This window comes from Aegilops tauschii, chromosome 3 (assembly GCF_002575655.3).
Source record: "Aegilops tauschii subsp. strangulata cultivar AL8/78 chromosome 3, Aet v6.0, whole genome shotgun sequence".
Classification (NCBI taxonomy): Eukaryota; Viridiplantae; Streptophyta; class Magnoliopsida; order Poales; family Poaceae; genus Aegilops; species Aegilops tauschii.
Genome location: NC_053037.3, coordinates 490,418,351 through 490,562,529, shown reverse-complemented (window position 1 = coordinate 490,562,529; position 144,179 = coordinate 490,418,351). Strand labels below are relative to the sequence as shown.

Here is a 144,179-nt window from a genome sequence, read left to right as displayed (position 1 = left end):
CCAATTTGAGGAGTTGAAAAAGAAAAATGAGGAGATCATGATGATACAAAAAGGACAAGCTATAGAGATGGAGGCCAGGAAGAAGGTGGAACTTATCCTAGATATGATCATGAAGAGAATCCCTTAATCCAGTTTCACCATGAGAGTCCATCATACCTACCTATGGATTGAGTAAGATCCTTCAAGTAAGTTATCATCGATGCAAGCAATAAAAATTGCTCTCTAAATATGTATGATCTATTAGTGTGAAGAAAATAAGCTTTATACGAACTTGTGATAAGGAAGAAATAAAAGCGACGGACTGCATAATAAAGTTATTTATCACAAGCGGCAATATAAAGTGACATTCTTTTGCATTAAGATTTTGTGCATCCAATCATAAAAGCGCATGACAACCTCTGCTTCCCTTTGTGAAGGACATATCTATTACTTTTATCTTCTACCCTTATACAAGAGTCATGGTGATCCTCACCTTTCCTTTTTACACTTTTTCTTTTTTGGCAAGCACTATGTGTTGGAGAAAGATATATATATATATATATATATATATATATATATATATATATATATATATATATATATATATATATATATCCACTCGGATGTAGGTTTTCATAAAGTATTATTGTTGACATTACCCTTGAGGTACAAGGTTGGAAGGCAAAACTATAATCCCCTATCTTTCTCTGTGTCCGACTGAGGCTTTGAATCCATAAGTATCGCGTGAGTGTTAGTAATTGTGAAAGACTAAATGATAGTTGAGTATGTGGATTGGTGAAAAGCTCTTGAATTGACTCTTTCCGAAGTTATGATAAATTGCAATTGCTTCGATGACTCAGATCATAGTTTGTTAGTTTTCAATGAAGTTTTGATTCATACTTTACTTTGTGAACGAATTGTTACTTTAGCATAAGTAATTATATGACATTATATCTTGTTGTTCTAAAGATAATCATGATACCCTCATGTTCGTTTTTTATTTTATCGACACCTCTATCTCCAAACATGTGGACATATTTTTTGATTTCGGCTTCGCTTGAGGGCAAGCGAGGTCTAAGCTTGGGGGAGTTGATACGTTCATTTTGCATCATTCATTTATATTGATATCTATTGCATTATGGGCTATTATCTATTATACTATTAAGACAAGAGACAAACAAGACATCACATTCATCCACATATATTAAATTATCTCGACTGTTAATTTGAGAGATTAAGGGCTAAGATTTTAAAATATAAGTGTTACGTACAAATAATATTAGTATGTACAAAAGGTGCAATATGTCACATCTAAATAGTTATGTATGTGAACGAGAGCCAAACTTGATTGACAAGGGGAAAAAGGAAGGTTCCCGATTAGCACACGTTCATAGGCATTGGGTAAAAATGGCAGCGCGGTGCAATTTGTATTATATTAGCATGCAAAGTGCAAATGATGACATCATCACTGATGTCATCTTCTAATTAATATTTTTATGGCTGATTTGTGCGTGAGCAATCAAGTAGGACATAGGATACTATGTGCAGTCATTTTGTATTAGATAAAAAAGGTATACACATGTTGTTGGATTGAAAGTTCAAAAAGCATTTTGATATAAGAAAAACCGCCACAATGAAGAAAGCCACATATTTCAGTAATACTTAAATTTTGTAACAAATATCTAAAATAATTAAATAACATGTATACAATATTATTAAATTGGCAGCAAATATTGCAAAGTATTGAAACATAAATGGCGACATGTTCTATTTAGTATACACCCCAAATTTGCAAGCTATATGAAAAAAATATAATCATATTAGACTGATAAGAAAGAACAAATAGAGGAAAGAACAAATAAGGAGGAAAATATAGTAAGATGTAGGAAAAGAACGGCCAATTTATGTACAAGACATCGATGTTTTGATTTATTCTTAATGGTATGAACATAAAGCAAATTATTTTTTTGCGGCTTAGGGACAAGGTGAAGTAAAATAGGGAAACTAGGAAATAGCATGCAAAAATCCTTATGAACTTCCAAGAACACTTCTTACACCAAAAAATCAATCTCATCATGGTTAATTGAGCTGAAGTGCTAAATAACATATACATAAATGAAAAGTAATAATTATAACGGTTGAGATTAAAATACAATAATTTCATGTAAAATATAAAGAACATACAAGTCCTATGGTTGACACCTCTATGGAGAGCCTTTTTTTAAGTGCGTATATGGGAGTCCAAGATGCATACGTACACATTATTAGTTGGAAATGGAAACTACAGAAAGTCTACTTGGAATAAAAGTTACGTACATAGCCTTTGTGACATCTCCTTGATTAGTCCAATGCATTTCCCGCAAAAAAAGGTGAGCCAATGCACTAAAAAAATCATGAAGGTCTCTCCTTTTTTGCGGTTCCAAGACAGGCAAGAACTACGTCAAGATCCAGTCCAAAGAGGAGGAAATGCCGATGGAGAGCAGATCAACAACAAAAAACAAAGACAAAGAGGAGGAGACGAAAACAAATCAGGGGGGAGCTGCTGTGATTCAAGAAAAAGGAGGCCCAGATCTGGCGCACCAACAACAACTGCTGCTCAACGCTTTGCTGGCACAAATCTCACACGGTAACTTTCTCGCTGGAAGTGATGGAATTATGAGAACTGGGACTAGTGCTAGAGAGATTAAGGTTGGTGTAGACACCAGAGCTGGAGATGGGGGGAAAAATTCAGAAGTGGTTGTTCAGATGAAGCACGGGAGAGAGAATCAAATAATAGTAACTAGAGGGGGAACACAGTTGCAGAGGGGCTGCAATGCCAATGACAGAGATCAATACAACAGCAGAAATAGACTGGAAGGAGGAAGACTGGGAATTGCAGGAATAAATAGGGTGACTTGCAACAAATGCACAGATTCCAGCCACATGACAAAAGACTGTACTTTAGGGCATTGTGTGGTTTGTGGAAAAAGAACCATATCACTGATGATTGCACTTGGCTAAAACAAATGAAGCATGCTCCAAAATTTGTGGGATATGCAGCTAGAGGGCTTGGGGTGTTGCTAGTTCAGAGTGCCAAAGAGGTCTTGGACATTGAAAATCCAAATCCTATGGCTATAATAACAGTGTTCTGTGGTGAAATAAATGAAACTCAACTGATGGAGAGAATGCATTATATGTTCAATTGGAACTGGCAGTGGAGATGCAAGAAAAAGGGAGAAAATGCTTTCCTCGTCAGATTCCCTAACAGGGATGATTGATGAAGTTGAACAAGTGTAATGACTTCACTCTGTTGGGCTCAGGTGCTGTGATTAATGTGAGGGGATGGAGCTTTGACTCACAGGCTATTGGGAAATTACACACAGTTTGAGTTAAATTTGGAAAGGTGCTTGAATGTTTCAAACACTTTTTTGGAATGTGTGAAGTGGCTGCTACATTAGGGCTAGTGTTACAGATTGATATTAATACAATCACTCAGGAGAAGATCAGAGCTAAGGTGGGGATCAGAGATTATGAGAAGATACCACCATACACTGAGATCACTGACAAAGACCTGATGATCTACAGGGTCATACCAGAACTGGAATGTGTGGTGGAGATGGGCTGGTATGGAGAACACAAGAGACATGAGATTGAGGGAGCAGAAGTAGACACCAATGAAGAAGCCATGAGAAAAAGACACAAGAGAGATGACGACAACATAAGAGGAACCAAGGAAATGATTACTTTGGGAAGCATAGGTTTGGCCCAATTTGAGGAGTTGAAAAAGAAAAATGAGGAGATCATGATGATACAAAAAGGACAAGCTATAGAGATGGAGGACAGGAAGAAGGTGGAAACTAACCTAGATATGATCATGAATAAAATCCAAGATTTGGAAGAAGACGAGATAAGACCGAAAGCCTTCAGAATGAAGGAGGAGAAAAGGATCATGGAATTAGAGCAGGATAAGAAAAACCTGATGGAGCTAATCAACAAACAACAAGGGGTGATAGACAGATGTGTTGAGAAAATTGATATGTGGGAAACCAGAGAAAAAGAATTGGAGGAAATCACTGTGGCTGACTTAAAGAACTTGGATGCTGATAGGAAAGACGATGAACACAACAATTATAATGAGCCAGTAGACTATAATGCAAGCCAGGAATCAATGTAATTTGGGACAAAGGTTGGAGTAAAGACAAGAAACATTGAGGGAGAAAATAGTGACAATATCCTAGAGGTCAATATGAGAAGGTGTGGAAGACTGGCAGACAAATAGGATGTTAAAATTGAGGAGCTCACTAAGGAAAGGGCTGTTGCTAAAGACAATTATGGTAAGGATAATGAACTTGATTATCATAATGCTTCCTTACTATTCATGACAGATAAAATTGGAATTGATTTGGGTTGTTCAATCAATATGATAGACTCAAATTTAGATATTATTGCAAAAATGGAACAATGCAGAATGGATTTTTACCTACAACATATCTGTCAAAAGAAAAACGAAGGTGAACAAAATGAGGACACCAATCTTATTGATATTGGAGATTCTGATCCCAATGAACTATGTTCTGATGAAGATCACTCTCATACTGAGATAGAGATGGACCACTTCTCTCATCTTAAAAGTTTTTTTGCTAATTCTAAAAAAGGTAGCTTGGGATCACCAGGATTCTCTTGTGTGAAGTCAGCTGCTATAATTGGGGGGAGAAGAAAAACCTATAAAAATAAAATAAAATGATAGGGATGTTCTGGAATGTCATATAGGGGGGATTGGATAAGATAACAAGAAAATTTATATTAGAGAGAGCATTAATAATAGGAAACTGGATTTTATTGGCATCCAGGAAACTATTAAAGCTAATTTTTCTAAAATAAAGTTACATAATTTGTGTGGAGGTAGAAATTTAGACTGGAAATGGTCTCAGCCAAAAGGGAGATCAGGTGGGATCCTAGTTGGGATCAATTGTGATAATTTTGACATCATTGATGTAGAAATTGGAATCTAATTTATTAGAATTCTGGTGTTTGACAAAAAAGGCAAATTTGACTCGAACCTAATAGTGGTATATGGAGATGCACAAACCACTGGCAAAAATGCTTATTTGGCTGAATTATCTAGAGTATATCAGAAAAACTCTACCTTACCTATGATGATAGGGGGATATTTTAATATTATTAGAAAGAGTGATGAAAAAACAAACCCACTAGCAATGACCAATGGAGCTTTGTTTTCAATGCTATTATTGAACAAGCTGGTTTGAGGGAGTTGCCCCTAGGAGGAAGAAAATACACTTGGGCTAATAATCAAAATGATCCCACTTATGAAAAACTAGATAGGGTACTTATATGTCTTGATTGGGAGGAACATTATCCCTTAACCACAGTTCAAGCCTTAGAGAGAGAATTATCTGATCATACCCCTTTGATAGTTTATTCTGGAGAGAAGATAAATGCTGCCCCAATATTTAGATTTGAACATTCTAGGATGCTCAAAGAAGGATTCAGAGAATTTTTTCACAAAGTTTCGGATGTTCAGATCACACGGAGTAACATAGAGAGATGGCAAAAAAATTAAGAATCTTTAGACAAAAAGTGAGAGGATGGATATTGAACTCAGATGCACTATATAGGAAAATCAAAAAAGAAATTATATCCAAATTGGATGAGATTGATAAAAGAGCAGAGATTCTTGGATTATCTGCTTTTGACAGGAATGAACAAAAAGAATTAAGAGCCCAACTAGGTAGACTGGTGAAACAAGAAGAAATAAAATGGCTATAGAGATACAAAGATAGAGAGATTAAAGATGGTGACAATAACTCTAAATACTATCATGCCAAGGTAAATGGGAGGAGAAGAAAAAATAGAATATTCTCCCTAAGCCAGGCTGAGGGGGAGATTTAAGGGGATGAGGAACTGGTTGAATACATTACAAACTTTTATAAAAACCTATTTGGCCAACCTGAAAATTCTACTATAAACCTAAACATTCAAGATGCCCCTGGTATTTCAGAAGAACAAGCTAGAATATTAATTAAACCTTTCAGCATGCAAGAGCTGCAAGAGGTTATATTCAACATGGAGAAAAACAAAAGCCCTTGTCCAGATAGATTACCAGTGCAATTTTACCAGAATTTCTGGGAATAGTTAAATGTCACCTCAAGGGATTGCTTGATGATTTCCATTCCAAAAAATTGGACATTTCTAGGATGAACTATGGTATTATTACATTGGTACCTAAGGTCAAAGATGCTTGGCAAATACAGAAATTTAGACCAATTTGTCACCTTAATGTGAGTTTCAAAATCATAATAAAAGTATTAATGAATAGGCTCAGCAAGGTTATTAGACCAATAATTTTCCCAAATCAGACAGCATTTATAAAAGGGAGATATATATAATGGAAGGGGTAGTGGTGTTGCATGAACCTATAAATACAAAGAAACAGAGTGCTCTGCTATTTAAGGTGGATTTTGAAAAAGCATATGATAAAATCAAATGGCCCTTTGTATATAAGATGATGAAACTAAAAAACTTCCCTGACCAATGGTGTGATTTGGAGATGCACACCATGGTTGGAGGGCATGTGGGGGTTAAGGTGAATGACATTATTGGACCTTATTTTAAAACTTTCAAAGGGTTGATACAGGGAGACTCCTTGTCACCCCTGCTATTTGATATAGCTGCTGATGCACTAGCCATAATTCTAGACAAAGCTAAGCATGAGGGATTTGTTAAAGGGGTACTCCTCTATTATAACAATTGTGAAGTCAATATGCAGATGACACAATTTTCCTTTTGCAAGATGATGAAGGAAGTGCAAAAAAATTGAAATTCATTCTAACAGCTTTCGAAAAAATGTCTGGGCTGACTATACATTTTCACAAGAGTGAATTTTTTCTGTTTGGAGAAGCTATAAACAAAACTGATATATATCAGGAAATCCTTACATGTGAGGTGGGGAAAGTACCCATAAAATATCTAGGATTACAAGTGGCTGATGTTAGATTGGGAAATAAATTCTGGAAGGGGGTCACTGAAAAAATTGAAAAAAGATGTGCATGTTGGCAAGACAGGCTATTAAATATGGCTGGGAGTAACTCTGGTTCAAGCCTGCCTTACCAATATCCCTCTGTTTATGATGTCCTTTTATCCTCTGCCTGTTGGAGTCAGAAAAAAGGCCGACTTCCTTAGAGCCAGACTTGTGTGGCAAGAAGATGAAAATAAGAAAAAAAATACCATTTGGTCAACTGGAAAACATGCTGCCTACGAAAAGAACAAGGGGGGCTTGGGATCATTAATTTCGAAATCATGAATAAAGCCCCATTAGCTAAATGGCTATGGAAAATGGAAAGTGAAACGGGAACCTCGGTAGATATTTTGTGGAACAAATATGTCCAGAACAAATGTTTGTCAGGAATAGAAAGGAAACCTCGAGACTCCCAGTTTTGGTGTAGTTTAATGGAAGTTAAAAAGATATACTTCCAACATATCAAGAAGAGACCGGGGGTGGGAATGGGACCAGGTTTTGGGAGGATTGGTGGGTAGGATCTAAACCTTTAAAGGATTTATACCCTAGGTTATACAACATTAGCTTTGATCATAACATTTCAGTGGCAGATGCCATAAGTAGAGGATGGCAAGGATTTAATTTTAGACGAACCTTGACTGGAGAAACAATAGAATTATGGAATAGCTTGCAGGCAAGATGTGAGGAGGTGAGGATGCATGGGGGGAAAGATCAGCTGCTCTGGATGCTCACTAAAAACGAAAAATTTCAGTGAAATCATTGTACTCCTTTCTGATCAACGATAATGTGGGGTTCCCACATAAATTCCTGTGGAAAATTAAAATACCAGCCAAGATTAAAATGTTCTTTTGGCTGTTTACCAGAAAAAGCATATTTACCAAAGACAACTTGATCAAAAGAGGATGGAAAGAATGTGTGTACTATGGACAAGAGGAAAATATTGATCATCTTTTCTTTGAATGTTCTGCAGCTAGATTGGTCTGGAGCCTAATTAATTGTGCTTTTGATCTTAGAACAGTCCCAAGGAATTCAAATGATTACTTCGGCAGGTGGTTGAAAACCTTCAAAAAACCTGAGAAAAAAATAGCTTTAGTTGGGAGCTCTGCTACATTCTGGGCTCTCTGGAAATGTAGAAAAGATATTATCTTCAGATCTAAAAAGATATATGATCCAATGATACTCATCAGAATTATGTGCAACTGGATTAATGACTGGTCGGTTTTGGAGAGAAAAAACCCGGAACAAAAACTACTGCAGCTGGGAGCAAAGCTAATCGAGCGGGTAGCAAGTGAGATTTACAAGCCGTCGCAGGGATGGAGGCTTGGGATGCGGCGGCTGGGAGGTTGACTCTAGCTAACTTCGAGGCCTTTGTCTCCTTTCCAATTCTGCTGTGTAATCTTGTACTTGTGGGAGAATAACGAAACTTATGTTAGCGATGCATGCCTTTTGCTCAAGTTTATGGCTGTAATATGCTACTGTTTGTGCTGAAATATGCTCCTTATAGCTACTATTATTGCTCTTTTTTGCTCAAGTTATGCTGCTCAAATATGCTCCTTTAGGCTGCTAAACCATGTATTATTGTATTATGTTGAAATTTGCTGAAGTTATGCTGCTGAAGTGTGCTCTTTTTACTCCTGAAATTCTATTATGTTTTGCTACTATGTTTGCTTTAATATGACGATTTCCCCGTGGGTTTAGAAAACCCGATGGGTTTAGGGGACGGGCAAAAGGCTAGCCCCGCGCACGGTGACGGGGACGGGGATGGGCTTGTGATTTTCTTGTGGGGATGGGTTTGAGAAGGCAAAACCCGGTGGGTTTCGTCCCCGTTGCCATGTTGAATCCCGTTGCTCGTAGTCTATAGCTTTGTATTTTGTCTTTCGAACCCGATTACTGGACGGGCACTAGTAGAAAACAGGGCATTGGTTCGGCCCTCGTAATACCATTAATCCCGGTTCGCTCACGAACCGGGACCAAAGGAGGCAACCGTCCCGGTTCGTGAGCCCAGGGGGCCGGCCGGGCCACGTGGGCCATTGGTCCCGGTTCGTCTGGACCTTTTGGTCTTGGTTCCACGCACGAACCGAGACCAATGCGCCTCGCCCCTAACCCATGACCATTAGTCCCGGTTTGTGCCACAAACCAGGACTAAAGGGTTGGTCCTCGTTGCGGTCAGAGTTTAGTCCCGCCTCACCAATCGAAGGGCGCTCACACCGGTTTATAAGCCCGTCCCTCTCTGCCTTGTTGAGCTCCTCTCAAAGTGAAAATAGATGCCCATATACAGGGAATTTGACCTAAATTCAGAGTAAATTTCTTTGAAATTCATAGAAATTTATTATGAATTTAGGTTGAATTCTCTCTATAGGCGCATCTATGCTCATTTTTTTATGTTGGGGTTGGCGATCTTTACAGACTTTTTATGTGTTGAATATGCACCATTCAAAATCAGTCTCTGCTTTGAATGGTTCATTTTGAACACACAAAAAGTCTAGAGTTCAAATAAGTTCAAGAAAATGAAATCGCTTTGTAACAGATGAGTTTTCGTCCGAAACCCTGATACTTCGAAAGAGATTGTCCATTTTGTTCACGAAGTGCATCCAGCTTTTGCCGTAACCCTCTCAATTTTTTAGCACATGCTATGTGGGTGAAATGATGATACCATGCCAACTTTCAACCTTTTCAGAGCTCATTTGTAGGGCTTTTCAATTTCAGGGTCATTTAGCTCAAAACAATCCGTCACTGCATGAAAAATAACAAATGAAGTCAGAAAGGGTTGAAAATTGATGATGTGGCTTTGAATGGTGCATTTTGAACATACAAAAAGTCTGGAGTTCAAATAAGTTCAAGAAGATGAAATCCCTTTGTAACAGATGAGTTTTCCTCCGAAACCCTGATACTTCGAAAGAGATTGTCCATTTTGTTCACGAAGTGCATCCAGCTTTTGTCGGGACCCTCTCAACTTTTTAGCACATGCTATGTGGGTGAATTGATGATACCATGCCAACTTTCAACCTTTTCAGAGTTCATTTGTAGGGTTTTTCAATTTCAGGTTCATTTGAAATGCTTTTCAATTTTAGGGTCTTATAGCTCAAAATAATTAGTAAATGCATGAAAAATAACAAATGAAGTCACAAAGGATTGAAAAATGATGATGTGGCTTTGAATGGTGCATTTTGAACACACAAAAAGTCAGGAGTTCAAATAAGTTTTAAAAAATGAAATCCCTTTGTAACAGACGAGTTTCCGTATGAAATCCTGATACTTTGAAAGAGATTGTCCGTTTTGTACACGAAGTGCATCCAGTTTTTGCCGTAACCCTCTCAACTTTCTTGCACATGCTATGTGGATGAAATGATGATACCATGCCAACTTTCAACCTTTTGAGAGTTCATTTGAAATGCTTTTCAATTTTAGGGTCTTATAGCTCAAAATAATCAGTAAATGCATGAAAAATGGTGCATGAAAAATAACAAATAAAATAAATAAGTAATTAGAAACAAAATAATATAAACTTTATTAAAATATATAAGTAGAAACAAAATAAAATAAACTTTAATAAAATTTATGAAACTAAAATTAACAAAGTATTTTCTCTTCAAAACATTATAAGAAACCTCTAGTATTATTGAAACTAAAATTATATAAAATTGATGCAACTAAAATTATCGAAGTATTTTCGCTTCAAAATCATTAAAAGCAAAAAGAATTTTCATAAAGAACTTTTTTTGTTAGAAAATTTAATAGCAAAAAGAATTATCATAAAATAAAATAAATAAGTAATTAGAAACAGAATAAAATAAAATAAATAAGTTTTTTGTTGTAAGTAGAAACAAAACAAAATAAATAAAGCAAAAAAGAAAACAAAAAACAGGCAAAAAATAAAAAATATGCCACCTACTGGGCCACCACGACCTGAATACGACTAGAAACCCATCGATGGGCCAGGATTCAGGCCCGCGGAAGGCTCAGTAAGCCCATCAGGCATAGAAGTGACAATTAGCCCCGTAAGCCTGCAATGGAGAGGAGCTCGAGAGGGGTGCGGTAGTGGGGCTTATAAACCACTGCGCGCCCCTGTCAACTAGCGAGGTGGGACTAAACTTTCGACGCGGGCGCAGCAGCACAAGGCCTTTGGTCCCGGTTGGTGGCACCAACCGGGACTAAAGGGGGGGCATTGGTACCGGTTAGTGCCACGAACCGGTACCAATGCACACCTTTAGTCTCGGTTGGTGCCACCAACCGGGACCAAAGGCCGCACCAACCGGGACTAAAGGTCGCATTCGTCCCGGTTGCTGTCATGAACCGGGACCAATGCTTCGTCTATATAACTAGCACTTGTGAAATTTTTCATTCAGTTCGTCTTCCCCGCCCCGACGACGCCGCCAGGCTACCCCTCTGCGCCTCGTCGTCGCCCTGCCTCCGACGCCGTCCCGCGCCGCCAGACGCCGTCCCGCGCCGCCCAGACGCCGTCGCCGCCCCGCTCCCCCCTGCCTCCTCGTCGCATGTCGCTGCGCCCCTCACCTCCGCCCCTGCCTCCTCGTCGCCCGTCGCCGCGCCCCTCACCGTCGCCGTCGCCGCCCCCTACCTCCTCGTCGCCTGTGGCCGCGCCCCTCACCGTCGCCCCCGTGCCCTGCCTCCTCGTCGATCGCCGCCTCCTTAGTGAGCTCATATGAATTTCCTAATTTAGATGTATAGTTAATTTAGATGTGTAGTTAATTGAGTTGTTGTAATTTGTTCATAAATGAATATGCAAAAGTTAGAATTTTTTCTGTTCATAGATTTTTTGTGATATTATTGTTGAATATGCAAATGTTTGTGTGTTCATATATATGCAAAGAATATGTCAATTTTTTCATAGAATTTTTATAATTTTTTTCTGTTGTAATTTTGTTCATAGAATTTTTATGATTTTTTTCTGTTGTAATTTTGTTCATAGAATAAGAAGAGAAAGTGTTTAATAGAATTAGTTAGAAAAATAATCGAACTAGTTAAACTAGTTTATTTTTAGTAATTACTACTTTATTCTATTTATAGTAAGTGCTTAGTAGTTGAACTAGTTGATTTAATAAAACTAGTTTATTTTACTATAGAAGTAGTTTATTTTTAGCAAAAAAATTAATAGAACTAGTTTATTTTTTAGTTAAAGCAATTATTCCCGCATCGACGTCGACGATGCCAATCCCGCATCCTCGTCGTCGACTCGGCGGAGGAGGCCGGCTTGATCAGAGGGGCCATGTCCGGGACTGGGCACCACCAGGCTGGTTTTGGGAGGTGCTACCTTCCGGGGGGGCGTAGGTTGGTAAGGAGCCAGCCCGTCATTAACCCGATCCTTGTTTGGTGGCGGTCGCGTGGGCCAGTGATGGTGCCGAGGCTTTCGGACACCGCGGAGGTGGTACGTCACCGTGTCAGCGAGGAGGACGAGCACGTCCGTCGCTACATGGTTGCGTTCGAGTACAGGTTCGACAATACCTGGCAGGTTCTTCAGGGATCTCACTGGAGCTATGATCCTGTGATGGTTCCTTCTCTTTGGGTATCCACCGCCCGCGCCGATACCCGTCGGGCGCTACGGTTCTAGCTGTACTAGCGATGCTATATGTATGATAGTATTCGAGGTGTATTAGTGGTAATATTCGACGATGTACGGACGCATGGAGATGATGTAGTTTTGCTTATAATTGAATGCATCCTAATTTGAATACTACTTTATTTTGTGATTTGATTTTGCTTATTGAATGCTCAAATTGGAAAACTACTCCTACTTTGAATGCTAAAATTGGAGAGCACTATGCAAGGCGTATGCATATGATTAGTTGATAGCTTATAGGGTTTTTGTTTTCGCGGAAATCTAGGAGCCCCCCTCCATCATCCCTGCCGTCGTCCCCGTCACCGACCCCCTCCGACCTCGAGGTGAGACCAGCCACGAACCGGTTTTAGAAAGATAATTAAATGATATTTCGGGTTGACTTTAAGTCTATTGAGTCTCCACCATATATGAGAGGACGAAGAATCCCGACTGTTGTCGTGGGGGTAGCTTCTCCTTCGTTCCCGTGTGCTAGACAATTTGGTGTAATGCACTCCGGAACGAAAGGAAGGAGCTACCATCACCGACGGTCGGAAATGTCTGAGAGGAATCAGTGAGGGAGAGTTCCACCATATATATATGAGAGGACGAAGAATCCCGACCGTTGTCGTGGGGGTGGCTTCTCCTTCATTCCCGTGTACTAGACATTTTGGTGTAATGCACTCGGGGATGAAAGGAGGAGCGACCATCACCAACGGTCGAATGTATACACCACGTGAGCTGAGAGTTTTTAAGAAAAGACTCGACAAACCGATAGTCAACCCGTGATGAATAATAATGATCTAACTTAGGTTTTTTAGTACATATATTTAATTATAGGCATTTAATATTTGAATTATGAACATAGGAAATGTCATACTCGGACGACGAAAGTCTCCCGTGGGAGTACGACTGGTGCCACGACGACCGAGGTCTATGCGACAGGCCTCACCTGGACGAAGATCGGCGCTTTAGTATTAAGCTGGAGGAGACCTTCGATGTTGAAACGGTACGCAACGACGACAAGTGTTATTTTTTCGTAATTAAGCACGACTTCAACTATTTCAACGTGTACTTTTCATCTTTTACAATTTGACTAGCTTATCCCATGCCATGCAAGACGCTACGTCTTGGAGAGGATGGGTTTTGAAGACCATGAAAGTATGGAAACAAAAAAAATTCACCTAAGGACCCATCATGATATAGATTTTGAAGTAAATCTGTATAATTCTGAGAGCGTAACCCATTTTGGTTGCAAAAATTGGGAAACATTTTGCAAGATGTATGGTTTTGATGAGGGTATGCTTGTCACCATAGATCTTGGTGATCCTGGCATCGAGCAAGACAATATGGACATTTGGGTCCTTGTTGATACGCCTCCAATTCTACCGCTATGTGAGTTTCTCAAACATAGTTATTAGCTAATTTATATTGTTCCTTTCAAAATAGTTGACAGCTTATTTTCATTGACAACTTATTTTGATTGTTCAAACAATGTGCGGAACATGGTAGACAAAACCTACTACACCGATGGCTTTGAGTTAACTTATAAGGAGAAAACTTATCTGGTCGGATTTTGTACTGATCTTGAGAATTACAATATCTATTGTAAAACTCCTCCACATTATGGTCAATACGTGCCACTAGTGCACGTGTTGAACTACGGTAACTACTATGGAGATACCCTGATAAGATTTCTTACTATTACGACATCCGTGCATCTTTTGCATACTTCTAAAACTAGTACATCATTGCTAACTATGAAGTTATTACTATGTTTTTCAACAGATAATCCCAGAGGATTGTGTGCCTCATTTGATGTATCAGAATGGTAGCCTTGATGTTTTGAACATACAACCAGGTCATCCTACGAATCTCAACTGTCCATACCGGATTTCTAAAAGAAGTGGAGACATGAAAATCAAAGAATGGAAAAAAATGTATGGACAGTCGCAAGGAGGTTCTTGGAAGCAAAAGGAAGCGAAGCGCAAAAATTGGAGACACGATGATCTCCATTCTCCATAATGGAGAGTCGGGGTCTATATTGTTTTATGCTATTTTACCTTAAAGAGGGTATTTAGGTCCTACCTAATACTGATGATCATGTGCTAAGAACAATTAAGTAGGATTGGTTTGATGACTATGAGGATGATGATCGTATGACTTGTTATTAATAACGAGTAGAAGTTGTATGATGATGATTAGTAGGACTTGTTATTATGATGATGCATGATGCGGGCATGAAGAGTTATTATATATCTCTGTTAGCTAGCTTACACACCCTAAATTACCCCCCTAAACCCTCCCCCTTTAAAAAAAACAAAAACCCCAGCCACTAAAATGCTGACGCGTGGATGCCTTTTGGTCCCGGTTGGTGTCATCAACCGGGACCAAAGGCCCTCCTGCCTGGGTTGGCCGCAGCGGCCACGTGGAGGCCCATCTGTCCCGGTTCCTGTAAGAACCGGGACTAAAGGGCTAGGGCATTAGTAACGACCCTTTAGTCCCGGTTCAACAACCAGGACAAAAGGCCCTTACCAACCGGGACAGATGACCCTTTTTCTACTAGTGGGGGTGGCCTTGGTCGTTTCCATTTATGGTCTCATTAATGAAATCGAAGGAAAACCTCTTTCGTTCAAAAAAAACTTATGTGCCTCTACGTTCACAATACGACTTTCATAAGTAAAATTACATTGAAACAAACTAGAATAAGAGTTGATCTCACTAATAATAGCTCCATAATGACCTCTAGACTTGTTGATTATGTCCAAGACGACACTATAGCAATGCTTTTTTTTCAGTGCTAGGAATCTGCATAGGGAGCCCAGCCCACGCTCTGGAACTAGTTGGTTTTGTTTCTCCCAAATCCATCGCATGCGCAAGGCATGATTAAGTTATTTGATGAAGGTTCCCAAGGTCCTCAAACTCCATGGATCAACAAACTTGCTCCCATGCCACTAAACAGTGCTCTCATTACGAAGATCTTGTTTAGCAGTTTAGGCATTTGAATACCCAGGGAGGCAAATCCAATGAGAGCATATGCCATCTGGTAAGTATATCACAATGGCCAAAAGCACCGCCCTACAAAACTACAACCATATTCAATCCAGACACAAACCACAGCACATACATCAACGAGCATCTCTTGATCTCACCAACAATGCGTTCCATTGCGACTCTCCTCCAGCTGGTCTGCCTCCTCTTGTCACTTCATCGGAGCCCATGCTCCGGCGCGGCGGCCACGGCGAGCAACTTCTCCTCCTGCCTCGTCTCCAACGGGGTCAGCAACTTCTCCCTGCCCACGTCTCCGAGCTACGCCGGGCTACTCAACTCCTCCATCTTCAACCTCCGGTTCACGCTCCCGAACGTCGCCGGGCCCGCCGCCATTGTCCTCCCGGAGTCGAGGGATGACCTGCGGCGAGCCATCCTGTGCGCACGCGCCAGATCGCTTGCGATCCGCGTGCGTAGCGGCGGGCACAGCTACGAGGGGCTGTCCTACACCACGGAGAACCACGTGCCGTTCGTGGTGGTCGACCTAACGAACCTGAACCGCGTCCGCGTGGACCCGGGATCGGCCACGGCCTGGGCCGAGTCGGGAGCGACAGTGGGCGAGTTGTACTACGCCGTGGGACGGTCGAGCCGGTCCTTGGCGTTCCCAGCCGGGTCCGGGTCGACCACTGGTCTAGGGGGGCACGTTTCCGGCGGCGGGTTCGGGCTTCTGTCCCGGAAGTTTGGGCTTGCCGCCGACAACGTGCTGGATGCGGCGCTCATCACTCCGGACGGCACAGTCCTTGACCGGAGTTCTATGGGCGACGACGTGTTCTGGGCGATCCGAGGCGGCGGAGGCGGGAGCTGGGGTGTGGTGTACGCTTGGAAGCTCCGGCTCGTTCCGGTTCCTCGCAACGTCACCGCGTTCGCCGTCGGTCGGACCGGTCCGGTCGAACTCTTTGCCGGCTTACTTCACAGGTGGCAGCATGTCGGGCCCAATCTACCGGACGAGTTTTATCTCTCCGTGTATGCTCCTACCGGATCAACGGACGGCAACGTCTCCATCTCCTTCACCGGTCAAGTGCTAGCGTCAAAAGACCATGCCTTGTCGGTTCTCAGCCAAAGCTTTCCTGAGCTAGGTTTGACCGAGCGACACCTCTCAGAAATGAGCTGGGTCGAGTCGACGGCCAAGTTCGCCGGTCTGGGCACGGTGGAGGACCTGGTGAACCGGCGGCGCCAGCCAAAGCAGTACTCGAAGAGCAAGTCCGACTACGTGCAAGCACCGATCTCGAGGCACGACATGGCCGAGATCGTCCGGCACCTGTCGACCGGGCCGACCGGGTCCATCCAGCTGGACCCCTACGGCGGCGCCATGGCGCGGGTCGGGAGCTCCGAGACGCCTTTCCCCCACCGCGCCGGGTACCTGTACAGTATCCAGTACGGCGTGAACTGGGACCGGTCGCAGGTGGCCCACGCGGAGGAGTTCATCGGATGGCTCGGGTCGTTCTACAGGTTCATGGCCCCCTACGTGTCCAAGGATCCCCGCGCTGCGTACGTGAACTACCTCGACCTCGATCTGGGCGTGAACAACTGGACGCGGGCTGCCGGTGGCTCATCCGCGCAGGCGGTGGCTCGGGCGAGGTCGTCGTGGGGGGAGGCCTACTTCGGAGAGAACTTCGGCCGGCTGGTCCGTGCTAAGACGGTGGCTGATCCTGGCAACGTGTTCAACAACGCACAGAGCATCCCTCCCTTGAATATTAGAGCCGAGGAGTAGACATGATGTTTGCGAAATAATAAATCTGGCCGTGAGGAGATATGTAAACCCAATAACGAATAAAACTCGATGATACCCCACGATTGTTTCGGGTATTGATTGCAATATATTTTAATGAGATTTGATTGTGTGTGATATTGAGTAATATTTGAAATAATAACATGTGAACCAAAATTATAATACATACAATTTACTATATTTTAATTATATATAGCTTTTTTTATTGAAACCTAATCCTCCCCACGCTCGCACCACACCATCTTACCCTCCCGCCTGCGAAGCTGCCCCCGTTCCCCACGGAAGTCATGGTAGCCACAGACTCCCGATCATCTACTGGTGCCGTGATGGCTGCCGCTAACTAGAGATATTTGGATAGACATGGGGGCGGGGGAGAGTGTGTAGTGTGTGTGTGTGTGTGTGTGTGTGTGTGTGTGTGTGTGTGTGTGAGAGAGAGAGAGAGAGACCTTGAGAGAAATGGAATGTGTACATGTATGTGTATGTGCGCGAGAGGTGTGTGCGTGTGTGTGCCACAGAGAGAGAGAGACCTTGAGAGACGTGGAGAGACATCGAGTAGGTGTCATACAAACAGAGAGGGTGTGTTCGAGAGAAAAAGAGTGTGTGGCGAGTGTGTGTGTGTGTGTGTGTGTGTGTGTGTGTGTGTGTGTGTGTGTGTGCTCGCACGCGCGCGAGAAGGACCCCTAGATCAAGAGAGACCTAGGAGGTCGAGATAGGGAGGAGAGATAAAGAGAGATCAAGTGGGTGTCATTCGAAGAGAGAGGATGTGCCCTATGCATGCTCATGTGTGTGGAAGAAAGAGTGATTAGCAATGCAAGACAAACTTAGGAGCACGTGTGAGACCCAACTGTGGTGGGCAGAGTAGGCCTAGGGAATGAGATGTGAGCGTTGTGTCCTGCCATGAGAGAGTGAGAGGGTGAATTGCTTCTTTTAACATAAGAAGAGAAGGGGCAGCTGTTTGCTTTTTTAGGGAAAAGCGGTTGTTTGCTATAAAAAAATGTCACGTACTTTTTTACATAGTGAAAAATATTACAAACTCTAACATGTCATTTCTAGAGAATAATTACTAACAGGTAATTTACACGTGAACCTACATGTTATTAAAATCAGGATGTAACTGATTTTACTAAAAAGCATGATGTCTCTCACTCTGCCTAAATACGGTCACCTACTTGCATCTAGACCATGAATATATATTATATATGAACTTATTTTATTTTAATATATGTATATATGTTCACCTTTGTAGATCAGAGATAAAAACCGATTACTTCGGATGATGGACCGAAAACACACCGAGTTTTACAGAATCAGAAAAGATGCATATAAATAATTGTTTTTCTTAATAGAGATGTTGCACAGGATGTACAAAAGATGTATTACTATATATGTTTATTTTTGCAGATTATGAGAGAGATGGAGGATGAATTATGTCCATGCTTAAAAATAATCCATGGGCAAGGGTCCTAAGGTGACGATGTTGTTGGAAGCAGCTAAAAATTCACCAAGTTTTAAGTATATATGTGCAATCAATTTTATTTTATTAAAATGCGTTGCGCCTGTAGCAACGCACAGGCATTCTACTACTATATATAGTTGTACAATATTTATTGAATATAAGTCGTATAATAGAATTAAAAATATTTTTCCCATGCATGGTTGCATGTCGTAGTGGGACTTCTTTCATGCATGGTTTGCATGTCGAGGTGAGACTTATCTCATCCATAATTATACAGTGATGTGGTATTCTGGCATGTTGGGATAACTAAGTTAGTGAGGATCACTCTTTTAAATATATAGGATAGACGGGGTTGAGTTGCTCTTTCCTATCCACTCCTGATCTTGTTGTTGTTGCTTTTATTATATTTTTAGAAAATGATATGAATTTAACAATTCAAGCAAGGGGTCATAATGGTTAACATGAAAATATCATAAATTTTCTGCAGGTTATCTGCCGGGCGTCAGGATGGATCCGTACGCGGTCATTACTACACCGTGCGGAAGTGAGGGAGCTTATGGCCATTGGGTGCAACCGATGGTAGACAGTAGCACGGGCTATATACAACCGGTTTGTATGGCGGTCCAATAATAGGATATGTGTTTTGGCATTGTGTCCTATTTTTGCCAGTTGTGGCTATTTGTTTACTTCTTTGATTTTGTTTTTGTACCTAAGATGATACTCGTACTTGATACTCTGTTTGTTTAATAAATGGTTGTGTGCATCGTTTGATGCAGAGATTGAGGGTATTCCTCCTTTCCGAGAAAGCAAATGGTCATGAATATGAATCCCATTTTTCAAAAAGTTTTTAGAAGATAGATTGGAGATGCCATAAAAAAATTTTATGGGAAGATCTGAAGGACTTGAGTATCACCAAAGAACTAGCCATGGACAGGGATGCAGGGGTACTTGGAAGCTAGCTATCGTACCAGGACCATAATTTGGTTGCGAGATTTTATCGGTTTGAGCTCTAGCCTACCCTACTTGGTTGGGACTAAAGGCTTTGTTGTTGTGGGAAAATGCATGGATTGAAGATCTTTATTTTGCAGAGAGATTTCCTAGGCTATATAACATTGCCTTTAGAAGAACTCTACTGGGAGATGTGGCTGGGCAGTGGGATAATTTGAGAAAACTACTAAACTCTACAAACTTGTCAGGAGAGATACATAGTATGGTGGACATTTGTTACTAACAAAACTTTTGCGGTGAGATGTCTATAACACAACTTTGACGGGAATGTGTAGAGGAGTTGTTAGAAGATTGCTGAAATTTCCGGCCCAGCGACAACACATAATTGACTTCAATTTTGGTGGTATTTTGCGAGTATCAGGTCTTGAGCTACGGGGTGAAAGCACTTGGTCTGAGCCGAGCTGGTTATACCTGACAATGGCGATGTTTTTGCATTGTTATCTTGTTGGAAGCATTGCTCGGATATGCTCGAACTTGTTTTGAGTGTCAAAACCTAAAATCTGGCCATTAATAATTGGATCCAGTGACGTTGTCGTTTGATTGGCGTTTCCTTCCTGAAGGCCCTGTTATTGGAGAACCTCGTGTACTTGTAGTGTCAAGAGATGGTTGATGCGGATATGATCCTTCAGGTAGTTTGTCGATTGCTATGTTGATCGCTTTGGTTTTTTCTTTTTCTTTTCCTCATGTAGGCATACCTTTGGTGCTATCTGCCACATGTTTATTTGTGTGTGCGCTTTGATGTTGGTTGTGTAGATCCTAGCTATGCAGATGCGAGGTATGTGTTCATTGTGTTTGTATCCATCATGATGCTTCATTTCAAGTCAATAAAATCCATCTATTTTGAAAAAAAGAAAAAGATCGCTGCAAATGCATAATGTATCTCTCATTTGCTTTCAAGAATTGACGATGATGAATGTTGAGGCAAGAGTTGTCGAGGAGTCATGCGGAGTCACTTTTGATTCTTTTGTGTATCAGCTGACTGATGGTACAAGAGGTAAGAGTTATCGACGGTCTGCTGCTTGCACCGTCGCTCGGGTAAGGTTTGGAGATTGAGATGTGTATGTATGCACGCTTTGCCACGTCGCTTGACTCCGAGCGTCTATCTAGTAATTGCTTTGTTTCTTCGTGTGTTTGGCCAATGTTGTTCCTATTGTTTTCAAGTGGAGTGATCATCGTAAGGTTGTTTAAGTGTTCCTTGTACTGGCACAACACGGGTCAGTCGCATACACAAGAACAAAGGCCGAGGCAACAGAGGAATGAAGAAACTGAAGGACTCCAACCAAAAAACGCAGAGAAATAACCTAATGAATACACAATAAATAGACAGTCAGCATCACGCTTCCAAACGCAAGAAAGAGATGTAGTACCGGTGCACCTTTGCAACAACCATAACTCCAAAAATTCATCAAAGAAAAATAGAAACACGTCGTCATCGCATATTGCAACGGAGACTGAAGGGGGAAGGTCACCGGCACCTCCAAATCCCAAGTTGGGCACTTCGCTTACACCGTCCTCATGCTCCGAGATCTCGCTTGTGGCAGCAAAATCGGTCAGCAAAACATACTCCATACTCGTCGTTATCGTCGGATATGAAAATTCAAGATCCCAAGTCATGTCTCTGCAGTCATCTAGCGGCGCGTGACCACGCCGTCACGTGTGCGTCCGAGCAGAGAATCGTCATATAAGAACACAACAGGTCGACATTGTCGCATGCCTACCTGCAGATAGGATCGTGGCCACTGGCGTCTCATCACCAGAGACTGCTGATGACGGTGTCCTGAATTATGGGGTACTCATCGCGTCGTCTGCTGATCAGTTGGATTGGGCCGAGTACCCCCATGGCTATGGGGCAGTTCGGACAACCGATGTATATACAAGAAAGATTTCACAAGACTTGGTGATCAAGATAAGGACTCCTCCCCACCGACGTATTCGACTAGGACTCTTGTTATTCTAGGCCTCTGGTACATTATATAAGCCGAGGCAGGCTAGTCGATAGGGACAATGCTAGATCATTATGACATTAATCATAATCATACAGGCTAGATATCTAGGTTTTAGCCATTACGATCTCGAGGTAGATCAACTCTTGTAACCCCATATTCATCCAAGAAAATTAAGCAGGAAGTAGGGTATTACCTCCATCAAGAGGGCCTGAACCTGGGTAAACATCATGTCTCTGTCTCCTATTACCTTCGATCCTCAGACGCACAGTTCGGGACCCCCTACCCGAGATCCGCCGGTTTTAACATCGACATTGGTGCTTTCACTGAGAGTTCCGCTGTGTGATCGGCAAAGGATCAATGGCTCGACTGCAGATCAACTGCGACGTCGGCATCTTCATCGCCGACTCGACTGGTCACCTTGGCCTTACCAAGGACTGTGCCCTACCTCCGATCGTCATGTTCGGATGAGGGCCTTCATCAATATCAACTCCGATCTCTATCATGATCATGGAGGAATCATCCATGAAGCTCGGGGCTCAACGTCAACATTGTCATTGAGCGGTCGTGCTGTTTTTCTGGACATCGAACTTGTATCCACTGCCACCGCCTCCTCGAGTGTCTTTTAACGATTGCTTCGGTGGAACTGTGCGGAATTAAGTCTACAACAACCATGCAAAATTTCGTCGAATTCCGATGGAGGAATCTCCGGCAATCTACGACATACCGGAGCCATGTCAAATCTGGACGGGAATCTGGACGAGTTTAGAGAGTGGTCTCCAGAGCCCAGCTCGGAGGTCCTTTGGAAAATCCAACCGTTGATCGGCTGCGGAATTCCTATATCTACCACCCCTCAAAATTTCAGCTCGATCCGACCGTCCAAACTCCGGGAATCTTCTGATTAGTGCATCACTTCTCAGATCTATTTTCTGCGCGAGAACGAATCCGACCCAAGTTCATCCTTTTTATAAACGGGATTTCGGACATCTTTTTGAAGAAAGTTTTGTATGGGGTATTGTGTTTTGTTCCCAAACACATCCCACTAATTTTAAAGTCTTTTCCAATACGATCTTCACCATCGCACCGGTGTCAAACCAGCCCGACAACGTTGCTCCACGGCTGCCGACCTGTGCTAGACACGTTGTCGCTTTGTTGAGCCGAGCTCAACTTCTTCGGATCATCATTTCGGCAAGCCAAACGAGAGTTCGGCATCGCGAAGGATAAATCATCACCAACCTTGCCGCCCCACGGACTACACGGAGCAGGCACATCGGCATCGCCGCACGGTCACTTCATCAAGCCGGCATTGACCACGTCACGAGTTATGACCTGCGCCGGCAAGGCCGCACCGTTGCTTCTTCGAGGCAATGTCCATCACGCCGAACTACTTCAACACATCGGCTGACATGGCAGCTGCAACGTCTCCTTACCGACCTGCTCCGCGCCTCGTCTGGATCAGGGGCTTCGCCACCCCTTCATCAACCTATTCCGGAGACTTCGACGCCGTCAGTCGACCAACTTCGTCACGTTAGCTGGACCAGGGGCTTTGCCTCGGCGAGCCAACCTTTATCAGCATCGTCATGCCGTCGCTTCACTGCCCCTCAGCAATGGGTGTGCGGATCGAGTCCCAATTTTGGGAGTCACTTTTCTTTGAACTGCTACAACAAATAAGCCAGGTGCTATTAACCCTAGCAATTTTTGCTTGTTTGATTTTTTTTTCAAGGAACTATTACTCTGGTTTGTTCCATCATCTGTACACAGGTCTGTCAAATGATGGACGCATTAACGACGGTCCCGTGGTGATTCGGTCAGCTTCCGTATACAGTTCGGCGAACGCCGCATCCGGAACTCGGACCGGCCTGTGAATTCAGGCTTTGCCACGCCTTCACCGCGTCACGTCGACGCCCTGCATCGACATTGACTTCGGCGCCAGGCCTCATCTCTTTAAATAAATTATTTTTGCGTAAAGCAATTATGCAAGGATTTTATGTATATTTATACTATTATTTTTTGGACCGCACTATTTTATGTGTGTAGGTAATCGACTTCGACTGCGTCACGCGGTCACTTCGGCAAGCCGACGTCGTCGTCCCAATCGGCATAAATCGGCTCGCATGATCACCTTGTTGGTCGAATTGCCATACCGACATGTTCGGTTGCCTCAGGGACTTCGGCATCATGAGAGGGTTCTACCTCGTCGAGTGTTCGGCGCACGGGCCATATTCCTTTAATTATTCACTTTGCATAAATCATTTATTATGCTACATTTTTTAATTTATTATTATTACTATTATCTCCTTCTTGCACTATTTTCTGTGCACAGGCAAATTATCCGGGTTGGGCAGCGCTGTCACCTCGGCGTACTGACGTACCACGTCACCTCGGCTGGACCGGGGGCTTCATCATCACTTCATTAACCCACGCCGGGAACTTCGGCATCGTACTGCCAGCCTGCTCCGTCGCCTCGGACGGACTGGGGGTTCCATCTCGCCATATTGGTCGTGTTATGTCGCCATTTCGGAGTGTCGAGCTCTTCACTCCGCCACCTCGGGACCGGCTTAGGTGCTGGGAGCTTGTCCCGCCGTAAGCTCGGACCGCGTCATCGATGCCGAACACATTAACCAGCTAAGTTGCTTTCATGCTCAAAGTTTTAAATTTTTAAATTGTGTTCGGTTCGACCATGCTCACATACTTTGTTCGTTAAAATAAACTCCCTTTGCCCATGTTAACTGGGGGCTCTTAAACTTTATATGAGGCGTTTTATAGTAAATGTGTTTTCTTCTTGGTCGTTGCAAAGTCTTTTTCTATCGCTCCTTTTTCGACGCGAGTGTGTGGTCAATAGCCATAGGCTGGCCCGCTTGAAGTCTTGAGATAGGATGCGTCATGTTAAAGCACCACAGAAGCACAATCTTTTTTCTAAGACCAATTTTCGGATTGGCACCGAACACTTGATCTAGTTCGGACGTCAAGTTTTTACTGCAGTTTTTTGGTTTTCCAAGCCTATGGCACTTTTAAACATTTGTGTGTTTCCAGCATAAGTCTCGCAGTGCAACGCCGGACACCTTTAGAGATTCGGCAAAAACATTCTCGGGTATTGCTATATATATGCATCGGTTTCGAATTGTGTCTTCGGTCAATAGTTGGGTTGCCCGGCTCCTGTGCTTGCCTCCTACGTTCCGCTTTGTTCGGCTAGGTGTGCAAAGGGAGAACCATTGCGATTGTGCTTCCAGCTCGCATGGTTAAGCACCTCAACGGAGAAAGCCGAAAACTGACTGTCACAATAAGCGTAAACCGGTCAGCGATCCGATGACTATGTTAAATGATGGGCCGTTCATAACATTGGCCGAAGTGTTTACGGCTTGACCTCGGCAGTCGCTGAACACTAACCGGTGGCTCGTAGCTAGCTTCCCCAGTTTAAAGCTCCTATGACTAAATGAAAGTTATAAAGCCCGCATATCTGATTGCCTCGTTTCCGCTAACACAACCGCCTTCGGGCACCGAGACGTCAGCTAAGGGTTGTCTTGTTATTGCGGAAACACCCTAGATAGTCTCTACAAAGGGGTAGAAGCCGACGATGGGCCACTTTCAACTGATAAACGGGCGCAATGGAGTCAAAATAAGTATATATCATCAGCGTTTGTAGTCATTATACGCGTTGCCTTCCGTAATTATCGTTATATAAAGCCATAAATATGCATCAATTTGACTTAAGATTTTGGCCAAGCTGGGTTGCCTGGCTCCTGTGCTTACCCCTACGTTCCCGATTGTTCGGCTAGGCGGTAAAGGGAGCACCTCTGTGATTGTTACTACCGGGTCATCCGAGTTAGTACCTCAGACTGGGTGAAGCCGAAAGCTAGCGATCTTAAAAGATATAATTGGTCGGCAACGATGGAAGTGAAATTTAGGTTGGCTATAGACCACATAGTTTGGGAACTTTCCCCAAACTAAATCCTCAATATTTTCCACCCACATTGATCGGAGGTGAGGTTTCATGATCATGATCAGCATGACAACCAAAAGAAAGGAACCGATAGCGGGACTATTTTCCTTGGAAGATGTTTCTTACATTAAAAAGTAATATAACATATCTCTCCGCGTACCTTTGTTTATAAAATCATATGACCGGATTGCCTTGTTTGTTGTAAATCTTTGCTCTTATAAAGGCTTTATAAAGAAGGACAAACACTCCCCGGCTGCTGGCCAGGGAGGTTTAAGCCGATGGTCGATCAACAAAATTTTATACAATGCGGATCTGAGCATTAATGATGTAAAATACTTGGATACATAGGATCATAAATTGCGAGTAAAGTCGATTTATTGCAGCTCATCTTTTAAAGACCAAGGGGCACAATCTCGCTGAGACAACCAAGCAACTTACATAAAGCTCTCCTAAATCCCAAGTGGCATCGATTTCCTATCTATTAAGCCCCTTGGGGCCAACTTTGGCGAGCCCAGCTTTCGCTGGCTCTAGCTCCTTTAAGAGAACTTTATTCTCTTTTCGAGAAGTTTGTGTTAAACACAACAAATTTTTTCTGTCAAACTGACATCGATCCTTAATTCGGCCACACATGCCCACATTAAGGCTCGGGGGCTACTGGGGTTTGCGCTCATTATTTATAAATATTAAAGGGGCACATCGATCCCCTGATCTGGTGTTGCCACCCGACCAGTGGCTCGGGGGCTATTGCATTGCCTATTCAATGCAGAAAATTCAAAGTGTTCGGCATAACCGAACTATGGACAAGCGCGTCTTCTGACGACAATAAGTACCATATGGGACTTATCCGGCATCAAGCTGATATATCACGGCGACTTCTCACGACCCTCTCTCAGGGGCCCGTCCGCCGATCACTATTACCTCTAATATATTACACTGCGTTTCTATTCCTATGTATGCTGCCGAGCTAGGAGTTGATCCTCAGGCAGATTTCACGACCTGAGTCTCAGAAGCTACTAGGATCAACGGTTTCATATTTTCCTTCAGGTGCATCTCGGATTTTAGGCCGACAGACACCTTGAGGGCTACTGGCAATACATCTTGTCAGCAAATAAATTTATACGGATCAGAAATAAAATCCTCAAACAATCAGCCCATGACCGAGGTGCTGAGCCACCTCGGAAGCAGTTCGGCATATAACTTGGATGCTAGTGGCTGGCTCCTTAGAGGGCATTTCCGGCATTAAGCTCGGCTAAAACTTTTTGAACCAATGTGATCTATGGCACCTCGGATATAGTTCGGCGTTGGAGCTTGGACATAATCCGGCGTTGGAGCTGGGACATAGTCCGGCGTTGGAGATTGGATACAGTCCGGCGTTGGAGCTTGGATACAGTCCGGCGTTGGAGCTTGGATGCAATCCAGCATTGGAGCTCGGACGCAAGAGGGCACTGCCGCACGGGAAGCACTTCAAACTCGAGGTGCGGCATAAAAATAACAAGGCATTGATAAAGGCCGAAGACTTAAAGGGCTCCTCGAATACCCTGCGTGTGAAATCTTCAGATTTAGCTCGGCAACCCTCCAGATAGAAGATGGGAAGATTTATTGAACCAGTTTTCAAGACCGACGACCGAAGACGAAGAACAGTCTGGAAGAACTGAGGAGCGTCCCCAACTTGAAGACCGGTTCAGGGGGCTACTGACGGTGTCCTGGATTATGGGGTACTCACCACGTCGTCTCCCGATCAGTTGGATTGGGCCGTGTACCCCCATGGCTATGGGCTAGTTCGGACAGCCGATGTATACATAAGGAAGATTCCACAAGACTTGGTGATCAAGACAAGGACTCCTCCCCACCGGCGTATTCGACTAGGACTCTTGTTATCCTAGGCCTCTGGTACATTATATAAGCCGAGGCTAGGCTAGTCGATAGGGATAATGCTAGATCATTATGACATTAATCATAATCATACAGGCTAGACATCTAGGGTTTAGCCATTATGATCTCGAGGTAGATCAACTCTTGTAACCCCATATCCATCCAAGATAAACAAGCAGGAAGTAGGGTGTTACCTCCATTAAGAGGGCCCGAACCTGGGTAAACATCGTGTCCCTGTCTCATGTTACCTTCGATTCTCAGACGCACAGTTCGGAACCCCCTACCCGAGATCCGCGGGTTTTGACACCGACAGTTGACCCGGACAGGAAATACTTCGTCGCTGCTGCACATCCATGCCATTTGGCACTAGGTGTCGTCCATAGATCGCATCTCCAGAGCAACATCAGCAAACACCGGATCGAGTCTGATCTGTGTTGCCCCAAGGTGCGGCTGCTAGGACCTCGAGTACCATTCCAACAAGAGGCGCCACACACCACCATCCGAGCATCACCGCACTGTCACATCCGGGTCATGCCCTTGATCCAGCCATCGCCGTACCCTCGATGCAGTTCAAGGATGCCCCGCCGCCGGAAGCCGCCGCTCGTGCCGCACGAACCGACGCAAGAGGGTGCCCCGCCACCCCTGTGGCCATGTTGCACACGGGCTTCGTCCAGCAGCGACGCGGAAAGAATAGGATGGAGGAAGGGCAACGGGGCTAGGGTTTGGTGGTGGTCTACAATCGATTTCTTAACCGACTCAGTTCCTTGGTATACTCCCTCTAGAGAGTGTTCCAGGTTTCCTCGTTGCTTGTCATCGTGTGAGTGGAAGAGAAGAGTGCCCGTCCAGTGCGCCGATGGAATACATGCCTTGTCCGGCAAGCTGCTGTTGCAGCAGCGCAACGCAGGTAGGCAACACGCAGGGAACGTGCAAGACGGCATGACTCATCCAACCTCCCACGTCGCCGTGACTTTTCTATGTATTTAACAAACTGCAAAGCACACATAGAAAATGCATAATCGTGCTGACCGGAGAAGAGAAACTATGGATTCTAGAACGCGCCGCACCATCGAGTCCCTCTCCGTCTCCGTGTGACCTGACCACCACACTGGATTGTTGTAATGTTCTCTCGTCGTGAACATGGGAGGGGACATATGCACTCTATATGGGAAAAAAATTAGTAATTCAACAAAAAGTCAAAAATTCCTGAAAATATTTTTGAAATAAACTTGACCTTCTATTATACTCATGAGAAATAAAATCCACCAAAAAAATATCCTTTTGACTTCTTTTAAAAAAAACAAATTTTTGGCTAAAATAGTATAAATTTTGTCTTTTTTGCTGTGAGGTCAACTTTTGTTTTTTTTTCGTCGACATTTATATATCAGTGCAAAAGTAAGTCAAGTGTTTTGTCAAAATAGTTCTTACCTATTTTGACTTTTTATTAAAATATTAAAAAATCCTCATATAAGGTGCATATACAACCAGGAACCAAAGTGTATTTCCCCTTGGAGATGCTGCTATCTCGTACTGTAATCCAAACGTCCCGTTCTGGCCACGGATTTTTATACACTAGCAGAAGGAATCTCGTCGTCGTCGTACTCATACGGAGTGCTCCTACAAAACGAAATACTAGCTGACAAGGCGCCACACCGCCGGAGCCGACCAGTCACCAACCGCGCCACACCACGACCACGACCTCTCTCGCCATGGATCCCGAGACGGAGCACGCGGGCACGGCCGAGCCCGGCGCGGCGGCGTGGTGCGCCCGCGCGGTGTGCGGCACAGAGTACAGCTGGTGCCGCGCCGTGCCGGGCGGCACCGGCACCACGCTCCTCGCGCTCCGCCTCACTCGCGGCGGCGGCGCGGCGGCCCAGGCGGCCGTCCGCTCCCTCCAGAGCGCGCACCCCGTCCTCCGCGCCCACATCCGCGCGGCCTCCACCTCCAGCCCCACCCTCGCCTTCCCCTCACCCGCCCCGGAGCTCGCCCTCGCGCCCCAGCCGTCCGCGCTCGCCTTCGACTCCCTCCTCGAGCGCGAGCTCAACAGCAACCCATGGGCGTCCGAGCCCGGGCCCGACGGGGCCCCGGTGCTCTTCGCCGCGCTCTACGAGCTGCCGCCGCCCGCGGGCGGCGCGGCGCTGTTCGTCCGGATCCACACGGCCGCGTGCGACCGCGCGGCGTCGGCGGCGCTGCTGAGGGAGCTCCTGGCGCATCTGGGCGGCGCGGGCGACCCGGAGGAGGAGGAGGCGGCGGCGGTGGAGGCGGGGCTGGAGGACCGGATACCGCAGAAGGACGCGTGGAAGCCGTTCTGGGCGCGTGGGGTGGACATGGTGGGCTACTCCATCAACGGGCTGCGCACGTCGACGCTGCCGTTCGAGGAGACTGGCACGGCGAGGTCGACGCAGATGGTGCGCCTCGGGTTCGGCCGCGAGGAGACGACGCGCCTGCTCGATGTGAGTTCGCTTCAGATCACTGATAGATGTCACTCCTACATTTGATCTGCACATACCGATTAGTAGACTACTGATAGTTCGCACATTGTCATCTAGGCGTGCAAGGAGAACGGGGTGAAGCTTTGTTCGGCCATGGCTGGCGCGACGCTGCTAGCTGCACGGCAGTCGAAGAAGCTAGAGAGTGGCCAGCAGGAGACGTACTCAGTGGCTACCCTGATCAACTGCCGCCAGTTTCTTGAGCCAGCTTTGGACGATCACAACGTTGGTTAGTCCTTGAAGCAAAGCAATTTAAGAAAGTACTATCATACAGCAATGCCAAGACAGCTTGACACTGTTGTTAATCGTTGCAGGGTTCTTCTACTCTGCCATCACCAACACCCACAAGATACACGGGGAGGAGGGGCTATGGGCGCTGGCCAAGAGGTGCCACGATTCCTACATCACCGCCAAGAACAGCAAGAAGCACCTCACCGACACCGCCGACCTCAACTTCCTCATGTGCCGGGCCATCGAGAACCCGCAGCTGACCACGGCCTCCGCTCTCCGGACGGCGCTCGTCTCCGTGTTCGAGGAGCCGGCCACCTACGACGACCTGTCCGACCTGCAGAGCAAGGCCGGCGTGGAGGAGTACGTCGGCTGCGCCACCGTGCACGGCATCGGCCCGTCGATCGGCGTGTTCGACTCTGTCAGGGACGGGCAGCTGGACTGCGCGTGCATGTACCCTTCTCCTCTGCATTCCAGGAAGCAGATCCAGGAGATGTTCGACAAGGTGAAGCGGATTTTGGGCGAAGGGTGCAACGCGGGCGATGAGAAACTATGAAGATTGTACGTAGGGACTTTGTGGATACGTACTGAGTAGATTCGAAGAATGTCGTTCCTTTCGGTAAATGATAAAACTTGGGACCCCGTTTGGTCTGTCACGCCATTGGTGTTGCACTTTCAGGTGGGACTGTAATGTACAAAGCAGAAAATCTACCGTGCACGGGAGCTTCCGTGCCTGCGTCGGCCGTTCGCTAATGCATCATGATCCGAGTTTTGCTGAAGCTTTTTCCCGTTGTTTATTGAGTGCTACACTGAAAAATGTCAATACACCACAATACAAAGCGATGATGTGTCAGATTGTCCTATAGCAGTTGTTCTTGCATGCTTACTTGTGTTAGCCTTTTACATAAAGGTGGGAGAAAGTGCTGAGATAGTACATTGCATGAATAGCTATTTGCTCTCTCTCTCTCCCACTATAAACTTGCTTTTTTTGTGAAATGTTAAATGACTCATAACTTGTGAATCAAACATTTGTTTTTTTATTGTTTTTTTACATATTTGAACTCCTGGCACCAAAACCTTTAAAATAAGACAAATCTCTGATATATATCAAACACGTTTAAATTTATAAACTTGAACGTTTCACACCTATTTCACTAGAAACCTATTTAACCCAAATACAAAACTGAAATGTCAACTTGTGAACCTAATTATTTAAAGTTGTGTACTAATTTTTTTAAAGAGTGAAATAAGTTATTTAAAAAATGTGCAATTGAAATATATGTGATTTTTGTGAAACAAACCAGTGAAAAGTGAAATGTAGGTTCTCAAAGTGTAAAATAATATGAAACTGAAATGTCAACTTGTGGAACTGATTATTTAGAAATGTGTAACAGTTTATTTCAAAAGAGTGAAATATGTCTGGAAACATTAATTGAAATAGATGTGGTACTGAAACTGGTCTGGAAACTGCAATGGATGCGGTCTGGAAATTCCAATTTCAAATTTCACATTATATATACTAGTTACATTCCAATTTCATATTTCAATCTCACATTAATTGAAATGGATGTGTTACTGAAACTGGTCTGGATATTGAAATGGATGCGGTCTGAAAGTTTCAATTTCATATTTGATATTTCAGTGTCACATTATATATAGTAGTTGCACTCCAATTTCACATTTCAATCTCAACTTAACTGTAATCGATGTGGTATTGAAATTGTTCTGAAAATTGAAATGAATGTGGTATGAAAATTTCAATTTCATATTTCAATATCACATTATATATACTAGTTGCATTCCAATTTCATATTTCAATCTCACATTAATTGTGAAATATCTTTTTTAGTTGAGTGAAATATGTTCTTTGGAATCGGTGAAATAAAATTACTTGAAATGAATTCAATATTGGTCTTATTTTAAAATTCTTGATGCGAACTATTCAGATATATAAAAATACCAGCAATTGGATTCATGGTTCAGAAGATACCACTCTCCAAAAAATATCATTATGTATGTATTAGTTGGTGGGAGAGACAAATAGGTGTGAACTACTATTCAAACTAGATGATACCCCGCTGTCGGTGTCAAAACCGGCGGATCTCGGGTAGGGGGGCCCAAGCTGTGAGTCTAAGGATCAATGGTAACAAGGGACAGTGGGACACGATGTTTACCCATGTTCGGGCCCTCTTGATGGAGGTAAAACCCTACGTCCTGCTTGATTGTATTCGATGAGTATAGGGGTTACAAGAGTTGATCTACCTCGAGATCGTAATGGCTAAACCCTAGCTGTCTAGCCTATGATTATTCTGATAGCATCTACGGACTAAACCCTCCGGTTTATATACACACCGGAGGGGCCTAGGGTTGTACAAAGTTGGTTTGCGGAAGAAGGAAATAGTATATCTGGACACCAAACTTGCCATCCACGCGTATAGGAGTTCTACCCGGACACGAGGGGTTGTTTTCTGCTTCATCTTCATGGCCCATCAGTCCGGCCCATATTGAGTAAACCGGACACCCGAGGACCCCCTAATCCAGGACTCCCTCAGTAGCCCCCGAACTTGCCTTCAATGACGACGTAGTATCCAGCTTATGTCTTCGGCTTTGCAAGGCGGGTTCTTCATCATACTCCGGATTGACGACAGTCCGGTTTCGACCTCCATGTTCTACCTTTACGACTTCTTGTCGTCGCCTCGATTTCCACACGCCGGGCGAATGTGAACGGTCCATGATTTTTTACAAATAAACCCCTTATCCAGCAAGGGTGGCATCTATATAAGGAGGTTAGATCTCCCAATGCCATCCTATATCTCGCAAAGAGCATCAGGGCAAACCACGAAAAAACTTCAAAGCATGGCAAGCGCTCCTGGCTCTTCCTCGCGCCCTCATGGCCCTCAAGCGGGTGATTGGCGAAGCTGCTCGGTGTCTCACCTCCAGCTGACTCGACTTCAGACGCAGGGATATCTCCCTCCCGTAGATCTGGTCTTCGTGCGGGCGGGATTGGCCTCGATTGGCAATGATGAGCTAGCAGAGAATTTTCCCAACCCCAACAAGGAGGACAAAGAAGAATTCATTAGTTTAAATTGTCGGAAAGCTTTTTCCATGTCCAACCCTATCGAATGGGTAAGCCTCTTGATTATCAGCATTGTTCTTCCTCATTATCGAGGTGTCTAATCAAATTAGTCTGGTTGTCTTGAAACAGTCATGGAGGAAGGTGGTCGGAAAGATTCATTGCCCCTCCCCCCAACCAGAGGACTATGCTCGCAACAAGGACCCCGGTTTCCACGAGGATCCGGGCATATTTATAGAACTTGATGATGGAGTTTTTTTATCAAGCGAGTTTTGACGGCTCGGAAGTGGCTATTATGGCCGACTACCCCGACCTATTCCCTTTCTCCAAGGTAAGTACTCGGAGTCATCCTCAAAAAAGGAGCCCCCACTTGTGTCACACTAAATCGTGCTTCATAGGATCGGCGCTCAGCAAGCCATACTCCATCGAGGGCGGCCTCTCGGAGGGTAGCATCTATGCAGGGTGAGCCTTCAAAACGAAAGGAAACCGGGAGCGCCGTCGAGCCCCCTCCTTCATCAAAGAGGTATAACTCTCAATATGTGCCTAGGCATAATACTAGTTTGTCATATTTCTCTTTCCGTCTTAACTCAGGAGGAGCACACGATGAACCGTGTCTAAATCCCAGTTAGCCGAGCATCAGCTAATCCGGCAGCGGACTCATCAACCAGGACAAGAGTCAATGCGGATGCCGCGCCAACTCGTCCACCTCATGAGGATTCGGATGACGTATCCGTCACAAATTCTGAAGTGGAGAGCGCGATGAATCATCGACGACTGAAAGAGACCATGCGTGCTCCAGCTTTCACTGAGCAGGAATTCAATACTCTCAGCTCCGTGGATGCCTATATTCGGGCCGCCCGAGACGGACTTGCAGGAGTCGCTCACCTATTTTCCAAGGATATGCAGGTAAGAGTTTGTGTAAATTTAATAGACATATGCCAGTAGCCCCCGAGACTTGAAGCGGTTAGACAAACCGATTTAAGGATCGTTATGACCAAATGTTCTTAAAGAGAAGAACAACGCGCTGTCTCAGGAGGTTCAAATGAACCGGACAAAGCTAAATGCCGCCACCACAGAGCTAGAGGAAATGAAGAAAAGCACGATGACCAGTGATCGAAAGAACAAACTGGAGGAGGAAAAGGATAAGCAAGCCGAAGAGATAAAGATCTTGAAGGCTCAATTATCGGCCGCACAATAAGAGAATAAAATTTGAAAGGCGGCATATTCGGTATGACCTTTGAACCATCCCAGGGACTCATAGCATCTGGTGATTCGGAGTATTACAATGTTTTTCTTGCAGGTTTGTTAACCGGACGTCCTGAAGAAGAAGTATCCGGATTCTGAGGAGATGTTTTAAAAGAGGTGTTCGTGGTGCATGAGCGGGCCCGGAAGGCCATGGGAAGTATGGCCAAAGCCTTATGGCCATCTGATGCCCCTCCGGAAAGTATGGAGGGGTTGGCGAACCTGTTCAAAGGTGCCCGGCGCCGTTTTGAGCTATGGAAGGCGTCAGCATGCCGGGAAGGTGCACAAGAGGCATGGGCGATGGTGAAGATACGCTACACCAGGCTCGATCCGAATCGTATGGCCCGAGTTGGACCTCGGGGACTGGACGGAAAAGAGATTCCCGTGAACTTGGTATATGACCAAGTGATGATAGTTGCGAAGTATTCGCAAGAAGACTGTAGTTTAGACAGTCTTATAGATAACATAGATAAAGAGTAGGCGTTCGATTCAATGATAAATGTACTTTATCATCGAACTTATCTCCAACCGAACTTGTCAATATTTGTCATCGCAGGCCTTCGGCTTCGACCTCCAAACCAAGAAGTTGGAGTGTTTCCGGATACCATGTTGGAATGTGAGTAACATTCATTATGTCCGGAAACCAGGCAATCCGGTCATATTGCTCAAACAGACAAAATTTGTTCGAGAGTTATGTTATATTACTATTTAACGTAAGAAACATCTTCCAGGGAAAATAGTTCCGTTAAGGGTTCCTTTCCTTGGGTCGGAATGCTTAATTACGCGTGCCTAGGCTTTGATCCAAAAAGATAGGGGCGTCCCTGTTGTTTATAATGTCGTTGAGTGGTACTTCAGATGCCACTGTGATCGAACACTATTGAAAATAGTGTCGGAGTTTTCGGGATACCATAAAGACCGCGTAAGCTATCTTTTGGTAGTGAGGGTATCGGGATTTGCATGGTGTAAGGACCTCCGTACGTAATAGACTGGCTTTTGGATGGGGAATTTATGCCCCTCTTCCCCTTGCTCGACGACAAGTACGGCGCTCACTACCTGGTGAGTTGTGGAGATATGAAGCAACATAGGCTCGCCAACACTTGGGGCGGCTAGGATTGGATTGCCTGCTAATAAGGTTTTTATTTCTTCCAATCCGGCTGTTGCTGCTTCCATCCATTCAAAGTTGTCGGTTCGTCTGAGCAGTCTATAAAGTGGTAATGCTTTTTCTCCTAACCTGGAGATGAAGCGGCTCAAAGCCGCCTTGCACCCTGCTAGTTTTTGGACCTTCTTTAAGTCTGTTGGCGTAGCCAATTGCGACAAGGCTCGGATTTTAGCAGGGTTTGCTTCAATTCCTCTATGGGAGACGATGAACCCCAATAGCTTTCCGGCTGGAACGCCGAAGACACATTTTTCCGTATTGAGCCGTATGTCGTATGTTCGGAGGTTATCAAATGTGAGGCAGAGATCATCCACCAATGATTCGACGTGTTTAGTCTTGATGACTACGTCGTCCACATATGCTTCAACTGTCTTGCCAATTTGGTTTTCCAAGCATGTTTGAATCATGCGTTGGTAAGTGGCACCAGTGTTTTTAAGCCCAAAAGGCATAGTATTGAAACAGAAAGGTCCGTACGAGGTGATGAACGCCATTGCGGCCTGATCGGACTCCTTCATTTTAATCTGATGGTATCCGGAGTAAGCGTCGATGAAACACAATGAGTCGTGTCCCGCAGTCGCATCAATGATGTGGTCAATGCGGGGCAACGGGAAAGGGTCTTTAGGGCAAGCCTTATTGAGGTCTTTGAAATCGACACAAAGGCACCAAGATTTATCCTTTTTCGGTACCATGAACAGGTTGGCTAGCCAATCCGGGTGTTTGATTTCTCTGATGAACCCGGCCTCGACTAGTTTGGCTAGCTCCTCCCCCACAGCTTGTCGTTTGGGTTTGGAAAATCGCTGCAACATTTGCTTGACTGGTTTGAACCCTTTGTTTATGTTAAGGCTGTGTTCGGCCAGTCTGCGTGGGATTCCGGGCATGACCGAAGCGTGCCAGGCAAAGATATCCCAATTTTCTCGTAGGAACGCGCGTAAGGCAGCGTCCACCGTCGGATCTAGCTGTGCTCCGATGGACGCTGTTTTGTTAGGATCCGTCGGGTGCACTTGAAATTTGACTATTTCATCTGATGGCTTGAAAGAGGTGGATTTAGGTCTCTTATCGAGAATTACATCATCCTTGTCCACCGTGGATCGCAGGGTGGTTAGTTCTTCGGCCGCGAAGGCTTCGGATAGTGCCCCTAGGGCCAAGGATGCAGTTTTGTTTTCGGCGCAGAGTGCTTTATCTGGATCACTCGTAACTGTGATTATTCCATTGGGCCCTGGCATTTTAAGCTTCATGTACCCATAATGGGGTACGTCTTGGAAGCGTGAGAAAGCGCCCCGCCCTAGAAGGGCGTCATATCCGCTATTGAAGGGAACAATGTGAAAGAGCAACTCCTCCAACCTGTAATTTTCAGGCGTGCCGAATACCACGTCAAGTTTAATTCTCCCTGAACATCGTGCTTCTCGACTGGGGATGATGCCTCGAAAGGTGGTGCTGCTTTGCTCGATGCGTGTTCTATCAATCTGCATTTTGTCGAGCGTGTCCTCGTAGATGAGGTTAAGTCCACTGCCGCCGTCCACGAGCACATTGGTAAGCCGAAAGTCGTCCACAATGGGGTTTAGTACTAGGGCGGCGGGTGCTCGGACTGATCGGGCCCTTGGTTCGTCCTTAGCGGTGAAGGTTATCACCACGTCGTTCCATGGGCTCACTTCGGTTACTTGGTGGATTTTGGCGAGGTCACGAAATGCCCTCTTACGCCGATTATTTGCAGAGAAAGTCTCGAAGACCGTAAGGACATTAAAATCATCATCCTCCGGAGAATGCTTCTCTGGAGTGGTGGTGGTGAGGATGGCGTCACCACTTTTAGCTACCTGCCGGAGTACCCAGCATGCTCGAAGGCTATGAGTTGAGTCAGTATCCGGCGTCGCATGTATCGGCCAGGGTTTGTCTAGGAGTTCGTCAAGAACTGTCGGAGTAAATGGCCACGGGTAGCCTAACCGACTCCCCCTGGCTCTTTGAAAAATTATCAGGCCGATCGGGCCTTCAAGCATCCAAAACACAAGGCCGCCTTGCCCTGGTCGGCTATCTCACAGGCCGACTACCGGAAGGCGACCCGACCTCAAAAACCTTCCCGAAGATGACCATAAGATGGCCGACTCCCAGAAGCCGGCCACAAGAAGACCGACTCCCAGAAGCCGGCCGCAAGAAGACCGACTCCCGGAAGCCGGCCAAGACTGCACCCTCAAGGGCTGCACCCACATAACGGTGATGAGACGGGGCGTGGCCACAGTACAGCACGCATGGCCACAGTGCGTCATACGGGTCAGCCATCCCCCGTCCGGCGCGGCACTGTTGCCATGTTGACCGTGACGCCACCCACGACAGGCGCCAGTACGGCCCGCGGGCGGCGGGCCCCTTCAGCCAGAGAGACGCTCGGAGGCGGCTAGGCCTCCCCTAGTCGGCCTGGGGCATAGCCGGCTCCCAATAGCCGGCTACCTCCCTCCCTCGAAGTATGTGCATCATTAAGGAGACAAGACGAGGTAAGGCTACGGTGAGAGCCCGCCAGGCGGCGGCACTGTAGCCATGCTTACCTCGACAAAGCCCTCATCATTAGGGGCGAGGCAACAGTAACCAGCCACCGACAAGACCTCCAGGCGGTGGGGCCGGCCTGTCGACCAAGAGGCCGGCAGTCGGCGGGCCCCAACGGCCGGCGGAGAAGCTGGCTAACACAGACACTGACGGCTGGGACCCGCGCCTAGCCAGATTACCATTGTATCCCTGGGGGTAGGCCTATATAAACCCCCCAGGGTACCCATGCAAAGGGTTGATCTCTGAGATAGTTTTACACACCACGTAGAGAGAAGAGGAGAGCTAGCCTTGCCTTTCTTCCTCCTCTAGCCAAACAGCTCAAGGAGCACTTGTAGCTACTTGTGTTGATCTAGTGATCATGCGGAGACCCCGTAGAGCAGGATTAGGGGTGTTATCTCCACGGAGAGCCCTGAACCTGGGTAAGATCCGCCGGCGTGCATGTCTTCGCCTTATCCCGTTTCCAGGCACCGGCGATGTCTTACTGGCTCCCACAATGATAAGCCACCCGTTGGCATATGTCGCACCTACCACCCGACATTTGGCGCCCACCGTGGGGCCAGGTGCATCGTCGTCCGGAGACCTGTTCTGGACGGGAACCCTTTTCCTCCCCCGCGAGCGTAGCCAGCCCGCTACGCCCGATGGCGCTTGCCCCGACGCGCTGCAAGGCGTCGACGACGCCTGCGCGGTGAGCTGCCTCGCCGATCTTCTTGGCGAGGCTCGCATCTCCGACGAGCCTGCGTCCGACGCGGGCACAGACTGCCCCGATAGCTTCCTCGTCAGCCTCCTCGACCAGCTTCACGTCTCCAGCGAGCTTGCTGTGGACTTGGAGTCGGTCGGCTCCACCGACCCGATGCTGGTCGACTCCGACACGGCCTCGCTTGACGCCTTCCCCACCAACGTGGTGATCATCGACGACCCTCTCCCTCGAGCCGACAGTGGCAGCAGCGCTGTCACTGAGGTGCTGGTCATCAGCCACGGCACCGTCTCAGGCGAGAACGCCCACGACGCCCTACAAGCGGCGCTGCATGACTTGCCCGTCCCCATCCCGGCCGACGCCGACGCCGAGACACTAGAGGCACACCGCCTCGCCCTCGTCGTGGAAGGCCAGAAGATAGCATCCATGAGACGCCTCACTGAGGCTCACCAGCGCGAAGTCGACCGCGCCGCCTTCGGTACGCTGCCTCCCGGCGGGCCGAGCCGAGCCGACATCGTCAGGAAGCGCGGCGCGGCCATCGCCAGCAGGCTGGGGGCAGACCGCCCAGTCTACGCCACGCCACTCGAGAACCTGCGTGCCGCTCAGGCGGCCGTAGACGAGCTGAACGGGCTGGGGGGCGACGAGCTCCCCTACATGACTAGGCGCATCCAGCAGCTAATCGACGCAGCCGCAGAGCGGCATGAAGCCGGCGCCCGCGCTGAAAGTCCTCCCCCACGCCGAGAGCACGGCGCGACATCCCGGACGCCGACTGCAAGTGGCGTCCGCGCAAGAAAAGACAAGGAGACGGCTGCTAGCCGCAGTCAGACTCGGCTCACCATTGAGCGCGACGCAGAAGGCTGCCCCCGGGCTGTGGAACGACAAGGCAATCCGCCTCCTCCCCCGCCTCGTGGGGAGAGATATCCCACCCCACCGCCTATCTCGCATCCGACTCTCGGCGGCCGACTAGGCCACCGCGAAGGAGTCGGCGAGAATGACGCCCGCCACCGGATCGACCGCCTAGCGTGATCCCTGGCGCTAGAAGAAGAAGATGATGTCGGCCCGCCTTGCTTTGGTCCCCGCATCCGCGACAAGCCCTTCCCCAAAGGGTTCTCACTCCCAAGAGACACGCCAAAATACAACGGCTCCGTGAAGCCGGAAGACTGGTTGATCGACTACTCCACCGCAGTCAGCATAGCAAACGGCAACAGTCGCGTTGCCGTGAAGTACGTCCCGCTAATGCTTCAAGGCACGGCACGCACCTGGTTGAACAGCCTCAAGCCCTACAGCGTCAACAGCTGGCTAGACTTCACGGAAGTCTTCATCCGCAACTTCACCAGCACATACAAGCGGCCTCCCAAGCCCCGCCAGCTTTCCTTGTGCGTCCAAGGGCCCAGCGAATCAACTCGCGACTACCTCACGCGTTGGGCCGAGCTCCGCAACTCCTGCGAGGGGGTGCACGAGGTTCAAGCCATAGAGTACTTCACCGCCGGGTGCCGAGAGGGCACCCTCCTCAAGCACCGACTCCTCTGCGACGAGCCGACTACCCTCGACGAGCTGCTGATCATAGCAGACAAGTACGCCACGGCCGACTCTTCGATGAAGACCGAGCTTCGAGTGGACGGCTCTGGAAAGGTGCTCGCTCCGGCTCCCAAGACGCCGGCTGGTGACTCCAATCGACGCCCTTACCAGAACGACAACAAGCGCAAGGCCCCTATGCCACCTTCCACCAGTCGGCAAGTAGCCACCGTCAAAGACGAACAGCCCGAAGAGCGGCCCGCGCCCAAGAAGCAGAAGGGCGGCAGGCCGGCTTGGCAGCCGGCTTTCTCCTACGAGCAAACCCTTGATGCCCCCTGCAAGTTTCACAGCAGCGCGAAGCCGTCCAACCACACGACCCGGAAGTGCCATTGGCTCACGCAGATCTCCAAGGGCGAGGGGCTGCTGCCGGCTCCACCTGCTAGCCCGCCGCCTCCAGCCCCTCAGCAGCCGGCTGTTCGACCAGCAGTCGGAGCCATTCAAGATGAGTTCCCAGATGAGCACGCCGCCTACATCGTCTTCACAAGCCAAATTGAAGACAAGCGCAGTCGGCGCCGACAGCACCAAGAAGTCAACGTGGTCGCCTCCAACAACCCCGAGTTTATGCATTGGTCTGAGAAGCCTATCATCTGGAGCCGGGCCGATCACCCAGAGGTGATGCCGTCTCCCGGCTCTTATGCATTGGTGTTCGACGCCACCCTCGCGACAGAGAGGCGAGCTGCCCGTTTCTCCCGTGTGCTGATTGACGGTGGAAGCAGCATCAACATACTGTACCGCGACACCATGGAGAAGTTGAACCTCAAGACGAAGCAACTTATGCCAAGCTGGACTGTGTTCCATGGCATCGTACCCAGTCTGTCCTGTTCCCCAATCGGCAAGATCAAGATGGATGTTCTCTTCGGAGACAAGGATCACTTCCGCCGAGAAGCGATCTGGTTTGAAGTAGTGGATCTAGAGACCCCTTACCACGCATTGCTTGGCCGACCTGCCCTGGCCAAGTTCATGGTTGTGCCCCACTACGCCTACCTCAAGATGAAGATGCCGAGTTCAAAGGGGATCATCACCATAGCCGGAGACTACAAGAAATCCAACGAGTGTGCTGCAGCCAGCAGCCGGCTGGCCAAGTCCCTCGTGATTGCTGGAGAGAAGAAGATGCTGGACCGAGTCGTGGCCATGGCCGGCAAGCAGCCGGCCCTGTCCCCTAACCCCAAGGAATATGATGCTCAAGGCTCCTTCCAGCCGGCCAAGGAAACAAAGAAGATACCTCTGGACCCGGAGAACCCGGAGAGGTTTGCTGTCATTGGTGCAAACCTGGACAGCAAATAGGAAGGCGAGCTCGTCGACTTCCTCCGTGAGAATCGGGACATCTTTGCATGGTCCCCAAAGGACATGCCGGGTGTTCCGAAGGATTTCGCCGAGCACAAGCTACACGTCCGAGCGGACGCAAAACCAGTCAAGCAACCTCTCCGCCGACTGTCGGAGGAGAAGAGAAGGATCGTAGGAGAAGAGATAGCCCGGCTCCTGGCAGCCGGCTTCATTATGGAAGTGTTTTTTCCAGAATGGCTTGCCAACCCGGTCCTGGTGTTGAAGACAAACAATAAATGGCGTATGTGTATAGATTACACCAGCCTCAACAAAGCCTGCCCCAAAGATCCGTTTGCCTTACCACGAATCGATCAAGTGATAGACTCCACAGCCGGATGCGAGATGTTGAGTTTCTTGGATGCTTACTCAAGCTACCACCAGATCAAGTTGGATCCAGCCGACCGCCTGAAGACCGCCTTCATCACACCATTCGGAGCTTTCTGCTACCTGACTATGACATTCGTCTTGAGAAATGCTCGTGCCACTTTTCAGCGTTGCATGCAGAAATGCCTCCTCAAGCAACTCGGCAGAAATGCCCACGTCCGTGTAGACGATATTGTGGTGAAGACGGAGAAGCGCGGCACCCTGCTGGAAGACCTTAGAGAAACATTTGCCAACTTGCGCCGGTTTCAGATCAAGCTCAACCCTGAGAAATGCGTGTTCGGAGTACTAGTCGGCCAGCTTCTAGGCTTTTTGGTCTCCAAACGCGGCATCGAGTGCAACCCAGTGAAGATCAAGGCCATAGAAAGAATGGAGATTCCTACCAAGCTGCGGGACGTTCAGAAGTTTACCGGGTGCCTGGCCTCCCTAAACCGCTTTATCAGCCGGCTAGGAGAGAAGGCTCTCCCCCTGTACCGACTTATGAAGAAGTCCACCCACTTCGAGTGGAATGACCAAGCAGACCAAGCTTTCCACGAGTTGAAGAAGATGCTGACCACACCGCCTGTCCTGGCAGCGCCGACTGAGAAAGAGCCCATGCTCCTTTACATTGCCGCGACTAGCCGAGTGGTCAGTATAGTTATCGTGGTCCAACACCCAGAAGAAGGCCGGGCTCAGTTAGTCCAGAGGCCGGTATATTATTTGAGCGAAGTACTGTCCACCTCGAAGCAAAACTACCCGCACTACCAGAAGATGTGCTATGGAGTGTACTTTGCCGCCAAGAAGTTGAAGGCCTACTTTCAAGAGCATCCCATCACGGTCGTATGCACTGCCCCGCTTGCCGAGATCATAGGCGGCCGGGATGCATCCGGCCGGGTGGCTAAGTGGGCCATTGCGCTGGCTCCTTACATGATCTTCTACCAGCCCCGCACCGCCATCGAGTCCCAAGCATTAGCCGACTTCCTTGTCGACTGGGCCGAGACCCAGTACCTACCGCCGGCTCCCGACTCCACTCATTGGCGGATGCACTTCGATGGATCCAAGATGCGCACCGGCTTGGGAGCCGGCATCGTCCTCACCTCTCCCAAGGGCGACAAACTCAGATACACACTGCAAATTCATTTTGCCGCCTCCAACAATGTGGCCGAGTACGAGGCGCTCATACACGGGCCCCGGCTAGCCAAAGATCTCGGCATACGCCGGATCCTGTGCTATGGCGACTCGGATTTGGTAGTCCAGCAGTCATCCGGCGACTGGGACGCCAAGGACGCAAACATGGCGAGCTATCGATTCCTCATCCAGCAAATCAGCGGATACTTTGAAGGATGCGAGTTCCTCCACGTGCCACGGGCCGACAACGAGCAAGCAGATTCCCTGGCACGGATCGGCTCCACCCGACAAGCTATACCAACCGGTGTCTCTCTCCAACGCCTCCTCAAACCGTCTGTCAAGCTGTCTCCAGAATCAGACTCCATCTTCGTACCGCCTGCCCCTGATGCAGTCGGATCCGACTTGGGGAACCCAGCAGGCGGCTCGGGGACTTCGACAGGCGGCCCGGGGACTGTCGTAGTCGCATCCGGCTCGGGGACTTCAGAACCCGGCCCGGGGACTGCAGCAGATGGCCCGGGGACTGCAGCAGACGTCCCGGGGACTGCAACGACACAACAGGCGGTGGCCGACTCCAACTCTTCACCACCCAACCCACCCACCCGGGTCACGGTAGCCGTATTGACAATAGAATAAATCACAGCTCCATCATGGGCCCAACCCATCCTCAACTTCCTAGTAAACAGAGAGCTGCCGACTGATGAGATCTCGGCAAGGCAAGTTCAACGCCGAGCCGGAGCATACACAATAATAAACAGAGAACTTGTTAAGCGTAGCGTCACTGGAGTCTTCCAGCGCTGCGTTGAGCCAGAGAAGGGCATAGCAATCCTCAAGGATATCCACCAAGGCGAATGCGGCCACCACGCGGCCTCAAGATCACTTGTCGCCAAAGCTTTCCGCCATGGTTTCTTCTAGCCGACTGCTTTGGAAGACGCCAAGGAATTAGTCAAATGCTGCAAAGGGTGCCAAGTCTTCAGCTCCAAGCAACACCTGCCGGCTTTTGCACTCAAGACCATCCCCCTCACCTGGCCCTTTTCCGTCTGGGGGCTGGACATGGTGGGCCCATTCAAGATGGCGCGCGGCAGCATGACACATCTGCTTGTCGCCGTGGACAAATTCACCAAGTGGATTGAAGCAAAGCCAATCAAGAAGCTGAACGGGACGACTGCCATGACATTCATCGCAGATATCACCACCCGGTATGGTATACCACACAGCATCATCACCGACAACGGCACGAATTTTGCCAAGGGAGCACTGGCACGTTTCTGCGCGATACAGGGCATCCGACTGGACTTAGCGTCCGTTGCCCACCCGCAGTCAAACGGCCAGGTCGAGCGAGCAAACGGCCTCATCGTCTCCGGCATCAAGCCCCGACTGGTCGTACCACTGGAGCGTTCGGCCGGCTGCTAGCTCGATGAGCTGCCGGTTGTCCTCTGGAGTCTGCGTACTACCCTGAACAAGTCAACCGGCTTCACTCCTTTCTTCCTTGTATATGGTGCCGAGGCTGTCATCCCAACTGACATCGAGTTCGACTCGCCTCGGGTCACCATGTACACGGAGGCGGAGGCCAAGGAAGCGCGAGAAGACGGTGTCGACCTGCTGGAAGAGGGCCGGCTGTTAGCACTCAGCCAGTCCGCCATCTACCACCAGGGTTTGCGTCGTTACCACAACCGGAAGGTCAAGCCAAGATCCTTCCAAGAAGGCGATCTTGTGCTCCGGCTGATCCAGCGAACAGCCGGCCAGCACAAGCTCTCGGACCCTTGGGAAGGCCCATTCGTCATCAGCAAGGCCCTAGGCAATGACTCCTACTACCTGATCGGCGCACAGAAGCCGAAGGCACGCAAGAGGGATGATTCCGGCAAGGAGTCGGAACGACCATGGAACGCCAATCTCCTCAGAAGATTTTACAGTTAAAAGCAGTATGTACCACGCTACCTTTTGTATTAACTACAAGACAACGGGCCCCCCGAGGCGCACTCGGGGACTACCCTCTTTTATCTATGAATGACGAGTGTCATACCTATGAATGTACTATTACATTTGATTTTTCTGTCCGGCACCGGGTTCGACCAGTCGGCCCGGGGACTTGCCGCCTTGAGTTATATTAAAGTTCTACATGCAGTCAGACAAGTAGTGTGCCAGCACTCGAGCCCTCTCTTATTGAAAGTCGCAGATCGAAGAACCGACTGTCCGACTGGCAAGAGCCAAAGGCAGCAAAGGATGCCCACACGAAAAACGGCTAAGGACTAATGAACCTATATAACACAAGCCGGCCTCCCACCACGCCTACCGGCTGACAGAACAGCCGGCTGGCCGGCTTCCCATTCACTTTGCTACAATCCAACAAAGCTAGAGTACTCGCCCTCCCAACCGGCCAAGCACTTCTCCAGCCACAGACTGCAGAGCAGCTATCCGGCTGGGAAGGCGGCGACCAAGGGAGGGCGGCAAAGGAAACAGCCAAAGGATGAAAAGCAAGAACAATGGGAAGCCAAACACATGCATGATTATATTTACACAAAAGGCCTTCAACAGGCCGGCAGTCAACATAGTTTGAATACACCCCAGTGGGTGGAAATACGCAAACTTAATAAAATATTGTTCGAAGAGCAATAAACAGGAAAGCAAAGGCGGCGGATCAGACTAAGGGCGCAACAGGCGAGCTGGGCTAGTCGGTGGAGACGGCAGTACCGGCTGGAAGAGTGGCCGGCTGGCGAGTCTCGGCTTGATCATCACCGGCTGCAGGCGGCGCGCTCGCACGCGCCTCGTTGCTGGAGACACGATCAAGTTGAGGCTGGCCGGTTGCTCCACCGTCTCGCACGACGTCTTCACCATCCTCTCCCTCCTCCTCTTCGCCCTCGTCGCTGGAGTCGATCTCCTCCGCTGAGTCCTCACCATCCGCTGGGTTCAGCCCGAACCACTCCTCCGGCTAAGCAATGCCGTTATCATCCACCTCAGGAGCAAAGGCGCTGGTGTCGGTGTAGTCGGCGATTGCCGAGGCGCGCTGGATGATATCCGGCCGCACTGCCTCCAACTCCTCGTCGGCCTCCTGCCGCCAGGTGGCCAGCTGGTCCAAGCTCAACTTGGGATACCAGGCTTTGACGAACTCCAGCGCCCGCCTGGCGCCTGACCGAGCTGCAGAAGCCTTCCAGGCCTCAAAGCGGCCAACTGCTACCTCCAGCCAGTTGGCAGTCCGACTGGGGGTACGGGGAATCGCCTCGCCGGGCCCGAGGGCGGCCAGCACTTGCGCCCCAATGCGCTGAAGACGGCGGAGCATGCGGTGAGCCGGCTGGAGGCGGGCTTGGATCGCCAGAAGTTGCTCCTCAAGCGACCGACGAGCATTCGGCGCGATCTCCACACCAGCTTGCCTTCGTGCCTCACGGTGGGCCTCGACGACCTGGTTGGCGGCGGTAGAGTAACCAGGGAAGTACTCTGCACAAGAAAGAAAGGAAGAGAAAAAACACAAAGTCAGAGAATGGACCAAATGGCAAGCGGCAAGCAAGAAACGAAGAAGAAGGCGGCCTACCATCAACCAAGTCTTCGATCTGGCCATAGCCGCTGATTAGCGACTGCCTTGCCTCAGCCCAGCTCGCCGCCTCGGTCTCGTACTCGGCCTGGAGGGCGGCCTCGCTGTCCTGCACTTCCTTCAGGGCCGCCTTGTGGCTCTCCTCCTGGTCGGCCAGCCTCTTGACCAAGCGGTCACGCTCCTGAACAAAGGCGTTGAACTCGGCTTCCATGGCGCGAAGGGCGGTCTGGGTCCCACCCAGCTGCTCCCTCAGGCTGGCATTGGCCTCTACAGATATGGCAAAGAAGAAAAAAGCAATAAGAAATAAGTCGCCAGGAAAGATCCGACCCGACTGCTCAGCAGTCAGCCCGAATCTCGGGGACTACACCCAGTGGGTGCGCTGACGCGCCCCCACGTGAGATAAAAGATGAAGCACTTACTCCGGCTCTCAGTTAGATCAGCGGTCTTCTGGGTCAGCTCCCGAGCCTGGGAGTTGAAGGCAGCCGCGCGGAGGTTATGGTAGTCCTGCAAGTCAGACAGAGAAGAGAACAGGAGCAAGATAAGCAATCAAAGTCTACTAAGAAGTTCCAAGCCGCCTGCTCAGCAGCCGACTCGGAACTCGGGGACTACACCCAGTGGGTGCGCTGACGCGCCCCCACGGAAGAAATCAAGATCAAGAAACAGAAAAGCGGGAAGACTCACCCGAATGGCCGCTCGTGTCGCGAGGAACTCTTCATTGTACTGCCTCAGCACGACGGCCTGGGACTGAAGCCGGTTCCGGACTTCTTGCGCTGCCACGTTCACCACGGCCGTCCCACCACCCGGCGTCCACCCCGTGATGGCGTTGGCGGTCTCCAGATCCTGGGTCGACGAGCTAGAGTCCGCGGCCTTCTGCGGGTCCGGCGCCGAAGTCGCCTTCCTCGCACGCTGGCGTGATGGCGACCGGACCACCAGGTTCGTCCTCGCAGCCGGCTCGCCTCCAGCCGGCCACACGGGCGGCGCGTCAAGCCGGCCGCCTCGGTCCGCCCCAGTCCGCCGCCTCGGTCCGCCCCAGTGCGGAGGGGGGTGACAAGCAAGGCCCCCGCCGCTGCCGCTGCGGCTGCAGCCTCCGCCTGAGCCTTCGCCGACTCCTCCGCCATCTCCTGCGCCACCTTAGCAGCGGCCGCCCTCAGCTCCTCCGCCTCCCGCTCCTCCCGCGCCTCCCGCGCGTTCCACTCCGTTGCCGCTTGAAGCTCGGCATGGGGGTCCACACGGCGGGTGCTTGCGGATCATCTCGCCGATCCAACCACGGAGGCGGCAGCGATCCGCTCAAGAGAGAGCGGAGACCTGTTTGATAAGTCAAGATAAGGATTCAGAAATCGACAAGAAAAGAAGAAGGAATATGCAAAAGAATCGACACTTACACCGAAACCTTTTGCGACTGCTTCACCACATTGCGGAAGCGGGCCGCCTTTGCGGCCGCCTCATCCTGCCTGGTCGCCGCCGCCCCGCTCTTGGGCTTCTTCGGCCGACTGCCGAACAAGCCCGACGCGGCCCAGCGCTTCTGCGCGCCGCCTCAAGCAGGCGACGCGGCGGATGAACCCGCGCCATGGTCAGACGCCGGCTGGCGGCGCGGGACGATTTTCGCCTCGTCGTCGTCCGGCCAGTCGTCAAAGCTGGCTCCAAGCCCGGAGCCGCCTGCTTCGCCGCCTCCTACCTCGGTGTTATCGTCCATAGCGGCTGCCCCCAAGTAGGGGTCCTCCAAGTCATGCTCCGCCCGGTCGGGGAGAAATTGGCGATCCGCCCCCGCTGACCCGGCCGCAGGTCGAAGGAGAGGGCTCTGCCAAGACGTGCCGACTGGTCAGAGTCGGCCAAGAAAAACTTGGTGACAAAACTAAAGAAGAGAAGATAAAGAAAGCATACCATAGGCGGGGGATTGGCACGGGAGTACGACTCCTTGCCAAACTGCCACTCTGCGGAGAGCTTGCAGTTCGCGAGATAGTTCACCATGTGAGCCACCTCGTCATGAGGCATCTCCTTGGTGCACATCCGACTCTGATCGAGTTGGCCACTCATTTGACAGATCAAATGAGGGCGGCCTTGAAGCGGGAGCACCCGGCGCACCATGAAGGCGGCCAACAGGTCGGGCCCAGTCAGGCCCTCCGACCGGATCATTACCCGGAGTCGGGCGACGGCGGCGGCTCTAGCCGGCGACAGCGTCCTGGCCCGATAGGGCCATTGGGGCCGCCTCCCAGCCGGCGGGCCGGCCACGTAAGCCGGCAAATTGACGTAGTCACCTTGCGGGGCGACGTTCTTCACATAGAAGTACGATTTCTGCCAGAGCTTCACCGACTGGATCAGTGTGATGGCAGGGAAGGGGTTGTCGGCTGCCGGCCTCCGCACCGCGATGAAGGCGCCGCTCTGAGCCGGCACGCCCTGCATGCGGGTGGCAAGCTTGGATTGGAAGAATTGCCCCCAGAGCTCGAGGGTGGGAAGGACGCCGAGGAAGCCCTCGCACAGAGTGACGAAGGTGGCCAGCAGCACCACCGTGTTTGGAGTGAGGTGGTGCGGCTGGAGCTGGTAGAATTCGAGGAACGAGCGGAAGAAGGCACTCGCGGGCAGGCCGAGGCTGCGCAGGAAGTGCGAGCGGAAGATTACCCGCTCACCTTCCTCCGGCGCCGGCGAGATCTCCTTCTTTAGCGCAAGACGGACCCGCACCTGGTCCTCGCCGGGCAGCCGCCGCGTCTTTTGGAGGAAGTCGATGTGGTCCGCGTGGACGTTGGAGCCGTCCCAGTCTCCGCGGTACTGCATGACGGCCAGAAGCTGACGAGAAAGGGCGCGGCGATAGCGAAACCACGGCCCCACGGCGGCGAAGCTGCGAGGTAGTGCGAAGACTAGAGCGACGGCGCGGCGGCGAAGGGCTGCTGCGGCGGAGAAGGAAAGGAAGAAAATGGCGGAGCGAGGGTGAGCATGCGAGCGCCTGCCGCTCCCCCTCCTCCCCCTACTTATAGCCTCGTGCGGCGAAGCCGAGGAGGTGAGGCGTGGGGGGAACGTGGCATTAACTGCGCCCACTCCCCCACGTCCCGCGATTATTGCGCCCTAACGACGTGCAGAAACTGCCGTCGGAAGGTGAGCGGCCCGCTTTGGGCCACAGAGAATCCGCGCCTGGGCCTAGGCGTGGGAGTGGTGGGCCCCGGCCTACGGCGGCGTCCCGTCGCGCGCGTGGGCTGGCAGGCTTTTTTCAGCCGGAGGGTGCCACGTGGTGTGCGGGCGGCGAGCGGCCGGCCCGCAACCCGGCGTGCGCACCAGCCGACTCCCGCCTCCAGACTTGAAAATCTCGCCAAAACGACGCACCCAACCAAAGCCGGCTCCTAGCTGCTGGCTCTTCAAGATAGGAAGCTGACCGAGCTTCTCGTCCTCTTCTCAGCCTCGAAGCCCAACCAGCTTCGGGGACTACTGTCGGAGTAAATGGCCACGGGTAGCCTAACCGACTCCCCCTGGCTCTTTGAAAAATTATCAGGCCGATCGGGCCTTCAAGCATCCAAAACACAGGGCCGCCTTCCCCTGGTCGGCTATCTCACAGGCCGAATACCGGAAGGCGACCCGACCTCAAAAACCTTCCCGAAGATGACCATAAGATGGCCGACTCCCAGAAGCCGGCCATCAGAAGACCGACTCCCAGAAGCCGGCCACAAGAAGACCGACTCCCAGAAGCCGGCCGCAAGAAGACCGACTCCCGGAAGCCGGCCAAGACTGCACCCTCAAGGGTTGCACCCACATAACGGTGATGAGACGGGGCGTGGCCACAGTACTGCCTGCCACCCCCGAATCCCGGAGCACGCATGGCCACAGTGCGCCGTACGGGTCAGCCATCCCCCGTCCGGCGCGGCACTGTTGGCATGTTGACCGTGACGCCACCCACGACAGGCGCCAGCACGACCCGCGGGCGGCGGGCCCCTTCAGCCAGAGAGACGCTCGGAGGCAGCCAGGCCTCCCCTAGGCGGCCTGGGGCATAGCCGGCTCCCAATAGCCGGCTACCTCCCTCCCTCGAAGTATGTGCATCATTAAGGAGACAAGACGAGGTAAGGCTACAGTGAGAGTCCGCCAGGCGGCGGCACTGTAGCCATGCTTACCTCGACAAAGCCCTCGTCATCAGGGGCGAGGCAACAGTAACGACCCACCGACAAGACCCCCAGGCGGTGGGGCCGGCCTGTCGACCAAGAGGCCGACAGCCGGCGGGACCCACCAGTCGGCGGGCCCCAACGGCCGGCGGAGAAGCCGGCGAACACAGACACTGACGGCTGGGACCCGCGCCCAGCCAGATTATCATTGTATCCCTGGGGGGTAGGCCTATATAAACCCCCCAGGGCACCCATGCAAAGGGTTGATCTCTGAGATAGTTTTACACGCCACGTAGAGAGAAGAGGAGAGCTAGCCTTGCCTTTCTTCCTCCTCTAGCCAAACAGCTCAAGGAGCACTTGTAGCTACTTGTGTTGATCTAGTGATCATGCGGAGAACCCGCAGAGCAGGATTAGGGGTGTTATCTCCACGGAGAGCCCCGAACCTGGGTAATATCCGTCGGCGTGCATGTCTTCGCCTTATCCCGTTTCCAGGCACCGGCGATGTCTTACTGGCTCCCACAATGATAAGCCATCCGTTGGCATATGTCGCACCTACCACCCGACAAGAACGGACTTGTATCCCGTAAAGGGTTTGTTTTTCTTGCCAACGGGCTTATGGTCGGATGCCTTGTAGGGGTGTATCCGTTTTGCCCGGGCGGTACATTGCTTGAAGGCAGCAGATTCCAATCGGGTTTTTTCGGCCTTCCATGTGCTTTCCATTGCGCAGTACTTCCGTACTAAGTGCGATAATTCCATGAAACTCTGTATGCGACGGTGGTCAAGGGCGTTCAGAATTCCCTTATCCATACAACTGCGATGGAAGACCGGAACTGCATCATCATCGCAGCAATCTTTTAATCTTATTTTTGACAAGTAGGAACCTGGCCCAATAGTGATGGACCATTTCCTGAGGTTGCTGCCGTACATACATTAGTTCACATATATCTGGAGAACCTGAATTACTTGGAGAGTATTGATTTTGGTGGGTGGGTGGGATAAAATTCGAATCCCGACCCAAGATTGTATCTAGAGCTTGTAAAATCTCCGAGGTCACTAGTTCGGGTCCTGGAAGATCCAAGTGCTCTCTGGACCCTATGTCCGACCCTGAGTTCGGGGGACGCGAAGTCTCATCCGAAGGAAGGATATCCGACACAAGGGGTTCAGAGATCCGAACATAGATGGTCTTTAATTTAGGGGAAGAAGTGTTCTTGGCTCGTTCCTCGAAGACCGCTACTAGGTGGGTGATCGGTGGGATATTAATTTCCCTCTGGTCAGGTTTAAGCCCGATCCGATCATAGTCCGTTGAAAGCCCCAGGGCGGCGATGCAATCTAGCAGGTCGTTTAAGGACGAGGTGTCCGCGGGATCCATCTTTTCGGAGTATTCGAGACCGATGCGGGCGTGGTGTTTGGCAACCACGGGGGACGCTGTCGGCTTGATGGCCGTGCGGGCACCCACGGTGAAACCGCCGAGCTGGAGGATCTATCCTGAAGTTAGGCTCCTTCCAGAAGTCATATCGTTGTTGATGACAAGGCGAGCCATAGATCGTTTTCGTGACCACACAGCAGAGCTCTCAATGAAAGCACCAATGTCGGTGTCAAAACCGGCGGATCTCGGGTAGGGGGCCCAAGCTGTTAGTCTAAGGATCAATGGTAACAAGGGACAATGGGGACACGATGTTTACCAAGGTTCGGGCCCTCTTGATGGAGGTAAAACCCTACGTCCTGCTTGATTGTATTTGATGAGTATAGGGGTTACAAGAGTTGATCTACCTCGAGATCGTAATGGCTAAACCCTAGTTGTCTAGCCTATGATTATTCTGATAGCCTCTACGGACTAAACCCTCCGGTTTATATACACACCGGAGGGGCCAAGGGTTGTACAAAGTTGGTTTGCAGAAGAAGGAAATAGTATATCTGGACACCAAACTTGCCATCCATGCGTATAGGAGTCCTACCCGGACACGGGGGATAGTCTCCTGCTTCATCTTCACAGCCCATCAGTCCCGCCCATATTGAGTAAACCAGACACCCGAGGACCCCCTAATCCAGGACTCCCTTGCCCGCACGTTGCTGTGGAAATTGTAGCAAAAAATGGATATATTAGACCAAAGAATATAAATAATTTGAAACACTTGTTAAGTAACCAAGGCAGGGTACAATACATCATGAATAGAGAGAGTTTATTTAGGAGTATAAACGCAAAGCTATGAAAACAACCATAGCTCAGACAAGATATCAAGCGAAAGGACTCCTTTAGAGACCAAACATGTATTCATGGGAGATAAATGGAAGTAGTCAGCAATCGCATTTATATTTAAGGTGATGAATACACCCTTCAGTAATTGATGTTTACAAAGAATGGCGATGCGAAGTACTTGGTAGCTGAATGTCCCGGCACTGATTGAATCACATTGTAGCTAGTAATTTCCCCCTTTTCCCTACAAAAGTAGGCATTTGAAAACATAAGATGGAGCGCACACAAAATATATCCGTTGACCAAACAAAGCAATGATGTAGCCTTCATTGTTCTAATCTTAAAGCTGAAGAAGCATAAGAAATGCACTATGTCAGACAAAAGAGCAATTCACAAAGATGGAGCACACATAAATGGTTGCTCTGAATTCATCGGTTAGCTAACAAACACATAAATTGTTGCTCTAAATTCTTTACTTCACTAACCAACTAAATTGTACACTCATGCATTATAAATTGTTGCTCTAAATCCTTGCTACTTCTTGAGCTTGCGTTGGTTTTTCCCTTGAAGATGAAAGGGTGATGCAGCAAAGTAGAGATAAGTATTTCCCTCAGTTTGAGAACCAAGGTATCTATCTAGTAGGAGACAACGCACAGGTCACCGAATACCTGCACAAACAATCAAACTACTTGCACCCAACATGATAAAGGGGTTGTAAATCCTTTCACAATTACTTGCAAATGTGAGATCTGATAGAGATAGATGAAAGTAAACAAACGACAAAGTAAATGTTTTTGGTATTTTTGGTTTATAAATCGGAAAGTAAAAGATTGCAAAATAGTAGATCGGAAACTTATATGATGGAAAATAGACCCGGTGGCCATAGGTTTCACTAGAGGCTTCTCTCAAGATGGCAAATAATACGGTGGGTGAACATATTACTGCCGAGCAATTGATAGAAAAGCGCAAAGTTATGACGATATCTAAGGCAATGATCATGAATATAGGCATCACGTCCGTGTCAAGTAGACCGAAATGATTCTGCATCTACTACTATTACTCCACACATCAACCGCTATCCAGCATGCATCTAGAGTATTAAGTTCATAAAGAACGGAGTAACGCATTAAGTAAGATGACATGATGTAGATGAATTAACTCAAGGAATATGATGAAAACCCCATCTTTTTATCCTCAGTGGCAACAATACAATACGTGCCTTGATGCCCCTACTGTCACTGGGAAAGGACACCGCAAGATTGAACCCAAAGCTAAGCACTTCTCCCATTGCAAAAAAACCAATCTAGTTGGCCAAACCAAACCGATAGTTCGAAGAGAATTACAAAGATATCAAATCACGCATAAAAGAATTCAGAGAAGATTCAAATAATAGGGATAATTGGTTTTATGCCCTTAGTTGGGTCACATTCGACATGTTTACCCTTAGTTTTCGAAAAACCGTGGTCTTGCCCAAGTGAGTCCGATTCCCTTGTGTGTTTGCCCTTCCATCCCTATTCCGTCCGGTCAAAGATGTTTCACCGTTAAGGAGACAATTGTTTGGACCAGTTTACCCTTCGTATCTGTTGGCAAAGATCAGTCAAATAAGACAACAAGATCAGTGGGTCCACCTATCATAGACTGGAATGTTTTTTCTTCTAAATGTCTCACTGCTATGTATGACCACATGTCATACAAAAAGATTAAAAAAAGATGTTTATTTCCCAGCCCGACCAGCGTCGCCGCCATGACAGGGTGCATGCCAAGCCTGCCGATTCGGCGCCTACCTAGACCACTGCACGACTGGACCACCGTCGGCAACCTACCAGAGGCCACCGCATCACCTGCCCGCCTCCACTCTCTCTCTGCGTGCAACACGAGGCCGTCGCCGCCTGGTAGTTCTCTGCCGCCGGCCATTTCGAGCGCGACCGTGAGCAGTCGTGCTAGATCCGTCGACCCAGCTCTGGATGACTGGATCTGCGCAACCCACACCATCTCGCCTCGCCTGGCGGATTCCGGCGCCTGTTGACCTCCGGTGCCGCCCTGTTCCCCGCTCGTGTTCGTGCGCAAGAGACACGCTGGGGCCTCGCGCTTCCTCGATCCGTCGCGTGTGTGGGCGACCACGCCCAGCGCGGCCGCAGCTCAGCACCGACGCTGCCATGGCGGTAGCGGCGGTTTCCAATTACTCACCGGCGCTGTTGCCGCTTGCCCGATGGCAGAGAGAGAAGAGAGAGGCGGCGCTGGTTGGCTGAGCGGGGCGGCGCCTGGGATAGGAGAGGGAGGTGGCTGTGGGGGGGCACCGGAGGTAGGGCGTGCGCCGCAGGCGGCGCGGGTGGCGTATGACCAGGGTGGCGACGCTGGTGGCGTATGGCCAGGGCGGCGGCGCTAGGATGGGAAAGGGGGGTGAGAGAGTTTTTCTATTTCTTTTTTTCTTCTGTATTTAGTTGGGTCCCACATGTAAGCGAACATTGATTTTCTTTGATTTTTAACAGAAGTTGCGAGGAGGGGCAAAATAGTCCAGAAAAATGTCTCCCTGACGGTCAAATGACTTTGACCGGACGGAATTGGGACGGAAGGGCAAAAGCACAAGGGTACCGGACACACTTGGGCAAGACCACGGATTTTCGAAAACTAAGGATAAACCTGTCGAGTATGACCCAACTAAGGGGATAAAACCAATTATCCCCAAATAATATTCATAGATAGGATGATCATAAATCCACAATTCATCGAATCTCGGCAAACACACCGCAAAAAAGTATTACATCGAATAGATCTCCAAGAACATCGAGGAGAACATGGTATTGAGAATCAAAGAGAGAGAGAAGAAGCCATCTAGCTACTAGCTATGACCCATAGGTATGTGGTAAACTACTCACGCTTCATCGGAAGGGCAATAGAGTTGATGTAGAAGCCCTCCGTGATCGAATCCCCCTCCGGCAGGGTGCCAGAAAAGATCCCTAGATGGGATCTCATGGGTACAGAAGGTTGCGGCGATGGAAAAGTGTTTTCGTGGATGCCTCTGGTGGTTTGGGGATATACGGGAATATATAGGCGAAAGAATTAGGTCAGGAGGTGCACAAGGGGCCCACAAGGGTGGGGGGCGCGCCCTCCGTCCTTGAGGCTGCCTCGTGGCTCCTCCGACTTCATCTCCAAGTCTTGTGGTTTTCCTTTGGTCCAAGAAAAATCATCGAGGAGGTTTCATTCCGTTTGGACTCCGTTTGGTATTCCTTTTCTATGAAACTCAAAACAGGGAAAAAACAGGAACTGGCACTAGGCTCTAGGTTAATAGGTTAGCCCCAAAAATAATATAAAATAGCATATTAATGCATATAAAATATCCGAAACAGATAATATAATAGCATGGAACAATAAAAAATTATAGATACATTGGAGACGTATCAGTCCTCTAGGTCTCAGGAGCACTTTTTCCTCGGCGCCGATGACCTTGCATATGAGCCGGATGAGGTGCTAAGCACATTAAAAAGCTAAGAAACTAAAGTCCACAATGCAAAGGTGCTTAACTTGTTGTAGCTAAGCATCCTTAATTTAATGATTTAGCAATTAAAGTTATCCATGCATTGGTGGGCTTCTTTCATTTAAGTGTTTTCCCTAGGTTCCCGCACTTGGCATTTTTTCTTCCTAGGGTCACCACACCCATCTATCTCCTCTTAATTACCTTGCCACATCATTTTCTTTTTGCCTACATGGCAGCCTTAGCACCTGTATAAGGTGGAGCATATTGGAAGGGGCCTTAGTGAAGATGAAGATCATCTGTCATAAATATGAGATAATAAAAGACAGTAATGGGAAATCAATCATGGGGAAGTTAATTGGAGAGACGATGGGACGGCAGAAACATCAGAAAATCGATCGATATTAGAGTTAATCGGGAGGTGAGGAGCCAAGGAAGAAGGACCCAATGGGAGAGGTGTGGAGCATGGGATAGAGCCACCAAGAATTTGTGAGGTTCGGCCCATGAAAGACGCCCGTGGTCAGCCTATGGTGGTAACTGAATGCTAACATGGTTTTTCTGCACAGACCATGGAGTCGAACGCTGCTGGGCTCCACCTGTAAGCCATTGAGGAATCGCTGATGTGGCTAGCTTGGTGATGTGGATGGCCTACATGTCAAGAGAATTAGTTTAGTGGGTATGAACTATTTAGGTATTATAGATGAGAGGAGGGGTGACATTGGAGGCAAAAGGTGGCCAAAAGACATGGGCAAAAGATGTCAGACGAGGTGATGTAGTAGAATGAATACAAAAGAGCATAGCAATACTAAAGCCAATACCTAACTGCATGGTCACGAATCTCCAATTGATCAAGGGCTCCTACATGTACGGGACCTCCCGTGCACGGGAGAATGCCTTTTCTCTTATAATGTAGTACTGCTGCATAATCGAATAAACTGACAAACATCAGATGTCTGGAAATTTGAGAAAACGGCGGGACTTGGATGGAAACGGGAACCTACACTTCTCGTGCATCGGATTCCATGCAAACACTGTCAATAATGATGCTGGAAAGGGCAAGCTTCGCCAGAGGCGGGCTAGAGTGGAGGATGCGTGAGGAGGGAGGAAGCAGAACGTTACCGAGGGAGAGAGAGAGAGAGATTCTAAAAATATCAGTCGACTAATTACTAATAGCATCTCTAGCCCAACTTTTAAAAGGGCTTAACTCCTCGTAAGATTCTCTTTTCTCACGTGGTCGCCTCTCTACCCCACTTGACCACCTCCACACCGGTGACGCCCTAGTTGTCTTCACAGGCCACCACGCACGCACACTGACATGCCGCAGCCCCCACCGACCTCACGACCCACATAGATTCTCTCGCGGCCCGCAGCTGCCCCGAGCTCATCCACAAGAAGGGCATCGTAGAGCCGCATTTCATCGGGAATGGGAGCACAAAGCCACCCGGAGCTCTCTTGGCCCTGCATCTCGCCCCTCCACCTCATGTCGGCATGTTCTCATCCGCCACTGGGGCGGGTGAAAGTGCAACTGATCCCTGGGTGGTTTTGGTATTCTTAACAACAAATAGCTCATTGAACTAATACTCTTTCAAGATGAACATTTCAGAAAGTTCAATGATTGGCATGGCATGGACTAGAGATATGGACCCCTCAAAATGCTAAGGACATATATTGGCAAAAGCTCAAGACTCTACATTTTGTTTTTAGTGATCCAAGATCACATTGAGTCCATAGGAAAAGCCAATACTATTAAAAGGGATGAGGTGTTGCTTAATGGCTTGCTTGCTCAAAATGCTTAGTGATATGCTCCAAAAGCCCTCAACCACTTTCTCAATTCCACATATGTCCTAAACCTAAAGTCAAACTCGGCCCCACCAATTTGATCTATCTGGCGCCACCGAGTTCATTTGACATAGCCATAGCCAGAAACCCTAATCAGTTCGGTCTCACCGATAGGGATCTCGGTGCCACCGAGATGGGATTGCAAACTCTCTGTTTCCCTTCATAACGTTTCGGTCTAGCCGAAATGAGCGATCGGTCCCACCAAGTTCGCAATGCAAACTCTCTGTTTCCTTTTCGTAACATTTCGGTCTCACCGAAATGAGCGATCGGTCCCACCGAGTTTGCTTGACCAACTCTCTGTTTGCCTGTTACTGAAATCGGTCTCACCGAGTTCATGTGATCGGCCTCACCGAGATCAAGTTATGCCCTAACCCTAGCACATCGGTCCCACTGAGTTGATCATGTTGGTCCCACCGAAAATCCTAACATTCACATTTTGAACTGAATCGGTCTGACCGAGTTTCACTATTCGGTCCCACTGAGTTTGGTAATTTGTGTGTAATGGTTAGATTTTGTGTGGAGGCTATATATACCCCTCCACCCATCCTCCATTCATGGAGAGAGCCGTCAGAACGTGCCTACACTTCCAGCATTCATTTTCTGAGAGAGAACCACCTACTCATGTGTTGAGACCAAGACATGCCAATCCAACCACAAGAATCTTGATCTCTAGCCTTCCCCAAGTTGCTTTCCACTCAAATCATCTTTCCACCATATCCAAATCTGTGAGAGAGAGTTGAGTGTTGGGGAGACTATCATTTGAAGCACACGAGCAAGGAGTTCATCATCAACACACCATCTATTACCTTTTGGAGAGTGGTGTTGAACCAAGGAGTTTGTAAGGGCAAGGAGATCGCCTACTTCGTGAAGATCCACCCAAATGAGGCAAGTCCTTCGTGGGCGATGGCCATGGTGGGATAGACAAGGTTGCTTCTTCGTGGACCCTTCGTGGGTGGAGCCCTCCGTGGACTCGCGCAACCGTTACCCTTCATGGGTTGAAGTCTCCATCAACGTGGATGTACAACAGCACCACCTATTGGAACCACGCCAAAAATCTCCGTGTCTACATTGTGTTTGCTCCCTCCAAACTCCTCCCCTTTACCTTCATATGCAATGATTTACATTCCGCTGCTATACTCTTAGAATTGCATGTGTAGGTTGATTGCTTGGCTTGTGCTTAGTTGCTAAAATCTGCCAAGACTTTAAATTGGGAAAAGGCTAGATTTTTATTTGCTCAAGTAGTCTAATCATCCCCCCTCTAGACATACTTTCGATCCTACAAGTAATATGAGAGCTTTGGTCTCCATTTGCCTTGATTTCCATAGTTTTGGTGATCATAGCCTTGGTTTCACAACCTAGGAGAGTATGGCGTCTAGCGAGGGAAATTAGCACCATAGAGGTCCTTACTTTGATGGTACTAATTTTGCTAGTTGGAAGCATAAGATGAAAATGCATATTCTTGGACATAACCCCGCCGTTTGGGCTATTGTGTGTATTGGCTTGCAAGGTGAATTATTTGATGGGAGAGAACCGAATCGTGAAGCTACCGCAGATAATTGAAGATGTTGCAATACAATGCTCAAGCTTCCGATATCCTCTTCAACGTATTGTGCCCCAAAGAATTCAACAAAATTAGCCGTCTTGAGAATGCAAAGGAAATTTGGGATACTTTGATTAATATGCACGAAGGTACCGACTCCATCAAGGAATCCAAATTGGATGTGCTTCAAAGTCAGCTTGACAAGTTCAAAATGAAGGATGGTGAAGGTGTCGCTGAAATGTACTCTAGGCTTGCTCTCATCACAAATGAGATTGCCGGCTTAGGAAGTGAAGAGATGACCGACAGATTCATCATCAAGAAGATCCTAAGAGCCTTGGATGGAAAATATGATACCGTTTGCACTTTGATCCAAATGACGCCCAATTACAAAGATCTCAAGTCAACCGAAGACATTGGAAGAATTGTTGCTCATGAGATGTCACTCAAGGATAAAGAAGAGCTTCACAACAAGGCTAGTGGTGATTACAAAGCCTCATGTGATGCTCCTACATCGTCAAGTGAGAAACAAGCTTTCAATGAGGAATTGAGCTTAATGGTGAAGAACTTCAACAAGTCCTACAAGAGTAGAAGCAAGGAAAGAAGTTCCAAGTCAAGATCCTATAATGACAAAAGATCTTCTAGTCATGAGCGTAATTGCTACAATTGTGGAAGACCCGGACACTACTCCAATGGGTGTACGGCTCCCTACAAAAGAAGAGAAGACTCGCCTAAAAGGAGAAGCAAAATAGAACAATCACCTCCAAGGGAGAGAAGGAGTAGAGATGATCGTTATGAATGAAGAACCTCTCGCAGAAGCAAGGATTCGGAAAGAAAGGACAAGTCATCAGGGAGCTATACAAAACGAAGACATCAAGCTCATGTTGGTGAATGGGTATCCGGTTCCGACTCCGACAACCACTCCGAGAGAAGTTATCACTCCGACTTCGAATATACTCAAGATGAAGGTGTTGCCGGTCTAGCACTTGTGTCAACCAACTCCTATGACATATTTGACTCACCAAATGAAGGAATTGGACGATGCTTCATGGCTAATGGCCCAAAGGTATCACACCCCGAGTATGTTGATTTCAATAGTGATGAAGATGATTTGCTAGGTGACGATGATATACTTGTTGACAACTCTAGTGATGAAAACTATGATGAACTTGATATTAATCATGCTAATCAAGATAAAACGAATGACGATGATAAGAAGGAGATTGAGCATCTAACTAAAGAACTAAACACCCTTAAGTTAGATCATGAAACTACCTTAGAAGATCATCGAGAGCTTTTAAAGACTCATGAGAAGCTACGCTTTGAAAAGCTCAACCTAGAGCAAGAGCATGGGTTCTTAAAAGCAATCAATTATGATCTACGTAAGAAAAGTTCTTCTTACATTGCCAAGCGTTTACTCTTGTCTACTTACATGCCAGAAGTAAAATCTAGCAACAAGAGTAAGAAAGATTCTTCATGTAGTAGTAACAATAATCATGCTAAATCCAATATTGTTGCTTCTAGTAGTTCTCTTGATTCCACAAATGATTCTCTTAGCCAAGTTACACTTGAGCAAGAAAATAGCTTATGAAGGGAATTATAGAGAAAGGTGTTTACAAGAGCCTTGCCGGAAGTAAGCAATTTGAGGAAATTGTACGCAAGCAAGGAAGGCACTGGAAGAATCAAGGTGTTGGTTTTGAACGAAAGTTCAATGCCAATGGAGTTGAGTGGGAAGAAGATCAATACCCTAAGACGAAGTTTGTTCCTCAACAAGAGAAGTATGATCCTACTTCCTTCAAGGGGACACAAGCTCAAGATGATCTTCCACCACAAGACCACAAGAAAAAAGGCAAGGACAAGCTTCAAGAGGAGATGGATGCATTTGAAGAAGCTCCTAAGGCCTTGGTCAAGTGGGTTACCAAGACTACATCAAGTTCTACTTCATCAAGTACGACAACAACTCCAAGGATTCCCATCAAGTTGATGTGGATCCCAAAGAAGAAGAACTAGAGAGTTCTTGAGGGTGACTCCGCCAACATACTTCACTCATATCATTTTGGCAAGAACAAGTGCAAACAACTTCCACATCTTGCACTAGTTCAAGGAGTCACAAACCCTCTTGTTGGTAAGTCAAGGGACAAGGTAACCCAATGCTTTCCTGGACATCATCTTGTGTGTACTTCACTCTATGTCTATGGATATCCTTGTTTGTTCCTTGTGGGACTAACCCATGTAGGTATTGAAAGTGCAACTCACTCCAACGGATTGCTCCAAACGATCTACATCAACATTGAGCATCCACATCTTCAACATCTACATGAAGTCATCATCGACAAAACCCAAGGTTAGTTAGTCCCTCTTAGGGGGGATATCACATCCAGGGGAGCTTTACTCTAAGAATTGAGCTAAAGCAACTCTAATGGTGTGAACACAACAATGCTTTATGTAAAAGTGGTAACCCCACTTGTGCTTAAACGATGAGTATGACCTACGATCAAATGTTCTCATTTGACTCCTCGGTCAATATACTCATATATAGATGACCTAGTCATCGCCAATTGCTTGATAGATGCTAGAGTGTTTGCGCATGCTTTGCCACATATTTCATTTGTCATCTTATTGTGTGAGCATGTTGATTGCATATTTTTCCCATTCGAGGACATCCATTTGTTGCTTTGATTGTTTGGCTCCTTTTTATTTTGCCAAATGGATGGACAAGAATGCCTAAGAACTTCCTCTAGCTATCTATGCTTTTCTCGTCTCAAACTCTATTCATGCTACATCACAAAGTTTGATCAAGTCAGATTCGAACCTTCTGGGTGAGGAGCACTCGGAGCCACCGATTCGTCATAGACTTAAACTTCCAAAACCTCTATGTGTATTTCTGTCTGACCGATTAATTACTTTCGGTCATACCGACTTCATTGAGTTGATCTAGGTTTTCAATCTCGGTGCAACTGATTTGAACAATTCGGTCATACCGAGTTGCAGTAACCGCTAGCGATTCTGCATCTCGGTGCCACTGAGTCGTTCCACTCGGTCACACCGACAGGGTCACGATATATATACCCACGGGTCGAATTTTGGAAATTCCTCCAAAACCCTTCGCCCGTGCGTATCCTGCTCTGTCGACTCGAGTCTTCAGGTTGTCTCCTCATCACCAGCGACCTCCAGCCGCTGGTCTCCGCCGCAGTCAACGGGAATCTCAGCCGCCGTTGTCGTCGTAGCGAGTTCACCGCCGAGTTAGGGTATGAACTCGACCCCTATGTGCAATCTTTACCTCTGATTCCTGCACTTAGGTCAATGCCATGATTCTTACCATGTATTAGATTACTCTATCCAGCAAAAACTTCCTTTAGATTAGTTTTGATTCAAAAATTTAGGGTTAGGTTTCCGCCGAACTCATCTTCGACCGTCCGAGTTGTAGAAATCGGTCTCACCGATTTGGCCTAGGCCATTGCACTTGTAATGTTCGGTCTGAATGAAACTTACGAATCGGTGTGACCGAGTTCAACTCTCAGTGAAACCCTAGCAATCTCGGAGTCACCGAACTGTGTCTCGGTCTGACCGATTCCACTAGTTTATACTCTAATGTTGCTTCGGTGTCACCGAGTTTAACAAATCGGTAGATCCGAAATGCTTTCTGTAGAAAACTAAAACTAAGTTTTTGACTCAATTGTTTTGCAAAATCTCTGCACTTTGTGATGCTCATCCACTCTATCTCAACTACATCTATTCACAGGGTCAGCTTTCAGTTTGCAGTGTCAGCTATGTCAGATCAAAGTGACAGCCAGAACAAGTCTGAGGAGCAAGTTAACATGAGTGAGGGCACTAGTCCCTCTGGCAGCTATGATGAGGGTAGCAGAAGCACCCCAAGAAACTTGCCCAAAGCAGCTACCAGGACAAGGAGAAAGAGAAACTCCGATTCTGAGGATGAAGATTATGTTGTTGTTGAGGAGGAGGTCAGCTCAAAGAAGAAAGTTGTCAAGAAAGAATTTGGCACTGTAGTTTCCACCAAGCCTGGTTTGCACAAGAAAGCTCCTGCCAAGAGAGTGCCCATGTCTAAGGCCAGAGCCTCAACACAGGAAACCATTGAGTTTACTCTTGAACCAAAGGAGGCCGGTGAGGGCAAGAAGAGAAAGGAAAAGGTCAAGAAGACCATGGCCAGAGTAATTGGCAGATCCTCTATGATGAGAGACCCAGGTGAGGATGAGGAAGAAGATGAAGAAGAGGATGTTGCACCAGCACCCAAAGCTCAGAAGCTGATGGGGGGTGCCATCAAGTCTGGGGCTGCTCCATCAAAGCCCAAGACTGCCCCCAAAGCAACTGCTCAAGCACCTAAGACTGCACCAAAGAGAAGCACCAGAAACATACCTGCTGTAGAAAAGAACAAGGCCCCAGTGCCTGAAATGGAAGAAGAAGATGAAGCCCAAGTGCTCAGAAAGTTGAAGCCAAAGATCCCTAATCATGATGATAATCATCCAGTGGCTGAAAACATGAAGGAGAGAAAGGATGCAGGTCTCAGATTGTGGAGACAATCAGACCCCTATGCTGCAAGGAGAAGAACTGTTGTGGACTACAGATTTCACACCAAGGAACAGCAGGACTTCTATGAGACAATTCTGTTGGATAAGAAGCCCATTGTGTGTGAAATGAAGTGGGTGGATTGGGAATACATTGATGACAATGAAGACCACTTCCCTGGAGTACATGAGAGCTTCAGACTCAATGGAGTTGACACCTTTGTGGGTCAGAAATTGACCAAGTGGAATGATGAGCTTATCATGCAGTTCTATTCAACAGCTCACTTCTACCCAGATGGAAGAATTGTTTGGACGTCTAAGGGTACAAGGTACCAGTCAACTGTTGCTGAGTGGGCCAAGCTTATCAATACCCCTAAAGAGCATGAGGATGACACTGATGTCTATGCAAAGCGAAAGAAAGGTCACAACTACATGGCCAACATGTACAAGGAGATACCTGACAAGGCCTTGGAAACACACAAGCTAGGCTCAGTGTACTATCTATTGTCTGGACTGGCCACCATAAACACCATTTTGAGGCACACCTTGTTGCCCAAATCAGGAGATCACAGGATGATCAGAGGCCACTCCATCAACTTGCTTCAATTGTTTGATGTGCCACAAAAATTCAAGGTGATGAGCTTGATAGTTGAAACCATCAAGAGAACTGCAGCAGACCAAAAGAGATCAGTGGGTATGATCCACACATTCAAATGCTCATCAACTCCAAGATGGGAAAAGGCATATATCTGTTGGACAAAGAGCACCTTCCCTTGAGGCCTGATATTGAGGACAACACAATTGTCATGGATGCTACAGATCCTACTTCAGTAGAGGCTCAGGAGAAGAGAGCAAAAGCAAAATCAGAGAAGGCAGCCAAGATTCCAAGTGTTGAAGAGGCATCCCAAGTTTTTCTCAAGTCTAAACAAGATCAACTTGGATATCTTATTCAAGCTAATTTGAGGATTGAGAAAGGATTGGCCACCCTGACTCAGAATCAAGAGAGTCTTGAGAGAATTTTTGAGAGAAAACTTCATGACTTGGATGTCAAGGTGACAGAGATTCAGACTTCTGTGGAGAATATCCAAGAAGAGCTTGAGGATAGGAGTGACAAGACTACCACTGATGCTTATCAAAGGGTGACCAGAAGGCAGCGGTCTGCAGCAGTGCCAGTGACAGACACTAGAGTTACAACTTCAGCTCCTGCAGCCACTGCTTCAATTGCCCCTCCAGTTGCAACTCCACCAGCTCCTACAACCTCTTCACATGCATTTGTTGCAGGACTCCTCTCCACGCCACCTTTGCACTCCGGTGCTCCCGAAGATCAAGCTTAGAGAGCCGCATAGCACTATGCATTTTCAAGCTTTTTGATAACTTGTAGCCAAAGGGGGAGAAAGTTTATAGATCATAGGCTTCGAGGGAGAGAGAGAGAGAGAGAGAGAGCTTTGTTCCTTTTTGCCTATTTTGCTACTTATTTGTTTGCTTGCTTGGATGATACTCTATGTTTGTGTGTGTGAGATACTTGTATGGTCATGTGCTTGATCATATCATACTTTAATGTTTGTGCTTGGATGATGATATTCTCTATCTCTCATGTATGATCATTCACTTTGTCTTGGTGATGAGTGTATATTGCATATTCTATCATTTTGAGCGCTCCACCAAGATGTATGTGACATGGAAGAGTAACCCATGATCCTAATCGATTGTGCATTTGCATTCACAAGCAAATTTTAAATAATGCACAAATTTAGGGGGAGCTCTTGCTTATAACATACTTCTCAAAGCGACAATGTATCTCATTATTATTATCATTTGTCGAAGCTTTGATCTATATGTTGTCATCAATTACCAAAAAGGGGGAGAATGAAAGTGCAACTAATCCCTGGGTGGTTTTGGTAATTCTTAACAACATATAGCTCATTGAACTAATACTCTTTCAAGATGATCATTTCAGAAAGTTGAATGATTGGCATGGCATGGACTAGAGATGTGGACCCCTAAAAATGCTAAGGACATATATTGGCGAAAGCTCAAGACTCTACATTTTCTTTTTAGTGATCCAAGATCACATTGAGTCCATAGGAAAAGCCAACACCATTAAAAGGGGATGAGGTGTTGCTTAATGGCTTGGTTGCTCAAAATGCTTAGTGATATGCTCCAAAAGCCCTAACCCACTTTCTCAATTCCACATATGTCCTAAACCTAAAGTCAAACTCGGCCCCACAGATTTGATCTATCCGGCGCCACCGAGTTCATTTGACATAGCCATAGCCAGAAACCATAATCGGTTCGGTCTCACTGATAGGGTTCTCGGTCTCACCGAGATGGGATTGCAAACTCTCTGTTTCCCTTCGTAACGTTTCGGTCTAACCGAAATGAGCGATCGGTCCCATCGAGTTCGCAATGCAAACTCTCTGTTTCCTTTTCGTAACGTTTCGGTCTCACCGTAATGAGCGATCGGTCCCACCGAGTTTGCCTGACCAACTCTTTGTTTGCCTGTTACTGAAATCGGTCTCACTGAGTTCATGTGATCGGCCTCACCGAGATCAAGTTAATCCCTAACCCTAGCACATCAGTCCCACCGAGTTGATCACGTCGGTCCCACCGAAAATCCTAACGTTCACATTTGAACTAAATCGGTCTGACCGAGTTTCACTATTCGGTCCCACCGAGTTTGGTAAATTGTGTGTAACGGTTAGATTTTGTGTGGAGGCTATGTATACCCCTCCACCAATCCTCCATTCATGGAGAGAGCCATCAGAACGTGCCTGATGGTAGCTAGAACTACGTCGGTATTTCCCTGGAGAGGGAGGGATGATGTAGCACAGCGACGGTAGGTATTTCTCTCAGTTATGAAACCAAGGTATCGAACCAGTAGGAGAACCAAGCAACACAACGTAAGCAGCACCTGCACACAAACAACAACACCTCACAACCTGACGTGTTAAATGGGTTGTCAATCCCTTCCGGGGTACGGTGCCTCAAGATAGGCAAACAGACGTGAGGTAAATTGTAGTAGATTGATAGATCGAACGCCAAATAATATAAATAAAGATAAAACGCAGCAAGGTATTTTTGTATTTTTTTGGTTTAATAGATCTGAATAAAAATGCAAAGGAAAAGTAGATCGCAAGGCAAATATATGAGAAAGAAGACCCGGGGGCCGTAGGTTTCACTAGTGGCTTCTCTCGAGAAAAATAGGAAACAGTGGGTAAACAAATTACTGTTGGGCAATTGATAGAACTTCAAATAATTATGACGATATCCAGGCAATGATCAATACATAGGCATCACGTCCAAGATTAGTAGACCGACTCCTGCCTGCATCTACTACTATTACTCCACACATCGACCGCTATCCAGCATGCATCTAGTGTATTAAGTTCATGGAAAAACGGAGTAATGCAATAAGAACGATGAAATGATGTAGACAAGATCCGTTTATCTATATGGCGGTAGATATAGATCTCGTCTTTTTATCCTTAGTAGCAACAATACATACGTGTCGGTTCCCTTTCTGACACTGGGATCGAGCACCGTAAGATCGAACCCACTACCGGGCATCTCTTCTCACTGCAAGATAAATAGATCGAGTTGGCCAGACAAAACCCAAATATCGAAGAAGAAATACGAGGCTATAAGAGATCATGCATATAAGATCAAAGAAACTCAAATAACTTTCATGGATATAAAAATATATAACTGATCATAAACTCGAAGTTCATCAGATCCCAACAAACACACCGCAAAAGAGTTACATCATATGGATCTCCAAGAGACCATTGTATTGAGAATTCAGTGAGAGAGAGAAAGCCATCTAGCTACTAACTACGGACCCGAAGGTCTACAAAGAACTACTCACGCATCATCGGAGAGGCACCAATGGAAGTGGTGAACCCCTCCGTTATGGTGTCTAGATTGGATCTGGTGGTTCTGGACTCTGCGGTGGCTGGATGAATATTTCGTAGACGCTTTTAGGGTTCTGGTATTTTTGGGGTATTTATAGAGCAAAGAGGCGGTCCGGGGGGCACTCGAGGTGGGCACAACCCACTAGGGCGCGCCTGGGCCTCCTGGCGCGCCCTAGTGGGTTGTGCCCCCCTCGGGGCACCCCCCAGGTGCAACCAGGGCCCATTGCCTTCCTTCTGGCCCATAAAAAATCATCGTGGAGTTTCCTGGCATTTGGACTCCGTTTGATATTGATTTCCTGCAATGTAAAAAACATGGAAAAAACTGCAACTGACACTTGGCACTATGTCAATAGGTTAGTACCAAAAAATGATATAAAATGACTATAAAATGATTATAAAACATCCAAGATTGATAATAAAATAGCATGGAACAATCAAAAATTATAGATACGTTGGAGACGTATCAGCATCCCCAAGCTTAACTCCTACTCGTCCTCGAGTAGGTAAGTGATAAAAACAAAAAATTTGATGTGGAGTGCTGTTCATCAAGTCATATCATATCCTTTTCTTTATAGCATGGACATTTGGACTTTTATGTGATTCAAAGCAATAGTCTAGTTTTGACATAATAATTTAGATACTCAAGCATATCAACAAGCAACCATGTCTTTCAAAATATCAATGCTGAAACAAGTTATCCCTAGCCTCAAACATTGATCCATTCATGAAACACACTCGAATATTAACTACACCCAATACTTGAGCACGATAATATTGCCTCCTAGTTGGTGCTTTTTATGAGAGAAGATGGAGACTCAAATTTCAAAATAAAAATTGCATAAAGTAAAAGAAAGGCCCTTCGCAGAGGGAAGTAGGGATTTGTAGAGGAGCCAGAGCTCAAAGGGAAAATTTTGATATAAAAACATTTTGGGAGGTGTATCCATCCCACCAACGAAAACTACGTAGAGCTACGAATACTTTCCATGCTAGATATGCCATAGGCGGTTCCCAAACAGAAAATAAAGTTTATTCCTTTTTCCACCATTCTTTCACTTTCCATGGCTAGCCGTATCCACGGGTGCCCTCCATACCAACACTTTCCAAGGAATTTATTATTTGACAACATAAAGTAAATTCATTTTTTTGCATTTCGGGACTGGGCATCCCTAAAACCTTTGCCTTACTCTTGTGCAATGACAAGTGAATAAACACTCATCTTGAGAATAACACATCTAGCATGGAAAATATTAGACACCTGTTACCGTTCCTCGAGCGGAACAAACACACAAAAGAGAAGTTTATTTTGAAAATTAGAGATGGCACATGCAAATTTGCTTAGAACGGCAAAAGAATACCGCATATAGGTAGATATAGTGGACTCATGTGGTAAAACTGGTTTAAAGGATTTTGGATGCACAAGTAGAGATCATACTTAGTGCAAAATGAAGGCTAGCAAAAAGATTGAGAAGCTACCAACCAAGAAACGAATAATCTCATAAGCAAGCATTAAGCATAATTAACACCGAATAATGCACCACAAGTAGGATATAATTTTCATCGCATGATTATTGACTTTCGTGCATGCATAGGGAATCACAAACCTTAACACCAATATCCTTACTAGAGCACAATTACTCATCAACATAACTCACATATCACATCATTATATCTCAAAACTATTACTAAGAATCAAGTTTATTTTGTCCAATGATCTTCATGACATTTTCTTTTCTGTATCCTTCTTGGATATCTATCACTTTGGGACTAATTTTCATGTGTTGCTTTTCATAAGCTCAAACAAATATAAGTGAAGATCATGAGCATAACAAATTTTCTTTCTCTCAAAATAATTTACGTGAAGCAAGAGAGAATTTCTTCAAAATTTTACTAACTCTCAAATAATTCTAAGTGAAGCAAGAGAGCATTTCTTCAAAAATAACAAAGCACACCGTGCTCAAAAAGATATAAGTGAAGCACTAGAGCAAGTCCTAGGTCATAAAAGATTTAAGTGAAGCATAGAGAGCAATTCTAACAAGTCATGATATAATTTTGGCTCTCTCAAATAGGTGTGTCCAGCAAGGATTGATGACTCAAAACACAAAATAAAACAAGCAAAGACACAAATCATACAAGACGCTCCAAGCAAAACACATATCATGTCACGAATAAAAATATAGCCTCGAGTAAAATACCGATAGTTGTTGGAAGAAAGCGGGGATGCCACTCGGGGGCATCCCCAAGCTTGGTTGGTTGCTCATTTTTGGATAATAGCTTGGGATGCCGGGGCATCCCCAAGCTTAGGCTCTTACATCCTTCCTTCATCCATCGTAAGATAACCCAAAACTTGAAAACTTCAATCACAAAAAACTCAACAAAACTTTCGTGAGATCCGTTAGTATAAGAAAGCAAACCACTACTATAAGTGATGTATCAAACCAACTAATATTTTGTTTTTGTATTATATCTACTGTATTCCAACTTTTCTATGGCAAAAACTCATCAAAGAAAACCATAGAGCCATCAAAATAAGCACACAACACAAAGAAAACAGAATCTGTCAAAACAGAACAGTCTTTAGTAATCTGACTTTAGCGAATACTTCTGTAACTCAAAACATTCTACCAAAATAGGACGACCTGGTTAATTTTTATATTAATATTCTTCAAAAATAATTGGCATTTTATCACGTTCTGGTGATTTTTAACAATTATTTTCGTGAGCACAAAGTTTCTGTCTTTTTCACCAAGATTAAACAACTATCAACCAAGAAGATCCTATAGGCTTTACTTGGCACAAACACTAATTAAAACATCAAAAGCACAATCATTAAAGTAGCATAATTGTGTAAAAACTCAAGAACAGCAAGCAAAAAGCAAAAATAAAATTTATTCATTGGGTTGCCTCCCAACAAGCGCTATAGTTTTACGCCCTTAGTTAGGCGTAAGGCAAGGATCTAAGTTTTGTCATCTTTGGTTCGAGATCCATAATATGCCCTCATGATTGATTCATAGGGTGGCTTAATTCTTGTTCTAGTAAAGTGTTCCATGCCCTTCCTCAAAGGAAATTGGAACTTGATATTGCCTTCTTTCATATCAATCACGACACCGATAGTGCGTAAAAACGGTCTACCAAGAATAATTGGACAAGACGGATTGCAATCAATATCAAGAACGATAAAATCTATGGGCACATAGTTTCTATTTGCAAGAATAATAACATCATTAATTCTTCCCATAGGCTTTTTAATAGTAGAATCCGCCAAGTGCAAATTCAAAGAATATTCTTCAAGATTGGTAAGACCAAGCACATCACATAAAGATTTCGGAATTGTAGAAACACTAGCACCAAGTCACATAAAGCAAAACACTCATAATTTTTAATATTTACTTTGATAGTAGGTTCCCACTCATCATGCAATTTTCTAGGAATTGAAACTTCTAATTCCAACTTTTCTTCCAAAGCTTTCATCATAGCATCAACAATATGTTTAGTATAAGCTTTATTTTGTTCATAAGCATGGGGTGAATTTATCATGGATTGCAACAAAGAAATACAATCAATCAAAGAGAAACTATCATAATTAAAGTTTTTGTAATCCAGAAGAGTGGGCACATCACTAGTTAAAGTTTTGACCTCTCCAAACCCACTTTCATCAATTTTCTCAACAAGATTTTCACCCTCCGAAATATTGGGACGCCTTCTACATAAAGTTGACTCTTCTCCAGTCCCTTTTTCATCATTCTTAATTTTAATAAACAAGGAACCAATAGAAGAAACACCAATCATTTTAAGATCTTCATCACTTTTGCAAGAATAATCACTAGAAAAAGCTTTCTCTAAAAATTCTCTTTTAGCTCTAAGCATAGCAGTTCTTTTCTTACTTTCATCCATAGAAACATAAAGAGGTTTAATTGATTCATCAACTTTAGGCACAAAAAATTTCATCTTGAGATTTTCCACATCATGAGCAATTCTATCAACACTTCTAGACAAATCATCAATCTTGTTCAACTTTTCTTGTATGGAAGTGTTGAAAACTTTTTGTGTGTTGATAAATTCTTTAATATTATTCTCAAGATCAGAGGTGTTCCTATTATTATTGTAAGGTTGATTTCCATAGGAATTACCATAATTATTAGAGGAATTACTAGGAAAAGGCCTAGGATTAAAATTACCTCTATAAGCATTGTTGTTGAAATTATTTCTAGAGATAAAATTCACATCAATGGCATCACTATTTTGCTCAATCAAAGTAGACAAAGGCATATCATTAAAATCAACAGGAGCACTTTTACTAGCAACCAATTTCATAAGAGCATCAACTTTATCACTCAAAGAAGAAATTTCTTCAACCGAATTAACTTTTTTACTAGTAGGAGCTCTTTCGGTATGCCATTGTGAATAATTTGCCATGATATTATCAAGCAATTTGGTGGCTTCATCCAAAGTAATTTCCATAAAAGTACCACCCGTGGAGGAACCTAAAAGATTACGAGAAACAAAATTCAACCCCGCATAAATTTTTTGTATGATCATCCAAAGATTTAACCCATGAGTTGGGCAATTCCTTAGCATCATTTTCATCCTTTCCCAAGATTGTGCAACATGCTCAAGTTCAAGTTGCTTGAAATTCATGATCTGGGTTCTAAGGGAAATAATTTTTGCGGGAGGAAAATACTTATTGATAAAAGCATCTTTGCACTTGTTCCAAGAAACGATACTATTACGAGGCAAAGAAGATAACCAAATTTTTGCAGGATCACGCAAAGAGAATGGAAATAATTTCATCTTGACCACATCATTGTCCACATCTTTTTTCTTTTGCATATCGCATAATTCCATGAAGGTATTAAGATGGGACGCGACATCCTCATTAGGAGTACCGGAAAATTGGTCTTTCATAACAAGATTCAGCAAAGCGGTATTAATATCACAAATCTCCGCACTAGTGGCGGGAGGAGCAAGCGGAGTGCCAATAAAATCATTGTTGTTGGTATTTGAGAAATCACATAACTTGGTGTTCTCTTGAGTCATGATGACTACACAACAAGATTGCACTCAAAAACAGATCCGGCAAGAAAACGGCGAACGGAAAAATATAGGCGAATAAAACGGCAAATCTTTGTGAAGTGGGGGAGAGGAAAACGAGAGGCAAATGGAAAATAATGAAAATTGCAAGGAGATGATATTTGTGATTAGGAACCTGGTTATGTTGAAGATCCTCCCCGGCAACGACGCCAGAAATTCTCCTTGATGGTAGCTGGAACTACATCGGTATTTCCCTGGAGAGGGAGGGATGATGTAGCACAGTGATGGTAGGTATTTCCCTCAGTTATGAAACCAATGTATCGAACCAGTAGGAGAACCAAGCAACACAACGTAAGCAGCACCTGCACACAAACAACAACACCTCGCAACCCGACGTGTTAAAAGGGGTTGTCAATCCCTTCCGGGGTACGACACCTCAAGATAGGCAAACGGACATGAGGTAAATTGTAGTAGATTGATAGATCGAACGCCAAATAAAATAAATAAAGATAAAATGCAGCAAGGTATTTTTGTATTTTTTGGTTTAATAGATCTGAATAAAAATGCAAAGGAAAAGTAGATCGCAAGGCAAATATATGAGAAAGGAGACCCGGGGGCCGTAGGTTTGACTAGTGGCTTATCTCGAGAAGAATAGACAATGGTGGGTAAACAAATTACTGTTGGGCAATTGATAGAACTTCAAATAATTATGACGATATCCAGGCAATGGTCAATACATAGGCATCACGTCCAAGATTAGTAGACCGACTCCTGCCTGCATCTACTACTATTACTCCACACATCGACCGCTATCCAGCATGCATAGTGTATTAAGTTCATGGAAAAACGGAGTAATGCAATAAGAACGATGACATGATGTAGACAAGATCTGTTTATCTATATGGCGGTAGATATAGATCTCGTCTTTTTATCCTTAGTAGCAACGATACATACGTCTCGGTTCCCTTTCTGTCACTGGGATCGAGCACCATAAGATCGAACCCACTAACTGGCATCTCTTCCCATTGCAAGATAAATAGATCAAGTTGGCCAGACAAAACCCAAATATCGGAGAAGAAATACGAGGCTATAAGAGATCATGCATATAAGAGATCAAAGAAACTCAAATAACTTTCATGGATATAAAAAGACACAACTGATCATAAACTCGAAGTTCATCAGATCCCAACAAACACACCGCAAACGAGTTGCATCATATGGATCTCCAAGAGACCATTGTATTGAGAATTCAGCGAGAGAGAGAAAGCCATCTAGCTACTAAATACGGACCCGAAGGTCTACAAAGAACTACTCACGCATCATCGGAGAGGCACCAATGGAAGTGGTGAACCCCTCTGTGATGGTGTCTAGATTGGATCTGGTTGTTCTGGACTCTGTGGCGGCTGGATGAATATTTCGTCGACGCTTTTAGGGTTCTGGTATTTTTGGGGTATTTATAGAGCAAAGAGGCGGTCCGGGGGGCACCCGAGGTGGCCACAACTCATCAGGGAATGCATGGGCCTCCTGGCGCGCCCTGGTGGGTTGTGCCCCCTCAGGGCACCCCCCAGGTGCAACCAGGGCCCATTGCCTTCCTTCTGGCCCATAAAAATCATCATGGAGTTTCGTGGCATTTGGACTCCGTTTGATATTGATTTCCTGCGATGTAAAAAACATGGAAAAATAGCAACTGGCACTTGGCACTTTGTCAATAGGTTAGTACCAAAAAATGATATAAAATGATTATAAAACATCCAAGATTGATAATAAAACAGCATGGAACAATCAAAAATTATAGATACGTTGGAGACGTATCAGTGCCTACACTTCCAGCATTCATTTTCTGAGAGAGAACCACCTACTCATGTGTTGGGACCAAGACATTCCAATCCAACCACAAGAATCTTGATCTCTAGCCTTCCCCAAGTTGCTTTCCACTCAAATCATCTTTCCACCATATCCAAATCTGTGAGAGAGTGTTGAGTTGTTGGGAAGACTATCATTTGAAGCACAAGAGCAAGGAGTTCATCATCAACACACCATCTATTACCTTTTGGGGAGTGGTGTCTCCTAGATTGGTTAGGTGTCACTTGGGAGCCTCCGTCAAGATTGTGGAGTTGAACCAAGGAGTTTGTAAGGGCAAGGAGATCGCCTACTTCGTGAAGATCTACCCAAGTGAGGCAAGTCCTTCGTGGGCGATGGCCATGGTGGGATAGACAAGGTTGCTTCTTCATGGACCCTTCATGGGTGAAGCCCTCCGTGGACTCGCGCAACCGTTACCCTTCGTGGGTTGAAATCTCCATCAACGTGGATGTACGATAGCACCACCTATCGGAACCACCCCAAAAATCTCCGTGCCTACATTGTGTTTGCTCCCTCCAAACTCCTCCCCTTTACCTCCATATGCAATGATTTACATTCCGCTGCTATAGTCTTAGAATTGCATGTGTAGGTTGATTGCTTGACTTGTGCTAAGTTGCTAATATCTGCCAAGACTTAAAATTGGGAAAAGGCTAGATTTTTATTTTGTCAAGTTGTCTAATCACCCCCCCTCTAGACATACTTTCGATCCTACAGCGGGATACTCCGTCGTTATCCACTTGCTCGCCTCTCCTGCTAATAAAATGAGACGATAATTGGCAGAAGGTGTTGCGTCGGGTCTTCAAGACGGAAAACACCCTGGATGGGTCTTCTACAATTGTTTGAAGGACAAATTAAGTTCTCACATATCTGTTGTTCTTCGTTTTCAAGCAACGTGAGCCAAATGTTGGCTTAATGTTGTGCAAAAAGGTTGCAATTTTTTGTACTGGAAAGAAGAATACATCGACCTATTGATTCATAGAGGTCGAGTGCAGAAGTTGCTAGAGATGAGATGGCATATGAGGCTATGTCCCAATTTCTTCATCTGGAGACATAGAAGAAGTAAACCTGGGCATCGGAGGCCCGGCCTGAAGCCCAATGTCCGGACCAGGCACGGGCCTCACATTCCAGCTCGAAGCCCGGAAAACATGATTTTCAAGTTTTTTATATAAATATAGACATAGTATTATAGTAATAACCCCCGAAAATAGTTATTTTATTGTTTTATATACGAAAAATGGGCATTTTCCCGGGCCACGGTCCAGACCGTGCCGGGGCTTGGGATTTTGGGGTTGGGCTCTTTGAAACCCGGCCCATCCGGGAAATGCCCAGGTCTAAGAAGAAGCAAATGTCTTCAGGGGGATGGCAATGGACATAAGGAGATGGAAAAAGTATCGAGTGCACTTGTAGTAGCAGTCAATGAAGTCATGTCTTTGTTGAAGTGTGTAATTGTCTCTTTCTTCTTGTTTGGATCAGTTATAATAGTGAAGAATGGGTGAACTATGTGCTATAAAAGCGAAAATGTTGTTTGGAGGGCTTATCATGCACGTCAGTCTTCGTAGCGATCAAGCACAACCACGTATTACTGTCGCGTATGTCATCCTCCAGCTATTTACAGGCTCATATTTCTCCTTTATCAACAGTATTATCCCATGTGAACCACAACGCCCTATCGCCTCTGGTAAAAGGCAAAAAGCTGCCCTGTCTACCACTAACCACATCTCAAGTCCACGGACATGTAGTGTTATTTAATTTCCAGACCAATCCAGCCAACAACTATCAGACTACCCACAGTGAGAGTAAGGCTAGTCATAGTGGGAGTAACTTAGGTAGTAACATAACACGTCTCAAGACAAATTTGTTTATGTGGCATGAAGTTAATGAGGAGAGAGATGCTTGTGGTAACATAATATGTTACTGTAACATAACACACCCAGAAGTAAAATGAGTATATCTCAATTAATGAAGGCTTGCTTGTTATCATCTATATGTTACTACCCATTATAAAAGTAGTAACATAGACTAGTAACATACTCCCTCCGTCCGGTGAAGAGTGTACATCTAGAATTTTTAGGACAAATTATGGAGTTGAGTAAAAAATGCATTGGAAAGGTACAAGCCACCATCTCTCTCATCTTTAATTACCCAACCCCCAATGAGCTAAGTGCATATAGAAATTAAGAAGACCATGTGTAGATTGCTATTGGTCTTGATTACCGTGTGGTGAGAGAGAAGTTTTTTTTCCTACTTTAAAGTACATTGGGAAGATAGAAGTACACTCTTTTGTTGACAAATTTTGAAGCTAGATGTACACTCTTCACCGGACGGAGGGAGTATGCATGTTACTAGTCTAAGTTACTCCCCACTATGACCAGCCTAACATACTCCCTCTGTCCGCGAATAAGTGTACTTCTACCTTTTCTCCTAAGTCAAACTTTCAAAATTTTGACCAACTTTATAGAAAAAAGTAGTAGCATATATGAAATCAAATTGACATATTATGAAAGTACATTTCAAAATGAATCTAGTGATACTAATTTAGTGCCATAAATACTGTTACTTTTTTCAATAAATTCAGTCAAAGTTTTAGAACTTTGACTTAAACCAAAAACTAGATGTACACTTATTCACGGATGGAGGGAGTTGGTAGTAACATCACACATATCTAGATAAAATAGATTATGTGGCAAGTAATAAATGAATAAAGAGAGGCATGTGGCAAGCAATAAATGAAGAAAGATAAGCTAGTTACTAGTAGTATAAGTAACATCACACATATCAAGGCAGGATGAGTCTATAGCCTAATAAATGAAGCATTGCATGTTACCACACATATGTTACTTTCCACTATGGAGGTAGTAACATAGACTAGTAACATAGGCATGTTACTAGTCTAAGTTACTCCCCGTTGTGGCTAGTCTCATCCCGCACACAACAGCTCGGCGCCATTATATCTCTTCCATTACATTTTGAGTTAATTTTTATTTGTGCAAATTGGAGCTTGTCTCCACTGTTTTCTTTATATAAGAGCATTTATAGTCGGACATATCAAATATTACCCCTTAAACGCCCGTGGACGCGCCTGGTCAGTGACCGGGCGTGTCCGTTTTGAGCCCCTATTTATACGTCTACGCAGCCACACTTCTCATTTTCTTCCTCATATGTCCGGTCAGTAGCATGTGATTGGTTGAGATGAAGAGAGAGAAAGAAAAGAATGAATAAAGAAAGAGAAAAGGTGGTCCATATGGGGTCGCGTCCTATCACTACAAAAAAAGGACAGATTCGTGACATTATGGGCCGAATAGAAAAAAAAATCTGTCATGCTTATAACACTTCTATGACGATAATTGTGACAAAACCATGTATCATCATAGATGTGGTGGGCTCCTACTTCTATGACAAAGAATCATGACAGAAAATGGGCTTTTCGTCCTGGGCGGGCCGGGGACGCACATGCATGACATTCTTTGGGCCGTCCATGACGGAAAAAATCATGGTAGAAGCGAGGGCGAGGAAAATATCGGGGAGTTCCCGGTTACGATGGGTGGTAGGGGTCGAGCGATGCACGGAGGTTTGCATGTTTCTCTCGTACACGTACATGCGTGTGTGCGAGGCGTTGGGCTCTAACTGAACCCGAGCAAGGCGTTCGCTTACTGAACTGGAGCGATTGCACTAGCTACATTACTGAATCCGAGCGATCGATCCCTTGGTTGTTAACTGAACCCGAGCGATTCCTTCGCTACTGCTACTAACTGAAGCCGATCGAACCTGCCTCTTGATAAATAATGACCGTTGTTGGGGGTTGGATGAACAGTTCCCGGTGGGGGTTGGATGAACAGGACCCTGTGGTAGTAGTAGGCCATTGCCGCTGGATGAACAGGACCCGATCGAGGAGGCCGGCACACACACCCGAGCCAGTTGGGGTGGACGAACAGGACCCCATGGAGGCTCCATGAACAATAGTCGGTGGAGGCTAGATGAACAGTAGCTGGTGGAGGCAGGAGGACAACGCGGTGGCTGAACAGTAGCAGGTGGAGGCTGGAGGAAGTCGACGGTGGATGAACAATAGCCCGTGGAGGCTGGAGCGAGGCAGTAGACAATGGATGAACAGTAGCCCGTGGAGTCACGTTTTGCGGTATGCCACACCCCTCCCAATGAACATGACCCCGTTTCGACCATAGGCGCTCCAATACAAGTCTGTTTCCTCCATTTTGCGGTACGCCACACCCCTCCCGATAACAGCACCCCGTTTCAACCGTAGGAGCTCAAACACAATTCCGTTTCCTCCGTTCTGCGGTACGCCACACCCCTCCCGATCAACAGGACCCTGTTTCGACCGTAGGAGCTCGAACAGAAGTTCGGTTCCTCCATCCTGCAGTACGCCAGATCTCGTTTCGGCTGTTCTGTCCAAGCCGGTTGGCTCCCGATGAACAGGACGTATTCCAACCCAGTCTGTTTCCTCCCGATGAACACGATGTTGTTTCCTCCGTTCCGACCCAGCCGGTTGGCTGCCGATGAATAGGACGTCGTCAATGTACGCGTTAGAGACCCCGCCCGTATGTATATACATAGCCGTATTTACTTTCTTGCCGCGTGGCTGCACATACGTGTACACGATATAGACGGGACTGTGTTGTTGGGGAACGTTGCAAGGGAAACAAAAAAATTCCTACGCTCACCAAGATTGATCTAGGAGATGAACAACTACGAGAGGAGAGATTGCATCTACATATCCTTGTAGATCACTAAGCGGAAGCATTAAGAAATGCAGTTGATGTAGTCGAACGTCTTCGCGATCCAATCACGATCCGTCCACAAACTCCCGATCAAGTGCCGAACGAACAGCACCTCCGAGTTTAGCACACGTGCGGCTCGGCGGCATCCTCTCCTTCTTGATCCAGCAAGCGAGAGAGAGAGAGAGAGAGAGAGAGCGCGCGAGAGAGAGGAGGTAGATGAGATATGAACCAACACGACGGTGTGGTGGTGGTGGTGGTGGCAGCGGAACTCCAGCAGGGCTTCACCAAGCGCGTACCGGTGAAACGTGAGAGGAGTTGGGAGAGGCAATGGGCAAGGGTGAAGGGTTGGCTGCCCCCATGCGCCCCCCCCCCCATCTATATATAGGCTAGGGGCAGGGGAGGGTGTCCAAAACACATCTAGGGCCGGCCACAAGGTTGAAATCCCTTTAAACTTGCAGATAACATCTTATCTCTAGATTCAACCCTTTAAATTTAGAGATAAGACCTTATCTCTAGATTTAAACAACATGTGCCTTGGGGAATGGGGCGGCCAACCTAAGTGGGCTGTAGCCCCACCCCTTGGTCCATGTGGGCCCTTCCTAGGTAGTTGGGCCCCATGGTGGAACCCCCAGAACCTTGTAGAACCTTCCTGGTACAATACCGAAAAAACCAAACTTTTTCTGGAGCCCAAAATATGACTTCCCATATATGAATCTTTACCTCCGGACCATTCTGGAGATCCTCGTGATGTCCCGGATCCCATCTGGGACTCCAAACAACCTTCGTACTTTCCACTATTAATATCCCAATACTACCCTAGCGCTACCAAGCGTTAAGCGTGCGACCCTACGGGTTCGAGAATCATGTAGACATGACCGAGACACCTCTACGGTCAATAACCAATAGCGGGACCTGGATGCCCATATTGGTTCCTGTATATTCAATGAAGATCTTATCGGTCGAACCTCGATGTCAAGGATTCAACTAATCCCGTATGTAGTTCCCTTTGTCTATCGGTATGTTACTTGCCCGAGATTCGATCGTTGGTATCTCCATACCTAGTTCAATCTTGTTACCAGCAAGTCTCTTTACTCGTTCCGTAATACAAGATCCCGTGACTAACTCATTGGTCACATTGCTTGGAAGCTTGTTGTGATGTTGTATTACCGAGTGGGCCCTGAGATACCTCTCCGTCATACGGAGTGACAAATCCCAGTCTTGATCCATGCTGAAAGTGCTAGTTATCGACTAGAGGGGGGTGAATAGGTGATTTTTATGAAAGTCTTCAAAACACGAGGGCTTTGAAGACAAACAATAGAAATGAACCTATTGATATGCAGCGGAAGGTAGACTACACTAGACAAGCCATAGTCAAATAAGTAATGAAGAGAAAGCACGAAGACTATCAGCAGCTAGGTAGTATGGATCAGGGTGGAAGATAGTATGAAGCCAAACAACAACAGTCTTCACACAGTGAAGTCAATCAGATAATGCAAGTAGGCAATGACTTCACGAAGACAAACTGTAGGTAAAGGGAGATAAGAGATAGAACTAGTTGCTTGGGGAGGACAGGGATTTGTTGGACCAGTTCCAGTTGCTGTGACAAATGTACGTCTAGTTAGGGAGGCTGAGATTTAACTCAGAAGACCGCGTCTTCACCTTATTCCCCTTGAGCTAAGGACACTTAGTCCTCGCCCAATCACTCTGGTAAGTCTTCAAGGTAGACTTCCAAACCTTCACAGACTTCGTTCACCGGCAATCCACAATGACTCTTGGATGCTCAGAACGCGATGCCTAACCGGCTGGAGGATTCACGTCCTCAAGTGTAACAAGTCTTCAGATCACGCGGACAGAAAGACTTCAGTGATGCCTAACACTCTTTGGCTCTGGGTGTTTTGGGCTTTGTCCTCGCAAGGATCTCTCTCTCAAATGCTTCAGAGGTGGGTTGCTCTCAAACGACAAAAGTCATGCACTAACTCTGAGCAGCCACCAATTTATGGTGTAGGGGGTGTGCTATTTATAGCCAGGAGGCAACCCGACCTGATTTGTCCAAAATGACCCTGGGTCACTAAGGAACTGACACGTGTCCAATGGTCAGATTTCAAACACACGCGGCAGCTTGACTTGGGCTACAAGTAAAGCTGACTCATCCAACTCTGGATAAGATTTGCTCTCATTGTCTTCGCTCGAAGACATAGGATTTGGTTGAGCATCACATCAGTCATTCTGACTTTGTTCACTTGGACCCCACTTAACAGTGCAGTGGTTCGTATGACTCAACAAAGAAGAAAAGGAAACTACGAAACAACCATGTCTTCGCACTCCATACTCTTCACGTGAATGTCTTCTCAAGTCATAATCTTCGTTGTGAATATCTTCACAAACCACCATTGTCTTCAATGTCTTCACACATTTTTAGGGGTCATCTCTGGTAGGTAAACCGAATCAATGTGGGACTACTACTTGTGTTATCCTGCAATTCTCAGAAACACATTAGTCCCTCAACCATGTTTGTCGTCAATACTCCAAAACCAACTAGGGGTGGCACTAGATGCACTTACACATGCCAATGATACGTCTCCAACGTATCTACTTTTCCAAACACTTTTGCCCTTGTTTTGGACTCTAACTTGCATGATTTGAATGGAACTAACCCGGGACGTTGTTTTCAGCAGAATTGCCATGGTGTTATTTTTGTGCAGAAATAAAAGTTCTCGAAATAACCTGAAACTTCACGGAGAATATTTTTGGAATATATAAAAAATACTGGCGAAAGAATCAACGCCAGGGGGCCCACACCCTGTCCACGAGGGTGGGGGCGCGCCCACCCCCCTGGGGCGCGCCCCCTGCCTTGTGGGCCCCCTGAGGCTCCACCGACCTCAACTCTAACTCTATATATCACGTTCGGGGAGAAAAAACCAGAGAGAAGGATTCATCACGTTTTACGATACGGAGCCGCCGCCAAGCCCTAATCTCTTTCGGGGGGCTGATCTGGAGTCCGTTCGGGGCTCCGGAGAGGGGAATCCGTCGCCGTCGTTATCATCAACCTTCCTACATCACCAATTTCATGCTGCTCACCGCCGTTCGTGAGTAAATTCCATCATAGGCTTGCTGGACGGTGATGGGTTGGATGAGATTTATCATGTAATCGAGTTAGTTTTGTTAGGGTTTGATCCCTAGTATCCATTATGTTCTGAGATTGATCTTGCTATGACTTTGCTATGCTTAATGCTTGTCACTAGGGCCCGAGTGCCATGATTTCAGATCTGAACCTATTATGTTTTCATGAATATATGTGAGTTCTTGACCCTATTCTGCAAGTCAATAGTCACCTACTATGTGTTATGATCCGGTACCCCCGAAGTGACAATAATCGGGACCACTCCCGGTGATGACCGTAGTTTGAGGAGTTCATGTATTCATAAGTGTTAATGATTTGGTCTGGTACTCTATTAAAAGGAGGCCTTAATATCCCTTAGTTTCCAATAGGACCCCGCTGCCATGGGAGGGTAGGACAAAAGATGTCATGAAAGTTCTTTTCCATAAGCACGTATGACTATATTCGGAATACATGCCTACATTACATTGATAAACTGGAGCTAGTTCTGTGTCACCCTATGTTATAACCGTTGCATGAGGAATCGCATCTGACATAATTATCCATCACTGATCCAATGCCTACGAGCTTTTGACATATTGATCTTTGCTTAGTTACTTTTCCGTTGCCACTGTTACAATTACTACAAAACTGCTACTGTTACCTTTGCCACTGTTACCGTTACTTCCATATTACTTTGCTACTAAATACTTTGCTGCAGATATTAAGTTTTCCAGGTGTGATTGAATTGACAACTCAGCTGCTAATACTTGAGAATATTCTTTGGCTCCCCTTGTGTCGAATCAATAAATTTGGGTTGAATACTCTACCCTCGAAAACTGTTGCGATCTCCTATACTTGTGGGTTATCAAGACTATTTTATGGCGCCGTTGCCGGGGAGCATAGCTCTATTCTTTGAGTCATTTGGGATTTATATCTGCTGATCACTATGAGGAACTTGAAAGACGAAAAAACCAAGATTTATCCCTCAACTACGAGGGGAGGTAAAAACCTGACATCTAGCTCTACACTTGATTCACCTTCTATTATGAGTAAACTTGCGACACCTAAACCTACTCCTGGTATTGATTCTGATATGTCGCATGTTATTGATGATGTCACTTCTGCTTTGCATGATACTTATGATGAAACTACTTCTATGCTTGATAATACTGTGCCATTAGGTGAATTTCTTGATGAACAATTTGCTAGGGTTAGAGAGAATGAAATTATTGAAACTGATAATATTGATGAAAGTGATGATGAAGATTCTCCCCCTAGATATGAATTGCCTGATGTACCTGAGGGTTATGTTATGCATGAAGAAACTGCTAGAGACTTTTTTGCTTACAAAGATAGATATGATCTTAAGAAACTGTTAGCTAAGCTGAAAGAAAAATCTTTGAATGCTAGAATGAAATATGACCCATGCTTTTGCTACTTCACCTATCTGTATTTCTGATAAGGATTATGATTTCTCGGTCGATCCTGAGATAATTACTTTGGTTGAATCTGATCCTTTCTATGGCTATGAATCTGAAACTGTTGTGGCACATCTTACTAAATTAAATGATATAGCCACCCTATTCACTCATGAGGAAAAAATTCGTTACTACTATATCCTTAAATTATTTCCGTTCTCATTAAAGGGTGATGCTAAAACATGGTTTAATTCTCTTGATCCTGGTTGTGTGCGTACTCCCCAGGATATGATTTATTACTTCTCTACTAAATATTTCTCCGCTCATAAGAAACAAGCTGCCTTAAGGGAAATATATAATTTTGTGCAAATTGAAGAAGAGAGTCTCCCACAAGCTTGGGGGAGGCTTCTCCGATTACTTAATGCTTTTGAAAGAACATGCGGTGCCCCCATGTTTGGTTTTGGTAATTGATGACAATCTCTATGGACTAATGGTTGCCTTGAGTTATATTTGAAGGATTTGTCCATAGGCATATCTTGAAGTTCATGTGTTGGTTTCAAGGAGTTTATGTGGTGACCAAGGTGTTATTAAGGAATTATCCAAAGATTGGTCATGTGAGAGTTGAGCTTATTGCAAGCATGTCTTGGAGAAGAAGATTGTGTGATCATTCATGTATATCTTCAAGACATCATCCAAATGAAGAGAGTTGAAAAGATTCAAGGTTGATCAAGACTAAGTCAAGAGTGAATCAACTTGATCAACTCACAAAGCGTAGAAGATGTACCGAGAGGGATCAAGCGATCCCATGGTGTGGTAAGAATTGTCAATTACGCTTTGTGTACTAACCCATGATCTTCGTGAGAGTTCTTTGTGGGGTTAGGTTGCGGTGTGCAAGTTCAAGTGAAGCATCATGAAGAGATCAAATGCTTGAAGCTTGCCGTCCATTGTGGTGACAATGGACTTGTGAAGATGTTGCGGTGTGCAAGTTCAAGTGAAGCATCATGAAGAGATCAAATGCTTGAAGCTTGCCGTCCATTGTGGTGACAATGGACTTGTGAAGATGTGCGGAAGAGTGGCTCACCCATAGTGGAGTATGGGGGAGCAATCAACTAGTCTTCATCGAGCCAACGCAACCAAGAAAGGTGGTCCAACTTGAGGGAGTCAAGATCGTCATCATCTAGCTCAAGTGGACCATGTGCAAGGCAAAGGTTCGCCCTTGATAGGTTTTCTATTTTACCGGTCTCATGATGGTAGTTGGGAGACCGGGTTATAGGATCGATTGCTGTACTATCAAGGGGGGCTCTCGATGAGTAGCTTGATCGTATCATTCGTAGAGAGCTCAAACCATTGCATCCTTGCATCATCTTTCTTGGTTCTTGTTTGGTTTTTCTCTTTGTGAGTTTTGGAGCTTATGGTCATCTTGATGACAAGCTCGAGTTCATCGAAAGCGGAGTTCACTCGCATCTTCTATGATGTTTTCGATGTTGGAAGGTTATGCCAGTTCTTCTCGGTTGGAGGTTTCACTCCTCTATTTTGTTGGCATACCTTCCCTGCCTCTTCTTACTATAACTACTCGCTGTTTTGATGCTACTCGTCGTGTTGTATCCAACAAGCTTGAGTTTGCTCAATTCGGAGCTCATATGCAGAAGTTATGGCAGTTTTGGTTTCCCGTGGAGTATACTTGTTTTCGTGGAAGTGGCTTTAGGATGGTTCCAGCGGTAGTATCGCGGTACCCAGCGGTAGTACCGCTTAGGGGTCACAAGTGGCAGTACCGCTCCGCAGCGGTAGTACCGCTGGTGGGTCCTCAGCAGTAGTACCGCTACGGTACCAGGCCCCTACCGCGTCGACTCGAGGGGTCATTTTTCGTGTCGGATAGTGCGGTACTTCACAGCGGCAGTAGGGCGGCAGTACCGCTCACGAGCGGTAGTACCGCCCAACCACCGCGGCAGTACCGCTCGGGTCTGTCACTCTCCTGCCCTCCAGACTCCACGGTAGTACCGCCCGGGGGAGCGGTAGTACCGCTGCCTCCTGCGGTAGTACCGCCCTCTGCGGGGCTGTTTTGGGGGTATCGGTTGGATTGTTCCCCCCACTATATTAGGGGGTCTTCTTCCCCATTCTACCTTATCCTTTGAGCTCGTGTTCTTCCCCCATTGTTGACCTTCTTCGAGCTTCCTAACTCTCAATCCCTCCATGGATTCTTGCTAGTTTTTGAGGGAAAAGAGAGAGGAGATCTAGATCCACATTTCCACCTATCACTTTCTCCTCTATGTGAGGGGAACCCCTTGGATCTAGATCTTGGAGTTCTTGGTGTTCTCCTTCTTGTTCTTCCTCTCATTTTCCTCCCTAGCATTAGTTGCTTCGGTGGGATTTGAGAGAGAAGGACTTGGGCACTCCGTGTGCCCTTGCCATTGCATTTGGTGCATCGGTTTGAGTTCTCCACGGTGATACGTGGAAGTTACAAGTTGAGAAGCTTATTACTCTTGGGTGCTTGGTACCCTTGAGCTTGTTCCTCTTGGGTGCTTGGGCGCCCTAGACGGTTGGTGGTGTTTGGAGCTCAATCATTGTGGTGTAAAGCTCCGGGCAAGCGTCGGGGTCTCCAATTAGGTTGGAGATCGCCCCGAGCAATTTGACGGGTTCTGGTGACCGCCCCCAAGGGTTGCCAAAGTGTACGGGTTCGGTGACCGCCCCCAAGGGTTGCCATTTGTACGGGTTCGGTGACCGCCCTCAAGGGTCCCTCAGTGGAATCACGGCATCTTGCATTGTGCGAGGGCGTGAGGAGATTACGGTGGCCCTAGTGGCTTCTTGGGGAGCATTGTGCCTCCACACCGCTCCAAACGGAGATTAGCATCCGCAAGGGTGTGAACTTCGGGATACATCGTCGTCTCCGCGTGCCTCGGTTATCTCTTACCCGAGCCCTTTACTTATGCACTTTACTTTGTGATAGCCATATTGTTTCTTGTCATATATCTTGCTATCACCTAGTAGTTTGTCTTGCTTAGCATAAGTTGTTGGTGCACATAGGTGAGCCTAGTTGTTGTAGGTTTTGTGCTTGACAAATTAACCGCTAGGTTTATTCCGCATTTGTTCAAGCCTAAACCGTAATTATTTTAAAGCGCCTATTCACCCCCCCTAGGCGACATCCTCAATCTTTCAGCTTTTCCTGATCATCCTCTTAAGAAAATGAAATGCTTGATATCTTTTATAATGGACTAACCGATGCTTCCAGAGACCACCTGGATAGTTGTGCTGGTTGTGTTTTCAGGGAAAGAACTGTTGATCAAGCTGAATTGCTATTGAATAATATGTTGAGTAATGAAAATGATTGGACACTTCCTGAACCAATTCATAAGCCAACTCCGAAGAAAAGGGGTATTCTATTTCTCAGTCCTGAAAATATGCAAGAGGCAAAGAAATCTATTAAAGAAAAGGGTATTAAAGCTGAAGATGTTAAGAATTTACCACCTATTGAAGAAATACATGGTCTTGATAACCCGACACAGGTAGTAAAGGTAAATTATCTCTATATATTTGATGAAGGTGATATTCCTCGTTATAAGTCTGCTAGTCAATGCTTAGATGAGTTTGATAATTTTATTGTTAAACAAGAAAACTTCAATGCTTATGTTGGTAGACAATTGAAACGTAATGCTTATATGATTGAACACTTGAGTGATTATATGTCTAGAGTTAAAGGTGAACTTAAACTCATTAGTAAACATGCTTATATGGTTACCACTCAAGTAGAACAAGTGCTTAAAGCTCAAAATGATTTGCTCAATGAATTAAATAATAAGAGAAATGATAATGTTGTTAGAGTTATGACTAGAGGGGGTAAAATGACTCAGGAACCTTTGTATCCTGAGGGCCACCCTAAGAGAATTGAGCAAGATTCTCAGAGAACTAAAGTAGATGCACCTTGTCCTTCTAAGAAGAAGAAAATAAAAATAATAGGACTTTGCATGCTTCTAGTGAACCTGTTGCTGACACACCTGAGAATCCCAATGATATTTCTATTTCTGATGCTGAAACTGTAACATCCCAAGTTTTCAATTTGGAATGTTTTACAATTATTAGCTAAGCATCTATGCATTTTGTTTGAATTGAGTGACATTTGGAAATTTTCAGAGGCATTTAAGTTTTGTTTGGATTCAACTTGGCATTTAAAAATTTACTTCAAATATCCCTGACAAATACTTGAGCAAAAGTATGAGAGGAGCTAACATGACACTCCAAAAAAAGTCGGAAGAAAATATTGCCAAAAGATTTGAATTCAAATTTGAATTTTATTTCGAATTTGCAGAAAATGTTTTCCATATACACGCCAAGTTTCCCACATAATGGCATCACCATGGCTAGCATGCACGCCAAGTTTCATTCATTTATGGCATTCTATGCATTTTCTACGGTTTTCTAGGTGAAAAAACCCTAAAAATACAGGCTTGGCATGACGGAGCATGTTTGTTGTCCGGATTCATTCATTTTTGCACGGGAGCGGAGCTGCTCGAGTGTTGCGTCGGGCCCCAATGTCGTGTATCCATCGGCGGTGATGTGCCACTCCTTCGGCAGCCGTGCCGACGATGAAATGAGTAGTCCGAAGCGGCTCAACTCTGCATGCGGCCACGAGAGAGTTGACGGCCAAGATCGACCGTCTCGCTGTCGGATCCGGAGCTCGCCATCGAGAAGAGTAGGGGCGACGGGGGTCTAAGGAGGAGGAGGAGGGGCAGTGTGCGGCGGCTGGCCGACCCCGGCTTTTTATAGCCTGGGGGCTGCAGGGGGAGGGGGGTTGGAGGGCGCCGCATCGGTGTGAATGCCAGGGCGGGTAGCACGAGGCGACGACTTAATGGCGGGGCGAGCGATGCGGCATGCGAGCGACAGGCGGCAGCGGATGTGGCACGGCAGCCGAGACGACGGCGGTAAGCGGTAGGGGTGCAGCCGTGCTGCCCCGCGTGCCACGGCGCGTCACGCAACACAAATATCGTGATCCGGTGCCAACAAAAATAGAAAATAAATCACTGCTGCCCTGCAGATGAAAAATGAAAAAGCCTGGAATCTATCACAACAAACCTTCGTATCCTAGTGGCTAGTTCAAATCTACAAATTGCCCCAGTGCAACAGGTCGCAAGTTCGACCCCGTCTCAGCGGTCTTTTTTTTTACTTTCTCAAAAACAAATCACGCCACCCAGTGGATGAAAAAATACGCCTTGCACCGTGGACGCACGAATACATATACGTAGTGCACGGGCGGGCGGGCCATTTTTATAAATATATGACCATCATGCCTTTACCGATGAAGGAATATCGGATAATCTAAATCGTTCATGTGTTTAGGGAGTCTACCGAAGCAGAAGTGTTTATTTCCTTTTTCTTTCTGTGCCAAGACATGGCCCCAGCCTAGTGACACTTCTGTTCAGCCATTTACTGTTAAGGCACTCTCTAGTCTCTAATAGAAATCGTCATTTGTGTGTTTCAAGGATCAGAAGCAAATAGTATCACTACCACTCAACAGTTGCTCGGAGAGAAAAAAAACACTCTCTAATCAACTACACCTGCCGTCTCGTTATAATATAAGAGCGTTTTTGACACAATACTAGTGTAAAAAACGCTTTTATATTATAAGACGGATGGAGTAGTAGATGACTGAAAAAAATAGGTTCTTGTTTTTTAGTTCATTTTTTTAACTGGTGAGATTACTAAGTGGTCCCTTTGTTTAGCTGCTGCCAGAACTAATCTTACCAGAAACTCATTTTTCAGGTTGCCTGGTCCCTTTGTTTAGCTGCTACCAGAACTAATCTTACCACAAACTCATTTTTCAGGTTGCCTGCCCTAGTCTATCACCAGATAAACTGATGATCTGTCTCAACTTGCCAGGTTGAATGGTCTGCATCAGTCAAAATCGTATCATATCACCAAAATGAACTTGTCAACCCAAAGAATCTCATCACCTTACAGATCGTAGATCACAGATCAGATCTGAATAGCCATGACCTTGCGGGATCAGATCATTATCAATCCACCAACACCCAGAAACGGTGATTAAACTAAACAGGTCAGTAAAAACCGCTGCCATTGCTATCACTCCAAATTTTCATTTCCCTTGCACACTTCGGAGTGATAAGATAGATATACACGCTCTCACCCAATAAACCCAAGAATTACATGGCTGCACTCCACACAAGAGAAAAGAAGAGGGCTGGCTGGTTGGCATTCACAATTTACGTGGCACGTAAATACCCTATATTTTTTGCTGGACCTGAAGCTTATGGGGATTTTACAAGTAGGTGCTCATATAGTCGTGTGGGGTTGTTGTGGATTATCAACGGGTTCGCGTCCTCCAGGCGCTCCGCGAGCGATCTGAGCATGGAGACCAGATGCCGGGTGTTCTTGGTGCATCTGCACACCAGGTCGAGGTACTGCACGGCCTCCTGGGGCATGAGCCCGGTCATGAAGAAGGGGAAGAGCTTCGAGTGCGTCATCTCCATCGTGCCCATGGCCTCCGACGCCCATCCGGAGTTGGACTTGTCAGGAACATTCCCCTCCTCGCGCTGCATCCGCCGTACCGATTCCAATCGTGGGAGCATATCCTTCTCTTCCTCCTTGAAGTGCTCCTTGGTGTGATCCTGCCAGTGTTTGATTAATTTCAGATCCACACCAAGCATGAAAAAAAGATTTGTGATGGCTTATGTAATCATTTGATATTATTCTAAAGAATCAATATATAACAAATATTTACAAGTTGCTACCAGATAAGGATAACGTATAATGATCCTATCACAGGAGATCATTTCCAAATATTTAGGTACATCTTTCGCATTATTCTAGCATGCATGTACATCATTTCACTGTAACATTAACAACTGCTCCCTCCGTAACTTAATACTCCCTGCGTCCGGAAATACTTGTCGCAGAAATGGGTACAAATGGGTGTATCTAGAACTAAAATACATCTAGATACATCCATTTCTTGGACAAGTATTTCCGGACGAAGGGAGTATAATAGTGTCAAAGAAACACCTTATATTAAGTTACAGAGGGAGTAATGAATAGATTGTAGAAGTTGTCAACCCTTCTAAGTTGGTTCTGAGCGAAACGGTTGCTGTCTGCATACTACTTAATGCCAAGATACTACGTGGCGAATCAACGCGGCAAAGCATCCATGGAAGTGCTCCTGATGATTACAACATATATGATCTTAGCAGTTTGCTGAGCTACGTCAACTCCTTTCATCAGCTTGGTAGGCACATGTGGATAGACCTAGCTGTAGTGAGAATAAACAGCTAAAACCCAATGTCTTGCAAAGCAACTTTCTTAGTTGCTTAGGCCAGGCTGCACTCTAGCTTCGGCCAGGCTGACTCTTCTCACAACTTTCCAGGAGCAAAACTCTAGTGCAGTGGTAGAGCTGTACGCAATAGCAATGGTGGAGGATCCATATCCAACTCTCGAAGTTACGACACTAACCCGACCCTACATGTGGCACTGAAATCCTCAAAAGCAAATCATACAAGGTAAACAGGTCAGACCAGGCTGCACCCTGCTTTCGCCTAAGCTTTCCACTCACACAATAATAATGTGGTAATATGGTAGTAGAGCTGTATGCAACTGCCATGGTAGTGGGTCTGTATCCAACTTGAACACTAAAATTAACCCTACAATACAATGTGCTGCTCAAACTATGAAGTTTTACAGAGCAAACAGGTTGGTAGTGGCCCTTATCCAGGTCCACATGATCTTCCAAAAGTGCAAGGGACAGTAGTGCAACACAACCAACTTTTCCATGGAAGAAGCAAGGAATCAGTATATTTTTCTCTCGTGGGACTAGGTGAACTCTCATCATTGTACTTCACTTTCGGTTACTACCTTTCTGAGAGTATCTCTTGTCAGGTCATTAGCTAAAGGGGTACTGATTATGAGAGGATAACATCCACACCAACAAATTACTGGTGGCACTTTTGCCTGAAGGCAGTAGACAAGCCTTGCAAGTCACAAAAGGTGAAGCTTGCACATCAACCTCCGCGAAATGACTTTTCATATAGCACAATTCCAAAAGCCACCTGAATATTCTTTCCGGTATATGATATTGAAACATACTAGTAGCACAGTTCAAATACAAACTTGCAAGATTTCACAAGCAATGCAGAGTACAGAACAGTAATGCAATAAGCAGAATATGCTAGATGAAACAGCCACCAAATGCACAAGAGAGCATGTACGTACCTGCAACGCTTTGAGGCGGACGGAGAGGTTGACCAGCACTTCATAGAAGAGGGCGCTGCCCAGCTCCAGCGTCAGAAGCGTTTTTATATCCTCCTTGATTCCGTTCATCATGGGCAGGTGCTTCCCGTGCTGCTCCTGAACCTTATCGCACACCCCTGCGCATAAAATACTTTTAGGATCAGATTGGACTGCAGTTACTCAATCATATGGGCGTGATTAAACAACTGCTTAATTAAGCTCTCGGATCGAGGATAACAACAAGGGCGTTTGGTCTAGTGGTATGATTCCCGCTTCGGGTGCGGGAGGTCGTGAGTTCGATTCTCGCAACGCCCCATTTTTTGTTATGTTTTGCACCTGGATGGAAAATGACAAGGGAATTTTTCTATCAGTAGCTTCTGCTCTACTACACGACATCACTGTCTTTTGTTACCTTGTTCGTTTTTACCAATCGGATGGGAGAAAATGTCCATGTGCAGCTACAAAGGTAAAGGAACCAGAAGCATTTTGATCGACAAGGAACACAGTAGATAGAGAAAGGAAAAGAGCGCTCCTATCCCCATCCCTTCCTGTCACGGCAGATTCTGCAAATCCATGAAAATTCACCAGCACGAGTACACGGCCGGCGCAAAGCAATTTATAGCAGGGACACGGAGCAGTTGCCCATAGGCGGTGAATGCACCCGGAATGTCAAAAGGGACAGGAAAATGCAGAAGACGACAATGAGGAAACCACCCAATAGGAAATGCACCTTCCTCAGAAATCCTCGAGAGCAGCAAGCGAAATTTAAGTGAAATGTTGAGACTAGTGGGGAATGGGATCGGGCTGAAATTGACCTGGGAACGAAGCCCTCTGGATGTCGGGGAACAGCACCCGCTCCTCCATCCTGGCGTGCTCCAGCATCACCTCCATGGCGTCGCCGTACCACTTCCCGAGCCTCCGCACCTCGGCGCCCTCCACCGCCACGTTCCGCCCCTTGCCGGCCTTCTTCGCCCCCTTCTTCACCATCTCCGCCAGCTTGGCGGCGACGCCCTCCAGGTGCCGCTCCGCGCTGCGGTGCTGCAGCCGCACCATCTCGGCCACCTCCTCGGCGGCCGCGGCGGCCAGCGAGGCGCGCGCGGATGGCGGGCGGTCGGGCGGCGCGACGCGGGGCTTGCCCTCGAAGCGCGCGTCGACGTGGCGCAGCAGCTCGTCGGCGGCGCCGCAGAGCTCCGGGTCGGCGGCGGAGAGGCGGAGCACGGGGCGGCCGAGCGGGGCCGCCTCGGACGGCGTGAAGTGCACGGGCGCCGCCGCCTTGTAGAGCAGCGCGACGCGGAGGCGCCACGCGACGGGGCAGCCGTCGGAGCCGTAGACGCGGACGACGCCCCCACGCTCGGCGTCGGCCTCCGGGTCGACGGAGACGGAGACGGAGGGGGATCTGGCGAGCGCATACGGGGACACGGTGGTGCCGCCGCCGCCGCCGCCGCCGCCGCTGGCGCCGCCGGAGGCCGTGCTGGAGTGGGAGGGCGGGGAGCCGGCCGGGGACGGGCGGCGGCGGCGCGGGGAGGGGGAGCAATTGCCCATCGGGAACCGGGCCGGGGAGGGGAAGGGTTTGGGGGGAGCTCTGGGGGAGGAGCCGGAGGGAGGGAGGTGGCGACTGGCGAGGGGTTGCGGCTTGGGGGAGTGTTGAGTCGCGCTGCGTCGCGGCGTTGGGGCGCGGGGCGAAGTTGGCGGAGGGGGGAGGTGGGGCCCGGCTCGGGGGGCGGCCGTTTTGGTGCTGTGTCTGTCTGGGTTTTGCGATGGAGGGGATCAGACCCTCTCTTGTCGCCGTCAAGAGAGCTCCAAGAAGAGGGATGACAGGGGATGCGCTGATTTGCTTTGGAGCAAAGTGTTTGATGGTTTGGGTGCTGTTACTCGGGCTCGGACGGGGTACTGTCAGATTTATAGGCAACCATGTGCTGCGAGCAGATCTTCCTATGAGGACCATAGTGAGATTTGAATGCACTAAAAGACGCACTGTATCTTTTTCCATGAAAGGCCATCAGGAATATCTACTCTTATCATATGAGAGGAAACATTCTGGTATGTTCTTTCTTCGGAATATCGTGAAGACCGGAAACATGAAAGAATAATCCGTGTCGATGATAACATGTGACAAAAGGAAGCAAAGAACAAAAATGACGCAAAGCTCATTCAAAATGGAGATACCAAAAATGAGCTTTGCGTCATAAGATCCACACAAAACGGATTTTCGAATAAAGTGGCCCCCCACAGAGTCATTTGTTTGATTCTCTAGTTTGGTAGTACTATCTTTGTTGTGATGTCGCGTCCTGACCTTGCCGTGTGGCCCTCTTTGATCATCCATGCCTAACGCATGCATCGGACAAACCACGACACGATACCGTGTGAATGCATGCAAGCATGACATCAAGCAACATTCTACAGTTTCGAATTTTCATGAAAAAAAAATCTCATTTGGTGTATTCAATTCACAATCCGCTCTCACTATAACCAAAATTGATATGGTTTGTCGACTTCTTTTCCGATCAATAATTACCATGCTATGTTTTGGCTATTTACAAGATGTATGTGCTTTATAGGCATTTCATTATCAAATTATAATACATGGTTTACTGTCACGTGGACTTATATGATTTTTACCCGTTGATAACACTTCAATACTTACTATTTAGACCTACATAACATTGCAAAGTAACATATTTTTTTACCTGGTAAGCATACACTATTAGGATGGTAATCATTCACTACTAACATGGAAGCCTCATATCATAACTTGGTAACTGGTGTTAATAGAAGAAAACATCATCAAATAAAATGATATTGTTTTGAGGTTCACGTGGTGAAGACAAATCTCTAAAAAAATCGGCATATTGCTAACTGGTTTTACAGTTTAAGTACTAAATAATTCAATTTTTAATAAAAAAATCATGATACTTCCTCCGTTTCAGTTTACAAGTCCTACGCGTATATCTAGGTTGCCAATTTGATCACCCTAATATAAACTATATAACACAAAAATTATATCATTTGAAAATAGAACATGTGAAGTTTATATTGATATATTTTTTGTAATATATGACTTCTATTAGGTTGGTCAAATTTACGACCTAGGGATACGCGCACGCCCTGTAAACCGAGAGAGAGGGAGTAGAAGATTTAGGCTGGCCATAGTGGGAGTAACATAACCGGTAACATGCACTTGGGACTAGCAAACATGCTTATGTGACACATAATTAAAGAAGAGAGAGAGAGAGTTAGAGTAACATACGTAGATACCGTATCATGTTAAATGCTATGCTACTTTGTGTCATGCATGGCAATAAATATGATCATCTATGATACTACTTTATGATATTATGCACTATGGAGGTAGTATCATACACTAGTATGCATGATACTACTATATGATACTCCCCACTATGAGTAGCCTTAGATAGGCACCTCCTATCTTTATTGAGGAGAGAATCCCAAGAAGAATTGGTTGCATTTGAGGACATAGGTGGGCATGTGTTCCACAAATATTTTTTGTTGATTATAATCTCATTTGATTTACGTGTTTTTAAATATTTGATATTTTTTTAGTATTGTACAGAAACACATTTTTCTTTAGAGAAAGCATGCCATACCGAACACTATATTTCTAGTCTTCATTTGAGCCTTAAATTATGCACACCGCAGTGCATCAAGTACAAACATGGATCTTTTTTCTGGGAAGTTATGGAATTCTTGGATAAAAAATATGCACAAAAATTTATAATATTGACACATCGCTGGAAATGATATTCTGGCGGGAATTTAGGAGCAAGAAAGTTTGATTCAGTTGCGCACGGAGGAGTGTGGCCACTTCACCTCGATCAGGGGTTAGTGGTGTGTCGTGGCAAATCTCAATGACAATGGTGGTGCTGTTAGACAGGGGGTCATTTCCCTTCTAATGCTAGTCTCATGGGACATATGTAATGGGTGTAACATCAGGGGTTTTAGGGCCTTTTCATCTTTGTCGAGTGTCACCATTGCTAGAATTAAGGAGTAGGTCAAGTTGTGGGTTGTGGTGGGCGCGAAGCCTTGAGTTCAATCATCTCGCGAGAGTAATAATTTTTATTGTTTGGGTCACCGTTCGATCACGATGCTAGCGAATGACCGATATTTGCATACCAGTGAGAGCCATGCTAAAGAAGTAGTGTTCAAAAGCTTATGCCCTCATTTTGAAGAAAAAGGTAGTGCCTCTCCCGTTAGGGTTCCTCTTCCCCTCTCACTTTGCGGCGGTTAGGGCACTTATCTCATCCAAACTTCACCGGTGAGCCCATGGATCCACCTCCCCTATGCCTGCTGCTCAAGCGACCGGTGGTGGGGAGGGGGGTCCCAGTGCCTTGGCTCCAGCTAGTAGTTTAGGTTAGTTTTTTTTTTGCAGGGGCGACATTCGAGCGGGCGGCGACGCTTCATCTTTGAGTTGGTCTGCTGGGCTCCGGTCCGCCTCAACTTCGTCCATTGGGACAGAGTCGATGGAGCTCTGACGTAGATCATGTCGTTTTTCTTTGGGGCGGCGAGGTAGGATTTCTCGTCGTATGTGTACACCGGTGAAATTTGGTGGTAGACGCTTCAAATTGATTTAAATGTTTAATGGCGATGATTGCGGCTCTAGGACGTTGATCCTTAGGGACACGTGTACGAAGACTTCTCGGCGGTTAACGACAAGTCAAACCGGCTCAGATAGAAGAGCGGCGACAACGACACACCGTTGGCTTGTTCCGCTGGCGGTAGTGGCCGTTTGGTGTTGAAGGGTCCTCCGTGTATTTTTTATTATTATTATATTTTTGAACCTTGGTGTATCATGGTAAGACATCATCATTTTCGATCCAATCATAAGAAAACAGTTGATGGGAAAAGGAAGGAGCCAATCACTCCTGCAGTGATTACTGCAATTAAACCAAAATAATTAAGTGCCTTGTAATTGGACCACATGCATAGGTTTATTATTTGCAAATCCCCACTTTAAACGCTAGTTGACAAAGGGCCACCAAATTATCAGCAGCACGGCGGTACTCCATGCTGGATTGCTGGTGGAGTTATTTGTCATACGGCCTGAGAAACCAAAACGAGGGCGTACGACTACGTGCCATTGTAGAGAGAAATCTGAAATCATTGTGGTTTGAGGACTTGTGATTGTTGTCTTTTTTACGAGAGATACTCACCGGCCGTTGGAATCTGATGGTTACGGAATCGGCATCTAGAATCGTTGTCCGGTTAGACGCCCCTCGGCTCAGTGGATCGAGCAGGTTGATTAGCATCTACTAGTGGCATTGCCTCCCGATAAAGCCAAGGCAGCACAGGCCGAAGCAAAGCTACCAGTAGAACTGACTTTTTGGTTGGCTTAATTAGCAGCCAAGTACTAGTACTACTCCACAGCATGCTTCTAAGTTTTCGATCGTAGTGTTGTTTTTGTCACAGGAATGGGATTGCTAAATTTGCCAAAGGCCTCCTTTTAAACACATAGGAATAGAAAATTTTCCTACTACCTCATTTCCGGTTTATAGGGCTCAATTCAAAAATCTCACCAATCAAGATAGATGATGAGTGGTGAAACAATTTTTGTAGTTTGCAAAACCACTCAATTAATGCGCTTGTTTTCTTCAAAAAATTGTGTTTACCAATGCATTAATTGTAATGCATGCATGCATAAAGTATATGCACTGGTCAATTTTCTTTTAATACTTGCATGCAATGATTTATTGCACCTTGAAATCTAAACAAGTGATGGGAAACAACCAAATAAAATGGGAAAACTAAACAATAAATGTGAAAACACTATAAACTGGAAATGCTTAATGAGACTTATAAAATGCTTAATGAGACTTATAAAATGGGAAAACTAAACATTTGAGATAAACCCTATAAACCGGAAAAGAGAGAGTATGAAATTATAAGCTATACGTAGCAAAAAGTAATATCATTCGAAACTACATTAAATGTGAATCCAACAAAATAATTTTCTGTGACATACATTAATATTTTGCTAGTCAAATATATGACCAAAGTTTGACCCAAAATACGATGGGGACTAATAAACTCAGACCGATGTACTACTATTTAAGCCTTTGGTTTTAAATGGATGTTGCAAAGGAAAAATGGAGGAAGTTTTTCTTTGGTCTGAAAGATGTGGGAATTTTACAATCCACTTGAATCTCTTTTTAAATTTCCTATGCACGAAGAACGAGACTGGGATCTTTATTGGCATAATAAAATGCTGATTATACATTCCCATGCGGTTTGTGTCAGAGTTATTTCCGTCAGATCCTTGGGTAGGGTACCTCTGGTCGCACGAGTAGATCAAATAAGAAATAAGAGATTTCAAAAAAAAACAGGAGTTTGCCTAGGTTCAGGCCCTCGTGGAGGAGATAAAACCCTACTTCCTACTTGATTGTATTGATTGGGTATAGGGGACACAATGATCGAGGGATTTGTAAGTGCATCTAGTTCCCCTTAGTGATTTTGGTGTATTGAAGACTTATAGGTTAAGGGACTAATGAGTTTGTGAGTGTACACAGGTCTATAAGTCTATGAGGAGTTTGATACTTACGATGAAAGTCGACCCCTGAAAATGAATGTCTTCAGCTGAAGACTTTGGTTTTCTTGAAGACTTTGAAAGTGAAGAAAGTGGTGTGACCTTGAAGACTTGGTATTCATGCGAGGACTATGAAGCGTGAAGATTTCTGTTTTCATAGTTTCATTTTCTCTTTCTTGAGTCATAGGAAACACCGTACTATTAAAGGGGGTTGAGGTAAAACTAAGGAAAAGCTTCCAAGTGATGCTCATCTCAAAATCCTACACCTACCCAATCCTTTCGAGTGAAGCCATTGGAAATCTCATACAGTTCAGTCAATTTCTTCAGTGACAGAGACGAAGATCTTCTGGTCTCTAAAGAATTTGTTCTGACTGAGGAGTTAGGAATTCGCCAGTGCGGATTGCCTACAATTGAGGAACATGATAGCCCTGAGGAATTTGATACTCAAATATCCGACCATTGTTGTGCTACGCGCCAGCTGTCCCAAAATATCTACCCATCTAACGATCATATCATTGAAGGGCATTTATGTCTTATCATGTCAGGCTGCTCCCTAGACTATAAATAGCCGCCCCTACAACCACTAGTTGGTTGGCTGCTCCGAGAGAAACTGACACTTGTCATTGAGAGCATCCCATCCTCCGAGGACTTTGAGCGAAAATCATCAAGTGAGGAAAACCCAAACCCAAACACCTACAAACCCAAAGTGATTGAGCATCACTGAAGAGATTGTTCCTGTGTGGAACCGACGCTTGTTACCTTTGAGGACTGTGCATCCTGCAGACGGTTAGGCGTCATGGTCTAGAGCATCCAAGAGGAAATTATGGATCGCCGAGTGACCGAGTCTGTGAAGGTTAGGAAGTCACCTGAAGACTTACCACAAGTGATTGGGCGAGGTCTGTGTGACCTTAGCTCGAAAAGAATACGGTGAGGACTGTGTGCCCTCAGGTTTAAATACATAGCCACTCCAACCAGACGTACGACTGTCACAACAGTTGGAACTGATCTACAAAATCATTGTCTTCACCAAGCCACTGGTTCTATTTCCTCAACCCTTTCATTTCCTCATTCATATGCTGTTGTACTTGATCGTTACTGTTTTAAGACTTTGACTGAAGACTTCCTCAAATTCCTCATTCCTAATTCTTCAGTCACTTTGTCTTCAGCCTGCTTATCTTGTGTTCACGTTACTTGTACTCTGTGCTTGTTTTCATTTCATCATGATGACGGTGCTACTGCTCTGTTTTCTTGCATCTGAGTACTTATTCCGCTGCTAAGTAGTTCGTTGCTTAGGAAATTCCTCACCTTGAATTTCCTCATTGACGAATTTGTAAAAATCGCCTATTCACCCCCTCTAGTCGATATAACGCACTTTCAATTGGTATCAGACCAAGGTACTCCCTTGTTCTGTGTGATTTTGGTTTAACCACCTGGAGTTTTAGTTATGTCGACTGCAGGCATGATCAATGTCTCAGCTGGGTGTCCTACCTTCGATGGGACGGACTACCCCTAGTGGAAGAACAAGATGTGCATGCATCTTCAGGCAATTGACAACGATCTCTGGTACGTTGTGGAAAATGGTGTTCCCTCTGTCACACCTTCCGTGAACGCTTCTGATGTGAAGAGATTCAAGCAACTCGACTCTCAAGCGAAGATTATCATATGTGGCCATCTGAGTAAAGGGCAGTATGACAGAGTGAGTGCTTTGGAGACTGCTAAGCTTATCTGGGATAGGCTGTCCAAGGTCAACGAAGGAGCCTCAACTCAATGTGACTCTCGATTTGACGTTCTTCGCAATCTCTTCAACCGCTTCAAAAGACTCGACAATGAAAATGTTCATCAAACCTTCGACCGCCTCACTGAATCTCAAATGAGCTTCAAGCACTTGGTGCCACTAATATCATCGACCATGAGGTGGTGAAGAAATTGCTGAGATCACTCGATTCCTCATTTGACACTCTTGCACTGATGATTCAAGAGCGTGGAGACTACAAGTCACTTGATCCTGTTGATATCCTCGAGAGGCTAAATACTCAATTCATGGTTTTAAATAGCCCGCTATAGCGTTTATAAGAGGTCCCGCGCTAAGAGTCTTTTGTTCAAACACTTGAGCAAACATTTTAAATAGCTCGTTGTAGCTCCGCTATAGCACGCTATAGCATTTAGAAGAGGTCCACCGCTAAGAGGCTTAGCGCGCTATTTAAAACTTTGATACTCATGAGTTCCAACTTGCTGAGAAGAGAGATCTCTACGGACCAAGCTATGGTTGGTCTCGTGCACTGAAGGCCAATGCAGTCTCTGAATCTGAAGGTGAAGATTCTGGTAGCAGCCTTGGTGATCCTGAAGAACTGAGCCAGGAGCTAGCAATGCTCGTGAGGAAATTCCAGAAGTTCTCAAGACGTGGTCGCTTTGGTAAATCCTCAAGAGGTGATGACATGAGATCAGATTCTTAATCCCGTGACTACAAGAAGAGAACTTTCCACAAATGTAAGAAACATGGTCACTACATTACTAGTTGTCCTCAGTGGGAGAAGGAATCAAAGAAGAAGAAATACAAAAATGACAATTCTGATGACTCAAAGAAGAAGAAGAAATCTTCAAAGTCCTCATCATCTCTTCAAAGTCTTCATCTCACAAGAAGAGCAGCTCCAAAAAGGCTGCAAGAAAATGGACTCTGAAGCTGAATCTGAGGAAAATGAGAAAGAGGAGGCATCTGAGGAGTCAGACTCTAGTGTGGCGAGCCTAGCTCTCGCTACTGCTTTCGTCAGCAAGTTCATCTTCAACTCTGAGAAAAATGACTTCCACAACACTGCTAACGACGGCGATGATGACTATGCTCCCACCTATTACTTCATGGCAAAAGGTGCCAAGGTACTCAAATATCCCTCCTCTGAATCAAGTGAGGATGAATCCGATGAAAATCTTAAGCCTAACTATTCTAAACTTGCTAAGATTGCTGTAAAACAACAAAAGGCTTTTGAAAAGGTTCAAAATATGCTAGACAAAAGCGATGACCTATTGGGTGAAGAAATGGATCGAACTCAAACTCTGACTGATAATCTTCAGAGACTTCAGTTTAAGTTTGATAACCTTCAGAGTCATCATAACACTCTCTTAGCCGATCATGAGAAGCTTTCTTATGAATTTCTTCAAAGAAAGCAAGATCTTGAGAAGCTAAGGATGAGTTATGAAGATCTTCAGAAGGAACGTGATTCATTGCTTGCTCAACAGATCAGTTCCGCTCAAGATGAATTCATTCCACCATGTTTGAAATGCACTGAACGTGAATCTGCTAATTCTTCACCTGAATGTTCAAATGCCTCTATTCTGCAAATTCTTCATCTGTCTCTGTGATCACAAATTCCTCATTTGAGGATACCACAAGTATCACTGACAATGCAGGGTTGAAGGAGTTGTATGTGACAGGCATGTACAAAAGCCAGAAAGGGCATCAGGCTCTTTGTGATGTGCTTAAAAAGCAGATCCTCAACAGGAACCCTAGGAAAGAGGGTATTGCCTTTGAGAGGAAACTCAATGCTGATGGGACCTACTGGAAACCTGAGCAGTATCCCAAAACCTCATGGGTTGCTGCAAAGGGACCTCCCGTAGATCCATCCACTTTATCTGGCTTTACTTGTGAATCTTCATATTCTTCTGATGAGTCATTTGACTCCAACTATAAACTGTTAAAAAATCGGAATGGTGAAGTATTTGCTAGATATGTTGGAACTAACTGCAGGAATTGTCCCCCTATGAAGAAAATCTGGGTTCCCAAAAGGTGCCTTAAAAGTCTTCAGGTGAATTTCATCATGACACCACCTGTGAAGAATAGGAACCCCAGATCAAATTCTTTATATGGACCAAAGTCTTCATATGGATCCAAGTCCTCATATGGACCAAATTCCTCACGTGGATCAAATTCCTCATATGGATCCAAATCCTCATATGAACATCATCGTGCTAACACTTCTATTTCGCAGGGAAGATCTAAGGGCTATGATGTGCATTATTCTTCAAATCATTATGTTCATAAATCCTCGAAGAATTTCTCTGCTTATTCATATGCTTACTCTAACCCCTCTTTTGTGAAACGAAGTGGACTGGCTTCTATGCCACCTTTTTCTTATGGAGCTCGCTGAGTGATGAACTCTTTGCCACCCCTCCAGATGTGGGTGGTGAAGAAAAAGAACTAATCTCTTATGCAGGGTCAGGTCTCCAGACGAACTTAAACGTCTGAATAATATGCTGGAGACCTGAATATGCTTGAACGGATGCAAGCTAATCATGAAGAAATGAATATTCATCTCTCACGTCCTCATACTGCTATATCTGTTGTATTGCTTGATGAAATTCAATCTTATGAATTTGATGTCCTATTCTTCACTGATGAAGCATATGAGTTCGTAAGTTGCACTAATTCATCTGCAAGATGATCAACCCAAAGCTACTCAGTGGGTCCTCGACAGTGGATGTACAAATCACATGACCGGTGACAAGAACTTATTGATGGACACTGCTTTATCTCCATCTCATCTGAAGCATATCATCTACGCTAATAAAGGCAAAAGCAAGGTATTGGGTCTAGCTAGGGTTGCGATCTCAACGGATCGACACATGGACAAAGTCATGCTTGTCGAGTCCCTAGGATTCAACCTCATGTCTGTCTCAATGCTTTGTGATCTCGATATGGTTGTTGTCTTTGGCAAGTATCGTTGTGTTGTGATCATGGAAGCTGGCCATTCCAAAGTCTTCGAAGGCTTTAGGAGAGGGGACTTGTATATTGTTGATTTCTCTATAGGACCACAACCTGCCACATGTCTACTTGCAAAAGCTTCAGAAGGCTGGCTATGGCATTCACGAATAGGTCATGCTGGCATGAGGAACCTTCACACTCTCACGAAGAAGAAGCATGTCATTGGCATCGAGGGTGTCAAATTCCTCAAGGACCATCTGTGTGGAGCTTGTGAAGCTGTAAAGATGACCAAGTCCAAGCATCCCTCAAAGACTATCATGACTACTACTCGTCCATTTGAATTGCTTCACATGGATCTCTTCGGCCCTACTCACTATGCCACATTCACTAATGCTACATCTTTATATGGCTTTGTTATTGTTGATGACTATTCTCGTTACACATGGGTGCATATCATCACTTACAAAACTGAAGTGCAGGAAGTCTTCAAATGTTTTTCCTCGAGGGCTTCAACCAACTTCGGTGTGAAGATCAAGCACATTAGGAGTGACAATGGGACCGAGTTCAAGAATACTGGTCTTCATGACTATCTTGATGAACTTGGTATTACTCACGAGTTATCTGCTCCTTATACTCCTCAGCAAAATGGCGTCGTGGAGTGCAAGAACAGGACTCTCGTTGAGATGGCTCGCATTATGCTTGATGAATACAAGAAGACGCCTCCTCGCTTCTGGCCTGAGGCAATTGATACTGCGTGCCACATCATCAACATGGTATATCTTCACAAATTCTTCAAAAATACCTCATATGAACTCCTCACTGACAAGAAACCCAATGTGAGTTATTTCAAAGTCTTCTATGCTAAATGTTGGATTAGAGATCCTCATCACAATTCTAAATTTGCACCCAAAGCACATGAAGGTTTTATGCTTGGTTGTGGAAAGGACTCGCACACCTACAAAGTCTTCAATACCGTTCACCACAAGGTGGTTGAAACTGTAGATGTGCGGTTCGATGAAACTAATGGCTCGCAAAGAGAGCACCTACCTCCTGTGCTAGATGAAATGTCACCTGAGGAATCCATCAAGTTCAAGGCTACTGAGGATGTCATTCCTACCGAAGAATCTGCTAAAGAAGTCATTCCAGAACATGAAGAAAATCATGCTGGTGCACCTGAGGAAAATGGCTTGGAAGAAAATGCTGAGCCCAATCAACGTCGTCAACCCGCTCAACCTCGCGTTGCAAATGAAGTGCAGATCAAGAAAATCATCGATGACATCAATGCACCAGGTCCTCTCACACGCGCAAGGGCTTCTCATTTGTCTAACTTTGTGGGCACTTTGCTTTTGTCTCGATCACAGAGCCCACCAAAGTTGCTGAGGCATTTCTGGAGCCTGAGTGGATTCATGCGATGCAAGAGGAATTACATCAATTCGAGCTCAACAATGTCTGGGAACTTGTCAAGTGACCAGACCCACGCAAGCATAATATCATCGGTACCAAATGGATCTACCGCAACAAGAAAGATGAAAATGTCCTTGTGGTGAGGAATAAGGCTCGTCTTGTAGCTCAAGGCTACACACAAGTTGAAGGAATTGATTTCGATGAAACTTTTGCACCTGTTGCTAGACTTGAGGCTATTCGCATATTGCTTGCTTATGCTAACCATCATAATATCATCTTATATCAAATGGATGTGAAAAGTGCATTCCTCAATGGTAAGCTTGAGGAAGAAGTATATGCTGCTCAACCCCCAGGTTTTGAAGATCCTAAGCATCCCGACAAAGTCTTCAGACTCAATAAGGCCCTCTATGGCCTCAAGCAAGCCCCTCGGGCGTGGTATGATACTTTGAAGGAATTCCTCATGAAGAAAGGCTTCAAACCCGATTCACTTGACCCAACTCTTTTCACCAAAACTTATGATGATTAATTATTCGTGTGCCAAATATATGTTGATGTTATTATCTTTGGCTGTACTAACCAACGTTACAGTGACGAATTTGCCTATATGATGAGTGAGGAATATCAAATGTCTATGATGGGAGAATTGAAATTCTTCTTAGGTCTTCAAATTCGTCAACAGTGCAATGGCATCTTCATATCTCAAGAGAAATACCTCAAGGATGTGTTGGGGAAATTCGGCATGCAAGATTGCAAAGGCGTCAAAATCCCTATGCCCACAAATGGCCATCTATGCACTGATGAATATTGTATAGACTTCGATCAAAAGGTATACCGCTCCATGATTGGCTCTTTATTGTATCTATGTGCATCTAGGCCATATATTATGCTTAGTGTTTGCATGTGTGCCCGCTTTCAAGCTACACTAAAGGAATCACACCATAAGGCTGTGAAGCATATTCTTCGATATCTAGCTCACACTCCAACACTTGGATTATGGTATCCCAAGGGCTCGGCTTTTGATCTCATTGGATATTCTGACTCTGACTATGCTGGTGATCGTGTGGATCACAAGTCAACATCAGGCACATGCCATTTCCTCGGACAATCTTTGGTATATTGGTCCTCAAAGAAGCAGAACTGCGTATCACTCTCTACTACTGAAGCTGAGTACATTGCTGCTAGTTCATGCTGTGCTCAATTACTATGGATGAAGCAAACCCTCAAGGACTACGGCATCAATGTGAGGAATGTGCCGCTCTTCTATGACAATGAGAGTTCCATCAAGAGTGCTCATAACCCAGTTCAACACTTGTTGGGGATATAACTATTGGGTATGACCCGCCCAGGAGGGGTCGGGTCATGCCACTGGCGGCTTAAGATGAGAAGGCCCAAGATGATGATGAGGATGGTGGTCCATAGAGCAAGCTTATTGAAAGCCCAAGACCCAGAGGTGACTTGAGGCCCATGAGTATGAACCGCCATATCTGTAACTTGTATTGTAAGGCAAGCTTAGTTAGTCACTGAGCCGGACACGTTGTGTATGAGCCGGCCGGAAATCTATAAGCCACCGGGCATCAACCTGTGTATATAAAGGGGTGACCCGGCGGCGGGTTAGGACAAGAAACAAGAGATCGAGAACTAGGTCAAGCGTATTCGCTCCTTGGTAATCGAAACCCAAGCAATACAACCCAAAACTGGAGTAAGCCGTTACCTCGTTGTGAAGGGCCGAACCAGTATAAACTCTCTATGTCCTTTGTCCCGATTAACCCCTTCAAGCTAACCTAGTTGCGATGGCTCCGCACCTAAGTCCTTTCACTAGGGCATCTGCCGTGTTAAGTCAACAACAGTTGGCGCCCACCGTGGGGCCAGCGCACGATGGTTTCAAGTTCTTGAAGGGAAGCTTCCCAGGGATCAAGGGATACGTTGTGGGCCAGATGACCAAGAGTCGTCGCGGCAAGCTCTACATCGACGATGTTGGCTGGCCCCCCCCCAGGTCGGCTCAATTGAGTATGGGTACTGATGTCTACTACACAACCTTCTTCTTGTAGACGTTGTTGGGCCTCCAAGTGTAGAGGTTTGTAGGACAGTAGCAAATTTTCCTCAAGTGGATGACCTAAGGTTTATCAATCCGTGGGAGGCGTAGGATGAAGATGGTCTCTCTCAAACAACCATGGAACCAAATAACAAAGAGTCTCTTGTGTCCCCAACACACCCAATACAATGGTAAATTGTATAGGTGCACTAGTTCGGCGAAGAGATGGTGATACAAGTGCAATATGGATGGTAGATAAAGGTTTTTGTAATCTGAAAATATAAAAACAGCAAGGTCACTAATAATAAAAGTGAGCACAAATGGTATTGCAATACTTGGAAACAAGGCCTGGGGTTCATAATTTCACTAGTGCAAGTTCTCTCAACAATAATAACATAATTGGGTCATATAACTATCCCTCAATATGCAACAAAGAGTCACTCCAAAGTCACTAATAGCAAAGAACAAACGAAGAGATTATTGTAGGGTATGAAACCACCTCAAAATTATTCGTTCTGATCGATCTATTCAAGAGTTAGTAGTAAAATAACACGAAGCTATTCTTTCCGTTCGATCTATCATAGAGTTCGTACTAGAATAACACCTTCAGACACAAATCAACCAAAACCCTAATGTCACCTCAAGTATCCGTGGGTATGATTATACGATATGCATAACACAATCTCAGATTCATCTATTCAACCAACACATAGAACTTCAAAGAGTGCCCCAAAGTTTCTACCGGAGAGTCAAGACGAAAACGTGTGCCAACCCCTATGCATAAGTTCACAAACGGAACCCGCAAGTTGATCACCAAAACATACATCAAGTGAATCACGTGATATCCCATTGTCACCACAGATAAGCACATGCAAGACATACATCAAGTGTTCTCAAATCCTTAAAGACTCAATCCGATAAGATAACTTCAAAGGGAAAACTCAATCCATTACAAGAGAGTAGAGGGGGAGAAACATCATAAGATCCAACTATAATAGCAAAGCTCGCGATACATCAAGATCGTATCACCTCAAGAACACGAGAGAGAGAGAGAGAGATCAAACACATAGCTACTGGTACATACCCTCAGCCCCGAGGGTGAACTACTCCCTCCTCGTCATGGAGAGCGCCGGGATGATGAAGATGGCCACCGATGAGGATTCCCCCCTCCGGCAGGGTGCCGGAACAGGGTCCCAATTGGTTTTTGGTGGCTACAGAGGCTTGCGGCGGTGGAACTCCTGATCTATTCTGTTCTTCGATGTTTTTAGGGTATATGGACATATATAGGCGAAAGAAGTCGGTCAGGGAAGCCATGAGGGGCCCACGAGGGTGGGGGGCGCGCCCAGGGGGGCAGGCGCGCCTCCCTGCCTCGTGGCCACCTCGAAGCTTCCTTGACTTCAACTCCAAGTCTCCTGGATCACGTTCTTTCCAAAAATCACGCTCCCGAAGGTTTCATTCCGTTTGGACTCCATTTGATATTCCTTTTCTGCGCAACACTGAAACAAGGGAAAAAAAGAAACTGGCACTGGGCTCTGGGTTAATAGGTTAGTCCCAAAAATAATATAAAAGTGTTTAATAAAGCCCATAAACATCCAAAATAGATAATATAATAGCATGGAACAATAAAAAATTATAGATACGTTGGAGACGTATCAGCATCCCCAAGCTTAATTCCTGCTCGTCCTCGAGTAGGTAAATCATAAAAACAGAATTTTTGATGTGGAATGCTACCTAACATATTTATCAATGATATCTTCTTTATTGTGGCAAGAATATTCAGATCCATAAGATTCAAAACAAAAGTTTAATATTGACATGATAACAATAATACTTCAAGCATACGAGCAAAGCAATCATGTCTTCTCAAAATAACATGGCCAAAGCAAGCTATCCCTACAAAATCATATAGTCTGGGTATGCTCTATCTTCATCACACAAAATATTTAAATCATGCACAACCCCGATGACAAGCCAAGCAATTGTTTCATACTTTTGATGTTCTCAAACTTTTTCAATCTTCACGCAATACATGAGCGTGAGCCATGGACATAGCACTATAGGTGAAATAGAACAGTGGTTGTGGAGAAGACAAAAAGGAGAAGATAGTCTCACGTCAACTAGGCGTATCAACGGGCTATGGAGATGCCCATTAATAGATATCAATGTGAGTGAGTAGGGATTGCCATGCAACGGATGCACTAGAGCTATAAGTGTATGAAAGCTCAACAAAAGAAACTAAGTGGGTGTGCATCCAACTCGCTTGCTCACGAAGACCTAGGGCATTTTGAGGAAGCCCATCATTGGAATATACAAGCCAAGTTCTATAATGTAAAAATCCCACTAGTATATGAAAGTGACAACATAGGAGACTCTCTATCATGAAGATCATGGTGCTACTTTGAAGCACAAGTGTGGTAAAAGGATAGTAGCATTGTCCCTTCTCTTTTTTTCTCTCATTTTTTTTGTTTTTTTGGGCCCTCTCTTTTTTTGGCCTCTTTTTTTTTCTTTTCTATTTTTCGTCCGGAGTCTCATCCCGACTTGTGGGGGAATCATAGTCTCCATCATCCTTTCCTCACTGGGACAATGCTCTAATAATGATGATCATCACACTTTTATTTACTTACAACTCAAGAATTACAACTCGGTACTTAGAACAAAATATGACTCTATATGAATGCCTCCGGCGGAGTACCGGGATATGCAATGACTCATGAGTGACATGTATGAAAGAATTATGAAAGGTGGCTTTGCCACAAATACGATGTCAACTACATGATCATGCAAAGCAATTATGACAATGATGAAGCGTGTCATAGTAAATGAAACGGTGGTAAGTTGCATGGCAATATATCTCGGAATGGCTATGGAAATGCCATGATAGGTAGGTATGGTGGCTGTTTCGAGGAAGGTATATGGTGGGTGTATGATACCGCGAAAAGTGTGCGGTATTAGAGAGGCTAGCAATGGTGGAAGGATGAGAGTGCGTATAATCCACGGACTCAACGTTAGTCATAAAGAACTCATATACTTGTTGCAAAAATCTATTAGTTATCGAAACAAAGTACTACGCGCATGCTCCTAGGGGGATAGATTGGTAGGAAAAGACCATCGCTCGTCCCCGACCGCCACTCATAAGGAAGAGAATCAATAAATAAATCATGCTCCGACTTCATCACATAACGGTTCACCATACGTGCATGCTACGGGAATCACAAACTTTAACACAAGTATCTCTCAAATTCACAACTACTCCACTAGCATGACTCTAATATCACCATCTTCATATGTCAAAACAATCATAAGGAATCAAACTTCTCATAGTATTCAATGCACTTTATATGAAAGTTTTTATTGTATCCCTCTTGGATGCCTATCATATTAGGACTAAATTCATAACCCAAGCAAATTACCATGCTGTTTAGGACTCTCAAAATAATATAAGTGAAGCATGAGAGTTCATCTATTTCTTCAAAATAAAACCACCGCCGTGCTCTAAAAGGATATAAGTGAAGCACTAGAGCAAATGACAAACTACTCCAAAACATATAAGTGAAGATCAATGAGTAGTTGAATAATTATGTAACTATGTGAAGACTCTCTAACATTTAATAATTTCAGATCTTGGTATTTTGTTCAAACAGCAAGCAAAACAAAAGAAAAAATGACGCTCCAAGCAAAACACATATCATGTGGTGAATAAAAATATAGCTCCAAGTAAAGTTACCGATGAATGAAGACGAAAGAGGGGATGCCATCCGGGGCATCCCCAAGCTTAGGCTCTTGGTTGTCCTTGATTATTACCTTGGGGTGCCTTGGGAATCCCCAAGCTTAGGCTCTTGCCACTCCTTATTCCATAGTCCATCGAATCTTTACCCGAAACTTGCAAACTTCACAACACAAAACTTAACAGAAAACTCGTAAGCTCCGTTAGTATAAGAAAATAAATCACCACTTAGGTACTGTTGTGAACTCATTATAAATTCATATTAGTTTTAAACCTACTGTATTCCAACTTCTCTATGGTTCATACCCTCCGATACTACTCATAGATTCATCAAAATAAGCAAACAACACATAGAAAACAGAATCTGTCCAAAACAGAACAGTCTGTAGTAATCTGTATCATTCGAATACTTATGTAATTCCAAAAATTCTGAAATAAATTGGTGGACCTGAGGAATTTGTCTAGTAATCATCTGCAAAAATAATCAACTAAATATCGCTCTCCAGTAAAATGTTTTAGCTAATCTTGTGAGCGCTAAAGTTTCTGTTTTTTACAGCAAGATCATAAAGACTTCACCCAAGTCTCCCCAAAGGTTCTACTTGGAACAAACACTAATTAAAACATAAAACCACGTCTAACAGAGTCTAGATAGATTATTTATTCCTAAACAAACCCAAAAAGCAAAGAACTAAAATAAAATTGGGTTGCCTCCCAACAAGCGCTAACGTTTAACGCCCCTAGCTAGGCATGATGATTTCAATGATGCTCACATAAAAGATAAGAATTGAAACATAAAGAGAGCATCATGAAGAATATGACTAGAACATTTAAGTCTAACCCACTTCCTATGCATAGGGATTTTGTGATCAAACAATTTATGGGAACAATAATCAACTAGCATAGGAAGGTAAAACAAGCATAACTTCAAAACTTTAAGCACATAGAGAGGAAACTTGATATTATTGCAATTCCTAGAAGCATATATTCCTCCCTCATAATAATTTTCAGTAGCATCATGAATGAATTAAACAATATAACCAGGACCTAAAGCATTCTTTTCATGATCTACAAGTATAGAATTTTTACTACTCTCCACATAAGCAAAATTCTTCTCATTCAGAATAGTGGGAGTATCATAAGAAACTCGAATACTATAAATTGTTTCCACATTAAAAGAGTAATACTCAGAAAAAGATTAATCATAATCATGACAAGTTTTATAAATATAATCATCACTACTTTTTATAGCATAAGTATCATCACAATGATCATCATAAGTAGCAACTTTGTTCTCATCATAATCAATTGAAACCTCTTCCAAGATAGTGGAATTATCACCAAATAAAGTCATGACCTCTCCAAATCCACTTTCATATTTATCACAATAAGATTCAACATCCTACAAAATAGTGGGATCATTACTTCCTAAAGTTGACACTCTTCCAAACCCACTTTCATCAATATAATCATCATAAGTAGGAGGCACGCTATCATCATAATAAATTTGCTCATCAAAACTTGGGAGGCTAAAAATATCATCTTCATTAAACATAGCATCCCCAAGCTTGGGACAAACATTAATTGCAGCAAATATATTCTCAAAATTTTCATTCTCATCAAACATAGCATCCCCAAGCTTGGGCCTTTTCATATCATAAGCATAATCACTCTCATCATTAATAGTATGGATAGCACCAATAGTCTAGCAAGTATCATCATCACAAGGAGTAATAGGAGCAACATCATTTGGGAGAGATACCTTTTTACCTTTGTTCATCCGTCTTTTCTTTTTCTTCTTCACATTATGTGTGGGTTCAATCCTCTTTTTTGAGCTCCTTATTGATGAGATTGGTTGAATAGAAGGCTCCTCCTCGTTACCTGATTCATCATAAGAAATAATAGGAGGACATTGGGAAGTCTCTTCCCTTTCAATAGTATTCTCTTCATCTCCTCTTTGTTCTCTTGTCTTTATATAATTGGCAATATAAGAATTTTCAATGCAATTCACCGCACAATACATATAAATTTCCTCTAGATCAAAATCAAGAACTCTATCAAGGGCAAATTCTGGAATAACCTTAGTTATACGTTTCATTTCTTCATAACCCAAAAGCAAACTAAGTTCATTATGATGTGCAAGGGAAATCAAGTCATCACAATTTTTGGACACGATACGATCATGAAACAATTTGCATTGGGTATTGAAATGATCACGTTCATTGCAAAGTTCACAAGTACGGCTAAGAAGGTTTAAATTTTCAGCACAAATATCTAGCCTTTCTTGCAACCATTTAGTTTCGAAATACTTATGCCTATTGCAAAATCTATTTTCCCTAATTGGTGTGTACTTGCAAGCTCTATGCACTCCACAAAAATCGACATGCTTATAAGAGACATTCTCATCATGACTAGTGCAATCATCATTAGTACTATGGATATTCAAAGAGTTCATACTAATAACATTGCAATCATGCTCATCATTCAAAGATTTAGTGCCAAACATTTTATAGACTTCTTCTTATAGCACTTGAGCACAATTTTCCTTTCCATCATTCTCACGAAAGATATTAAAAAGATGAAGCGTATGAGGCAAACTCAATTCCATTTTTTTTGTAATTTTCTTTTATAGACTAAACTAGTGATAAAACAAGAAACAAAAAGATTCGATTGCAAGATCTAAAGATATACCTTCAAGCACTCACCTCCCCGGCAACGGCGCCAGAAAAGAGCTTGATGTCTACTACTCAACCTTCTTCTTGTAGACGTTGTTGGGCCTCCAAGTGCAGAGGTTTGTAGGACAGTAGCAAATTTCCCTCAAGTGGATGACCTAAGGTTTATCAATCCGTGGGAGGCGTAGAATGAAGATGGTCTCTCTCAAACAACCCTGCAACCAAATAACAAAGAGTCTCTTGTGTCCCCAACACACCCAATACAATGGTAAATTGTATAGGTGTACTAGTTCGGCGAAGAGACGGTGATACAAGTGCAATATGGATGGTAGATATAGGTTTTTGTAATCTGAAAATATAAAAACAGCAAGGTAACTAATAATAAAAGTGAGCACAAACGGTATTGCAATGCTTGCAAACAAGGCCTAGGGTTCATACTTTCACTAGTGCAAGTTCTCTCAACAATAATAACATAATTGGATCTTATAAATATCCCTCAACATGCAACAAAGAGTCACTCCAAAGTCTCTAATAGCGGAGAACAAACGAAGAGATTATTGTAGGGTACGAAACCACCTCAAAGTTATTCTTTCTGATCGATCTATTCAAGAGTCCGTAGTAAAATAACACGAAGCTATTCTTTCCGTTCGATCTATCATAGAGTTCGTACTAGAATAACACATTAAGACACAAATCAACCAAAACCCTAATGTCACCTAGATACTCCAATGTCACCTCAAGTATCCGTGGGTATGATTATACGATATGCATCACACAATCTGAGATTCATCTATTCAACCAACACATAGAACTTCAAAGAGTGCCCCAAAGTTTCTACCGGAGAGTCAAGACGAAAACGTGTGCCAACCCCTATGCATAAGTTCACAAACGGGACCCGCAAGTGTTGGAAATATGCCCTAGAGGCAATAATAAATTGGTTATTATTATATTTCCTTGTTCATGATAATCGTTTATTATCCATGCTAGAATTGTATTGATAGGAAACTCAGATACATGTGTGGATACATAGACAACACCATGTCCCTAGTAATCCTCTAGTTGACTAGCTCGTTGATCAATAGATGGTTACGGTTTCCTGACCATGGACATTGGATGTCATTGATAACGGGATCACATCATTAGGAGAATGATGTGATGGACAAGACCCAATCCTAAGCCTAGCACAAGATCGTGTAGTTCGTTTGCTCAGAGCTTTTCTAATGTCAAGTATCATTTCCTTAGACCATGAGATTGTGCAACTCCCGGATACCGTAGGAATGCTTTGGGTGTACCAAACGTCACAACGTAACTGGGTGGCTATAAAGGTGCACTACAGGTATCTCCGAAAGTGTCTGTTTGGTTGGCACGAATCGAGACTGGGATTTGTCACTCCGTGTAAACGGAGAGGTATCTCTGGGCTCACTCGGTAGGACATCATCATAATGTGCACAATGTGACCAAGGAGTTGATCACGGGATGATGTGTTACGGAACGAGTAAAGAGACTTGCCGGTAACGAGATTGAACAAGGTATCGGGATACCGACGATCGAATCTCGGGCAAGTAACATACCGATAGACAAAGGGAATTGTATATGGGATTGATTGAATCCTCAACATCGTGGTTCATCCGATAAGATCATCGAGGAGCATGTGGGAGCCAACATGGGTATCCAGATCCCGCTGTTGGTTATTGACCGGAGAGTCGTCTCGGTCATGTCTGCGTGTCTCCCGAACCCGTAGGGTCTACACACTTAAGGTTCGGTGACGCTAGGGTTGTAGAGATATTAGTATGCGGTAACCCGAAAGTTGTTCGGAGTCCCGGATGAGATCCCGGATGTCACGAGGAGTTCCGGAATGGTCCGGAGGTAAAGATTTATATATGGGAAGTCTTATTTTGGTCGCCGGAAAGGTTTCGCACTTTATCGGTATTGTACCGGGAGTGCCGAAAGGGGTCCGGGGGTCCACCAAGGGGTCCACCAGCCCCGGGGGGGCCACATGGGCTGTGGGGGGTGCGCCTTGGCCTATATGGGCCAAGGGAACCAGCCCCAAGAGGCCCATGCGCCAAGAGATAAGATAAACGGAGAGTCCTAAAGGGGGAAGGCACCTCCGAGGTGCCTTGGGGAGGAAGGACTCCTCCCTGGCCGCACCCTTCCTTGGAGGAAGGGCCAAGGCTGCGCCCCCCTCTCCCTTGGCCCTATATATAGTGGGGGGAAGGGAGGGCAGCAATACCTAAGCCCTGGCGCCTCCCTCTCCCTCCCGTGACACACCTCCCTCCTCCCGCAGCGCTTGGCGAAGCCCTGTTGGAATCCCGCTACTTCCACCACCACGCCGTCGTGCTGCTGGATCTCCATCAACCTCTCCTCCCCCCTTGCTGGATCAAGAAGGAGGAGACGTCGCTGCTCCGTACGTGTGTTGAACGCGGAGGTGCCGTCCGTTCGGCGCTAGGATCATCGGTGATTTGGATCACGACGAGTATGACTCCATCAACCCCGTTCTCTTGAACGCTTCCGCTCGCGATCTACAAGGGTATGTAGATGCACTCCTTCCCTCTCGTTGCTAGTAAACTCCATAGATTGATCTTGGTGATGCATAGAAAATTTTGAATTTCTGCTACGTTCCCCAACAGTGGTATCAGAGCTAGGTCTATGCGTAGTTTCTATGCACGAGTAGAACACAAAGTAGTTTGTGGGCGTCGATTTTGTCAATTTACTTGCCGTTACTAGTCTTATCTTGATTCGGCGGCATCGTGGGATGAAGCGGCCCGGACCGACCTTACACGTACACTTACGTGAGACAGGTTCCACCGACTGACATGCACTAGTTGCATAAGGTGGCTAGCGGGTGTCTGTCTCTCCCACTTTAGTCGGATCGGATTCGATGAAAAGGGTCCTTATGAAGGGTAAATAGAAATTGGCATATCACGTTGTGGTTTTACGTAGGTAAGAAACGTTCTTGCTAGAAACCTATACAAGCCACGTAAAAACTTGCAACAACAATTAGAGGACGTCTAACTTGTTTTTGCAGGGTATGCTATGTGATGTGATATGGCCAAAAGGATGTGATGAATGATATATGTGATGTATGAGATTGATCATGTTCTTGTAATAGGAATCACGACTTGCATGTCGATGAGTATGACAACCGGCAGGAGCCATAGGAGTTGTCTTTATTTTTTGTATGACCTGCGTGTCATTGAATAACGCCATGTAAATTACTTTACTTTATTGCTAAGCGCGTTAGCCATAGAAGTAGAAGTAATCGTTGGCGAGACAACTTCATGAAGACACGATGATGGAGATCATGATGATGGAGATCATGGTGTCATGCCGGTGACGAAGGTGATCATGCCGCGCCTCAAAGATGGAGATCAAAGGCGCAAGATGATATTGGCCATATCATGTCACTTTATGATTTGCATGTGATGTTTGTCATGTTTACATCTTATTTGCTTAGAACGACGGTAGCATAAATAAGATGATCCCTCACTAAAATTTCAAGAGACGTGTTCCCCCTAACTGTGCACCGTTGCGAAGGTTCGTTGTTTCGAAGCACCACGTGATGATCGGGTGTGATAGATTCTAACGTTCGCATACAACGGGTGTTGACGAGCCTAGCATGTACAGACATGGCCTCGGAACACATGCAAAACACTTAGGTTGACTTGACGAGCCTAGCATGTACAGACATGGCCTCGGAACACAAGAGACCGAAAGGTCGAACATGAGTCGTATAGTAGATACGATCAACATGGAGATGTTCACCGATGATGACTAGTCCGTCTCACGTGATGATCGGACACGGCCTAGTTTGACTCGGATCATGTATCACTTAGATGACTAGAGGGATGTCTATCTGAGTGGGAGTTCAATAATCAGATGAACTTCATTATCATGAACATAGTCAAAAGGTCTTTGCAAATTATGTCATAGCTTGTGCTTTAGTTCTACTGTTTAAGATATGTTCCTAGAGAAAATTTAGTTGAAAGTTGATAGTAGCAATTATGCGGACTGGGTCCGTAAACTGAGGATTGTCCTCATTGCTGCACAGAAGGCTTATGTCCTTAATGCACCGCTCGGTGTGCTGAACCTCAGCGTCGTCTGTAGATGTTGCGAAACATCTGACATACGCGTTTTGATGACTACGTGATAGTTCAGTGCGTAATGCTAATGGTTTAGAATTGTGGCACCAAAGACGTTCTTGAAACGTCACAGAACATGTGAGATGTTCCGAAGACTGAAATTGGGATTTCAGACTAGTGCCCACGTCAAGAGGTATGAGACCTCTGACAAGTTTCTTAAGCCTGCAAACTAAGGGAGAAAAGCTCAATCGTTGAGCATGTGCTCAGATTGTCTGAGTACCACAATCGCTTGAATCGAGTGGGAGTTAATCTCCCAGATGAGATAGTGGTGGTTCTCCATAGTCACTGCCACCAAGCTAGTAGAGCTTCGTGATGAACTATAACATATCAGGGATAGTTATGATGATCCTTGAGCTATTCGCGATGTTTGACACCGCGAGAGTAGAAATCAAGAAGGAGCATCAATTGTTGATGGTTAGTAAAACCACTAGTTTAAGAAGGGCAAGGGCAAAAGGGATACTTCATGAAACAGCAAGTCGTTTGCTGCTCTAGTGAAGAATCTCAAGGTTGAACCCAAACCCGAGACTAAGTGCTTCTGTAATGAGGGGAACGGTCACTGAAGCGGAACTACCCTAGATACTTGGTAGATGAGAAGGCAGGCAAGGTCGACAGAAGTATATTGGATATACATTATATGAATGTGTACTTTACTAGTACTCCTAGCAGCACCAGGGTATTAGATACCGGTTCGGTTGCTAAGTGTTAGTAACTCGAAATAAAAGCTGCGGAATAAACGGAGACTAGCTAAAGGTGAGATGACGATATGTGTTGGAAGTGTTTCCAAGGTTGATGTGATCAAGCATCGCATGCTCCCACTACCATCAAGATTTGGTGTTTGCGTTGAGCATGATTGGATTATGTTTATCGCAATACGGTTATTCATCTAAGGAGAATAATGGTTACTCTGTTTATTTGAATGATGCCTTCAATGGTCTTGCACCTAAAATGAATCTCGATCGTAGTGATACACATGTTCGTGCCAAAAGATATAAAATAGTAATGATAGTTCCACATACTTGTGGCACTGCCATTTGAGTCATATTGGTATAGAACGCATGAAGAAGCTCCATGTAGATGGATCTTTGGACTCAGTCGTTTTTGAAAAGATTGAGACTTGCGTACCATGTCTATTGGTATATATGCATGAAGAAACTCCATGCAGATGGATCGTTTGGACTCGCTTGATTTTGAATCACTTGAGACATGCAAATCATACCACATGGGCAAGATGACTGAAAGGCCTCGTTTTCAGTAAGATGGAACAAGAGAGCAACTTGTTGGATGTAATACATTTTGATGTGTGCAGTCCAATGAGTGCTGAGGCATGTAGTGGATATCGTTAAGTTCTTACTTCACAGATGATTTGAGTTGATGCTGAGTGTATTTACTTGATGAAACACAAGTCTGAATTATTGAAAGGTTCAAGTAATTTCAGAGTGAAGTTGAAGATCGTCATGACAAGAGGATAAAATGTCTGTGATATGATCATAGAGATGAGTATCTGAGTTACGAGTTTGGCACACAATTAAGACATTGTGGAAAGTGTTTCACAATTAATACCGCCTGGAACACCATAGTGCGATGGTGTGTCCGAACATCATAACTGCACCCTATTGGATATGGTGCATACCATGATGTTTCTTATCGAATTACCACTATCGTTTATGGGTTAGGCATTAGAAACAACCGCATTCACTTTAAAAAGGGCACCACGCAATTCCGTTGAGACGACGCCGTTTAGAGAAACCTATGTTGTCATTTCTTAAAAGTTTGGGGCTGCGAAGCTTATGTGAAAAAGTTTCAGGCTGATAAGCTCGAACCCAAAGCGGATAAATACATCTTCATAAGAATACCCAAAACAGTTGGGTATACCTCCTATTTCAGATCTGGAAGCAAAAGTAATTGCTTCTAGAAACGAGTCCTTTCTCGAGGAAAAGTTTCTCTCGAAAGAATTGAGTGAGAGGATGGTGGAGACTTGATAAGGTTATTGAACCGTCACTTCAACTAGTGTGTAGCAGGGCACAGGAAGTTGTTTCTGTGGCACCTACACCAATTGAAGTAGAAGCTTATGATAGTGATCATGAAACTTCGGATCAAGTCACCACCAAACCTCGTAGGACGACGAGGATGCGTGCTACTTCAGAGTGGTACGTGATCCTGTCTGAGATATCATGTTGTTGGACAATACTGAACCTACGAGCTATGGAGAAGCGATGGTGGGCCCATATTCCGACAAATGGTTAGAAGCCATGAAATCCGAGATAAATGGATCTTTGAGAAGAAGACGGACGTGGATGGTAATGTTACCGTCTATGAAGCTCGACTTGTGGCAAAGAGTATTTCCACAAGTTCAAGGAGTTGACTACGATGAGATTTTCTCATCCGTAGCGATGCTTAAGTCCGTCGGAATCATGTTTGCATTAGCTGCATTTATGAAATCTGGCAGATGGATGTCAAAAAACAAGTTTCCTTACCAGTTTTCGTAAGGAAAGGTTGTATGTGATACAATCAGAAAGGTTTTGTCGATCCTAAGGATGCTAAAAGGTATGCTAGCTCCAGCGATCCTTCCATGGACTAGAGCAAGCATCTCGGAGTCAGAATATACGCTTTGATGGAGTGATCAAAGTTTTTGGGTTTATACAAAGTTTGTTAGAAACTTGTATTTACAATAAAGTGAGTGGGAGCACTACAACATTTTTGATAAGTATATGTGAATGACATATTGTTGATCCGAAATGATGTAAAATTTCTGGGAAGCATAAAGGGTTGTTTGAAAGGAGTTTTTCAAAGGAAGACCTGGATAAAGTTGCTTACATATTGGGCATCAAGATCTATAGAGATAGATCAAGACGCCTGATGATACTTTCAAAGAACGCACACCTTGACATGATTTTGAAAGAGTTCAAAATAGATCAGCAAAGAAGGAGTTCTTGGCTGTGTTACAAGGTGTGAGTATTGAGTAAGACTCAAGACCTGACCACAGCAGAAGAGAGAGAAAGGACGAAGGTCGTCCCCTATGCTTTAGACGTAGGCTCTACAGTATGCTATGCTGTGTACCGCACGTAAAGTGTGCCTTGCCATGAGTTGGTCAAGGGGTACAATAGTGATCCGGGAATGGATCACATGACAGCGGTGGAACTTATCCTTAGTATCTAGTGGACTAAGGAATTTTCTCGATTATGGAGGTGAAAAGGAGTTCGTCGTAAAGGGTTACATCGATGCGAACTTTGACACTAATCCGGATGACTCTGAGTAGTAGACCGGATTCGTATAGTAGAGCAGTTATTTGAAATGGCTCCAAGTAGCGCGTGGTAGCATCCACAAGATGACATAGATATTCGTAAAGCACACACGGATCTGAAAGGCTCAGACCCGTTGACTAATAACCTCTCTCACAAGCATAACATGATCAAACCAGAACTCATTGAGTGTTAATCACATAGAGATGTGAACTAGATTGTTGACTCTAGTAAACTCTTTGGATGTTGGTCACATGGTGATGTGACCTATGAGTGTTAATCACATGGTGATGTGGACTAGATTATTGACTCTAGTGCAAGTGGGAGACTGTTGGAAATATGCCCTAGAGGCAATAATAAATTGGTTATTATTATATTTCCTTGTTCATGATAATCGTTTATTATCCATGCTAGAATTGTATTGATAGGAAACTCAGATACATGTGTGGATACATAGACAACACCATGTCCCTAGTAAGCCTCTAGTTGACTAGCTCGTTGATCAATAGATGGTTACGGTTTCCTGACCATGGACATTGGATGTCGTTGATAACGGGATCACATCATTAGGAGAATGATGTGATGGACAAGACCCAATCCTAAGCCTAGCACAAGATCGTGTAGTTCGTTTGCTCAGAGCTTTTCTAATGTCAAGTATCATTTCCTTAGACCATGAGATTGTGCAACTCCCGGATACCGTAGGAATGCTTTGGGTGTACCAAACGTCACAACGTAACTGGGTGGCTATAAAGGTGCACTACAGGTATCTCCGAAAGTGTCTGTTTGGTTGGCACGAATCGAGACTGGGATTTGTCACTCCGTGTAAACGGAGAGGTATCTCTGGGCTCACTCGGTAGGACATCATCATAATGTGCACAATGTGACCAAGGAGTTGATCACGGGATGATGTGTTACGGAACGAGTAAAGAGACTTGCCGGTAACGAGATTGAACAAGGTATCGGGATACCGACGATCGAATCTCGGGCAAGTAACATACCGATAGACAAAGGGAATTGTATACGGGATTGATTGAATCCTCAACATCGTGGTTCATCCGATGAGATCATCGAGGAGCATGTGGGAGCCAACATGGGTATCCAGATCCCGCTATCGGTTATTGACCGGAGAGTCGTCTCGGTCATGTCTGCGTGTCTCCCGAACCCGTAGGGTCTACACACTTAAGGTTCGGTGACGCTAGGGTTGTAGAGATATTAGTATGCGGTAACCCGAAAGTTTTTCGGAGTCCCGGATGAGATCCAGGACGTCATGAGGAGTTCCGGAATGGTCTGGAGGTAAAGATTTATATATGGGAAGTCTTATTTTGGTCGCCGGAAAGGTTTCTCACTTTATCGGTATTGTACTGGGATTGCCGAAAGGGGTCCGGGGGTCCACCAAGGGGTCCACCAGCCCCGGGGGGGCCACATGGGCTGTGGGGGGTGCGCCTTGGCCTATATGGGCCAAGGGAACCAGCCCCAAGAGGCCCATGCGCCAAGAGATAAGATAAACGGAGAGTCCTAAAGGGGGAAGGCACCTCCGAGGTGCCTTGGGGAGGAAGGACTCCTCCCTGGCCGCACCCTTCCTTGGAGGAAGGGCCAAGGCTGCGCCCCCCTCTCCCTTGGCCCTATATATAGTGGGGGGAAGGGAGGGCAGCAATACCTAAGCCCTGGCGCCTCCCTCTCCCTCGCGTGACACACCTCCCTCCTCCCGCAGCGCTTGGCGAAGCCCTGTTGGAATCCCGCTACTTCCACCACCACGCCGTCGTGCTGCTGGATCTCCATCAACCTCTCCTCCCCCCTTGCTGGATCAAGAAGGAGGAGACGTCGCTGCTCCGTACGTGTTTTGAACGCGGAGGTGCCGTCCGTTTGGCGCTAGGATCATCGGTGATTTGGATCACGACGAGTACGACTCCATCAACCCCGTTCTCTTGAACGCTTCCGCTCGTGATCTACAAGGGTATGTAGATGCACTCCTTCCCTCTCGTTGCTAGTAAACTCCATAGATTGATCTTGGTGATGCGTAGAACATTTTGAATTTCTGCTACGTTCCCCAACAGCAAGTTGATCACCAAAACATACATCAAGTGAATCACGTGATATCCCATTGTCACCATAGATAAGCACATGCAAGACATACATCAAGTGTTCTCAAATCCTTAAAGACTCAATCCGATAAGATAGCTTCAAAGGGAAAACTCAATCCATTACAAGAGAGTAGAGGGGGAGAAACATCATAAGATCCAACTATAATAGCAAAGCTCGCGATACATCAAGATCGTATCACCTCAAGAACACGAGAGAGAGAGAGAGAGAGAGAGATCAAACACATAGCTACTGGTACATACCCTCAGCCCCGAGGGTGAACTACTCCCTCCTCGTCATGGAGAGCGCCGGGATGATGAAGATGGCCACCGGTGAGGGTTCCCCCCTTCCGATAGGGTGCCGGAACAGGGTCCCGATTGGTTTTTGGTGGCTACAGAGGCCTGCGGCGGCGGAACTCCCGATCTATTCTGTTCTTTGATGTTTTTAGGGTATATGGACATATATAGGCGAAAGAAGTCGGTCAGGGGAGCCACGAGGGGCCCACAAGGGTGGGGGCGCGCCCAGGAGGGCAGGCGCGCCTCCCTGCCTCGTGGCCACCTCGAAGCTTCCTTGACTTCAAATCCAAGTCTCCTCGATCACGTTCGTTCCAAAAATCACGCTCCCGAAGGTTTCATTCCGTTTGGACTCCGTTTGATCTTGCTTTTCTGCGAAACACTGAAACAAGGGAAAAATAGAAACTGGCACTATGCTCTGGGTTAATAGGTTAGTCCCAAAAATAATATAAAAGTGTTTAATAAAGCCCATAAACATCCAAAACAGATAATATAATAGCATGAACGATCAAAAATTATAGATACGTTGGAGACGTATTAGGTACCAGGTTCCCTTCGGTGGAATCCACGTCTTCATCGGCAAGATCGGCGAGTCGGGCCCTGAGCCGGACACCTGCACCAACATCATCGAGACGGCTCAGCGTGCATGGCCCTCCAAGGCTCAAACCGCTGTGAAGCATTCCTTTGTTGGTTTCATCCATGGGGCTGAACTTGAGGAAGGATCTATGTCTGGTGGTGAGACGGCCATCTATTCTGATGGTGAGTCGTCAACCGGTGAGACCAATTCAATGTATCAACTGCAGGACGGTCGGCTTAGGGGCTATTCTGATGGCGACTGTATTCCGGACCCCCTTGAGCCGCCGAACAGGGTTGCGATCTTCATGGCCGGTACACAGCCGATGCTCGGCTCAACGACCACCGTGGCTATGACCTCCAGCTCAACGGCTGTGGCGACGGCTGGTGCTAGCGGCTCTGCGCGCCCACCGGCTCAGGTTCTGATAGAGTTGTTGGAGGCTTTGGCGACTTTGATGGGGGCGGAGGTGACCCCGGACACTCAAGAACACCATAAGGTGGATGTTGCGAAGCTACGAGATGAGATAGCTCAAGCCAAGGAAGAGCTGGCGGCAGAGAACGCTAGGATGGCCACAGAGCGAGCTGCTTTGGACGCTCAGGCACAACGGATTCAGGCAGAGTCGTTCCGGCTTACCTTGGATAAAAATTGTTCAAATGCCATCAAGAGAAGGAGGCACCAGAGTCACTTACCTCCGGTGTACGATGCGAGAAACCTTTTCAACACGCCCGAGGCAGGGACCAGTGACCCGCCCATGGTAAACCGTGTAGTTGAGACGCCCGTGACCGGAGCGCCGGTTCAGCCGCGTGCTGTGAATCCGCATCGTTTGGATATGAGTCTGCCTCAGCATGTTCCGACACCGCCGGGTCATTATTCTAACCCTCTGGATAATATGATTGCTGCAGCGACATGATTGGCGGCTCTCCCAGTTGAAGGCGAGTCTCCGGCTACGATAGAGATGCGGAGGGCCAGAGAACTTCTTCAGACAGCAGTGGCTCAACAGGCGGCTTATTCATATAGGCGTGAACGGATTCACTCAACCCCATGTCCAAGCCGGAGTTATAGCAGGCATATTGATTCGCCAACAGTTTCGAGCAGTGAACAGCGCCGTAATTAGCCTCGTGGGCATGACCCGCCGCGCGCCGACAATGATGTTCAAGCTTTGGTGGACCAGGGTGGGGCACGGCGTGAGGCTGAGCTGGCGGCTCAACTAGCGGCTCAACAGCAACCTCTGGTTTATCCGTCAGCGTCTGTGGGGGGAGGAGTGACCTCTAGATCTTTGGGTGTGCCATGTTTAGTGCCGGCTTTACGCAACGAGCGCTTGCCTAAGGATTTCAAGGGCCCCCGTAAGGTGCCTAACTACACGGCGGATCAACCCCCAGAAGCTTGGATTGAGAGCTATGAGATGGCTATGGAGATGTTGGATGTTAGTGATGTCGCATGTGCTAAGTATTTCACCATGATGTTGGATGGGCCGGCTCGTAACTGGTTGGAAGGATTGCCCACTAACTCCATTGGTTCATGGGCTGAATTGAAGTCCCGTTTTATTCAGAATTTTAAGGATACATGCAAGCAGCCCATGTCGATCCTTGACTTAGATACTTGTGTCCAGGGTGAGGGCGAGTCAATGACCCATTGGGTGCGCCGGATCTCAACCATTATTCACTCCTTAGATAGTATTAACGTCGGCTCAGCTCTCATGTTAGAGAAGAACTGTCGTTTCCTTCCCCTCAAACAGAAGCTGGGGCGGCTCAAGCGCCACTTTAATGATATGGGGGAGCTCATGGCGGCTCTCGTCAAATACGCCGACTCAGATAATACCAAGGATCCAGAATCTGACGAGGAGAAGGCTGGAAAGGGGAAGAAGAATAGCAATGGAAAGGGGCAGCAGCCCAATACAGCGGGTCAAGGTAATAATGGTAAGCGCAAGGCGGACGGCGGTTCAGACTTTGTGGCTAATACCAATGCTCAGAACAATAATCAGCATCGTAAAGGGAAGCCATTCATACCCCGGATTGGCGGGCCAAGGTTCAATATCGAGGCAGTGACGAATCAGCCTTGCCCAAAGCATAGCACCCCAGATAAGCCGTCTACCCATATGTGGAAAGATTGCTTCATCATGAAGGAGTACCGAAATTCTTGTTTTCATCAGGACCATAATGGCCCGCACGGTGGGTCAGGATCCGGATCACAAGGACACGGCTTTGGCGGCGGTGGCTCAAACTCCGGTTTTCAGGGCCAAGGCAATCAAGGTGGTTTTAATTAGCAATCCGGTCAAGGGAATCAGTAGCAGCAGTCTGGTTATCAGAGTAATCCAAAGCAGCTCAGTAGTGGCCAGTATCATGTGTTCACCACTAGTTTATGCAAACGGGACCAGAAGGTTCGTAAAAGGGCGGTGAATGCAGTTGAGCCGGCGGTCCCTCGCTACTTGCGGTGGTCTGAACATCCAATTGTATGGAGCCGCGAGGATCACCCGCCCCGGGTTGACAATCCGGGTCAGTTAGCTTTGGTGGTTGCACCTCAGGTTGGAGGGTACAAGTTCACTAAAGTACTCATGGATGGAGGCAGCAGCATCAATATCCTTTACTATGATACTTTCCGTCGTATGAGTTTGACTCATAAGGATCTTAAGCCGTCTAATACTGTTTTTCATGGTGTAGTGCCTGGTAAACCGGCGTATCCAGTGGGCAAGATAGCTTTGGAAGTGGCTTTCAGTGATGATCATGATTCCAGAGCTGAGACATTGACCTTTGAGGTGGTTAAGATCAAGAGCCCTTATCATGCCTTGTTTGGGCGGCCAGCTTATGCCAAGTTTATGGCAAGGCCTTGTTATGTTTATCTATAGCTTAAAATGCCGGGTCATAAGGGCACCATCACTGTACATGGCAACAGGAAGATAGCCTTGGAATGTGAAGAAGGCGATGTTGCTTATGCTGAGTCTGTTTGTGCAACAGAGAAGTTGAAGTTTTACAAAAATAATGTTGACCCGACAGATATGACACCTTTGAAGAAATCAACCATAGAGCATGATCCTCTGTTGAAGTTTAAGTCGGCAGATGACACTAAGCTGGTTGACTTTGTTCCTGGTGACTCATTCAAGCAGTTCAGTATCAGTGCTAATATGGATCTGAAATAGGAAAGCGCGCTCATCGAGTTCATCCGTGAGAACCGTGACATCTTTGCATGGAAACCTTCTGACATGCCAGGTGTACCGAGGGAACTCGCTGAGCACACTCTTAATGTTGATCCGAAGTTTAAACCGGTCAAGCAATTCCTTCATCGTTTTAATGAAGAGAGACGCAAGGCCATTGGTGAAGAAGTGGCCCGGCTCTTGGCGGCTGGGTTTATCATTGAAGTTTTTCATCCTGAGTGGTTGGCTAACCCGGTGCTGGTGCTTAAGAAGAATGGCATTTGGCGGACGTGTGTGGATTATACAAACCTCAACAAGGCATGTCCGGCTGACCCTTTTTTTGTGCTCTCCTCGTATTGATCAGATTATCGATGCTACGGCGGGTTGTGAGCATTTGAGTTTTCTGGATGCTTACTCTGGTTATCATCAGATCAAGATGGCAGTTAAGGACCAAGAGAAGACAACTTTCATCACTCCCTTTGGAGCCTTATGCTATGTGTCTATGCCTTTTGGGCTCAAGAGTGCCCAGGCGACTTATCAACGGTGTGTTCAGAATTGCCTCCATGACCAGATTGGACGCAATGTTCATGCTTATGTAGACGATATTGTTGTGAAATCCAGGAAGAAAGAAACCTTGGTAGATGATTTGAAAGAGACCTTTGACAATCTCCGGGTCTACAAGATGATGCTTAACCCGGCCAAGTGTGTCTTTGGTGTGCCAGCAGGCAAGCTCTTGGGTTTTTTGGTTTCTGAAAGAGGCATTGAAGCTAACCCGGAGAAAATTAAGGATATCACTTCCTTGGCTAAGCCGGCGTGTATTAATGATGTTTAGCGTCTGGTGGGTCATATTGCGGCCTTAAGTCGGTTCATAAGCCGGTTGGGTGAAAAAGCTATCCCTCTGTACCAGATGATGAAGAAAACAGATCACTTTGTGTGGAGTGATGCTGCTGATCAGGCGTTTGAGGCCTTGAAAAAACAGTTAGCTAAGCCACCAATCCTTGCTGCTCCTATTGATAAGGAGCCCTTGTTGTTATATGTGGCTGCTAATAGCCGAGCTGTCAGTGTGGCAATTGTTGTGGTAAGGAAGGAATCAGGCAAGGAATATCTGGTTCAGCGGCCGGTTTATTATGTTAGTGAGGTACTCGTTGAATCCAAGCAGCGATACCCACATTGGCAAAAGCTGGTTTATGAGGTGTTCATGGCTAGTCGCAAGTTGAAGCAGTATTCCTTTGGTCATCCCATCATTGTGGTTAGTTCCGCTCCTTTGGGGGGTATTATTCAAAACAGAGAAGCCACGGGTCGGGTAGCCAAATGGGCCATTGAGCTTGGACCCCATGGTTTGAAATATATGCCTCGGACAGCTATCAAGTCTCAAGCACTTGTGGATTTTATTAATGACTGAACCGAGCTATAGGTGCCTGAGGAGAAGCCGGATAGCACATATTGGACTATTCACTTTGATGGATCCAGGCAGTTGGAAGGCTCGGGGGCTGGAGTTATTTTGACTTCCCCGCGAGGTGATAAATTTTGTTATGTTTTAAGATTGATGTTCCCTTGTACTAACAATGTAGCTGAGTATGAGGCCTTGCTCCACGGTCTTCGGATGGCTAAACAGATGAATCTAAGCCGGGTGAGGTGTTTTGGCGACTCAGATTTGGTAGCTCAGCAAGTTTCAGGCACTTGGGACTCTAAAGATCCACTCATGGCGGCTTACCGCTGAGAGGTTGATGTTATTGTTGGTCATTTCAAAGGTTATCAAGTGGAACATGTTGACCGCAGGAAAAATGAGGCAGCTGATGCTTTAAGCCGGCTAGGGTCCCAGCGTAAGCCGGTACCACCTAATGTTTTCCTTGATATTCTGCATAATCTTTCAGTCAAATTGCCTGCGGAGGAAGATATTGCTGTTCCTGACCCGGAGGCATAGTTGGTGGCGGCTCTTCATGCTATTCCTAATTGGACAATTCCATATTTAGCTTATATGACCCGGGACGAGTTACCTGAAGATGAGACTTTGGCCAGGCAAATAACCCGGCGGTCTAAATCAATGACTATTGTCAATGGAGAGTTGCATCGATGCAATGTCACACAGGTGTTTCAACGTTGTGTTTCTCCTGAGGAAGGTCATGAGATTCTACGAGAGATTCATGAAGGAGACTGTGGTCATCATGCCGGCTCTAAGTCTCTCGTAGCCAAGGCTTTGCGTCATGGGTTTTATTGGCTGACGGCTCATGCTGATGCAGAGGATTTGGTCAGTAAATGTGATGGTTGTCAGAAATTCTCAAGACGAGCTCATGTACCGGCTCAAGAATTGAGGATGATTCCAATTACTTGGTTGTTTGCATTCTAGGGGCTGGATATGGTTGGACCTTTCAAAAGGTCCAAGGATAAAAAGACCCACCTTTTGGTGGCGGTTGACAAATTTACAAAGTGGGTTGAGGCAGAGACGGTCAACAAGTGTGACGCGGCGACAGCAGTTCAATTCATCGAAAAGGTGATTTTCCGATTTGGCTATCCTCACAGCATTATAACTGATAATGGCACTAATCGGTCTAAAGGTGCTATGAAAGAATTCTGTCAACGAGAGCATATTCGTCTTGATGTATCATCAGTGGCTCTCCCCCAGTCCAATGGCCAAGCTGAAAGAGCCAATCAAATGATTTTGAGAGGCATAAAACCTCAGCTTATGGTCCCTTTGCAGAGGACGCCGGGTTGTTGGGTTGAGGAGTTATCAATATCACCCCCAACTGATCTACGGGTTACACGCCTTCATGGTTTGCGGAGTAGAGGCGGTTCTCCCTAGTGGCATCCGTCACGACTCACCCCGTGTGGCGGCTTATGTTGAAGCTGATAATGAAAAAGCACGACAGGATGATCTTAACTTGTTGGATGAGGAGCGTGACCATGCGGCGGCTCGTTCGGCGATTTATCAGCAACATCTACATCGTTACATAGCCGCCGGGTTAAAACCAGGACCTTTCAAGAAGGAGATTTGGTGCTCCGGCTCATCCAGGATCAAACTGATATGCACAAGCTCTCCCCACCTTGGGAAGGGCCCTTTGTGGTCAGCAAAAATCTGAACAACGGGTCATATTACCTTATCGATGTTCGAGACCACAAGGACTCACGCACGTCAGAGGAGGAGACCTGCCGGCCGTGGAATATTGCTCATCTTCGGCCTTATTACACCTGAGCCACCGGCTCTTGTGATGTACATACTTCTATCAATGTATATATTATGATTAGTATAATAAAGCCGGCATCCCTGATAATTCAGGGCCTCTGTTGTTTCATTTCTGAGAATATGAGTCTTTATTATCGCTTCATACAATCACTTGGGGGCTTCCTGCTCATTGAGCATAACTATGACTACCCTCTTGATCCGGCTTGTATGCCATGATTACAAATACTCGGGGGCTTCCTGCTCATTGAGCATAGCTGTGACTACCCTATTGATCCGGCTTGAACGCCGTTGCTACAACCTACTTGGAGGCTTGATGCCCGGGTTAAAGGGACCAAAGAGAGTCTGTTGCAGAGAACAGCTCAAACATAGGTACCCTGCCCTGATGATTCAATATATATCACTTGGGGGCTCCCTGTTCATTGAACATAGCGTTGATAACCCTTTTGATTGGCTTGAAACACCAGGTGTATACACCAAAAAAATTCAGTTGATCCTGCCTTGTACGTCTGCCACTCCGCCCAGGTAATCCTGGAATGACCCGCCGAACTCTTGACAATCAATCTTATTAAGACCCTGAACTTGTCAAGGTTAAAACGGCGGTTGGTCATGTGAGGCCCGGCTTACAAGGTTTGAATGAAGGATTAACTTAGTGGCTGTGCAAGCCCATGAAAAGCACTTGATGATTTAGGCCTGGCCGCCTATGAAAGCCTCGATTTTTTGATTTGTTTTTTGAACTTTGTTTGGGTTCATATTTTTGTACCATATTGATATATGGTTTAAAATTGGTTCAGGCCATGTTGACTTGATCCTCATGATTCATCTTTGAATCTATCCGGAGTTTTGATAACCCGGCCTGGCTTTGGACGTTAAGTCACCAGTGCGTTGATTAAATGCTTGGAGTTCTGCACTCAAGTCTTTGGGATGTTACCCTTGCTGCATATGGCGTTGTAAGCCAGCAGTATGAATAAATTGCACAGGGCGCTGCGCTCTAAACCTTTGGGCTGTTACCTTTACTGCATGTGGTATGGTAAGCCAGGAGTATGAACAAATATCACAGGTATGATATTTCCTTTATTATGATTATATGAGGTTTTGATAAACCCGCCCTGGTTATGGACTATGCAGTCACCAGTGGATTTTATATGGGGTTTTGTGGCCCGCCCTGGGATAAATCGCCAGGGCACATGTTATCTACTTATGTGCAGGACATACGATAGCTATGATCTGCAGAATTTGATGATATTATAAAGCATAAGTGCCTGATCTTCAATGTCAGATCGGCGGCTTACAAGTGTTATGAAAATCAACATGCGCGATGGCATGGCAGCTGATACGTCTCCAACGTATCTATAATTTTTTATTGTTCCATGCTGTTATATTATCAATCTTGGATGTTTTATAATCATTTTATAGTCAGTTTATATCATTTTTTGGTACTAACCTATTGACATAGTGCCAAGTGCCCGTTGTTGTTTTCTGCATGTTTTTTACATCGCAGGAAATCAATACCAAACGGAGTCCAAATGCAACGAAACTTCACGGAGATTTTTTATGGACCAGAAGACACCTAATGGGCCAAGGCTGCGCCTGGGGGGTGCTTCGAGGGGAGCACAACCCACCAGGGCGCGCCCTGGTGGGTTGTGCCCACCTCGGGTGCCCCCCGGACCGCCTCTTTGCTCTATAAATACCCCAATACTCCAGAAACCCTAGGAGAGTCAACGAAAATCAATTCTAGGCGCCGTAGAGTCCAGAACCACAAGATCCAATCTAGACACCATCACAGAGGGGTTCACCACTTCCATTGGTGCCTCTTCGATGATGCGTGAGTAGTTCTTTGTAGACCTTCGGGTCCGTAGTTAGTAGCTAGATGGCTTCCTCTCTCTCGCTAGATTCTCAATACAATGGTCTCTTGGAGATCCATATGATGTAACTCTTTTTGCGGTGTGTTTGTTGGGATCGGATGAACTTTGAGTTTATGATCAGATCTATCTTTTTATATCCATGAAAGTTATTTGAGTTTCTTTGATCTCTTATATGCATGATTGCTTATAGCCTCGTATTTCTTCTCCGATATTTGGGTTTTGTTTGGCCAACTTGATCTATTTATCTTGCAATGGGAAGAGGTGCTTTGTAGTGGGTTCGATCTTACGGTGCTTGATCCCAATGACAGAAGGGGAACCGACACGTATGTATCATTGCTACTAAGGATAAAACGATGGGGTCTATTTCTACATAGATAGATCTTGTCTACATCATGTCATCGTTCTTATTGCATTACTTTGTTTCTCCATGAACTTAATACACTAGATGCATGCTGGATAGCGGTCAATGTGTGGAGTAATAGTAGTAGATGCAGGCAGGAGTCGGTCTACTAATCTTGGACGTGATGCCTATATAATGATCATTGCCTGGATATCGTCATGATTATTTGAAGTTCTATCAATTGCCCAACAGTAATTTGTTTACCCACCGTTTGCTATTTTTCTCGAGATAAGCCACTAGTGAAACCTACGGCCCCCGCGTCTCTTTCTTACATTATTTCCCTTTGCGATCTACTTTTCCTTTGCTTTTATTTTTAGATCTATTAAACCAAAAACACAAAAATACCTTGTTGTGTTTTATTCTTATTTATTTTATTTGGCGTTCGATCTATCAATCTATTACAACTTTCTCCCATCCACGTGCCAATTTCTGGCGTCGTTACCTGAAAGGGATTGACAACCCCTTTAACACGTCGGGTTGCAAGTGGTTGTTATTTGTGTGCAGGTGTTGTTTACGTTGTGTTGCTTGGTTCTCCTACTGGTTCGATAACCTTGGTTTCATCACTGAGGGAAATACCTACTACTGCTGTGCTGCATCATCCCTTCCTCTTTGGGTAAATACTGACGTAGCTTCAAGCCGCCATCAAAAGGAATTTCTGGCGCCGTTGCCGGGGAGGATCTTCAACATATACCAGGTTCCTAATCACAAATCTCATCTCCTTGCAATTTACATTATTTTCCATTTGCCTCTCGTTTTCCTCTCCCCCACTTCACAAAAAAAATTGTCGTTTTATTCGCCCTCTTTTTTTTCGTTGTTTTCCTGCCGGATCTATCAGTGTTCTTGCTTTCTAGTCATAATGGCTAGCATGCCTATTCCTCCTTTGTCACCGGATTTTGAAGTTCTTTACTTCAAGTAAAGACAAGGAGAAAATTTGAAAGATGCTTGGTATAGGCTTATGGAATCTTATTGTATTTGCAATTTAAAAGGGGACGCTAAGATCTTGCTTCGTAATTTTTACATAGGATTGGCTTTGCATCATAGACAACTCCTAGATTTTGCCGCTAAAGGGAATTTTATTGAGCTTGATGCCAATGCTGCCTACGAAATTTTAGAATGAATTTTGGGTGTTCTACCTCAAAAGAAGGGGTTCTCTTTCACCCCAGAGGGAGTTCAAATGCTGGACAAACTTGGTGATTTGCATAAACACATGGTTGAATTACAAAAATATAATGAACCCCTCAAACATCTCAATGGTAGTATCAATCGCATGAACACCTTGATTACTCTTTGCAACAAGCGATTGGATATTTTGGATCTAAAGATGGTTTCTTTTCCTGAGAATTTAGGGAAGCGTAAAGAGCCTCCCGGGTTTGAGAAAACCCTTACCAAAGTAGCCAAAACTACGGATGACAAAACTTAGATCCATGCCTTATGCCTAGCTAAGGGCATAAAACAATAGCGCTTGTTGGGAGGCAACCCAATGCATAAAATTTATTTTTTGGTTTTTGCTTTCTGTTCTTGAGTGTTTGCACAATTATGCTGCTGTTATGGTGTTTTTTGTGTTTTAATTAGTGTTTGTGCCAAGTAAAGCCTTTAGGATCTTCCTGGGTGATAGTTGTTTGATCTTGCTGAAAAACAGAAACTTATGCACTCACAAAAATAATTTTCATAAATCACAGAAACGTGCTTTTACCCTGATTATTTTTGCAGAAGATTAATATACAAATTTCTCAGGTCGTCCTAATTTTTTAGAATCTTTGGAGTTTCATAAGTATTCGAAATAGTCAGATTGCTACAGACTGTTCTGTTTTGACAGATTCTGCTTTCTTTGCGTTGTGTGCTTGTTTTGATGGCTCTATGGTTGTCTTTGATGAGTTTTTGCCATAGAAAAGTTGGAATACAGTAGATACAATGCAAAAACAAAATATGAATTGGTTTGATACAATGCTTATAATAGTGATTTGCTTTCTTGTACTAACGGATCTCACGAAGGTTTTGTTGATTTTTGTGTGATTGAAGTTTTCAAGTTTTGGGTTATCTTACGATGGATGCAGGAATAAGGAGTAAGAAGAGCCTAAGCTTGGGGATGCCCCGGCATCCCAAGCTATTATCCAAAAGAGAGCAAACAACTAAGCTTGGGGATGCCCCCGAGTGGCATCCCCTCTTTCTTCTAACGACCATCGGTATTTTACTCGAAGCTACATTTTTATTTGTCACATACTATGTGTTTTGCTTGGAGAGTCTTGTATGATAAGAGTCTTTGCTTGTTTTATTTTGTGTTTTAAGTCTTGATTCCTTGCTGGACACACCTATTTGAGAGAGCCAAAATTATGTCATGACTTGTTAGAATTGCTCTCTATGCTTCACTTAAATTTTTATGAGTTATGGACTTGGTCTAGTGCTTCACTTATATATTTTTGAGCACCGTGTGATTTAGTATTTTTGAATAAATGCTCTCTTGCTTCACTTAGATTTATTTGAGAGCTAGTAAAATTTTCAAGAAATTCTCTCTTGCTTCACTTAAATTATTTTGAGAGAAAAAATTATGCTCATGATCTTCACTTATATTTGTTTGAGCTTATCAAAAGCAACACATGAAAATTAGTCCCAAAGTGATAGATATCCAAGAAGGATATAATAAAAACTTTCATGAAGATCATTGGACAAAATAAACTTGATTCCTTGTAATAGTTTTGAGATATGATGATGTGATATGTGAGTCATGTTGATGAGTAATTTTGCTTTAGTAAAAATATTGGTGTTAAGGTTTGTGATTCCCTATGCAAGCATGAAAGTCAATAGTCATGCAATGATATTATATCCTACTTGTGGTGCATTATTCGGTGTTAATTGTGCTTAATGCTTGCTGATGAGATTATTCGTTTCTTGGTTGGTCGATTCTTAATCTTTTGCTAGCCTTCATTTTGCACTAAGTATGATCTCTACTTGTGCATCCAAAAACCTTCAAACCAGTTTTGCCACATGAGTCCACTATAACTACCTAGATGCGGTATTATTTTTCCGTTCTAAGAAAATTTTTATGTGCCATCTCTAATTTCAAAATAAACTTCTCTTTTGTGTGTTCCTACTGCTCGCGGAGCGGTAAGGGGTGACTAATATTTTCCATGCTAGATGTGTTATTCTCACGATGAGTGTTTATTCACTTGTCATTGCACGAGAGTAAGGCAATGGTATTAGGGATGCCCAGTCCCGAAATGAAAAATGAATTTACTTTATGTTGTCAAATAATAAATTCCTTGGAAAGTGTTGGTATGGAAGGCAACCATGGATTCGGCTAGCCATGAAAGTGGAAGTATGGTGGAAAAAGGAATAAACTTTATTTTCTGTTTGGGAACCGCCTATGATATATTTAGAATGGAATGTGTTGGGAACTCTAAGTCGTTTCGTTGGTGGGAAAGACACACCTCCCAAAATGTTTTTATCTCTAAGTTTTTCGCTTTGAGCTCTGGCACCTCTACAAATCCCTACTTCCCTCTGTGAAGGGCCTTTCTTTTACTTTATGCAATTTTTATTTTCAATTTGAGTCTCCATCTTCTCATATAAAAGCACCAACTAGGAGGCATTATGATCGTACTTGAGTATTGGGTGTAGCTAATATGTGAGTGTGTTTCATGAATGGATCAATGATTGAGCATGATGGGCTAGGGATAACTTATTTTAGCGTTGATATTTTGAAAGACATGGTTGCTTGTTGATATGCTTGATTATTTAAGTTATCATGTGAAAACTAGACTATTGATTTGAATCACATAAATGTCCATGCTATAAAGAAAATGATATGACATGTTAGGCAGCATTCCACATCAAAGATTTTGTTTTTACCTACTCGAGGACGAGCAGGAGTTAAGCTTGGAGATGCTGACACATCCCCAACGTATCTATAATTTTTTATTGTTCCATGTTGTTATATTATCAACCTTGGATGTTTTATAATCATTTTATAGTCATTTTATATTATTTTTGGCACTAACCTATTGACATAGTGCTAAGTGCCGTTGCTATTTTCTGCATGTTTTTTACATCGCAAGAAATCAATACCAAACAGAGTCCAAATGCAACGAAACTTCACGGATATTTTTTATGGACCAGAAGACACCTAATGGGACAAGGCTGCGCCTGGGGGGTGCTCCGCGAGTTGCACAACCCACCAGGGCGCGCCCTGGTGGGTTGTGCCCACCTCGGGTGCCCCGGACCGCCTCTTTGCTCTATAAATACCCCAATACTCCAGAAACCCCAGGAGAGTCAACGAAAATCAATTCTAGGCGCCGTAGAGTCCAGAACCACCAGATCCAATCTAGACACCATCACGGAGGGGTTCACCACTTCCATTGGTGCCTCTCCGATGATGCGTGAGTAGTTCTTTGTAGACCTTCGGGTCCGTAGTTAGTAGCTAGATGGCTTCCTCTCTCTCGCTAGTTTCTCAATACAATGGTCTCTTGGAGATCCATATGATGTAACTCTTTTTGCGGTGTGTTTGTTGGGATCGGATGAACTTTGAGTTTATGATCAGATCTATCTTTTTATATCCATGAAAGTTATTTGAGTTCCTTTGATCTCTTATATGCATGATTGCTTATAGCCTCGTATTTCTTCTCCGATATTTGGGTTTTGTTTGGCCAACTTGATCTATTTATCTTGCAATGGGAAGAGGTGCTTTGTAGTGGGTTCGATCTTACGGTGCTTGATCCCAATGACAGAAGGGGAACCGACACATATGTATCATTGCTACTAAGGATAAAACGATGGGGTCTATCTCTACATAGATAGATCTTGTCTACATCATGTCATCGTTCTTATTGCATTACTTTGTTTATCTCTTCCAGAAAGGAGAATCGGCCTGTGCAAATAAAGTGGGTTATGAGAAGACAGTTTAAATGAAAGACAATGCTTAAATTGGAAATAGCTTAAAAGCTTACAGCTGGCGGTTGGTTGACAATGCAGAAATGATTCAATCCAACTTTGCTGTAGTCTTCCAGACTCTCGTTCAGTAGAGATTAGGTCATATTATTGATGTCATCTTCAGTTATCTCTGTCTGGCAGTGGTGAAGCGGATCTTTCAAATCGCCAGTGTACTCACACATTAAGCCGGGTCGGCGGCTTAGGGGCAATATCCTCCATGAAACCCAGCACCGGACAAGGTCGATGTCGGTTAAACCATTGGCCATGAAGGCTCTGATTTTTGAAAAAATGGGCGCATATTTGGCCCGTTCCTTTGTGTTGATGCGTTCTGGAAGATGATGCATGTTGCTAAGCCGTCTGCGCGGTAACCCGGCAGAGGATTTTCCCCTTTTGGAGAAGTGTCTTGGCAATAAAACCAAGTTTGGTTCCAATCCTTGGGATGACTGGGCAGTGTGGCGGCTGGGGAAGTGACTTCTTTCCGTCGCTGAATAGAAATGCCCCCTAACACTAGGCTGGGCCCATTAGTAAACTCAGTCTGCCGGTTTAAGTAATAAAATTCCCTGAACAGTTCCACAGTGGGCTCCTGTTGAAGGTACGCCTTGCAGAACACTTGAAAATTGCAGATGTTTGAAACGGAATTTGGTCCAATATCTTGAGGATGAAGCTTGAAAAAGTGTAGCACATCACGGAAGAATTTTGAGCCGGGAGGGCTAAAACCCCGGAGCAGATGATCAGTGAAGACAATTACTTCGCCGTCCTTGGGCTCAGGAGGGGTTTCTGTGCCTGGTACCCTCCAATGGATGACATCTTTTTTGGCTAGGATGCCTGTTTGAACATATTCGTTCAAGTCTTCCTCGGTGACACGGGAAATGACCTAGTTGCATGCAGTGAGAGTCTTGCCCATTTTGAGGATGAAGGCCTAAAAGAAAGAAATATTGACAGTTTAAGATTAAGCTGCTGGAAACTAAGGGATATTAAGGCCTCCTTTTAATAGAGTACCGGACCAAAGCATTAACACTTAGTGAATACATGAACTCCTCAAACTACGGTCATCACCGGGAGTGGTCCTGATTATTGTCACTTCGGGGTTACTGGATCATAACACATAGTAGGTGACTAATGACTTGCAAGATAGGGTCAAGAACTCACATATATTCATGAAAACATAATAGGTTCAGATCTGAATTCATGGCACTCGGGCCCTAGTGACAAGCATTAAGCATAGCAACATCAATCTCAGAACATAGTGGATACTAGGGATCAAACCCTAACAAAACTAACTCGATTACATGATAAATCTCATCCAACCCATCACCGTCCAGCAAGCCTACGATGGAATTACTCATGCACGGCGGTGAGCATCATGAAATTGGTGATGGAGGAAGGTTGATGATGACGACGGCGACGGATTCCCCTCTCCGGAGCCCCGAACGGACTCCAGATCAGCCCTCCTGAGAGAGTTTAGGGCTTGGCGGCGGCTCTGTATCGTAAAACGCGATGAATCCTTCTCTCTGATTTTTTCCCCAAACATGAATATATAGAGTTGGAGTTGAGGTCGATGGAGCATCAGGGGCCCCACGAGGCAGGGGGCGCGCCCAGGGGGCAGGGGCGCCCCCCACCCTCGTGGACAGGGTGTGGGCCCCCTGGTCTTGATTCTTTCGCCAGTATTTTTTATTAATTCCAAAAATATTCTCCGTGAAGTTTCAGGTCATTCTGAGAACTTTTATTTCTGCACAAAAATAACACCATGGCAATTCTGCTGAAAACAGCGTCAGTCCGGGTTAGTTCCATTCAAATCATGCAAGTTAGAGTCCAAAACAAGGGCAAAAGTGTTTGGAAAAGTAGATACGATGGAGACGTATCAACTCCCCCAAGCTTAAACCTTTTCTTGTCCTCAAGCAATTCAGTTGACAAACTGAAAGTGATGAAGAAAAACTTTTACAAACTCTGTTTGCTCTTGTTGTTGCAAATATGTAAAGCCAGCATTCAAGTTTTCAGCAAAGATTATGAACTAACCATATTCACAATAACACTTAGGCCTCATGTTTACTCATATCAATGGCATAATCAACTAGCGAGCAATAATAATAAATCTCGGATGACAACATTTTTCTCAAAATAATCATAATATGATATAACAAGATGGTATCTCGCTAGCCCTTTCTGAGACCGCAAAACATAAATGTAGAGCACCTCTCAAGATCAAGGACTGACTAGACATTGTAATTCGTGGTAAAAGAGATCCAGTCATACTCAATATAAATTAATAGTAATGGATGCAAATGACAGCGGTGCTCTCCAACTGGTGCTTTTTAATAAGAGGAGGATGACTCAACATAAAAGTAAATAGATAGGCCCTTCGTAGAAGGAAGCAGGGATTTGTAGAGGTGCCAGAGCTCGATTTTTGAAATAGAGGTAAATAATATTTTGAGTGGTATACTTTCATTGTCAACATAACAACCAAGAGATCTCGATATCTTCCATGCTACACACATTATAGGCGGTTCCCAAACAGAATGGTAAAGTTTATACTCCCCCACCACCAACAAGCATCAATCCATGGCTTGCCCGAAACAATGGGTGCCTCCAGCTAACAATAATCCAGGGGGAGTTTTGTTTGCAATTATTTTGATTTGGTTTGAGCATGGGATTGGGCATCCCGGTGACCAGCCATTTTCTCGTGAGTGAGGAGCGGAGTCCACTCCTCTTGAGAATAACCCGCCTAGCATGGAAGATATAGACAACCCTAGTTGATACATGAGCTATTCGAGCATACAAAACAGAATTTCATTTGAAGCTTTAGAGTTTGGCACATACAAATTTACGAACGGCAGGTAGATACCACATATAGGAAGGTATGGTGGACTCATATGGAATAACTTTGGGTGTATGGAAGTGGATGCACAAGCAGTATTCCCGCTTAGTACAAGTGAAGGCTAGAAAGAGACTGGGAAGCGACCAACTAGAGAGCGACAACAATCATAAACATGCATTAAAATTAATCAACACTTAGTGCAAGCATGAGTAGGATATAATTCACCATGAACATAAATATCGTGGAGGCTATGTTGATTTTGTTTCAACTACATGCGTGAACATGTGCCAAGTCAAGCCACTTGAATCGTTCAAAGGAGGATACCACCCTATCATACCACATCACAACCATTTTAATAGCATGTTGGCACGCAAGGTAAACCATTATAAACTTCTAGCTAATTAAGCATGGCATAAGCAACTATAATCTCTAATTGTCATTGCAAACATGTTTCATTCATAATAGGCTGAATCGGGAACGATGAACTAATCATATTTACAAAAACAAGATAGGTCGAGTTCATACCAGCTTCTCTCATCTCAATCAGTCCATCATATATCGTCATTATTGCCTTTCACTTGCACGACCGAACGGTGTGGATAATAATAATAGTGCACGTGCATTGGACTAAGCTGGAATCTGCAAGCATTTAATACAAAGGAGAAGATAAGGTAATATGGGCTCTTGGTTAAATCAACAATAAAGCATATAAGAGCCACTTCAACATTTTCATCAGGGTCTTCTCCTCTCGACCCCCAAAGACAAGAAAGGAAATAAAACTATTTACACGGGAAAGCTCCCGACAAGCAAAAGAAGAACAAAAAATCTTTTGGGTTTTCTTTTAATTATTACTACTACACGCATGGTAAGTAAACTAGCTAAAAGCTACAACTAATTTTTTTGGGTTTTTCTTAAGGTTATTCAAGCACACAAGAAGAAGAACAGAAAATAAACTAGCATGGATAGTACAATGAAAAAGTATGAGCACCGACAACTAGAATGAGTGTGCGAACATGAATGTAATGTCGGTGAGAAATACGTACTCCCCAAGCTTAGGCTTTTGGCCTAAGTTGGTCTATGCCCATGGATGGCCTAGCGGATATCCGAAATTGTAACTGGGATCGTACTGAGATGCAGCCGCTACTGCCTCAAGAGCTACAGCTTGGAGGCGAGATGCCTCCATCCTCCTCTTGTACTCGTTCGCCTCCTCCCTGGTTATAACATGTCTCCTTTTTGCCTGAAAGTCAAAGAAAGTAGGAGCAGGGAGAGTAATATGGACAGCACAACGTCTGTCAAAGATTAGTCGATACTGGAGAGACTGTTCATTCCTCTCAGCAAACTGATGATGAATCATAGCATTAAAATCTAGATAAGCAGGAGGCAACTCCATATCATTTTCACGAATGGGTACCTCAATAAAATTAGCTAAACAGGTTCCATAAACTCCACCAAATAAATCTTCGCTAATACAGTTATGATGCAACCTTCGTGCAACAATAGCTCCCAAGTTATATTGTCTATCTCCTAATACAGCACTCTTGAGAACACTAACATCGGGAATGCACATGTGACATGCCTCGTCCTTACCGTTAATGCATCTACCTATAAAGTGAGAAAAATAATGTATGGCAGGAAAGTGGATGCTCCCTATGGTAGCTTGCGTGATTTCTCTAGATTCCCCCACAATTATACTAGCAAGAAAGTCTTTATATTCAGATTTGCGAGGTTCACTAGCACTACCCCACTCTGGGAGTTTACAAGCAGTATTAAAATCCTCTAAATCCATGGTATAAGATTTATCATAAAGATCAAACAGGACCATGTGAGAATTGCGTGATGATGTAAATTTAAATCTTCTCACAAAGGACTCAGTTAGGTAGTAATGTTGGGGGCACTTATCTGACACGAAGCCCTTGAGTTCAGCATTACGCACATACGCGTCAAATTCCTCCTTAATTCCTGCTTGGACCATGAAATTTTCTGACGGCCATTCACAAGACCGCACTTGAACTTCTCTTGGTAGTTCATGGTCCGGCTCACGTATTGCGGGCCTGGGTCCTTGCTTCCTTGAAGAACCACCTTGGTACATTTTCCTAAACACATTTCTTCCTCTGAAAAATTTCTGAAATTTTTAGTAACTCAAAATAAAAGTGAACCAAACTCAACAAAATTGATAGCAACTACTCCCACAAGTGCCTAGAGACTATATCATGCATTAGAATTACTTGGGACCAAATAAATTTGACATGCAAGCTCAAGAACAGGGTCACCTAAGCAGCAAAAAATTGCAATGAATAAAGTACTAGAACAAAAACTAATTGGACCATTAGAGGAGTCACATACCGAAGAACAATCCCCCAAAGCAGTTTTGTTAGTGGAGCTTTGAGCAAGGAGATCGAAAATCGCAGCAAAACGAGCTAGAACACGAGTTTGAGCTGTGTGGTGATTTTTTCTGGAGGAAGACGAAGTGTGTGGGTGCAGGAATAAGTGGAGGGGGGCCACGTGGGGCCCACGAGGCAGGGGGCGCGCCCTGGACCCTCGTGGCCAGGTGGTGGCTCCCCCTGATGTGTTCTCAGTGCCAGATATTCTTAAATATTCTACAAAAAAAATCATATTTCAATTTCAGGGCATTTGGAGAACTTTTATTTTCGGGGTATTTTTTATTGCAAAGATAATTCAGAAAACAGACAAAAAATATTATTTTTGCTTTATTTAATCTAAATAACAGAAAGTAAAAGGAGGGTATAGAGAGTTGTGCTTTCTAACTTCATCCATCTCATACTCATCAAAAGGAATCCACTAACAAGGTTGATCAAGTCTTGTTAATAAACTCATTCTGAATCGCATGAAACTGTAGAATTTTCGAATAGCACTAGGTTAACTCAACGGGGATATGCACGTCCCCAATAGTAAGAATATCATATTTCTTTTTGACAGTAGGAAGAGGAAATTCAAACCTCCAATAATAATCGATGGATTTTTTCCAATAGAATTGATATTGTGGAGTTGAGGTTGTTTCCTCGGAAAGTGTACCGTATGCTCATTACCATTAACATGAAAATTGACATTGCCCTTGTTGCAATCAATAACAGCCCCTGCAGTATTCAAAAAGGGTCTACCAAGGATAATCGACATACTATCGTCCTCGGGAATATCAAGAATAACAAAGTCCGTTAAAATAGTAACGTTTGCAACCACAACATGCACATCCTCACAAATACCGACAGGTATAGCAGTTGATTTATCGGCCATTTGCAAAGATATTTCAGTAGGTTTCAACTTATTCAAATCAAGTCTACGATACAAAGAGAGAGGCATAACACTAACACCGGCTCCAAGATCACATAAAGCAGTTTTAACATAGTTTCTTTTAATGGAGCATGGTATAGTTGGTACTCCTGGATCTCCAAGTTTCTTAGGTATTCCACCTTTAAAAGTATAATTAGCAAGCACAGTGGAAATTTCAGCTTCCGGTATCTTTCTTTTATTTGTAACAATATCTTCCATGTACTTAGCATAAGGATTCATTTTAAGCATATCAGTCAAACGCATACGCAAAGAGATAGGTCTAATCATATCAGCAAAGCGCTCAAAATCCTCATCATCCTTTTTCTTGGATGGTTTAGGAGGAAACGGCATGGGTTTCTGAACCCATGGTTCTCTTTCTTTACCGTGCTTCCTAGCAACGAAGTCTCTCTTATCATAGCGT

General features: G+C 45.4%; 3 protein-coding genes, 1 non-coding gene and 1 pseudogene across 4 annotated transcripts; 4 read left to right on the top strand and 1 right to left on the bottom strand.

Annotated features, from left to right (window-relative positions):
- Positions 1–15,702: 15,702 nt before the first annotated feature.
- LOC109743896 (berberine bridge enzyme-like A) lies at positions 15,703–17,328 on the top strand. Its single transcript, XM_020302983.3, has one exon. The coding sequence runs from the start codon at positions 15,703–15,705 to the stop codon at positions 17,302–17,304; it is 1,602 nt and encodes a 533-aa protein (XP_020158572.1). The 3' UTR covers positions 17,305–17,328.
- Positions 17,329–29,105: 11,777 nt separating this feature from the next.
- LOC109743897 (uncharacterized) lies at positions 29,106–31,034 on the top strand. The gene is made up of 3 exons (XM_020302984.4): positions 29,106–29,991; positions 30,088–30,256; positions 30,342–31,034. The coding sequence occupies exons 1-3, from the start codon at positions 29,248–29,250 to the stop codon at positions 30,809–30,811; spliced, it is 1,383 nt and encodes a 460-aa protein (XP_020158573.1). The 5' UTR covers positions 29,106–29,247; the 3' UTR covers positions 30,812–31,034.
- A 16,641-nt stretch (positions 31,035–47,675) lies between these two features.
- Positions 47,676–129,216, top strand: LOC141043041 (uncharacterized; annotated as a pseudogene).
- LOC109756372 (uncharacterized) lies at positions 90,619–94,437 on the bottom strand. The gene is made up of 3 exons (XM_020315222.4): positions 93,597–94,437; positions 92,764–92,918; positions 90,619–91,169 (listed from the first exon to the last, which is right to left on the bottom strand). The coding sequence occupies exons 1-3, from the start codon at positions 94,321–94,323 to the stop codon at positions 90,810–90,812; spliced, it is 1,242 nt and encodes a 413-aa protein (XP_020170811.1). The 5' UTR covers positions 94,324–94,437; the 3' UTR covers positions 90,619–90,809.
- TRNAP-CGG (transfer RNA proline (anticodon CGG)) lies at positions 93,025–93,096 on the top strand. The gene has a single exon. It is a non-coding gene; the product is annotated as a tRNA-Pro (tRNA).
- Positions 129,217–144,179: the final 14,963 nt, after the last annotated feature.

Excerpts from the sequence above, each read along its gene's own strand:
- LOC109743897 (XM_020302984.4), top strand. The coding sequence starts at position 29,248 with ATGGATCCCGAGACGGAGCACGCGGGCACGGCCGAGCCCGGCGCGGCG. Across the intron at positions 29,992-30,087 it reads AGACGACGCGCCTGCTCGAT|GCGTGCAAGGAGAACGGGGT; the intron begins GTGAGTTCGCTT and ends ATTGTCATCTAG. Across the intron at positions 30,257-30,341 it reads TTTGGACGATCACAACGTTG|GGTTCTTCTACTCTGCCATC; the intron begins GTTAGTCCTTGA and ends TAATCGTTGCAG.
- LOC109743896 (XM_020302983.3), top strand. The coding sequence starts at position 15,703 with ATGCGTTCCATTGCGACTCTCCTCCAGCTGGTCTGCCTCCTCTTGTCA.
- LOC109756372 (XM_020315222.4), bottom strand. The coding sequence starts at position 94,323 with ATGGGCAATTGCTCCCCCTCCCCGCGCCGCCGCCGCCCGTCCCCGGCC. Across the intron at positions 92,919-93,596 it reads CCAGAGGGCTTCGTTCCCAG|GGGTGTGCGATAAGGTTCAG; the intron begins GTCAATTTCAGC and ends TTTTATGCGCAG. Across the intron at positions 91,170-92,763 it reads TCCGCCTCAAAGCGTTGCAG|GATCACACCAAGGAGCACTT; the intron begins GTACGTACATGC and ends AAACACTGGCAG.